The sequence below is a fragment of the Balaenoptera acutorostrata genome, chromosome 6 (genome assembly GCF_949987535.1).
Source record: "Balaenoptera acutorostrata chromosome 6, mBalAcu1.1, whole genome shotgun sequence".
NCBI lineage: Eukaryota > Metazoa > Chordata > Mammalia > Artiodactyla > Balaenopteridae > Balaenoptera > Balaenoptera acutorostrata.
In genome coordinates this window covers 109,722,344-109,866,522 of record NC_080069.1, presented here as the reverse complement: position 1 = coordinate 109,866,522, position 144,179 = coordinate 109,722,344, and positions in this window count along the sequence as shown.

Genomic DNA, 144,179 nt, shown 5'->3' with positions numbered 1-144,179 from the left:
CTGACAAATGGAACTGCAGTAGCAGAGGAGCTCAGAGGAGCTGGTAATCCTCACAATTTGTCAGCAACAGGCAGTAACAATGATTGCAAGGATGCCTCATTTATATTGGGAAGGTTGTTTATAGGCTTCAAAGTGCTCCTCCATTTATTCCCTCAGAAGCACCTCACTATGTGAAAAGGTATTGTCATTTTAGAGATAAGGGCACTGAAGCTCAATGATTAAATCAATATGTTGGCGGGTTACCCAAAAAAGCAGTGACTTGAAAACTTCAGACTTTTTCTCAGTGCTTTCAAGTTTGGCTATAACAGCAAACAACATGTACTATTTATTTTTAACATAATGCTTTTTTACTTAAAGAAATTTATTTTAAAGGATACTTTAAATAGCACCATCATAAATGGAAGGTCCAAATCCCTTGCCTAAAATAGAAGTAGTATAATAGTCCTCATTATTCATGGTAGTAATATTGTACAGTCTCCGCAAACACAGATTAGCAAATGTTGAACCATTGCACCTAAGGGGAATACAGGGTTATGTTTCTGAGAACCTCTGGTCACACATCAACCAAGCAGTGCATAACCTTCGTATCTGTGATTTTCTGCTTAAAGACACCTTATGTAATATATACTTGATTTAACATACATTATTGATTCATTACTATTGAATTCACAGCTAACAACACTGTAACTCATGTCTGAATGAAGCTTATCTAACACTTGCATTTTCCTAGGACACATTCTTGTGCCTTAGGAACACTAGATAGCACTTCAGCACTATGCTTAGGGGCCATTATAAACAGAAAAATCACTAACAAAAAACCCCCCACAAGAATGAGAAAAATGTGGCACTAAATAGACCATGATAAAGAACACTTGTTTGCAGTATGAGATCTGAGACAAGAAGGCAGAGTGTCACCTTGTTCAACCTTAGCTGAGAACATCCACGTGGGGTGACTCAGTTTTTTCCACCCCTCTGCACGTGTCCACAAATGACAGCAAAAATGCTGCAAGTATTGATTTTGGGGTTGCAAATACATTTTAGTGAGTAGGTGAATTCTGCAAATAATGACGACCAACTATTGCTTTAACATTAAATCCAATGAAAACAGTTACATTTGATTGCATCTCAGATAGATATTCTTTTTGGTCCTAGACTCTCAGTATGAGGTTTGCTTTTCCTTTGTTAAAAAAAAAAAGGAGGGTAAAATCAGGTGTTCAAGACCTATTAACCCCAGAATGGTAGTTTCTCCTTGACTTCATCTGAAGGATTGGAAGAGAATTAAAATGAAAATAATTTTCTCATCATGTGATTCATTTTTTCTTAGGGCTGGGTTTAGGTACCACATGTAATCATATTGAGAACATTTTCAATCATCCTAAGTATTACATATAAACATTTAGAAGACACCCAAGGTACAAATTCACCTTTTGGGAAGCACTGTGTTAGAATATGAAAATCACCCAGATGTCCTGACCCTCAGCTTTCCTCGCAATATAGTGGCAGGAAAAACAGCCTCAACAGTCTCTAGCCCATGAGGATGAAGCCAACTCACCTATAATGACAGCTCATTGGACTGCTGAGCTTGCTTTGCATTCTAAATAGTTTCTGAGAGAAACTCTACTTATGAGATGTGCAGAAGACTGAAGCAAATCATTGGAGTTCCACAGATTGACCCTGTCTCCCCTATATGTCTACAAACTTTTTCATTGCTTCAAAAAATCCAGAGAGAGAAACATTGCTCCCCTTTCAAAATGTGCTTCAGAGTCATTTCATTCCCTTGTTCTCTTTGGCTGAGTTTAAGAGGTAAGTCTGAACTCAGAGGGAAAAAGCCATCCTTTACTATCAATGTCTCTGTTGGTGGGACGGGACCTTCTCTGGACTTGATTCTTGTATCAGAGCCCAGGCATAGGTTTTCCTTTCTCTTAGACAGATTTACCCAAAACTGCTTGATGTTAGCAACTTGTATAACACACACAGCAAATACTTATTACATTTGTATAGACAGTACGAATGAACGAGAAAATGAGATTTGAAGTGTTAGTTATAATAAACAGAGCCACACTGTCTTATTGACTTTTTATGATCAACATTGCTGGTGTGGAAAAAAAGAAAATTAACTAAAGCTTAAAAAAATGGATTCCAGGTTCAGATTTGCCAAGTATTGACGGTCCAAGCAAGTCACTTTGCCTCATAACCGTGGACTTTTCCAGTCCTATGTGCCAAGTCAGAGTGGTTCACTGCAGACATCCAGGTTTGTTAAGGTATCTGGTTCTGCCAATTATCACATGAGTGGCAAAGAGGAATGCCTTCATTTCTCTTTGTTTTGTATTTATAAAATAAGAAGAATAATAATGACTTTAGAGGATCATTGTATTAAATGAATTTTTTTAGGTCCAGTGAGAGCACAGGGCACCTAGGAAACCATTATTCCATGAGAGATTCTTTTTAATCTAAGCCTCAGATATATTATTATTATTAATAAGAAAAAGAAAATTTTAACATTTGAAAAAAACTGGTATAATAAAATGATAAGGAACAAAGCTATAGCAGCAGACAGGCTTGGGTTCCAATTCCTCTTCTGCTACCTATTATCCTTGAACTTGAGGAAACTATATAAACCTCTCCAAATCTCAGGTTCCCCTTTCCATTTATAAAATGATTACAACATAGACTTCCCAAGAAGTTGTGAGGATTAAAGTACACAGTGCCTGGAACTATGTGAGGGATCATTAAATGGTATGTTTTTGTTTTACTTATTTATTTAATTTATTATGTTTCTCTTAGGGTTTGAGGGATGTGATATCAAGCAATCTTAATCTAGAGAAATACTGCATGCTTTGTGAAGTCTTAAGAGCACCAACTGTTAAAACAAGCTAAAACTTGGCAGTCAGAGAATCAGAAACCCTTCGTGTTGAAAAGGACCTTGGTGATCATCTATCCCATTCTGTATTGTGCATCAATGACCATAAAGACACTCCAGGTGAATATTTGCCTTGCTTCTGTTTCAATGTCTCCAATCAATCGAGAAGACACTACTCTAGTGAGGCAGCCCATCCAATTGTCTTGAATTTTCATTTGTGAAGAAGTTCATAATTATATCAGGGGAATTCGGTCACCATATCACTTTCACCCATAGGTCCTGGTTCTCCTGCTAGATACAAACAGTACCTCTAAATACTATGAAAGGACTTGAAGACTCTTGCCCTATCCTGTGGCAGTTATGAGTTAGGGGCTAGGAGTTTGGTCCAAGGGACATTGGTTAAAATAAATGCATCCTCTAATCTCTGTGTGATGTAAAAACTAGTTAGCTCACTCAGTTTTATCAGTTTTACAACAGGGATATGCATACGTGTGTACACACACACACACACACACACACACACACACACACACCTCAGACCAAGTTGTGAGATTTAAATGAAATAGCAAAAAGTTCCTAACACAGTGCCTGGGACAAAACAAGCATTTACTGCTTTCAACAGAGTGTGCTGCTTTTCACACTGCAGTTCTCCAGGGATTGCTGTAACAGCTTTAAATACTTCTGCTTTCATCTCACCTCTGGGGCCTGAAGATCATTCTCAAGGTGAGGAGAGGGTGGACTAGGGAGTGGAAATGTGTCCCCAGGTCAGTAGGAAGTACTGTCTCTTCCTGGAGGCAAGTAGCTCTCACAGGTGTGGCTCCAATCACTGGTGTCTACTACCAGCTCACTGACCCTCACTGCCTCTGGCCTTATGCCTGAACAACCCACAGTACCCTTATCCCAAGGGGAGGAGGCACCAGACAACGAGACTTCTGGTCATGTCTTTTTCCTCTCTGATATCCCCCTTGAGACCCTCCATCCACGGCCTCTGGATGCCTCTAATGCCTCTGCCTTTCCTCTCCATCAGCAATCCTGCCCCAAGTAAAGCATCATTGGCTTGCCCTCCAGATTGTCTAACAGCTGCTCCTAATAAGTACCCAAGCAGCTGAATTTCTGTACGAAATGAAGCACAGCCAGGGGCTGGCTGTGGTTACTAGAGAAAGATAAAGACACTCACAAAGTCCTTCAGTGGAAACTCTGAGGGAGAATTCTGGAGTTCAGCAGGGGAGGGAAGGCAACAGGATAAAGGAATGGAGGTCAGATTCAAGGAGTAAAAGATCAGAGACCTATACGGTAATGTTGAAACATTCTGAACATCAGATTAAAGAAAATACAGATTTGTGGATTTCAAAACAAAGGAAAATTATCATGGATAAAGAGCGATATTACATAATGATAAAGAAGTCAATTCCTCAAGAAAAAATAACAATCCTAAAAGTGTGTGCACCTAACAACAGAGCCAAGTACAAATAAGAGTCAAAATACATGAGGCAAATACTGATATAACTGAAAGGAATAAGAGACATATCCACTATTATTATTGAAAAATTCAGTACTGAAAATTCAATACTGATTTTTTTTAGTAATTGGTAGATCAAGTAGGTAGAAAATCAGTAAGGATATAGTTGACCTGGACAGCAATATCCATCAACTTTATCTAACTGACATTTATCGAATATTCTTTTAACAACAGCAGACTACATATTCTTCTCAAGCTCACAAGGAATATTCACCAAGATAGACCACATTCTAGGCCATAAAATACACATCAAGCAATTTTTTTTGCTTTTATTATATGATTCCATTTATACTGAATTCTTTTACATGCAAATTAATTTATATTGCCAGAAATTTAATCAGTAGTTGTTCAGAGAAGAAGGTATTACAAAGAGGCATGAAGAAACTTTTGGGGAGAAGGGAGATATGCACACTATCTTGATTGTGGTGATGGTTTCACAGGTATATGCTTATGTCTAAATTTTCAGAACAAACCATTTAACTATTTGCAATTTTATTTTATGTAATATCAATAAACATGCAATAATTTTTTGAAAATACAAATTTAAAGTTTAACAAGTTTTTCTTTGTGGGAATTTTTAGAACTTATATGTTTTGGAAATGCTATGTATTTTTAGAGTTGATATGTATCAATATGAATAGCAACTCTTTAAGCAGATGACTATTACATAGATTATTTTCCAAACAATATTGAAATTATTTTTTTTTTCATGAAATATTTCACCAGACTGCATCCTTGGAACTGTGGAAAACACTATATAGCAATGGTACCAAATATCACTATTAGTCTTCTAGTGCCATATAGCGGCTAAAACGGACACCAAGGGATGATCGACCCTGCACCACATCCCATTCGACAGTGCAGTGGAAAGGGAAAAATTGACCTGACTAGAGATTACATTTTTAGCTCCCTTAGTTGGAGTCATAGTACAAGTTCTTGCAATTGGTGTGTAAGCAGAAGAGATGTGTATCTTATCCATGAAAAAGTGGTTAGTAAGTATCCTTTCTCCACATTTTCTTTCCCAATCTCTTGGCTGAAAGAGAAGGCCTCTGGGACCCTAGAATATGACAAAGTCTTAATCTCTGAATTGTAAGTCTTAACTTGAGTGAGAAATACATTCCCTAAAGATTTGGAGTTAGTTACAGCTATGAATATTACCATAAACAATATAAACGTTTGATCAGTGAAATTATGTAGTGCTCACTGCTCAACTTCTCTTGATCCTTGGAGAATTTCGTAAAGGCTCTGTTACCAAAAACTGCTATGCAAGATACTTTTCACTCTACATACTTTGTATACCTTATTTTCCTCAGTATTCAATATCAGAGTTTAAAAGATAAAAAATGTGATATGCATCCCCCAATAAGCTTTGCTAGCTTAAATTCAAATCAAATAATTCCTTTATTTATAGCCATCATGAAAAGATAAATTGAACTCAAATCCAGCTTGATTCTGTCATTATTTTTGACATTGATTTTATACCTTTCATCAAATGCCCCTCAAAGCTATCTAGACTAAGATATATCTTTAAACAAATACACATTGTGCAAGACATCCATTACAATAATATTCCAGTTAGCAACATAAATGTTAATCTATGTTTTAATATGGTCCTGAATATTTTCCTGGAAAAAGTTTTTTACTTTGCATTATGGAATAACTCAGTTCACCGTTAATGAAAGTTTGATAATTGCTGATTCATTATTTGTTTCTGGAATTGTTAGGAGACTTAATGTTCATAATAAGGTTTTGGGAATTATATATTTGTAAATATATATAAATGTGCCATTCATAAATTTGAATTCTTATACTCCAAGTTCTCACCATACTATACAACTTGAACTCTAAGGCCAAATTTCTATTAATTTTCAAAGAAAACACATTTTAATTTTGCTTTTGGTAAATGTAATATTGTAAGTTCATATTCTGAAGCCCAAATTAAAACCAACACATATAGAAATAATTTCGAAAGGGACTATTCTTTTTTTTTTTTTTCCCGTCTTGCCACTAGGTTCTTCATGACCTTTTTTTTTCCCCCTTAGATTCCGTATATATGTGTTAGCATACTGTATTTGTTTTTCTCTTTCTGACTTACTTCACTCTGTATGACAGACTCTAACTCCATCCACCTCACTACAAATACCTCCATTTCATTTCTTTTTATGGCTGAGTAATATTCCATTGTATATATGTGCCACATCTTCTGTATCCATTCATCCAATGATGGACATTGAGGTTGCTTCTATGTCCTGGCTATTGTAAATAGAGCTGCAATGAACATTTTGGTACATGACTCTTTTTGAATTATGGTTTTCTCAGGGTATATGCCCAGTAGTGGGATTGCTGGGTCATATGGTAGTTCTATTTTTAGTTTTTTAAGGAACCTCCATACTGTTCTCCATAGTGGCTGTATCAGTTTACATTCCCACCAACAGTGCAAGAGGGTTCCCTTTTCTCCACACCCTCTCCAGCATTTATTGTTTCCAGATTTTTTGATGATGGCCATTCAAAAGGGACTATTCTTTTTAAAAATTCATACTTGCTTTAAAGATGTCAGACAGAGTTCAGTTGTTAAAAAAGACATATAGGTTCTAAAATGACAATGCTTAAAAATCTGATGTTATTGCAGGAAACAGGCACAATGTAGCAAAGACCAAAGGCTGCCTCACAGCAAAGGATTCAGAGGCCACAGCTGAGTTCCTGTCACCCTCCTTCTGTAAGGGCTATGCTCAGGCACAATTCCCATTTTGGATCAGAAACCACCACCAAGTGTATGCACTGAACACCTCAGAATCAAGATGCCCAACATGGAGTATTTGATGTTTATCTGATACATGAATACTCTTAAGGAGCCTCATTTACATTGTTCTCAGATCTCCCCTTCTGTTTATTTCAACCCAATCAAAATTCCAAAAGACACACTCAGTATAACCTACAATTGAAAGCAGAGAACTTTAACAGATCTCTCTTCATGGTACAAACATTATGCCCATATATTGTTATAGGAAAACCAACACAATAATGGACTTAAACGCTTGACTTTCTTGTAGGGTAAATTCTAGATTCTTTAAATTGGTAAATCAGTCCATTCACAGTCTGAATCCAGTCTTTTTTTCTACAAATGCAAATTCAGATCCAAACAAATTAAAATTTTCATCACTGTATTATCAAATCTGTAATTCAGCCAAAAAAACTTTTTCTTCTTCACATGAGCCACACAGAGGATTGTTCACCTCATGGACTCTTACTCACTCTTTATACAGCAGGTTCTTATTAGTCATCAATTTTATACACATCAGTGTATACATGTCAATCCCAATCGCCCAATTCATCACATCACCATCCCCACCCCCCTGCGGCTTTCCCCCCGTGGTGTCCATACGTTTGTTCTCTACATCTGTGTCTCAACTTCTACCCTGCAAACTGGTTCATCTGTACCGTTTTTCTAGGTTCAACATGCATGCGTTAATATACGATATTTGTTTTTCTCTTTCTGACTTACTTCATTCTGTATGACAGTCTCTAGATCCATCCACGTCTCAACAAATGACTCAATTTCGTTCCTTCTTATGGCTGAGTAATATTCCATTGTATATATGTACCACAACTTCTTTATCCATTCGGCTGTCGATGGGCATTTAGGTTGCTTCCAGGACCTGGCTATTGTAAATAGTGCTGCAATGAACATTGCAGTGCATGTGTCTTTTTGAATTATGCTTTTCTCTGGGTATATGCCCAGTAGCGGGATTGCTGGATCATATGGTAATTCTATTTGTAGTTTTTTAAGGAACCTCCATACTGTTCTCCATAGTGGCTGTATCAATTTACATTCCCACCAACAGTGCAAGAGGGTTCCCTTGTCTCCACATCCTCCCCAGCATTTGTTGTTTGTAGATTTTCTGATGATGCCCATTCTAACTGCTGTGAGGTGATACCTCATTGTACTTTTGATTTGCATTTCTCTAATAATTAGTGATGTTGAGCAGCTTTTCATGTGCTTCTTGGCCATATGTATGTCTTCTTTGGAGAAACGTCGATTTAGGTCTTCTGCCCATTTTTGGATTGGGTTGTTTGTTTTTTTAATATTGAGCTGCATGAGCTGTTTATATATTTTGGAGATTAATCCTTTGTCTGTTGATTCACTTGCAAATATTTTCTCCCATTCTGAGGGTTGTCTTTTCATCTTGTTTATGGTTTCCTTTGCTGTGCAAAAGCTTTGAAGTTTCATTAGGTCCCATTTGTTTATTTTTGTTTTTATTTCCATTACTCTAGGAGGTGGATCAAAAAAGATCTTGCTGTGATTTATGTGAAACAGTTTTCTTCCTATGTTTTCCTGTAAGAGTTTTACAGTGTCCAGTCTTACATTTAGGTCTCTAATCCATTTGGAGTTTATTTTTGTGTATGGTGTTAGGGAGTGTTCTAATTTCATTCTTTTACATGTAGCTGTCCAGTTTTCCCAGCACCACTTATTGAAGAGACTGTCTTTTCTCCATTGTATATCCTTGCCTCCTTTGTCATAGATTAGTTGACCATAGGTGCGTGGGGTTATCTCTGGGCTTTCTATCTTGTTCCATTGATCTATGTTTCTGTTTTTCTGCCAGTATCATATTGTCTTGATTACTGTAGCTTTGTAGTATAGTCTGAAGTCGGGAGTCTGATTCATCCAGCTCCGTTTTTTTCCCTCAAGACTGCTTTGGCTATTCAGGGTCTTTTGTGTCTCCATACAAATTTTAAGACTTTTTGTCTAGTTCTGTAAAAAATGTCATTGGTCATCTGATAGGGATTGCATTGAATCTGTAGATTGCTTTGGGTACTATAGTTATTTTCACAATATTGATTCTACCAATCCAAGAACATGGTATATCTCTCCATCTGTTGGTATCATCTTTAATTTCTTTCTTCAGTGTCTTATAGTTTTCTGCATACAGGTCTTTTGTCTCCCTAGGTAGGTTTATTCCTAGGTATTTTATTCTTTTTGTTGCAATGGTAAATGGGAGTGTTTCCTTAATTTCTCTTTCAGATTTTTCATCATTAGTGTATAGGAATGCAAGAGATCTCTGTGCATTAATTTTGTATCCTGCAACTTTACCAAATTCATTGATTAGTTCTAGTAGTTTTCTGGTGGCATCTTTAGGATTCTCTATGTATACTATCATGTCATCTGCAAGCAGTGACAGTTTTACTTCTTCTTTTCCAATTTGTATTCCTTTTATTTCTTTTTCTTCTCTGATTGCCGTGGCTAGGACTTCCAAAACTATGTTGAATAATAGTGGTGAGAGTGAACATCCTTGTCTTGTTCCTGATCTTAGAGGAAATGCTTTCCGTTTTTCACCATTGAGAATTATGTTTGCTGTGGGTTTGTCATATATTGCCTTTATTATGTTGAGGTAGGTTCCCTCTATGCCTAAGATAGACCACATTCTAGGCCATACAACACACATCAAGCAATTTTTTTAAGAATAGAAACCATACAAAGCATGCTCTCAGGTGACAATGGATTTAAATAAAAAATCAGTAACTGAAAGACAGATGAGATATGCCCAGATATTTTGAGTTTAAACAGCATTCTTCTACATAGTACATTGGTCAAAGTCACAGGAGAAAACTTAAAACATATTTTGAACTAAATAAAAATGGAAATACAACTGATTAAAATTTGTGGGATACAGTGAAAACCATGTTAAGAGTGAAATTTCTAGCACTAAATATATATTTTAGAAAAGAAGAAAGGTGTAAGATCATTAACACAGCTTCCACCTCAGGAAAGTAGAGAAGAACAAAGTAAGTCTAAAACAAGAAGAATAAAGTAATGAATAAAAACCAGAGCAGAAATCTATGAATTTAAAAACAGGAAAACAATAGAGAAAATCAATGCAACCAAAAACTATCTATTTGAAAAGGTCAACAAAACTGATAAAAATCTGGACAGGCTAACTCTGAAAAAAAGAAGGCATAAATTATGAAGAAATCAGAAATATAAGTGGAGTACTGATCTCTTGTACTACTGATACCTTGGACATTGAAAGAATAGTAAAGGAATTGAAAAACCATATGCCCACAAATTTGGGCATAGATGAAACTGACCATGTCCTTGAAAGACTCAAAATACCAAAACTTTTTTTTTAATTGAGGTAACATTGATTTACAACATTATATAAGTTTCACATGTACAATATTTTATTTCTACTTCTGTATACCCTACCACAGGCTCATCACCAAAATTTTATTTCCAATCAATCACCATATATTTGATTCCCCTTTATCAATTTGCTGTCCCCCCTACTCCTTCCCCTCTGGTAACCACTACTCTGTTCTCTGTATCTACATGTTTGTTTTCATTTGATTAAAGAAAGATTAATAATATGAATATAACTACATATATTTTAAAATTCAATCAATAGTTAATAGATATTCAAAAAACATCACCAGTCCAAGCTGGTTTTACAGATGAATTCTACCAAACATTAATACACACACACACACACACACACACACACACACAATCTCTTATCGAAAATAGAAGCAGAGGGAACATTTTTTAACTCATTCTATGAGATTAGCATTATCCTAATAAGAAAACCAGGTAAGACATTATAAGAAAGGAAAACTACAGTACGATATCCCTCATGAACATAAATGAAAAAATCCTCAACAAAAAATACCAAACAAAATCAAGCAATGTATATGAAAACTGAAATTATACCACCACGTAGGATTTATCCCAGGTATGCAAGGCTGGTCCCAAAACCAATCAATGTAATCCACTAATCAGCAAGCAAAAAAGACAAGTCACATGACTGCATCAATTAATGCAGAAAAATCATCTGACAAAATCCAAAACCTCATGATGGTAAAAACTCTGCAAACTGAGATTATCATAGAAGGGAGATTCTTCAACTCGATAAAGAATATTTACAGAAACAAAACAAAACAGCCAAGGCTCAAATCATACTAAATGATCAAAAACTGAACACTTTCCCCTAAGATCAGAACAAAGCAAGGATGTTGTCATATTTAGTGCAAGTACCACTATATCCCAAAATATAGTTCATCTGTTGGCCTTGTCTGTGGTATCAGTTTTTCAATGAAAATCTATAATTTTGATATAAGATTTCATACTTTTTCCCAAAACCTAATAGTTTATATATTTGGGGTCATATTTCTGCCACAAGGTCATAATTCTCTGCTACTGTGACCTAGTGGTTATACAATATTTTTTCTTTTATATATAAGTCCTTGATCCATCCTGTGAAAGGCAGAACTTTAACATTATTTTTCCCCATATAGTGATCCAGTTTTCCCAGCACCATCTATTAAATAATTTGTTTTTTCTTCACTGGTTTGTAGTACTATCTCCATCATATACTAAGTTGCTACATATAGATGGGACAGGTTTTAAACTCTTTATGCACTTTGTCAAGAATCTTTGAATTATTTCCCTTTAGTCTGTTTGACCATTGCTATTTAAATCCATCACTTTTATTACTATGATTTTGTCTTCATGTCTGATAAGAATAACCCCCCCTTTGCTCTTCTTTTGCAAAATTCACTTAGGTCTCTGTGAGATTTTTATTTTCCCGTGTGCATTTTAGAAAATTTGTCAGCCTACAAAAATGTTAAAGTAAATGTTAAACTTTTCAGGTGTTTCAGGATTGAAGACAACTTTGCAAATGCCATTCAGCATCTCAAGTGCTTGGCAAAACAGGATAACACGTAGGAGGCACTTGCCATGGGCCAGACACTGTGCAAAATGCTTTTCATGCTTTATTGCATGTATTTTTCACAGAAACTCCATGATGACTGTATGCTATTAGCCTGGTTTTATCGAGGACATATAGAAAAGTTAAGGGACTTTGCCAAGGTCACTTTTTTAGAATGCATCACACTTGGGATTCAACCCAGTCAGTTCAACTTAATATTTAGAGCAAGCTCTTAGCCATATATTGTTTTGTAGGTAATTAAACCTTAATTGGAACTTGAAACCCTGTAGAGTAGGGTCCATTTCCTCCAGGAAGCTAGTCATCAACACTTCCACATTCTTTTATCCCTAACGGAAGCCACAGGTTCCTTCTTGGGACTCACCTGACTCTTTATCTATACTGTTCTCTGGTGGAATAAAAGTCGAAAATCTCTTTGGGGCCATTTGTTCACAGAATGAAGTGTGGAAATGCTTATTTACATGAGAGCTTTGGGATAAATAGGATAGATAAGATAAACCCCCCTAGAGTTGGGTCAGCTCTGCTTGAGTTTGATATGTAATTTACTGGGAGGAGTATTAACATTTAAACTGCATAGGCAGTGAGAGTGTTAGAGGGAAGAAGAAACGATTGTCCCAAGCAAAATAGTTTATTCATCATTAGGAATCTGATCATTGCTAGTTATAGATATGCTCCTCTGTACCCTATCCCTAGCCCAGGGAGGACAACCACTTATCCTCCTAAATCCCACACCTGCTTGAATGTTTGACTTCAGATGACACCATTGTGTCCAAATGGGGATATTACTCTTGCGTCCCATTCCCTTTTCCTAGTCTCTGTGGAGCTACACTATAGACTTTGGCCTGGTAGCAATAATAGTTGACATGCTCATTAATTAAAAATTAGTCTTTCATTTCTATAACATCCAGTGTCAACAAAGTATTTCATTATTTTCACTAAGCTCTCAAAGGAAAAATAAAAAGATTAAGTGGCTAAAGTTAGGACACATAAAGTCTTAAATGGTCTCATTTCAGCAGCCCACCAATTCATGTGTTGACTCCTAACATAATAGAACATATGTTTATTTGTGTCCAAGTCTTATCTTCTCCGAGACTGTGAGCTGCATCTGTGCCTGTTGAGGTTTGTCTCCACTTTGTACATGATCATTTAGCTCTAATTCAGCCTTCCTGACATCTCAAGAGGAATACAAATGAAATGAGAAATTTTTCATTAACTATCATAACATCAATATTAATATTATAATATAAACCAATTAATATTATAATAGTAATAGAATAAAATGTTAAGTGAAATGAGTAGGATGTAAACCTGTAATAAAATAACTGTGTGTCTATATATGTGTGTATATATATATATATTTCTAAAATAACTATATAGAAAAAAGTCCATATAGAAATACTTCAAAATAAAATAAAATAGTGGCTCTTTCTGGTGAGTAAAGTCATAGTGACTTCAAATTATTTTTTATACTTTTCTTTATTTTCCAAAATTTGTAAGTTGAACATTGAGGTAGAAATGGCCAGCTGTTCACCAAAATATATGCTCTCCTTCCAGAGTGCAGAGTTTGCTAAGAAAAGGCTACTGAACAGGAATTACATTTTTGAAGCCCTGTGTATCTGGGTAGGACCATATAACTCCCTGCTTGCTTATGGACTTCAAGAGGATGGGACACATGTCACATGAGTCCCAAGGTAGAGAAGCAGGTATGAATTTTCCATGCATTATTTCCCTCAGAGGGGATTCTGAGGTCCTAAAAGATGTCAGAGACACACAAGGAAAAGAACCATGTCTCTAAATTACCACCTGCCTGCCAAACAGGAACATGTTTGCAGATTATCTAGGCAAAAAATAAGCTTCTATTGTTAATCATCTTCCTTTCCCTGAATTCTCCTAAGAAAATAACCTTTAAAAAAAAAAAGATTTCCAGACAGGTAGTTTTTAGGGAGTTGATCCAGGGAGCAAGAGTGAGAGGTTAGTGAAGTGAGTCAGAGAAAGAGGAAAAGGGAATACAAAGATGCATTATTGATTTGCCCATCATGGCAGACAGCTGGTGCTTCATTCCACCAGGCCTTCTGAGAAAGCTTATGTTACTACATTCATCTCAGAATTATCTACCTATGGTAGAGGAGGAGGCCTTCCTATGTCTTTTCCCAGCTCCCACTGGTCAAGAGTTGATCTTTGGGCATTAACTCTGGTTTCCAGCTTGCATAAGATGGCATGCAAAATATTTCATGTAGGTGTCCCTTGATGTGTAGTCACAGAAGCCCTGGGGCAAAAAGATAGAGGTGCCTAATGCATGTCTGGGACAAGAAACTGCTAGGTTACATCTGAATTAAGCCATTCACCACTGACATGCTGGTGTAAGAGGTGAGGTCCAAAGGATTTGCAGTGATGTACAAGAGGTGTTTGGTAGTTAGTGAAAATGTGTGATAGTATCTAACCTGAATAAGCATATATTAACATTGTAATCAGAGAACCTCACACACACACACACACACACACACACACACACTTTTGTTTGGTTTTGTAAAGTAGCTCATTATCCCTATGACACTTAACTCTTTTGGTTCACGTTAGAAGCACAGTCGTCAAGCAAGACATGCTTGGCATCTCAGACTCTTGCTTCCTTCCTTTCTCAACTCTTCAGCCACCAAACCAGTCAATTTCACCTCCTAAACAATATTTGGAATGGCCCTGCTTCCACATCAGTTGCTCCTGCTTTAGTTGGGGTCTTTATCCACACATGGCTCAAATATTGCTAGTCCCGATCTACCCCATTTGTTGTTTACATCTAAAACTAAATTGGGATTGGTAAATCCTACATAAAATATATTTCAAGGACTCCCAGTGGTCATAAAATCCAAGCTCCTTATGAGAAATTCTGCATGCTTCATAATTCAACCCCATCCCACATCTCTAACCCTACCTCAGTCAGGCCCTAGGCTATACCTGGCACTTGAGGTAGACAATAGAAATACAGCTGACCCTTGAACAAGGCGAAAGTTAGGGGCCCCCTACCCTCTGCTCAGTGGAAAATCCATGCATAACTTACACTTGGTCCTCTGATACAGCAGTTCCTCTGCATCTATGATCCAACCAACTGTAGGTTGTGTACTATAGTATTATCTACTGTTGAAAACAAATTGGTATATAAGTGGACCCACACAGTTCAAACCTGAATTGTTCAAGAGTCAGTTATACTTAGGAAACCCCAAGTCCTTTTATGCCACTCTGATTTTGTACATGCCTCTTTCTACTGGAAATACTTTCCCACTTTTTTACCTAGAGCAGTAGTTGGTCAACCACAGCGCTCAGCCAATCTATCCTATCACCCAAGAGCTAAGGATGTATCTTACATTTTTAAATGATTGAAACAATTTTTTTTTAAAAAGATAATATTCTGTGACACATGAAAATGATATGAAATTCAAATTTAATTGCCATCAAAACAGGTCTTTCTGAAACACATCCACACTTGCTTATTCGTTTACATGTTCTTGAGGGCTGCATTTGTGCTATCAAGGCAGAGCTGAGTAGTTCTCACAGTGACCTGTGGCCCACAAAGCCTACAGTATTTATTACCGGTCTTTTTACAGAAAACATCTGCTAAGAACCTCTACCCTTCCTTCGAATCCTGCCCATGGAGGGGCATTCCACATCTTTACCCCTTCAACATAAAGTTCTTATCTCCCACCTAACGTGAACTGTGCATTTATATATATCTTCTTCTCACTGCTATCCCATTACCTTCTTGGGAGCCAAGCTTATGTCTCATTTATCTCTGATTATCTCCTGGCCACCAAGATGATGCCAGGTACACAGCACGGGCTCAGTCAACAGTGTTGGAATTTGTCACGTTCCAAGCTCTGATTTTATTTATTTTATATATATTTTTAATTGAAGTATAGTTGATTTAAACTACTGTGTTTGTTTCAGGTGTACAGCAAAGTGTTTGTTATAAATATATATTTTTCAGATTATATTCCATTATAGGTTATTACAAGCCCTACTTTTAGCTACCATGCTTCCTTTTCTGGACCTTGGTGGTTGAGAGCATGGGCTCTGGATTTGGATTGCCTGAGTTTGATGCTGGGCCTACCATGTAAAGCTGGGCAACCTTAGGCAACTGTGGGCTAGTTACTTTAACCCTCTCCCTACCCTTGTCTCAGAACTAAGAATAGTAACTGCATTGCAGGCTTGTTGAGAGAATTACATGCAGTATATGCAAAGTGCTAAGCACAGTGTTAGCACATAGTACACTTTCAGTTAATATTCGCTATTATGATGATGAGTGCATATTTCCCAAAGCCTGAATGAAGCCCTGAGATCTCCTGGGAGACATCACTGACCCAACAATATTCCCTGTATACACAGCTCCATGGCTTTACTTGTTTTTAAGCTAGTTTAATGTGCTCATTTGCTGTTAAATAAAATGGTGTGTTTGCTGAGGCAAGGGGAAAGATAAACCTGAAAAAAAAGAATCTTTCCATTTCATCCAAGAATCTCTCTCAATCTTGTTTTGCTTACATCTATCTACTTCCTACTGGGTTTGTTTTCCTTGCCTCTCCATGTTCCTTTCTGCTGGCTATCTATGTCTCTCACTGCTTTCCCAACTTGCTTGATTACTTTGTTTTGCTTTTTCACCCCCTTCAGCCTAACTTCATTCCTTCCCACCCCGGGCCCTTGCTTTTACTATTTTCTCAATATTTTTTTGCCTCTCTCCTCTGCCTTATTTTTTCTTTATTTTTTATCTCTCCCCTTCTATTTCTCTTTATCACCTGTCTTTCTTACTTGCTCTCCTCTCATCCTTTTCTGTCTTACAGCCCTTCCTTCATTTCTTGGATTAAAAGCTTTCATTCTTTATTCTTTTCATCCCTTCTGTTCTATTTTCCTCTCGTTTTGTTTTCTTTCTGTCATCTCCCTATTACATCCCTGGTCTTTCTTCCTTTTCTTCTTCTTCCTTCTTTCTGTCCTCTCATGCCCCGACCTCTGGATCCCCTCCCAGAGTCCAGTGTGGGGTAGAGGCTGCTCTACCCCCTCGATGACCAGCAGATCAGGAAAAAGCTATTAGTCACCCAGCAGAGGAAGAAGACAAGCAGTTTGAGGGAGCCTGGTGCTTGGGGAGCAATTGGAGGCCAGGCAGAAAATGGAGTGGTCAAGAAGGAAGAGGAGGAGCTTCCCTGGTGGCGCAGTGGTTGAGAATCTGCCTGCCAATGCAGGGGACACGGGTTCGAGCCCTGGTCTCGGAAGATCCCACATGCCGTGGAGCAGCTGGGCCCGTGAGCCACAATTACTGAGCCTGCGTGTCTGAAGCCTGTGCTCCACAACAAGAGAGGCTGCGATAGTGAGAGGCCCGCGCACAGCGATGAAGAGTGGCCCCCGCTTGCCACAACTAGAGAAAGCCCTCGCACAGAAACGAAGACCCAACACAGCCATAAATTATAAATAAATAAATAAATAAATAAATAAATAAATAAATAAAAAGAAGGAAGAGGAGGCATGGTTTAATGGAATGGAAATAGAATAGGTGAGAGAAAATGAGATGGAAAAAACAGAGATGTACGACACAAGGGAATTTAGTTGGAATGAGATTGTCATCAGATCAGATGGGGGGGAGAAAATGGAAAAACAAGCCTGTTAAAGTGAATTATTTGTCATAAACATGAGCCTTTTATTCTCAGCTTGCCTGCTTTGCCGCTCAGCGCTGTTCTGTTCTTTCCCAATCACTTTGTTTGATCCTTCCTGTCTCACCAGACTTTGCTATTTATCCATCCCTGTCCGATTCCCATTTGCTGATTTATTTTATCAGGCACTTTGGGATGGCCAGGGGTTTAGAAAGAAACCATGCAGCATAGTGGTTAGAAGCACAGATTCAGGAGTCAGAGGGGACTTGGAATCTGGCTCTAAAAAACAATCAAACTGTTTCTGTTATGCAAGAACACTGTAAAATTACCTTTCCCTATTAGCCGGTACAGGCCTTGGAATAGATTAACTTGGGCCACAATCCCATTTCTCTTCTTACCACTTTTCTGAACTTGGCCATTTCCTAACTTCTCTGGTCCCCTGTATTTTTTTTAAATTAATTAATTATTTTATTTATTTTTGGCTACATCGGGTCTTAGCTGAGGCAGGCGGGATCTTCGTTGAGGCATGCAGGCTCTTCGTTGTGGCGCGCGGCTTCTCTCTACTTCTGGTGTGTGGGTTCCAGGGCGCATGGGCTCTGTAGTTTGTGGCATGCAGGCTCTAGTTAAGGCGCGCGAGCTCAGTAGTTGTGGCACACGGGCTTAGTTGCCCCACGGCATGTGGGATCTTAGTTCCCTGGCCAGAGATCGAACCCACGTACCCTGCATTGTAAGGCAGATTCTTTACCACTGGACCACCAGGGAAGTCCCTGGTCCCATGTATCTTTATCACAGGGATAATACCACTTACTCCCATAGATAAGGTTGATGTGAAGATTGAATGAGATAACTGAGGTTAAGTGTCAGGTACAGTGCCTGGCACATAGGCTCTGTCCATGTTTGCTGGCTTATTATTAATATTTTAATAGATGGGTCTCTTATTACAAGTTGAGATCAGCCTTTTTAGATTAGCTACACTGCCCTGCCTTCTCTCTCTCAATAAGTGTTCCTTGCACACTTACTCACATGCAAGGGTACAGCTTTCCTCCTTATTCAGGCCAACTTGCCTAGACTGGTGCTCGGGAAAGGCCATGATTTGCTCAGCCCCAAGATCGGTATCCTAGCTGACTTCACAATTGCATTCAGCCCCACACATCCATCTCCACACCCTCCCTTCCTCTTAGTTCCTGCCGAGGGAAAGAGAAGGAAAAGGTTGAACCATCTCCCAGGAGAAGCAGCCCACCCCATGAACTCACCACTCCCAGCTCACATAGAAATCCATAACTAAATATACATCAAACAAACTTCCCCCAATGGATGAGTCTGGCTCCCAGTGCAAGTCTCATCACAAAAAGCTTTTCTTTGCATCTCTCTCCTCTCCACCCCAAACTTTACCAGCCCCAGAGCCTGCCCTTTGGAAATGCTCTTTATACCCACTCCATGCTTTTAAAACTGGTATTAGGAGGGTGCAACCCAGCTGGAAATTTCCAAAGACGTTTTCACTGAGTCCTCCCAAATGCTTCATTTCAACACAATAGGCAACCAGCCTGTGAACCAAAGGGAGACAGTGAGGTTTACTGGATACCCTGCTATTCTGCAGGTTGATTCCCAGCAAGTCTCTCCTACACTTGACCTCAGTTTTCTCGATGGTACAAGGCCAAGGTATCCCTGTCATTGTTTCTGGCTCTGGCACTCAGAATTCTAAACTCTATTCTGGTTAATACAGATACGTTCAGAGCCTTTATTTCTGCTTCATGTGTCCATTATGTGGATAATAGTATACCTTTCTGGAAAATTACCACCACTCTCATCCTGTTTCCTCAGATCATACTATGTGAATTCCAAAAGCATGCATGTCTAAAGAGTGCTATGGAGAAGATGTGTATTTAAAGTATTTCTTCTGAAATAGATCTCTAAGCTAAATCAGAGGCCCTCTAACCTCACATTCTAAATTCTATTTTGGAAGTTTTCTGTACAAGAGATAAGCTAGATTATACATACACCCTTTCTTTAAAATGTCCTAATTTTCCTGTCATTGTTTGTTCCTATTCTGTCCCTCCCTTCTGCACTAGTATCTCCAGTAACCACCCCCCTCCTCTCCTAATCACCATTTCTCCTTCAGCCAGGGTCATTTCTGTGCTCTCATCTTTGAAGGAATAATCCCAGTGCCCCAACCTCCATGATTATTTCTTAGATATGCCCACTGAGTACTCTTGCCACTGGCCCTGAATGGCATGGGCACTTTATAACACTTCTAATATCCTGCTTTCTGGTAGTCAGTGTCCTATCAACGTGTGGTGGAGAATCCAGACTTGACAGAGAAGCAAACAGACATGGGTTTGTGTCTTGGCTCAGCCTCTTACAAGCTACACGAGTTGAGGAAGTTCCTTAACGGCTCCAAGCCTATTTCCTCATTTTAAAAGATGGGGATGATAATAGGATTTACCTCAGGGGTCTATAGGAAAGATTAGATAACACAGAGGATGCAAATTATTTAGTATAGCTTGCACGTAGTATAAATTGCAGCTATTATGACAGTCTCTATGCTGGTCCTGACCTGTTGTTCCTGGGGTCCTTTTTTGTCCCTCCTCTGTGAGACAGAGCCCTGCATTCTGCATACTCCCGATTCCCATATGAACTGATAGACAGATGTGTTCAGCCAATAGGAGAATTTAAAGGGTGATGAGGAGATAAGGAGATTTGATTGGAAGGGTGATAAGGAGAAAGCAAGGTATCTCCCCCCTCAACCTCCACCCCCACCTCCACCTCCACCTCACGCTGGTGTCAACAGTAGTGACTTGGTCTCCTATGTTCCTCTAGTTCCTACTATATTCCTCTGTTCTCAGGAAAGATTTTCTGTGGTTCCTTGTGATCCCGGCCCAGGTTTCTGGTAGCATGACTTCTCTCCCTTTACCGCGAAAGCTTAGAAATGGTAGTGGATTTCAACTGTTGCTAATCTTGTGTTGCCTCACTTATTTCTTTGGCTACTAAGCTCTTCCATCATCTATGGAATAAATGCCCTTCTCCCTGTTTCCTCTCAGAGGGGTTTCTGTTTTCTAGGTTAGACCCTGATTGGTATAGCCCACTCCAGCCACATTCTACATAGACTGCAAATTATTGTAAATAGAGATTATATCTATGTCTTCCAGATTTCCTTATAGAAGAGTAAGCATTCAGTTAGTACTAGACACATTTTTATTGAATTCAATATTTTGAGCACAGTGATGTACCAACTTCCCCCGTTCCTACTATCATATGTGTCATCCCACTTTGGAGGTTAGATCTAAGCCTAGATGGTTGGGTGAGCAATGTCCCCACCTATTCTCCAAGGTTGTATAGACATAGAGGTACCAATGACCAGACGAGAGAGCTGTGTTGAGCATGGTCTGTAGCCCATCTTCTAAGCAGCTTGCTCTGTAACATTGTTACTTCCCAGGTGCAATAAAGATTTTATGCATTAAATTTAGCTCTGTCTCACTTCATTTGCTGTGTTAGATATATTTTATTTTCATTCATTCTAGTGTGTCTACAGGCAAAAGTGTTCAGAATTTGAAAAGCTCATTCAGTGATCCTAACTTTTAGTAGTGCCAGGGTCCATGGTACAAGATATAGGACTAAGTGCTACCTGGTGATACCTTCATCTCTTCTGGATTCTGAATGAACTAGACTCCAGAATTTAAGCAACACATGTGTCTTCTTTTCAATATAACATTCTGATAAATCAAGATGACATGGGAAAACCATGTCATGCAGACAGCCTCTTTCAGTGCCCAGAGCAGATATTTATAATCAAATATAGCATGTTCCCAAGAGGTCTTAGAAGACTTCTCAACACATCTTTCCAGGAGACCATCATCAATCAATTGGAGTAGATTCCCAAGATAAAATGTGCTCTCTCACCAATCACCAGGAAAATGCATATCATAACCACAATGAGCTATCAACTCACCCTGTTAGTATGACTATTATCAAAAAACAAAAACAAACAAACAAAAACAAGAAGTAACAAGTGTTGGCAAGGTTGCAGAGAAGGGAACACTTGTGCACTGTTGGTGGGCATGAAAATTGGTATAGTCATTATGGAAAACAGTATGGAGGTTTCTCAAAAATTTAAAAATACAACTGCCATATGATATAGCAATTCCACTTCTGGGTATTTATCTGAAGAAAATAAAAAACAATAACTCAAAGAGGTATATGCACCCCCAAGTGCACTGTAGCATTATTTACAATAGCCAAAATAGGGAAACAATCTAAGTGTCTATTGATGGGTGAATGGATAAAGAAACGGTGGCTGGGGCCCCGAGCAGGCTGCCACAATGGCATGTTGATTATTTGGATGAAAATTACTTGAGAAACAGCTGGTAAAATAAAAAATTGATATTAAAAAATACTCTGATCCCCCTCTTTTCCCTTGAAAGTGGAAAATAAATCAACCGTGCAAAAGTATCCTCCTTATACCAGGGAGATAGAAAGCATCCTTATCAACAAAATTAGGAAATTCAAGGCTAAGAAAGCTGTGTAAACAAACTTTGTTACTTCTTCATTAGTCTGCTACTCCAAGCATAAGCCCCCTTGTTAAATATTCACAAATAACTGTTTCTTTGTCTAAACATGATATATAAACAGCCTGCTTTGGTCACTTCAGGGCTACCATTTATATATCTCTGTGCATATGAATTATTATTTTTTCCTTCTGTTAATCTTTCTTATATCAATTTCATTATTAGACCAGCCAAAATAACTCAAAAGGGGTAGGGGGAAAATGTCCCCTTCCCCAACTACACACACACACACACACACGCACACACACTAGAGTGTTATTCAGCCATGAAAAAGGAAGAAAACATGGATGGAAGTGGAGCGCATTATGCTAAGTGAAATGAGCTAGAGAAAGAAAAATGCCATATGATTTCACTTATATGTGGAATCTAAAAATGAACAAAACAAAACAAAATGAGCTCGTAATACAGAGAATAGATTGGTGATTGCCAGAGGCGGGGATGGGAGGGATGGGCAAAGCGGATGAAGGTGGTCAAAAGGTACAAACTTTCAGTTATTAAATAAATAAGTCATGGGGATATAATATAAGTCATGGTGACTATAATACTGTATTGTACGTTCGGAAGTTGCCAAGAGAGTAGCTCTTAACAGTTTTTATCACAAGGACGAAAAATTTTCTAACTATGATGGTGATGGATGTTAACTAGACTTATTGGGTGATCATTTTGAAGTAAATACAAATATTGAATCATAATGTTGTCCATCTGAAACTAATATAATCTTATATGTCAATTATATCTCAATTTTAAAAAATGTATTGCTACCTCCTCTGTTCTTTTCACAGCATGGGCATAGTTGTTGACTCTCAACATCCATGTTTCCTCTCCTCCATTGTTGAGAAGCCATGAGTTTAGGGGAGATGAAGCGCCCCAGCTTTTGTGCTATTCATAATTTATCTAACCCAGTAAGAGACCATCACACCATTGTTATAGTTACTTATTTGGGTAACAGAGGCATTCCATGACCATGAACAGTGACATTAATTTAGGAAAAGACATGTGACTGAAGTTGGGTCAGTAGTCATGAAAGTAGATTTTCTGAGGGCTTTTCAGAAATAGTTCCCTGCTCTTCTGGGACAGCTACCCCAAACCATCCCTCTAGCTCTTCCTGGGCAATTGGTATAAGAAATAGCTGAATAATTTTGACCCCACGAGTGAAACCAGCCTTACAAGGAAGCTGAAACTGTCGCCAAAGAAGGCAGACAGTTGTAAGAAGATGTTCTTAGAAATCTCTGAGCCATCGGATCAAACCCGCCTAAAGAGCTTCCCACTTCTGGATTTCCACTTTATGAGCTCATATGTCTCCTTTGCCCTTTAGGTCAGCTGGAGAGGAATTTTGTTACTAAAAGCCACATGCAAAAGCACATCCAGCCTCAGACTTAAGTAAGTTCTGCTCTACTCACTACCTGGTCTCGGCACAAAGACTGGATCAAGCTCTCAGATCACATCAGGCCCATTTTTTTCCTCTTCATTGTTCTTACTTAAATCCTCACTCCCTACAGATCTCTAGCACCTGGCAGCACCTGACTCACCTTCTTCACAGCTCATGTTCATTTGTTTTACTGACCTGAATAAGCCAGAGCTTATTATTCTTTTTCATATTCTAATACTCAGTAGGGGCAGCCTTTGGAGAGGGGGAGGAGACAGTCTCATCTGGGCTTTGATTGAAGTTTCAGAGGTGCAGCGTCCACCTTGGAGTCAAACTACCTGAACTGGCAATTCATTATTTTGCTTTACTTTTTCGTGTGTTGTTTTACATGAGCTTCGGAGAATTTTATAGCTGAGTGGGACCTTGAACGACGTACTAGCTCAATCCCTTTAGATAACAGTCAGAAAAATGGAGGTCTAGAAATCGTAAGTGACTTGCCCCATATCAGCTGGGGATCTTGAGGAAGGATTGTAACTCAGGTAACTCAGGTATGCTGACTCCCAGCCAGTGCCCTCTTTCTGACCCTATGTTTTCACGACATAAGTATTTTAACGGGGGCCTCACTTGCGTATATATTGCGTAGAGCTCTAAGAATTGGCTACTCCCAGAAAGAAAATCACATAGAGATAGAAGCGGTGCTGCTGTCTTTCACCCACAGGACAAGGGCCTGGTCAAGCATCCTGACAGGTTCAAGATTCTCCCATAATTCCCCAGATCAAGAACTATGGAGGCTGTCAGGTTGTCTGTGACAGCAGGGGGAGGCCAGAATGGTTCAGACTTTCAATCCAGTCAGATCCATTTTCAGGCTGATAATTTGAAGTGAATTTTCCAAGAAACTGGTGAAAGAGTAACAGAAAATTCAAAAACCATCCAATCCTATATCAGTCTTTAAATCCAAAGCTCTCCAAAGATTCCTATAATATATTCCTTGAGGCTCTTGAGGCTTTGGGGAGGCAGTGCATTTCAGTAGTTAAAGACCATGATGTCTGGAGTCAGAGCCTCTGGTTTGCAGCCATCTCTGTCACTTACTGGCTCCATGACCTGTAATAGCAAGTTCATTCCTCAAGAACTGTTTCCACTTCTGCAAACTGGGGATTAGAGTAGCATCTGTTTCATAAGATTTAGGGGAGCCATTAAGTAATTTAGGTTAAAAGCTTAGAATAGTGTCTGGCAAATAACATGCCCCCCAAAAGTGATTACTATGAATAACATCACCATCATCATCAAATGTATTCTTGTCTTTTTTTTTGCAGAGAAGAAGAAAGGAAGCTTAAAAAAGAAAAATAAATGAGTGAAGAAGAAAGAGAAGAGGTAAGTATGAGAACTAAAGTAAGAGAAATATTGTAAACACAAACGAAAAGATGGAGAGGAAAATAAAGTAGGAAAGGAAGAAAGGAAGGAGAGATGACTGACTCATTTGTTCTATTTGTGTATCTTGAGGATTGACATTTGTTTCAGGTACTGTGCTTGTTCCAGCAATGAACCTCCTTTGTGTAGTTTACAAGAGAGAAACTTATTAAATAAATGAATAAACACAAAAATACAACTATAATCTCCTGTGAATGCTACATTATATGGTAAAGGTAGACCTCTTTGCGGAAGGGTTATTTACCAAGATTTTTCTATATTCTAAGCATGGTATAAGGTATATTTGCATACATTACATATTTATTCAGTTTTTCATCTTTTCCTGTATTCATTCTTCATTTATTTTGTAGTTGCAACTATACGCCAGACCTTCAGCATCATGCTTTGCATACACAGTTAGAAGTCTGTCCATTTGGTCCAGGTTGTAGGGTAGGGGAGGCAGGTGTTTACAGGAATAAAGGTCATGAAGTCCAGTGGGGGCCATGAAGTAATACACAAGAGGGCGGGAAATAATTCCTGAGGGATGGTCAAGAAAAGACCCAGAAGAAAACCAGCATATTCTTCCATAATGACTCTATGACTCTTAACTGGTCCCTACAGCAATTCAGAGATGCCATCTCATCTGTGAAACCATCTCATCTGGGAGAGAGGCCATCAAAAAGATCCTGAAATTCAATATAGAGAAAGGGCTGGAGCCTAGGTTCAGAGTCTCTGATCCATGAAAGTACATGACTTGGAGAGAGGGAGGAGAGGTGGTGTTTCAGGGGAAATTGCCAGTGAGAAGATTGAGAATAGCACATTTGGTTCTTGTAGACAGTTAGTGACTAGCAAGGTCATAGAACTCTGCAAGAGTGGTGCAGAGAGCTTTCCACTGTGCTGTGATCTCTCATGACCAATCCACTGAGGTTTCCCTACCTCATTTGCTTTCTTCCAGCTTCTCAGCCAGATCACACCCATTCTCTTTCATATGAAGACTATAAAAATGGAGGAATCTGTGAATTCATAGTAGTATGAAAAAAGAGCTTCTTTTCTCTCACTCAAGTAGGCTGTATTCTGCCACTTCTGGGATAAATCTTATGTATTGATAAATATTTAATTTTACTACAAATCTGTGGTATGAATATAAAGGCATCAACTTGAGCATGACAGTAAGTTATCATTATTCCACCCAGAAAGATGGCTAAACTCTGTAGGCTCTAAAAATTTGAAATTACAAATCTGGGCCAGAGGGCTCTACCCCCATCAACATAAAGAGGTGTATTACAATGACAAAGAGAACCATTCAATACTTTATTCTTGCCCCTTCTATTTGCTTTCACTATTGACTTGTTGAGCCTTGTCCTGGAGGGGAAAGAGCATAGAATTCAGAAGGAAACAGGCTTGCATTTGAGTGCTGGACCCATCATTTTATCATTTTATTGGAGTACTAACAAGAAGAACAAAAATAGAAAGCTTATCATGTATACAGTAGTCGTTTTGTGCCTGAGACTGGGCTAAGAATTTTATGTCCATTATCTCACTTAACTTTTAGAGTAACACATCAAGGTTTATCCTGTTATTATTCTCATTCTACTCATGGAAAATGAATATTGAGAATCTGCCAGGCACTTTATGTGCATACCCACACACACACACACACACACACATCCTTTGTTCAAGGTCACACAATTTCTATTGCAGAAGACTAGATTCAAATACATTCTTGGACAATTCCAAATTTCAGAGACTTAAACTGGTATAATGCATAGTTTCCTTTACTTTCTGCCTCTCTTCCCTTACTTTCTTTGACTCTCAGTTGTTTTTGTTGTTTTTTTTTAAGAACAATTCAAAAGGATCAGCCACAGTGATCTTAGCACATTGTTTTGAGAATTAAATGGGACTGTGCATGTAAAATGCCTGGGCCATAGAAGCAGGCTTACAAAAGTTTGTTCCCTTTCGGCTTCTGAATCATCAACCTTCTCTCTCCTTGCAGTTCTCCTCCACCATCTCAGCCTCTCCATCTTTTCCCTGCCCTGCCCCCTTGCTTGGACACAGATGGCAGAGAGGCCCAGTGACACAGGCCATCGTTATTGCTAGATGTGTGTCTGGGGTCAAGTAATTTCTTCATTATCTTTCCTTATTGCAAACAGCTTTTGTAAGAGAAAGGGTCCATTAGTAAATATTGATGCCAGCAGGCAGAGCATGCAAGCTGTCAAACAGCTGAAATGAGGAATTGTCAGTTCGGCAGCAAGAACATGAAAGCCAGTTTAAAGCAAAGATTGAATAAAAGAGTAACGTAAGGAGAAGAACAAGCAAAACACTCATCAACAATGAACAAAGGGAAAGAAAGCTTCAGGTTGTGTTGTTTGGAGCTAGTGTGCAACTTCACAAAAGCCAATATCTAAGACAGAATTCAGTTTAAATCAATTTGCAAAGAAATTAAGAAAAAGGAAAAAAGAATCCATGATGAGTACCATCTGCAATGTGTTTAGAAATCAAATATAAGATGCAAACATTGCTTTCAAGAAGTTCACAGACTAATAAAGTGGTATAGTTTGGTTATTAAGAATAGAGTTTTTGCATTTAGAAAAATCTGGATGTAAAATCCAGTTGTATGACCTTGAGTTGCCTATATGAAGCTCAGTTCCTGCCTTGTAAAATGGAAATTTTAATGTCAACACCATCCGACTGACATGAGGGTTAGGAAACCATATGACATCATCTCTAGCACATTGTATGTGCCCTCAACATCACTGATTTTTAAGAGTGATAATATATTGTCACATAACATTATAAGACAGAAAATTCTAGGAGTAAAAAGATAGCTTTTGAGATGGTCTTGGAGCTCAAAAATGACATCTCTTTGCTTGGATCAGGAATTAGGAAACTAAGTGGGAACATTTAAATTATTTATTGATAAAGGTTAGAATTTGGCCATGCTAATTTTGTAAAGACTGTTATAGGCAGGAGGAACACTGAGAACAAAGGTGAGGAAGTGGGCAAGCTTGGAGCACAAGCAACAAACAGGGGGCTGTTGCATTTGTCTTTGATTATGGTGTGTGGAGACAGGGATTGTTAGAGATAAAACTATGAGAAAACTTTGATTCCAGACCTTAAAAGTCTTAGCTGCTAAAGCAATAAGTTAGGACTTCAATCTTCAGTTATAAAGTTGGCATTGATGGTTTTCTGGCACAGGAGGGAAATGTCATCATTTCTTTTCATCAGGGCACAGTTCCATCTCTAACCTTAAATTTGCATAGTGTGGTATTCAAAGGCATTGGTTCTGATGTTCAGTGGTCTGCTTTGAGGCTCATGTTACTGTAGAAACTCAAGCAAGTTTTTTCACCTTTTTCTACTTCAGTTTCTTCATCTGTAAAATGAGACTATTACGATCTCTAACTCATAGTAGTAGTACATAATGATTAAATGAGATGATACATTGCATCATTTAGAACAGAGCCTGGCATCATCATCACCTAGTATCAAGGTCAATCAGTTACTCAGTAATGCTCAATAAATGCTATAGTTATTACTGAATAAATAATCAACCTATGTGGTTGGTGATGATGATGGTTTATCAGTCTTTCTCCTACAGCTGATACCCTACATCCAATTTCCTCTTTGACTGTGGGTATGGCTATGCCATGAATCTATGTCTAAACCATCATGGTATAAAATATAATGGCTTTGGCAGGACTGCAGTGGAGATACCACAACAGGAATGATAGAATAGCTGGGCATCATGAGGAAGATCATGCTGAGAAATCAGGTCTAGGGTGGTCAGAGACAGGTATCAGAACTCAGAGAAGCACCGGCCTTCCAAGAAAATCACTGGTTGTTTTCCTGGAGGAGGAGCATTCCATTTGACATTTGATTCAGTTTGCTGTGAATGTCCCTGCTGGTTTGTTCTAATTGTGTCTAAGACATTGGACTTCGTAATCGTGCAATTTTTATCCCCAAGCTACTGGTGCTCTACTGATTCTCTGTCACTTTCCATCAAACCAGCCTCCTATGTATAAAACCCTGAAGTCTACCTATAGAATGAACTTCATACTTTCTAAAGTTTCATGGGCTACACTGATTGGAGCTTTATAACAACTGCTGGAGTTTAGGAAGAATATATATGGTCTTCCTTATAAGGAAGTAAACAACAGAAAGAGAAAATGGCTTGCTCCGAAACGCAGTGAGTAGGAAGCACGGGCCAGGCAATCCACGGTGCCCTGCCTGGCTATGTGGGATTCTACCCCTGGCCCTGTACTGCTTCTCTATCTGCCTAAAGACAGCAAATTCTAATAAACATGGGCAGACAAGACATACAAGAATATTACTCTCAAATCCAAAGCCTACCACTTGCATGGTGCTTCTTCTTAAAATGTTTAAATGGCTTTTCATTACACCTCATGTAACACAGCACAATAATAGACTGTTAGTCTTACTTCAAAAGTTAGGCAACTATGGGAGAGAAGGAGGGTTTGGGAAATAGCGCCTATAGGATAGCTTAGAAAGATTGGGACTGTTTAGCTGGGAGAAGGGAAGGTGGATGAGTAACTTAATAATAGTCTGCAAGGATTATTAAAAGACCAGCTGTTATCCATTTCCACCCAGGATAGTAGGGAGGAAAATGCAGTAGTGAGAATTTAGTTACAGCATTATGAAGAACTTATTTTTTTTCCTTTAGCTATAATGTCTATTAGACACCAAAACGTGATACTAAGCAGAATTATAGACTTTTCCCCTGGAAATATTCCAGAATAGGGTATCTATGCTTGCCAGTAGTTCCTAAGCACTACTTCTTAGACCATTAAGATCAACTTGCTTGGAGTATCTCTTACAAATACAGATTCCTGTGACACACTTCAGACCTCCAGAGTCACAATCTCTGGGGAGAGGAACAGGATTTACATACTTTAACAAGGCCCCAGGTGAGTCTTGTGCACAGCCGTATTTGAAAAACCCTTGTGTATGCAGAATCAGTAAAATTTAACACGGCAAGAATGTATTGAGTGCCCACTTGGTGATCCTACCACTGCTGTTAGCCTCAGGGAGTAAAGATAATAAAAGAATGTAGTATAATTTTAGCCCTTGTGGAGCTTTCAGTAAAATAATTAAAGACTAATGATGAATTAGGGCAACTGTTTTGTCTTTAACGTACTGTGATTTGGGGAAAGTTTCTTAATTCCTTTGGCCTGAGGTCCTAAACCGTTAAATCGAGGAGTTGAATAAAATGCTTGTATAAGTTCCTGTGAACCTTTAAAATAATACAATGCAGAAGAAAGCTTATTTTTCAAAAATAACTAAATGCTAATTAAAAAGAATGAGAAGGAATATCAAGAGGGAGATTAATTTCTGTGGGCAGTACTTACTAGAGAAGGTCTCGGAGAACAGGAGACAAACTTGCCATTGAAGGATGGGTGTGACAGAAATACAAGTTCACATGCATATGTGGAGAGGAGGCTCCATGTTTTCCAATACTACTGTGTACCAGGTACGCACGTTACACCACTTAATATCTATAAAGGCTTGTGTTTTGTTTTTAATTAATTAATTCATTTTATTTTTGGCTGCGTTGGGTCTTCGTTGCTGCGTGCGGGCTTTCTCTAGTTGTGGCGAGCCGGGGCTACTCTTCGTTGTGGTGCGCAGGCTTCTCATTGTGGTGGCTTCTCCTGTTACGGAGCATGGGCTCTAGGTGCACGGGCTTCAGTAGTTGTGGCACATGGGCTCAGTAGTTGTGGCTCACGGGCTATAGAGCGCAGGCTCAGTAGTTGTGGCACACAGGCTTAGTTGCTCCGTGGCATGTGGGATCTTCTCGGACCAGGGACTGAACCTGTGTCCCCTGCATTGGCAGGTGGATTCTTAACCACTGCGCCACCAGAGAAGTCCCTAAAGGCTTGTGTTTTGAAAGTAGGGACAATATTTAGAGATTTTTGCCATCATCTAAGTAGGTACTTTATAAATATTATTGAATAATCACTATTAACATCATTTTCCAAGTGGAATAAAAGAGCTTTCTCTGTCTTCCTCCAAAAAAATTCTTATGTTTGCATGGCATGGGGATGGAATAAAAAGAAAGGAAGAAAAAGGGGAGGGCAGGAAAGGAAGGATGGAGGGAGAGAGGAAAGGAGGGAGGAAGGAGGAAGGAAGAGAAAGCAAGCTGTGAAGGTGGAAATTAGATGGAGAGTACAGGATACTGAAAACCCAAGTCTCGTTTGAGTAAGAGGATGAATGCTCAGTTGTTTTTCATGGTTGTTGTTAATATAATCGGGTTTACTGATTGACTGGGGAGTGACAAGGAGGTGGTGCATGCGGATTTCAATGATGCATTTTTTTAAAGGACATCTAAATTTAAAAATCGGAATATGTTATATATAAATATAGTAGCTTTAGATTTCCTAATCTGTTGAACATTTCCTTATTGAGTAGGGCTAAGAGCTACTTAAACAAGATGGCTCCTGTTTGTTTGTTTTTGTTGTTTGTTTTCTGTTCATAGGAAGAGAGGGCTTTCTCAGCTTCTAAAGGGCTTGGGTCTCATGGATTTCTGTCTCAAATCCTCACAGCAAAACTTGATGAAGTGTCCACGTATTTATCTGTGCACGGATGACACAAATTCACAAGGCTCCCGGTACTTAAGAACTTGGATTTAAGTACTAGTTAAACATAAATTCAAATCCTTTTTCTGCCTAAAGAGCTGTGTGATTCTGAATAAAAGCTATTTGCCTTTCTGAGAGTTGTTTGTCTCATCTAGAAAATTGGGATGTCTCTGTGCAGACTCAGTGACACGATGTATATTTTATATTTCATTGATCAAGTATGTCTTATGAGATGTGACCATAAAGCAACTTACAATCCATTCTAGTACATTAGGTGCTTCCGTGCTCTCAGACAGGCACCTCATCTACTCTGGTCACCACAGAAAAAGTTTTAAGGTAACTAAGTTATAAAACTCTGTCTCAATTTAATAATTAATATGCCCTATCCCATACAATCCTCACAACCTGGAACTTGATATAAAACTAAAGCTTCTCCCCCACCCCTTCCTTCTAGGCATGCTTCAGTCTCACACCCTGTAGAGGCAAAAGGGTACGTCGACAGCATCTGCTTCATTCATTCCAAAGACCCTGGGATCTATGATCAGAGTAAGGGTTGGAGGGGAGGAAAGGGAGTCAGCAGGAAAGTTCCTCCTTGACTGACACTGGCTGGGGACGTAGCTTCAGTGCTCTTTGTGCCTGAAAGATGTCTCATGCTATCCATGTCCATCGTGGGTCCTTCTGGCACTACCACCCCCAACTCTGAGTATCTCTCACCTGAATTTTTGTGATGCGTCTCTATGCCAGCCTACCTCTTGCTACTCAGCCCACTGTCTTCAGCTATACCGTGGTCCTCATGCCCATCCATGCAAACCTCTTAGACAATTCTAGATAACTCTAAACCAGTGTTCTTTATTGCATGGCTTATATCTGGTTTAGGGTAAAGGCCATACATACTTTGCTCTATCAAACAGGAAGGATAGTTATTTCTAAAACCACAATTGTCCCTGATCACTTTATCCAGGCTTTTGACTTTTATATTTCTCAGCCATGACTCAGACAGTAGAATGCAAGAGGAATATTCAATAAGCTCTTCAAATGGTTTCCCTAAAGTCTATGTCTCGATGTGATGTGAACAGGGACACCTTCCCCAATGGTACCCTTAAAGCATATGCAGTGCTGTTTCCAGAATTCTTTCTTCACTCTCCAATTGATTACTCTCTGGTCCCCCTAATGAGAGATAAGGGTTGAAAAGGTGTCAGGTTATTAGCCACTATTTTGAAATGTTTGCTTCTTGGTCTCGAATCTCATTTTAGAATATGCCTCAGTCAAAATTTCCATTCTAACATTCTGTTACATATAGAAAGCTGCTAATATAGTACTTGGTCATGTTGTTAGGAAGGGCAGCGTTCACTGTAGTGTTGGAATAGTTATAATAGCATCATATTATTCTTAGAGAAACACACACATATATGTGCAGTTTATGATGCCACATTTTAAGAGTGCCATTGGCAAACAAGTATTTCCAAGACGAAGTTCAGCAAGAGCAAAGTTCATAGTGATGTCAGATTTATTTATTTTTTTGACATGCCCTGGCAGTTATCCACAGGACACCAGGGCATCAAGGGGGGAAAAATTCCTTTGAAATGAGGTCACACATTATGAAACAAACACAATGGTGGCCAAAAGTTTACTATAAACAGTAATAATGGTTAATTTAAAACCCCTATGTTCAGCATGAGAATATTGAGTGATTCATCCCTACTTTTTCTCTGTCAAAAACTATTCACGCTGTCTGTTTCATGCAGAAATTGTAGTAAAATTAAACTTGAATAGGAGAGCTTTCCTGCCTTCCTTCTTCCCCCCTTCCCTTCCTCCTTCCCTTCTTTCCTTCCTTCTACTTTCCTTCATCCACTCCCTCCTAAATCACTTAATGCAAAAGCCATTAGGTGAGCTGTATCAAGGTTTGCATCCCTCAGAGAAGAAGGTCAATGCCTAAGAGGCTCCTATTGGAGCCTGAGTGGTTAAGGAGTGGGAGTTGGCTAGTGGGAGTATGCATGTGTACATAAGTAGTTGTACACATACATATCCCGTGTCTGTCCACTGAGAGGGCCTGGGCAGAGTGACACCTCACAACAATGAACACATCTGACACCCAGATCTTTGTTTACAAAATATTCGCCACTAAAAGGAACCAGGAATCCTGAGAGAAACTGCTGATTTCAGGGTTGTGGGGACTAAAGTTCGAGATGAGCCTGATACAGCTTGGTGCACCGGAAAGAAGGTGAATACAAAGCATAATGTGGACCGGTAAGAAAGGCACAGAAACCAGCCGGAAGGACCTCCCACTGGAATGAGCTAGGCTTCCAATTCAGTTAGAAGTTGCAATGGATTATAACCCATTGAATAAAGTAGGGACCCATGAGTCTCTTCTAATATACAGAAATAAACAAATGGGAAGAATAAAACACTTTTCCTTGTACTAGAATGCCACCTAATAAATGGAGAAGGAACAATGGTGATAGAAAATCACCATTGGGTAAACATAGTAATTAATTTCTCCAACCAACATTAATGGTGCTGAAACTAGTGGGTGGGAGTTTGATAAGGAATAGAATATTCACCTAGTTTCAAAATAGCTCCTCAGATAATACTTATTAATTACAGAACTAACTGTACAGTGGAGAAACCTTGTAGACACAACTCTAATTAGGTGATCAAAGTTTACATCACCCGTAGGGGGACAAACTGAAACTGTGTACCACTTGATAGGATACAATGAGAAATACACTGTCTCCAATTTTATGTTTTTGCCAGAAAATCTATAATCTAAACCTGATCATGAAGAAATGCCAAACATTCATATTGAGTGACAGTCCACAAATTAATTGGCCTGTGATATTAGAAAGTAACCGAGTCGTTGAAGACAAGGACAGCTGAGGAACCGGTCCTGATTAAAGGATACAAAAAATGTATGACAATTAAATGTGACATGTGATTCTGGAATGGACCTTTTTGCTATAAAGGACATTTACGGAAATTAGAGATACTTGGAAAGGGTTTTTTAAATTAGGTGTTAGTAATACACCAGTATTAATTTCTTAATTTTGGAGGTTGTATTGCAGTGATGTTGGATAAAGTTCATGTTCATAGGACTTACTCACTGATGTTTTCAGGGTGATGGGACACTACGTTCACAACTCCCTCTCAAGTGCTGCAGGGAGTTAAAAAATAATCTTTCTACTATTGTTGCAAATTTCTGTAAGTTTGAAACTACTTCTAAAAAATGTTCTTAAATAGAGGGCAAGTTACACAGATACTTTCTCTAGAAATCTCAATTACAAATTGTTCCAAGTCAACTAGAGCATTGCTTGATGGCATCTAGTTACAGAATGGGGGCAGTAGAGAGCTGACTAGCTCTCCCAGACTGTGCATGTACACAAGCTCATTCTCATGCACAAGATACTTTGGTAATTTGCTTGATTTTATATGAATAAATATTAGTGAGCCATACCATATTGTATTGAGTGTACTGGGCATTTAATAAAGAGGAAAAAAATCATTAAAGTTGCCTAATATGCATTGAAAATGAGGTTATGGTTACATCTTTTTTAAGTACTTTTTAATGGAAGAGTGGTTGCATTTATTTCTGCAGGCACAGAAGAGAAACCAACTGTTGGAAGATTAAGGTTCCAATTTTGATTTGAGAAGGGATAACCTTATGATGAATGCTGCTGAAGAAAGGCACTGCCTTGTGAGGTAGTGAGTTCCCCAAAGTGAGATCTCATCAAGCCAAGTCTGTGTGATGACCTGTTAAGGATGTGGCAGAAGAGGTAAATGATATAGGGGAAAGGGTAAGTTGCCTGATATCTAAAATCTCCTCAAACTGAAATACTTAACATCTATAATCCCTTGAGCAATGAAAGGTGGAATTAATTAGGTCAATCAGTAGCTCCTTGAGATTCTACTCAAGAAGGTGGAGTCTTAAATATGGATTTTTTTATTCTTACTCATGAATATATCAAAGATGTTCCTATTCTATGGATAAGTAAGACTTTAAAATGTCCTTTTTCCCCTCTGTTGGTTCAATAACCATCTCATGTTGATGGTCCTGGCTTCAAGTGGAAGGAAAAAAAAAAACCCAAAAAAACCTTCTATACTGCCAACAAAACAAAAATAATGAGATAATGGAAGAACACTGACTGATCGTCACTTCATAATTGAAAGATGGGCCTATTAAAGGGACACAGCAGGCCTGAAGGGACTGTGTGATCATTTGCACAAATGCTAATTTTGATGTGTGGGTCTTCATATCCATAAGCATAATGTGGCTGGGCCAGCAGGATGAACAATGCATTCTTCCCTCAGGAGGCCTATGCCTCAGTGAATCAATGCCAGAAGGGCCATTTGCTGGGGTTGGGTGATGGGGTACTTATTCTCCCTTCTTGTGGTGCTCGGGGACAGAGCCAATCTGAATTGCTAGGATGCTGTGTATATAGGGCAACTATCTTCTCCATATTTCTTTAGATTTTGTACAGTGGTAGTCATGAAGCCTAGAGCAAATGACCTCTCTTCTCTAGCCTTAGTTTCCTCAATTATAATATAAGGAATTTGGAACAGATAGGCGAATGTCTCTGAGGCGACTCTGCGTGACAGGTAGTATGATATGAGAGAAGGAACTTGGCCTTTTAATTCAGAGACCTGGATTCAAATTCTACCACAGCCACTTGTGAGATATTGAGCAAGTTTACTGAGCTCTCTTAGAACTACTTCCCTCAGCTGAAGATGATACCTTCTTTTCAGGGTGTTGGGTATGTTAGTTGGCAACAGCCCTTGATGAATACTTGCTGCATGGCTGAATTTTATATATGTTAATTTACTACACACCAATATGTGCATAATCAAATAATCAAATATTTACATCTATGCACATAACCCCCCACGAAATCCAGAGAAGATAAAAAACATGGTCAAGTAATAAGGATGTGCTATGGATTTAGCTGAGTGAGAATCCTTTGCCCCAAGCTCACACAGCCCCATTAACAGAAGGCTGGCACTCAGTAAATGTTTGTCACATGAATAAATGAACAAAAAGAGCCCATGGCAACCCCCATCCTCCTAAGTGGAAATCCATAGTTTTAATGCAAATTCTAGGAAAATAGAATTTTCAACAAGGATACTAACTTGCCATCTGCTTTTTCTTCTTTTTCTTTTTCTTAGCTCTATCAGGTTTGTTATGATAACTTAGTGGAAGGAATATTTCTCAAGGAATACTCTGAGTTCAGTTCCATCTAATCCCATATGGAAAGACCTGTGGGTCTATGTGCAACCCTAAAGTCGGTTTCTTATAAATCCACTAAAATAAATAATTCAGGGCCTGTCCTCAGTCACACATGAAAATGCCTCCATTAAATCCAATTGAGAATGTAAATGCAGTGGTAGAACATGAAAAAAATATATATTTTATATTACTTCTCTCAAATTCTTTTGGGGAAGATAATGAACTATAATGGCAAGGAATATTCTAATTTTCTCAAGCAGGAAAAAAGAGAGTTGGATGAGTTGGAAAAAAATGGACTTAAAAAACGGTACCGTACTTGATGTTTAAAAAACTCAAACAGGGGCTTCCCTGGTGGCGCAGTGGTTGGGAGTCTGCCTGCCAGTGCAGGGGACACGGGTTCGAGCCCTGGTCTGGGAGGATCCCACATGCCGCGGAGCGGCTGGGCCCGTGAGCCACAATTGCTGAGCCTGCGCGTCTGGAGCCTGTGCTCCGCAGCAAGAGAGGCCGCGATGGTGAGAGGCCCGCGCACCGCGATGAAGAGTGGTCCCCGCTTGCCACAACTAGAGAAAGCCCTCGCACAGAAACGAAGACCCAACACAGCCATAAATAAATAAATAAATATTTAAAAAAAAAAAAAAAAAAAAACTCAAACAAAAGGCCACAAATTGAATGAAATAGCTTTTGTTAATGCTCAAACTTACAGGGCCAGTTAGAGCTCATTAAGAGGTGAGAGGAACTATGCAGATGAGATCAAGTTTGGTAATTGGCTGGCTCTGAATCCATTAGAAAGGTTGTAGGGTTGTTTGGGTGGGTTATGTTTTATAAAGGAATGGTTAGAAGTATATTAATGGGCCAATGAGTTATGAGGCTGGGATTGGTTTGGTGATATAATGTCTAGTTTAGCATTAGGCTGGAGACAAGGTTATGTGGATAGGATTAAATTTGGGGAATAGGTCAGCTATGATCATAATAGGTGGGTTATAGGGTTATAGAAAGTGTCCTGTGTCTGATGGCAATGAGAAAACGAGAATCTAATTAGACTTCACTTGCATTCTTAGCACTTCTAATACTCTAAGGCTTTCTTTTTAATTTAATTTTATTTATTTTTTTATACAGCAGGTCCTTATTAGTCATCCATTTTATACACATCAGTGTATACATGTCAATCCCAATCGCCCAATTCATCAAACCACAACCCCCATCCCCCGCCGCTTTCCCCCCTTGGTGTCCATACGTTTGTTCTCTACATCAGTGTCTCAATTTCTCCCCTGCAAACTGGTTCATCTGCACCATTTTTCTAGGTTCCACATACATGCGTTAATATACGATATTTGTTTTTCTCTTTCTGACTCACTTCACTCTGTATGACAGTCTCTAGATCCATCCACGTCTCAACAAATGACCCAATTTTGTTCCATTTTATGGCTAAGTAATACTCCAATGTATATATGTACCACATCTTCTTTATCCATTTGTCTGACAATGGGCATTTAGGTTGCTTCCATGACCTGGCTATTGTAAATAGTGCTGCAATGAACATTGCAGTGCATGTGTTTTTTGAATTATGGTTTTCTCTGGGTATATGCCCAGTAGCGGGATTGCTGGATCATATGGTAATTCTATTTTTAGTTTTTTAAGGAACCTCCATACTGTTCTCCATAGTGGCTGTATCAATTTACATTCCCACCAACAGTGCAAGAGGGTTCCCTTTTCTCCACACCCTCTCCAGCATTTGTTTTTTGTAGATTTTCTGATGATATCCATTCTAACTGGTGTGAGGTGATACCTCATTGTAGTTTTGATTTGCATTTCTCTAATAATTAGTGATGTTGAGCAGCTTTTCATGTGCTTCTTGGCCATATGTATGTCTTCTTTGGAGAAACGTCTATTTAGGTCTTCTGCCCATTTTTGGATTGGGTTGTTTTTTTAAAATTGAGCTGCATGAGCTGTTTATATATTTTGGAGATTAATCCTTTGTCCGTTGATTCGTTTGCAAATATTTTCTCCCATTCTGAGGGTTGTCTTTTCATCTTGTTTATGGTTTCCTTTGCTGTGCAAAAGCTTTGAAGTTTCATTAGGTCCCATTTGTTTATTTTTGTTTTTATTTCCATTACTCTAGGAGGTGGATCAAAAAAGATCTTGCTGTGATTTATGTCAAAGAGTGTTCTTCCTATGTTTTCCTGTAAGAGTTTTACAGTGTCCAGTCTTACATTTAGGTCTCTAATCCATTTGGAGTTTATTTTTGTGTATGGTGTTAGGCACTGTTCTTATTTCATTCTTTTACATGTAGCTGTCCAGTTTTCCCAGCACCACTTATTGAAGAGACTGTCTTTCTCCATTGTATATCCTTGCCTCCTTTGTCATAGATTAGTTAACCATAGGTGCATGGGTTTATCTCTGGGCTTTCTATCCTGTTCCATTGATCTATGTTTCTGTTTTTGTGCCAGTACCATATTGTCTTGATTACTGTAGCTTTGTAGTATAGCCTGAAGTCAGGGAGCCTGATTCCTCCAGCTCTGCTTTTTTCCCTCAAGACTGCTTTGGCTATTCGGGGTCTTTTGTGTCTCCATACAAATTTTAAAATTTTTTGTTCTAGTTCCATAAAAAACGCCATTGGTAACTTGATAGGGATTGCACTGAATCTGTAGATTGCTTTGGGTAGCATAGTCATTTTCACAATATTGATTCTTCCAACCCAAGAACATGGTATATCTCTCCATCTGTTGGTATCATCTTTAATTTCTTTCATCAGTGTCCTATAGTTTTCTGCATACAGGTCTTTTGTCTCCCTAGGTAGGTTTATTCTGAGGTATTTTATTCTTTCTGTTGCAATGGTAAATGGGAGTGTTTCCCTAATTTCTCTTTCAGATTTTTCATCATTAGTGTATAGGAATGCAAGAGATTTCTGTGCATTAATTTTGTATCCTGCTACTTTACCAAATTCATTGATTAGCTCTAGTAGTTTTCTGGTGGCATCTTTAGGATTCTCTATATGTAGTATCATGGTATCTGCAAACAGCGAGTTTTACTTCTTCTTTTCCAATTTGTATTCCTTTTATTTCTTTTTCTTCTCTGATTGCCGTGGCTAGGACTTCCAAAACTATGTTGAATAATAGTGGTGAGAGTGGACATCATTGTCTTGTTCCTGATCTTAGAGGAAATGCTTTCAGTTTTTCACCACTGAGAGTGATGTTTGCTGTGGGTTTGTCGTACATGGCCTTTATTATGTTGAGGTAGGTTCCCTCTATGCCCACTTTCTGGAGAGTTTTTATCATAAATGGGGGTTGAATTTTGTTGAAAGCTTTTTCTGCATCTATTGAGATGATCATATGGTTTTTATTCTTCAATTTGTTAATATGGTGTATCACATTGATTGATTTGCGTATATTGAAGAATCCTTGCATCCCTGGAATAAATCCCACTTGATCATGGTGTATGATCCTTTTAGTGTGTTGTTGGATTCTGTTTGCTAGTATTTTGTTGAGGATTTTTGCATCTATATTCATGAGTGATATTGGTCTGTAATTTTCTTTTTTTTGTAGCATCTTTGTCTGGTTTTGGTATCAGGGTGATGGTGGCCTCATAGAATGAGCTTGGGAGTGTTCCTTCCTCTGCAATTTTTTGGAAGAGTTTGAGAAGGATGGGTGTTAGCTCTTCTCTAAATGTTTGATAGAATGCACCTGTGAAGCCATCTGGTCCTGGACTTTTGTTTGTTGGAAGATTTTTAATCACAGTTTCAATTTCATTACTTCTGATTGGTCTGTTCATATCTTCTATTTCTTCCTGGTTCAGTCTTGGAAGGTTATACCTTTCTAAGAATTTGTCCATTTCTTCCAGGTTGTCCATTTTATTGGCATAGAGTTGCTTGTAGTAGTCTCTTAGGATGCTTTGTATTTCTGCGGTGTCTGTTGTAACTTCTCCTTTTTCATTTCTAATTTTATTGATTTGAGTCCTCTCCCTCTTTTTCTTGATGTCTGGTTAATGGTTTATCAATTTTGTTTATCTTCTCAAAGAACCAGCTTTTAGTTTTACTGATCTTTGCTATTGTTTTCTTTGTTTCTATTTCATTTATCTCTGCTCTGATCTTTATGATTTCTTTCCTTGTGCTAACTTTGGGTTTTGTTTGTTCTTCTTCCTCTAGTTCCTTTAGGTGTAAGCTTAGATTGTTTATTTAAGATGTTTCTTGTTTCTTGAGGTAGGCTTGTATAGCTATAAACTTCCCTCTTAGAACTGCTTTTGCTGCATCCCATAGGTTTTGGATCGTTGTGTTTTCATTGTCATTTGTCTCTAGGTATTTTTTGATTTCCTCTTTGATTTCTTCAGTGATCTCCTGTTTACTTAGTAATGTATTGGTTAGCCTCCATGTGTTTATGATTTTTACGTTTTTTTCCCCTGTAATTCATTTCTAATCTCATAGCGTTGTGGTCAGAAAAGATGCTTGAAAAGATTTCAGTTTTCTTAAATTTACTGAGGCTTGATTTGTGACCGAAGATGTGATCTATTCTGGAGGATGTTCCATGCGCACTTGAGAAGAAAGTGTAATCTGCTGTTTAGGGATGGAATGTCCTATAAATATCAATTAAATCTACCTGGTCTATTGTGTCATTTAAAGCTTCTGTTTCCTTATTTATTTTCATTTTAGATGATCTTTCCATTGGTGTAAGTGAGGTGTTACAGTCCCCCACTATTATTGTGTTACTGTCAATTTCCTCTTTTATAGCTGTTAGCAGTTGCCTTATGTATTGAGGTGCTCCTATGTTGGGTGCATATATATTTATAATTGTTATATCTTCTTCTTGGATTGATCCCTTGATCATTATGTAGTGTCCTTCCTTGTCTCTTGTAACATTCTTTATTTTAAAGTCTATTTCATCTGATATGAGTATTGCTACTCCAGCTTTCTTTTGATTTCAATTTTCATGGAGTATCTTTTTCCATCCCCTCATTTTCAGTCTGTATGTGTTCCTAGGTCTGAAGTAGGTCTCTTGTAGACAGCACATAGATGTGTCTTGTTTTTGTATCCATTTAGCAAGCCTGTGTCTTTTGGTTGGAGCATTTAATCCATTCACGTTTAAGGTAATTATCGATATGTATGTTCCTATGACCACTTTCTTAATTGTTTTGCATTTGTTTTTGTAGGTCCTTTTCTTTTTTTTTTTTTTAATTTATTTATTTATTTTTGGCTGTGTTGGGTCTTCGTTTCTGTGCAAGGGCTTTCTCTAGTTGCGGCGAGCGGGGGCCACTCTTTTTTTTTTTTTTTTTTTTTTTTTTTAATTTTATTTATTTATTTATTTATTTATTTTTGGCTGTGCTGGGTCTTCGGTTCGTGCGAGGGCTTTCTCTAGTTGCGGCAAGTGGGGGCCACTCTTCATCGCGGTGCGGGGACCGCTCTTCATCGCGGTGCGCGGGCCTTTCACTATCGCGGCCCCTCCCGTTGCGGGGCACAGGCTCCAGACGCGCAGGCTCAGCAGCTGTGGCTCACGGGCCCAGCTGCTCCGTGGCATGTGGGATCTTCCCAGACCAGGGCTCGAACCCGTGTCTCCTGCATTAGCAGGCAGATTCTCAACCACTGCGCCACCAGGGAAGCCCCGGGGCCACTCTTCATCGCGGTGCATGGGCCTCTCACTATCGTGGCCTCTCTTGTTGCAGAGCACAGGCTCCAGACGCGCAGGCTCAGTAGTTGTGGCTCATGGGCCTAGTTGCTCCACGGCATGTGGGATCTTCCCAGACCAGGGCTTGAACCCGTGTCCCGTGCATTAGCAGGCAGATTCTCAACCACTGCGCCACCAGGGAAGCCCTGTAGGTCCTTTTCTTCTCTTGTGTTTCCCACTTAGAGAAGTTCCTTTAGCTTTTGTTGTAGAGCTGGTTTGGTGGTGCTGAATTCTCTTAGCTTTTGCTCGTCTGTAAAGCTTTTGATTTCTCCATCGAATCTGAAGGAGATCCTTGCTGGGTAGAGTAATGTTGGTTGTAGGTTCATCCTTTTCATCACTTTAAAGTATATCATGCCACTCCCTTCTGGCTTGTAGAGTTTCTGCTGAGAAATCAGCTATTAACCTTATGGGAGTTCCCTTGTATGTTGTTTGTTTTTTTTCCCTTGTTGCTTTCAATAAGTTTTCTTTGTCTTTAATTTTTGCCAGTTTGAGTACTATGTGTCCCAGCATGTTTCTCCTTGGGTTTATCCTGTATGGGACTCGCTGCGCCTCCTGGACTTGGGTGGCTATTTCCTTTCCCATGTTATGGAATTTTTCAACTATAATCTCTTCAAATATTTTCTCGGGTCCTTTCTCTCTCTCTTCTCCTTCTGGGACCCCTCTAATGTGAATGTTGTTGCATTTAATGTTGTCCCAGAGGTCTCTTAGGCTGTCTTCATTTCTTTTCATTCTTTTTTCTTTATTCTCTTCCACAGCAGTGAATTCCACCATTCTGTCTTCCAGGTCACTTAACTGTTATTCTGCCTGAGTTATTCTGCTATTGATTCCTTCTAGTGTAGTTTTCATTTCAGTTATTGTATTGTTCATCTCTGTTTGTTTTTTCTTTAATTGTTCTAGGTCTTTGTTAAACATTTCTTGCATCTTCTTGATCTTTGCCTCCATTCTTTTTCCGAGGTCCTGGATCATCTTCACTATCATTATTCTGAATTCTTTTTTCTGGAAGGTTGTCTATCTCCACTTCATTTAGTTGTTTTCCTGGGGGTTTATCTTGTTCCTTCACCTGTACATAGCCTTCTGCCTTTTCATCTTGTCTATCTTTCTGTGAATGTGGTTTTTGTCCCACAGGCTGCAGGATTGTAGTCTCTAATGCTTTTATAAGCAGAAACGGCTTTCCAGAATGTATGTGGGATCTGGACCAGTAGCCCCCAAGAGCTCAGCTATTTATCCAAGCCCTTAATTCCCAGCAGAGTTAAGGTCTTCATTGGTGTGTTACCAAGATATAAAGAAATGCACACTGGGGAAAGGGAAGGGCTGAGGTAGTGTTGTAAACTTTTCTCAAAACTGGGTTCAAGAGGAGGTGGCATTTGAGTAGAGACATGGATAGCTGAATCCACACTTGTTACAGAGATGTTAATAGAAGTTTTAAAAGGCAGTCTAGGAAGAAGTTGCATTCTGTGAAAACACTTGGGCATGATAAACAGTCCAGTGTTTTCAAGGAACTCAGAGGTCCCATGTGGTTTGTGTTGGGGAGAGTTGGGAATAAAAGAAGGAGGGCTATGTCAAGGTGTATTTGTGTGTGCCAAGGGAAGGTTTGGGGAAGAGAGGCGGGCAAGGGCTGTAGTTTGAAGGAAAAGTAGTGATAGACTGGGCTAATAAATGTGGACTCGATCCTTTGTGCCAGTTTGTCCCTAAATGTATTCCACAGCAAATAAATGTCATAAGTACACAAAATGATTTTTAAAAATGATTCTGTGGACTCCAATATGTTTGCTAATGTTACATTTTACATTCTCAGCCTCTATCTCTTCTATAGATGTTCCATTCACTTTAGAATTTTAAATGTTCTGAGGAATCCTTCAGTTACAAAAATGTGATTCCTTACTCTACCATGTTTTAAGCTTTTTTGATCACAGACACCTTTTCACCCACTCCAACTTCAAATGGAATGGTTATTAATATCCTTTTGAACAAATGTTCTAAGGAAAACACTTTGGGAAATCACTGCTCTAGAAAAAGAGAAGCCCTTATAACAAAGACTAAGAAATAAGACACAAGGATACTTGATTTTCTCATTTTACAAAGTAAATATAATGATACTGGAAGAATAAGTTACAGCAAAGAAAATGAAAAAAATACTGATGTTGAAGTTGAACAGTCAATTTGAATTATCTACTGCTAAGTAGGCATATGACCTTCAGAAAATTTATTCTCTGTGCGTCTCAGTTTTCTTAAGTATATGATTAGGATAAAAAAGGAATTTAAGACTATTGAATAAGATAATGCTTGTAATGACGAACACAGTGCCTTGCACATAATAAGAGCTTCATTGATGGTAATAGTTGCGATAATTCTAGCTTTCCCCACTGTCTCAGGTACTCTGGTATTCTCAGTTCAGCCTCCTGTCTCTAAGTTCAAGTGAGGGAGCTCTTCCCCACATGGTGTCCAAGGTTTCCCTTTAATCTGTGGTCATCTTTAGGGGTATTATAAGGAGACCTCTTTACAAGATAGACCAAGGCTACCAGAGTAAAGCTCATGGACTGGGTATCATTTTCTTTTTTGGCTTTCGGATAGTAGAGGTGATTGAGGTTAATTGAATAAGGTGTTCATATGGGAAGTCTAAATATCTAACTAGAAAAAGAAGCAGGTTTCTGAGTTGCAAACATCCTAGTTTCATGAGAGAGGAGCCACCAGCTGTCAAGGATGTGGAGCCAACAAAGATGCTAAGCACAAATCATAGACTTTCCAGACATTCTTGTGCCCACCTCTATGCTCATTTCTTCGTGGACAGCCATCCCAGCTGGGGGCTATTTTCTCAGTTCAGAACACCTCCCTGATATTCAGACTTTTAAAATATCCCTCTCTAGCCTCACCAGGCTTCTTGGCTATAACACTCTTAATTTTTAAAAACCTGATTTTTTCTTCTCAAAATTGCCCTTGGTGGAATATTAGAATGATGCTGGATGTAAACTAAGTTCAAATAATTAGTAACAACTAAAGTGGTTTCCCTCTTCTTCCAGGGGTTGGCTGGGTTACACTAAAGGAAAAAAAAAAAATTGTCTGATCTGTGCTTCTTGGGGAGAGGGAAGGAGGGAGACCTGAATTCTGTCCTGGGTAAGTTCCCTGCTCATTTCCAATCCCCCAAGACTTCTATGAAATAATTAAGTTTCTTCATCAAAACAGGCTGAAAATTCAAATTGTTCCTCACTATTACTACTTTGGGTTCAATACTATAGAAACAGAAATGGATTACTCTCACTTTCCCTTTCTTCTTTCTTTTCTTCCTTCAAATCTTTTTTTTTTTTTTTTTTTTTAACTTTTTCCTTTCTTGGATGCCCATCACTTTTCTCTCTGACACTCTCACAATACTTTATACACATCTCTGTATTTGGGTTTGGTTTGTTTGTTTGGGGTTTTTACCGTGGTTGTAATGATTCAATTTGTATTCTTCCAAATTTTAAGTTATTCCAAGGCATACTCTTTTTTTCTGCCTGCTCCTTTCCTGGCCCAATTCCCAAAGCTAAACAACTGTCCCAAAAAATGACTGTTGGATGGAAGTACACATCAATGAAAGCATTTTCTAAAATCTCAGTAGTGAGCCTCAGTGTACCCATCTTTTAACAAGAGGGCTGAAGCACTTGATTGTTAGTATCCATTCCAATAAAGACACTATGTGGTCTGTGCTTAAAAACAAACAAAAGCACTATAAATAATCTGTAGCTGAGGTAATTCAGTAACCTGTCCTTATTTCCTTGTGAATGAGAATCTAATCAATTTTTTTAATGTTTGAAAACAAGACTTGGTTTGTATGCTGTGTATGAAGCTGGAGTGAATTTTGTTCATTGTGTTAGAAATCTGTGAAAACAAGGGGTTTGAACGAGGACAATGGACAGACCCTTAACTATGAAATCACAAACGGGTGGCGCCGTAATAATCAGGTGTATTTATAAATCAAAAACAACTTCCCCAGCAAGACTGTCTTCCCTCCCCTCCCACTGCATTACTGCTCCCTTCTGAAGCTGTCAGCTTGCACCCGCATTGCTAATTAACTGCACCACTCAAAGCAGATGAATGGCCCGAGGAAACAAGGAAACAACCCACAATTCTCCTTGTGATCATTTGTACTTCAGGTGTCTGGACTCTGGGACTCAGTCTGCTTGACTTGCCCCACCCCCTTTCCACACTGAGCACATACCCACATGCTCACACCTCAGGGAGAAGAAGGAGTGGCCTCTCCAGAGGGGAGGAAGAGTGGGAACCATCTGTGATGTTTGCAAGAGACAAACCTTTAGACTGACTCAGGAGCTGGACTGAGTGTGAAAGAAGTAGATAAATATGCTCCAAAGCTTCCTAAGGAAACATCACCTTGGTATTCCCAACACAGAATACCTTCCCATTAGAGGATATTTCCCCCTGGGAAGCATATGAATCCACCCCTCTCTTCATCCTTACAAGCAAGGTGATTTTATCAGCCATCCACATTTCTCAATGTCCAACACTATTTCTCCAGATTAAATCAGCATCATCTCTCACCCTAATTCCAGTAATAACCTCCTTCTCCATTATGCAATCACAAAATTTGGTTTGGAGAAATCCAGTTCTATTTTGGATTCCCGTATTTCACCACTGCTGCTTAAAACTTTAGCTTTTTTTCCCATTAATCTTAATGATAGAATCCTAAATTCCTAATGGCTCCCAGTACTCTGCACAGCCTTGCCTCTGCCCAACATCCCAGCTCCCTCACATTATGCTGTGCACCTCAGTCAGTGTGCACCAGTTCTCCACATAAACCAAGCTTTGTCATGCTTCAGGAAGGACCTCCACTCATGCTATTCCTTCTGCCTGAAACCTTCTTCTTCCAACTCTCTACCTGTCATCCTACTCATCCCACAGGCCAAAGTCTAAACATCACTTCATCATCAGTAACATTGACTCCACTGACAACCTGCACCCACCAATTTAAATGTCTCCCCAGTTATATTCTAACATTTCAGTCTTTATTTTTTTACTTTTTTCCATAGCATTGATTACAATTTGTAGTTACACACATATCAGCCTACATAGCAACATATGTCTCTTTTACTAGAGCAATGGTTATCAACCAGAGGTGATTTTGCCCTCCAAGGGACATTTGGCAATGTCTGAAGATACTTTTGGTTGTGAAACCTGGGAGGGGTGGAGGCATACTACAGGCATGGAGTGGGTAGAGGCCAGGCATGCTGCCAAACAACCTGCAACGCACAAGACAGCTCCCCGCAGCAAAGAATTACCCAGCTCCAAATGGCAGTAGTTGAGACACCCTGCCATAGACTATAAGCTTCACGGCACAGGCAGAAACTATGCCTGTCTTAAACATTTCTGTTTCTCCAGGATCTAAAGTTTGTTTAACATAGACTGTGTTTAATGGATATTGATTAAATGAGTAGTTGGATGATGACATACACCATACTCCAAACACAAGCCATTACTTGCTGATTAATCACTTACTAAGCATCATGATATATGAGACCATGTGTTTCTCACTGGTAATATAATGGTAAATATGAACAGCCTATGCTATCAGGAGCCTTAGAATCTAGAAGAGGAATAAGAAAGTAAATTGCAAGTTAAAATTGAGGGAAATTTTAGTGCATCACACATTGTAAGAAATTATTTTGTCAGTTGAATGGCGTAAAGGATGTTTTTTTTAAAAAGGCACAACATGAGTCTTTCGTTTACTCAATAAGTATTCACTGAGGACAGGATGGTAGGGATGTAGCAGTGAATAAGATAGACAAGACTCCTGCCTTAACGGAACTTATATTCCAGACGGGAAGGCATACATTAAAAGGTATGCAAAAAATCAACAAGGTCATTACAATTGAGCTATGTGTTATGAAAACAGTAAGTAAGAGGATGAGATAAAGCATAATGTGGAGTGTCCACTCTAGATAGGATGATCAGACAAATCCTCTCTGAGGTGGCCTTTTATATGAAATTAGGGTATAATTGTGAGCTTACGTAATTATGAGCTATTATGAAAAGTGGGCAGATATATAAAAAAGTGTATAAAATCACTTTCCAAACAAATGAAACACAATATGCAATGTCTCAGATGTAGGAGAGACCTTGCACGTTAGAGGGACAGAGAAGAGGTCAGTGAGTCTAGAATCCAGTGAGATCCAGGAAAAATGGTAATCAAACAGAGCTGGAGAAACATAGAAGCAAATTATGAACATTCTCTAAGCCATGGTAAAATGTATGGATTTTTATTCTAAAAACAGTGGATGAATTTTCTAAATTTAAATTTATATTTTAAATCATCGCTCTGGCTGTTTCATGAAGAGAAATGGAAAAGAGTGGAACAGAAGTCTGTCAGTAAGCTAGGGCAGTGGTCCATGTGAGAGGTGAAGAGGATGTCCATATCATGGTAGAAGTCGAAAACAAGAGAAGTAAATGGACTTGAGATGTTTTTCTGAGTTGTGATAGACAGGAGTTTGTGATAATTTAAATTTGCAAGGTGAGGGAAAATGAAAACTCAAGATAATATCCAAGTTTGGCCAGAGGAATTGAGTGTAGGAAGTACTGTATTGTTTAAATAGGGAAGATTGAGGGAAAAAAGATGCTTGTGTGTGTTGTTGGTGATGGCTAAGGACTACAGGCTGGACATAGTACAACTGCAACATTAAGCATGAAAACAGCCATAGCTTACATAGCACTCATTATATATCACACACTCTTTGTTGCATTTTATAGCCTTTGGGTGTTTTAATGTTCAGGACAATCCTGTGGGAGAGATGTGACCCCTCTCCTCATTTGACAAAGGAGGAAATCAAAGTAAAGAGAGTCAAAGTAACCTATCTCAGGTGAAACAGCCAAGTGTCATGGAAGAGGATATACAGATAAGGCAGGTATATAGATGAATCTATAATTCAGAATATAGTTCTAGTCTGAAGATGTCAAATTGTAAGTCATCACAGTTTAGATGGTCAGGAGATTTCATATCTCTGTACAAAGAGAATCTAAGCAGGAAAAAGAAAAGCCTTTCTGCTTTGGTAATTTGATTAAACAATGTAAAGAAAGATAGAAAGAAATGAATAAGTAAGTCTTATTTCAATGGTAAATTTATATTCTGTACTAGTGACACAAAATGGAAAATGTTTGAAATCTTATGATTTTCAGGGCTTTAAACGGCAGGCTAAGGAACTTTGTTTCCTGTAGGTATTCTGGGCTATGTGAGAGTCTTTGTGGGGAAAAAAAAGTGCCAGCATAAAGTGGTGCTTAGAGATGGCAGATCAGGCAGTAGAAAGCAGAACAGTTAAGAGTTAAGTAGTGAATAGAAGTTTTGAAACCATTTAAAAGGCAAGTGCAATACCAAATTTCCTCCCAGGGACAAGGAATAAAAGAACAGAGTAAACAATACATGGTGTTAGCAAGGCGGGGGGTGGGGGGGGCGGCGCATCACGAGGGACCAACAAATTCATTTTAGCTGAACAGCCCAATTTCCCTGGGGATTCTGTCTCTCAAAATGATATTTCTCCTTCATGCCTCCAATGTGTCCCTTCTCTTTCACTTTCCTTGAAGATACGTGATTTAAGAGCTGTTGGGATTTTGTCAAAGGAGACATTCTCTGGGTTTCAGGTTCTCAACAAATGGAGCTTGGATGAGAAATTTCCATCTGGCATAGGTACGATGTAGTGTGTATAAATCTCTGCACGTAGATTTGAAGATCTAAATTATGCACATCTAAAATCTTTAAACACTTAAAATCTATCCTTCAGTGTCTAAATAGTTGCTGCTAGCTCCTTTTTTTCCTGAATAATACTTATGTGAAGCTACTCTGAAGAACGTGGAAAGAAAGGTAGCTAATATTTATGATTGCCTTCTATATTTCAGGCTTTGTGTTGTAACTACAGCTACCTCCAATGGCAATTAAGTTGTTTATTTATCTAACACAATTGACTTCTCTACTTATATGAATTTCTCATTAGACCACAAAGCTTGTACAATAGTCATACAGTTGAGAACATGAGCCCTATGGCCACATTTTTCTGGGTTTAAGTCCCAGCTTCCATCCTATATATAGGCGTAAAAATTGCACAGGTAATTTAACCAATCTTGGCTTCCTTTCTTCATTAAAAAAATGGAACTATTGATAGAGCTCATGATGAGGATTAAGAGTTGATAGATGTAAGCTGCTCGGTAAATTGTCTATCATATTACATCAATAAATTATTTTATTATATCTCTAATATATAATTGGAGATCAAAAATATTTGATGCTGGTATTGTTGGAAAATGGTAGGCTCTAATGTGAGTTCCTTAAGGAAGTGACTTTGAAGGTTGTTTGATTTAAAGAGATTGAGAAATGTTGAGTGCAGTATGGCTGTATTGATGATCTAGCTCAGTATTGAAGGAGAAAAGTAGAGTTCAGAGGAAGACAAGAACCTAGGTCCTAAACGGTGTTTTGCAATGAAGCAATGTTCAATATATGACATTAATGAGTAGTAAAGGGTGCTTAGAAACCAGCAGTTCTGGTCAAAGGGTCCATGCAGATACTGTGAGACTTCCACATTTGTAACTAGGAACTTAAATATTCTTTTAAAAACATTTGAGCATTTTGGGGAGGAACAGGTCACTTATATAAGATACTAAAAGGAGTCCATAAATCAATAAAATGTACAGTTGGAGACTGTGAGACACAAAGGAGTGCTTTTTATGAGAGCATAAGAAAGATTTGTAATAGAAGCAAAAACAAGCTACAGAGTGGTGACATCACCTCAGAGACCGTAAGGTGAGAAATAATAAACCAGCTTCAGAGAAGAAGTGTTGTCAGGGGAGAGTTGGTTTCAGAAACAAAAGAAGGTGAGGGAACATTCTATGAGAATGTTTTCTGACATAAAGGAGACATTTATAATGGAGCTGAGGTTATAACCGGCACAGAAGTGAGTCAAGAGATATCAATATTTCAGAAAGCAGGAGGCACAGATTATTATAAACAAAAGTACGTGGTAAGATATGTAACTGTATGTGTGTGGCAGGGGAAGAGTGGGTGAAAGGGCTTGAATTTTGACGGCAGGCAAGGATGTCCATGCTGAGAGCAAAACTGTGATGATTATCCTTTAGATTTCAGAACAACTGAATGGAGATTCCAAGTGCTTTTGGAAGTAAAGAAGTGGCTTTCCAAGTCTCTAAAGAAATGAGAAGTGGATGTAACAAAAAAAAAAATGATTATACAAAATGATAAAGTGATGGTTCAAAGTCCCCAACATTAAAACGGATATTCAGGATGGATGTAAGCAGTTAATAGTTAAGAAGTACAGTTTAGGGCTTCCCTGGTGGCGCAGTGGTTGAGAATCTGCCTGCCAATGCAGGGGACAGGGGTTCGAGCTCTGGTCTCGGAAGATCCCACATGCCGCGGAGCAACTGGGCCCGTGAGCCACAATTACTGAGCCTGCGCGTCTGGAGCCTGTGCTCCGCAACAAGAGAGGCCGCGATAGTGAGAGGCCCGCGCATCGCGATGAATGAAGAGTGGCCCCCGCTTGCCACAACTAGAGAAAGCCCTTGCACAGACACGAAGACCCAACACAGCCATAAATAAATTAAAAAAAAAAAAAAGAAGAAGTACAGTTTAAGGGATTAAAGCACCATTTCCAAAAGGATTAGGATGTTAGTTAAGAGTGTGGGCTTGGAAGTCAGCCTGTCTGGGTTCCAATCTTGATTTCATCACTTCGTAAGGTGTGGTCTTAGGTATGTTAACATTGCCTCATGAAACTTCCATTTCCACATCTATAAAGTGGATATAATAATAATACTAACAAAATAATTTTATTCTTGTAATTTGTTTAAAACAATTCTTGGCAAATAGTAAACACAACAAAAGTATCTGTTAAAGTTCACAAAAATATACACACATAACAACTGCTTGACTTTGGACAAGTTATATAACCTTTCCAAGTCTCAGTTGTCAGATCTATGGCATATAGAAAAAAATATATATATATATATACCTCACCAAGTGTGTTGATTAAATAAAAATTGAATGAGATAAACCAAGGAAAGCACATAGTACTATATCTTATACATAGTGGTCAAACAGTGTTTTCTATTATTTGTTATTATAACTACTATCAATAGTGGTAATATAAATCTTTATAAAATCACAATATTTCTTTGAATTTAAGGTTTTTGGGCATCATAAAAAGCATAAGCTATCTAGAAGAAATCACTGAACAAAAACACATTTTTAATTTGTAGTATTTCATGTTTTTAATATATTTTAAACTTTTTATTATTTGCATTGGTTTATAACATTAGATAAGTTTCATGTATACAACATATGCTGACTTCTGTATACACTAGAGCATGCTCACCACCAGAGGTTTAGTCTTCATGAGTAACCATACTGTTGACCCTCTTTACCGGTTTTGCCCTTCCCCCCAACCCCCTAGTAATGACTACTTTGTTCTCTGTATCTATGTGTTTGTTTTTGCTTGGTTTGTTTTTTTAAATTTATTTGGTTTTTTTGTTTGTTTTTAATATTCCATGTATGAGTGAAATCATATGATATTTGTCTTTCTATGTCTGACTTATTTCACTTAGCATAATATCTTCCAGGTCTATCCATGTTGTCACAAATAGCAAGATTCCATGTTTTTGTTTTTGTTTTTTTTATGGCTGAGAAGTATTCCATTGTGTGTGTGTGTGTATCACATCTTCTAGGAGCTGAATGAACATTTTTCCTAAGAAGACATACAGAAGGCCAACAGGCACATAAAAAGATGTTCAACATCACTAATTAGTAGGAAAATGCAAATCAAAACTGCAATGATATATCAACTCATGCCAATCAGAATGGCTATTATCAAAAAAACAAGGACTAACAAGTATTGGGAAAGATGTGGAGAAAAGGGAACCCTCATACATTGCTGATGGGACTGTAAGTTGGTGCATCCACTATGGAAAACAGTATGGAGATTCCTCAAAAATTTAAGAATAGAACTACCATATGATCCATCCAGCTATCCCACTTCTGGGTATTCATTCAAAGAATACAAAAACACTCATTCGAAGAGATATACCCCTATGTTCATTGCAATATTACTCACAATAGCCAAGATATAGAAACAACCTAAGTGGCCATAAAAACAGATGAACAGAGTATTTCATATTTTAATAAAATGAGCTGCTGCCTCAACTGATATTTTTCATAATAATCCACTGTCATTAACATCATAACTAAAATAAACACAGATAAACATATTAAACATGAAATAGATGATCATACACATATATTCTTTTTATCTGAAAGCTGGGCTCTAAGAGAAAGAAATTCTATTTTCATTGGAGGAGGATATTTATGCAAACATTAGAAGGCTACTCAGGTGTGCAAATGGAGATGACAGAACCCAGTGAAAATAGATTAAATATGCATTTTGTATTGTACCTAAAACATACTAACCAAAAGCAGAAGAGAGCCAGTATTTATTCACCTCCTTTCCACATGGCATGCCCTGCTCTTGATCAAAATAACAGTCTTCATGTTTCAGCAGCTGTGAGTTCCTATGGGATATGCACTATGTCTTTGCCACTCTTGTAGACTTACTGCCTATCAAAATTCTTAAAACATAGTGGTATTTGATAAATACTTAACAAACACAAGAATTCATAAAGAGATGAGCAGAAGTCTAAAGATAAGTGACTGCCTTCTCCATAGGAAATGCACAGCACAGGTGAAAATTGTACATTTTGGTAATCAATACACATGTTGGTCACAGACTAATCTGTAATATTTTATAATTTTAAGGCTTTATGAAAACAACACTGTGTGGTTGTTTTAAATTCCCTGTTTCTTCAAAAAAGATGAGCTAATCACAGTTCCAGTATTATTTGTTACTTCTTTATTAGAAAATATTGGGACTTCCTTTTCCATCCGTAAGACCAAATTCTCAAAACCCTTTTTTCTACCCCAGATGTAAATGTCAATTCCTCTACTGAGTCTTGATGCATTTACAATGGCGACACTGTCCAGCTCATTCTCCCGTTCTCTGGTAATTGTCTGTGTACCTCCTCTAGTATCTTCTATTTGTTAATGATGGGTACTTTCTCCCCTCACGCATTTTGTTCATCTGTATAACACCAACGTCTGCCTTTCCATACTTCTGGGGCATTAATTTTCGGATCCTACAAAAGTACTTAAAGTTTTCCCTAGTCTGCCTTTAGTCCATTTCCTTCATTTTAAAATAGGTTGTTAAAATTCAAGATGTCTTGTAACAACTCCTCCTGCAATTAAGAGACAGATGTGTGTCTGGATGTATTAGTAGGGGAAAATAATTCTGGAAACAGCTGTAGTTCAGAAAGGAGCAATTTTGCTCTGTCCCTGGTATTGAATGTGATTTTCTATGGGTATGGCATGGCATGAATTGCTTGTCCAAGAATCCAAACGGAATTTGATTCCTACAAACCACATGAACCAGTCTAGAATATATAACAGAAAAAAAAAATGAATGCATACAAAGATTAAGAGTAGAGTATATGCCATTTTATAGCATTGAGATGTATGTGACAGTTTTATTCCTTGTTTTTTTCCTCTATAATTGAATTTATGTAATGCAAACAGATATAATGTTTGATTTCCATCATTTGGGCTAAATGTGTCTTTATAAGTATTAAATGTTCCTTTATTAATTAAGCTCCAAGTTTAGTTCCCGAGCTTTTAAGACATCCTTGTCAAATAAAGCATACATTCAAAGAGATTTTTCTTATGGCAAAGGCATTTGTTCAGGACCTAATATGTGTACCAACATATATTGCTGGGGACACATATTTAAAAGTTACAATAAATGTCAATACTAATTTTAAAAAAAAACTTATACTTTTGTGGAGAAAGCATGGGACTGCAAGATCCTTAACTCTACAACTACTTAGGCAACAGTAAATAAAGGGATATGGAATTCTGAGTGTGGGACTAATCGGGTTCTGACTTGAGACACGGATGCAGACTATGAATGGGTCTATTTTAAAACTTATGCTAAAAAAAAAAAAAGTTATGCTAGTGCTTTGCCCAATGCTAGATAATCGTATCAGGATCTAAGGACAGGAGAAAGGCAGAATGGAGAGAAAGATTTAAATCCAATTGAACGCATGGAATTTGTCTGCAAAAAGGCAGATATGGCATGTGGATGCTCCAGTGAGATCAAATGGCTTAAGGAATGCTGGATGACTGTTGCTGCCTTACCCATGGGTTCTTTCACTTTGAATTACTCCACTATGAAATGCTCACCTGCTGCCTGCAGAGAGAGAATGAGTGAGAGAAGAGAAACATCTTTGCCTTGTCTATACTTTGTGGAGAGGCTGCTGCACATAGGTCGGGCTTGTCTCCTCTCATTTATGTTAACAGGCTCTAAATCACTCTTTCAATTCATTGCCCTCGCACCACGGAGACCACAGTAATTTGTTCCTCCAGGACACCATAACCACAGAAAGCCCCCATGATATGTTACCATAGGTGCATTTGTAAGGATTTGAATAAGCTCTCCTTCCCTCCAGCTATTTCACTAACCTTTAATTTCTAAATACACACACACACACACACACACACACACACACACACACACACTCTCTACCAAACTAACAAAACCCAAAGTAACATTGCCAGGAATAGTCATTAAAATCAGAATGTGCTAATTAAGCAGTTACCAGTGTTAATATGTGAGGGTTGACCTCTGTGAACTTTACAATTAACATCTTCAACAAAGAGTTACTCTGAGTATGTATTTTCTTTGGACTTTACAGTCTGACCTTTTCTTTTATCTTCTGGGCTAAGTTTTTATCCAAATGACCCTTCTCTGTAACTGAGGGTGAGTCCTCAAGTCAAAGAACCATATATCAGTAGTCCAAAGCACCTTTTTCAAATTCTGCCCCAGTGACTCTCAAGAAACATGATTTTGGCAAACTTGGCCTGGTAATTCCTGCTTGTACTGTACTATCCCTACATTGCAGGTGTTTAGCAACCCTGGCCCCCAGGCCCTAATTTCCTGTTAACTACTACACGTTCATATAGAAATGTGCACCCCTACCCATTTCCATATGCACTCAGGAAAGCTTTAATATCCTAAATTTAAAACCATTGATAATCCCTACTTGCAGTGATTTATTCAAATTAACTAATGAAGTAAATTCCAGGAGTGTGGTTGAAACCCAAGTACCCTGTATTCAATTCTTAAGCTGTCTTGGTTGCAAGGGGGTCACATATAGTGGGGGTAAGTTTAGAAAGGAAGGAAGTCGGTAGAAAGTACCGTCTGGATACTCAGATAGACGTTGTTATGAATTTTTTTCATTCATTAAATGTTCTGTAGAATCTGTTTTACCTAGAATCAGGGTTATTGTGTTCCTTACTTTGGTTTTATGTATGTGAGGGAAATAGCATGAAATCCAGACACCTACTACAAACAACAAAGTGTTCATTGATTTGATAAACTGTTAGAGTGTACGTCAAAAGCGTAATATTAATCTCAGAAATAGGGGCTTTTTTGTTTTCTTTTATTTCAAATTCAAATCTCAGAAATTGACTAATACCTCTCCTAAGCTGTTCTTTCAAGCCAGTTGCTACCAGAAGTCATTGGAAAGAAAGAACTATTTCATAATGGATTTGAAAGGAGCTTATGCTATCAAGTTCTTAATAGACAGTTGTGCAGCCCTAGGCATGATCGGCACAACTGGTGGGTGTTCTCTGGAGATCCCCCAAGGATTCAATAAATGGAATAAACGGGCAACGGAGAATGAAGTGAATTGGAAAAGTGCCTGGTTGACTTCATAAATACTAGCAGGGAAGGATAGGGCAGGATTTATCTTCCAAAAATAAACCTGTTTTACTTGGACTATGCACACACATATGTGCATGCATTTGTGCCAACAAGTGCACACACACACTCACACCTTAATTTGTCTTTTGCTTTAAATCCATCAAGATTTCTTGTATTTTATTCTGACAGTAAGTCGAGCCACCTGGACTTCAAGTGTAGTTAAAGGAAACCCTACCTATGCAGAGCATAATTTGTCTCTATGTCTGTTGCTATAAGAAGCCATATCTCTGGGGTTTGACAGTCACCCAGAGAGAGAGAGAGAGAAGACAGCCTTAGGGTCTCAGGCTAAAATTGCTTTTACTTAGAACTATTTATCAATGTGCTTACTTCACTTTCTCCGCGTTTTCCTTCTGTGGTTTACTCTTGTAATGTAAATACCTTCAAGCTACCCCTGAGAAAACAGAATGTCTGCATTTGATGCCTCCTCTGTTATCTTGGTGCTCTGAGTCCTTCAATTAGTATATAATTGGAATAACCAATATTTATTGAATAACTATTTGATGCTAAATACTTAAAAGATATGAACTTATTAAATTTTTATAACAGAACTGTGAGGTAAGGATTAGTAGTATCATTCTCAGTTTCTAGTTGAAAGAACTGAGGTCCACAGAAGTCAGTAATGATAATAAAGCCTTAGTCATAACAAAGGTAGAAACTGAGATTTGAACCCAGCTTTTCCTGACTAAAAGGTATTCCAGCTTTCTTAGAAATTAAATTCCAGAATTTAGGCAATTCATGTTTCTTCTTTTTAATACAATTTCCTAAATAAGTCAAGAATGGTAAAATCATGTCATGCAGAATGCCTCTTTCAGTGCCCAGATATTTATAATCAAGTATAGTATGTTCTCATGAGGTCTTAGATTTCTCAATATGTCTTTCCAGGAGATCACCACCAATCAACTGGAGTGGATTCTCAAGATAAAATGTACTCTCTCAGTAATCATCAGGAAAATGCAAATTAAAACCACACTGAGATATTATCTTACACCTTTTAGAATGATGTTGGATGGCAGGGATAATGAATAATATCCTCTGAGCTGAGAAGGAGCTTTGAAACCAAAAAACAAAGCAGGCAACTCCGTAAAGTGCAATTATGAGGTCTATTTTGAGTAACTTACATACAGGCAGGACTGGGCGGATGACAATCCGGAGGCACTCTCAGCTGCACTTGCGCCACAGAAAAGGCTACAGGGATATCTAAAGGGGCCAAAGCTAAAAATAGAGTCCAACTACTAAGGGAGAAGCATGTCTGCACCAATGGGAAACAAGGGTTTTTCCTCCCCTCCAAGGATCTTATGACTTAACCATCGTCCTCAGCAAAAGGCATTCTTCCAGGTTTCATATCAGATGAAGGCAAGGGGAGACACTGATAGAGAACTTATCTTGTTTGGGCACATTCCTTGTGATTAGGCTAAAGCTCAGTCATGCAGAAAGGGGAGGGAGGGGATAGGACTGAGGGCCTAAGATAGAGCTGAAAAAATGGAGTTAGTGTGGTTCAGCCACACACATGGCTATTATCAAAAAGACAAGAAATAAGTGTTGGTGAGGATGTGGAGAAAAGGGAACCCCTGTGCTTTGTTGGTGGGAATATAAATTGATACAGTGTCTATGGGAAAAGGTATGATGATTCCTGAAAAAGATTAAAAAGAGAACTACCATATGATACAACAATCCCACTTCTGGGTATATATCCAAAGGAAATAAAAACATGATTTCAAAGAGATATGTGCACTCTCATGTTCGTTGCAGCATTATTCATAACAGCTAAAATATGGAAAAAGTCTAAGTGTCGGCCAATGGATGAACGGATGAATGGATACAAAATCTAAGTGTCTGCCAATAGATGAATGGACGGACACACACACACACACACACACACACACACACACACACACACATACACAGAGGAATATTATTCAGCCATAAGAAAGAAGGAAATGTTGCCTTTTGTGACAACATGAATGGTCCTTGAGGACATCCTGCTAAATGAAATAGAAAGAGAAAGACAAGTACTGTATGGTCTCATTTATATGTGGAATCTTAAAAAGGCAAACTCGTTAAAACAGAGACTAGAATGATGTTTACCAGAGGCTAGAGGGTGGAGGAAATGGGAAGCTGTTGGCCAAAGGGTACAAACTTCCAGATATAAGGTGAATAAGTCCTAGAGATCTAATGTATAGCACGGTGATTATAGTTAATAATACTGTATTATATACTTGAAAATTGCTGAGAGTAGATTTTAAATGTTCTCACCACATAAACGAAATGGTAATTTATGAAAGAATGGAGGTGTTATCTAAGGCTACAGTGGCAATTATTTCGCAATACATAAGTGTATCAAATCAACAGGTTGTACCCCTTAAAATTATATAATGTTATATATGTCAGTGATATCTTAATAAAGCTGGAAAATATTCAGAACCACGTGTAATGTATCAAGAACATAGTGGGTTCTCATTCAATTGTTCATTTCAGCCAATTTTGTAAAATTGCCTGTTTGAAAAGTAAGATATTTTGTAGTAATTAGATATTTATGCAAACTTTTAAATCATGCCCTTTGATTATTAAATATCACATTTTTATCTGGGTCTAATCTAATTACATATGTCCTTAAAAGTAAAGAATATTTCATGACAGTGGTAAGAGAGAGAGATGTGAAGATGGAAAGTGGTCAGGGAGATGCAACATTGTTGACTGTGAAGATCAAGAAAGGGCACCATGAACCAAGGAACATAGGTGACCTTGAAACAAATGCTTCCCTAGAGCAGCAGTCCCAACTTTTTGGCACCAGGGGCCAGTTTCGTGGAAGACAATTTTTCCATGGATGGGGGGCGGGGGAGTGGGGGGATGGCTCAGGCGGTGATGTGAGCAATGGGGAGTGGCTAGTGAAGCTTCGCTTGCTTGCCCGCCCCTCACCTCCTGCTGTGCAGCCCATTTCCTAACAGGCCTCAGACAGCTGCTGGGGTTGGGGACCCCTGCCCTAGAGCATCTAGAAAGGAATACAGCATAGCTAACACCTTGATTTTAACCCAGTGAGACTGTGTCAGACTTCTGACCTACAGAACTGTAAGATAATATATTTTTATTATTTTAAGTCATCAAGTTTGAGGTAATTTTTATGACAGTTATGCAAGTCTAATAAATATAACTAGTTTGACATTTGTACCAGTCAAGGTTTGTACTTGATTCCCCCAACCAGACCCTCCCTAGATGTCTTCACCTTTACTTTTGATGGGCATTACCTAGAGGACGAGGTACACTCCACTTTCTGAAACAAATGTATCTGGAGAATGATCCTGCAGCCTGGGCTCCACAGTCTGGTGAGGCTGTGGTTCTAGTCTTGAGTTCAGGTGTTGAGCTTTCTACTTCACAGACATCCCATATATCCATATGGCCAAGAATGCAAGACTATACTTCTTAATTCATTCAACAAACATTTTTTTTACACCTACTGTGTACCATTTCTGTTCTGGTTACTGGGACCCAGTGATGAACAACATGGACAAACTCCCAACTCTCATGGAGTTTATACTCCAGAGCAAGAAACAGCAAACCACAGCCCATGGATCAAATCCAGTCCACTACCTGTTTTTATAAATAAAGCTTTCTTGGAACGCAGATGTCCCCATTCACTTGCATATTCTTAATGCTACTTTCATGCTATAACAGCAGAGTGGGGTAGTAACATCGGAGACTATGTAGCCCACAAAGGATATAATACATATTATCTGTCTTTACAGAAGAGGTTTGCTAACACTTGCTCTAGAGGAAAGACAAGGAATGAAACAAGTATGTGCAAATATTAAGAAGTACAGGGTGCTCTGGAAGTGTCTTAGAGTGAGGGGATAACATTTAACTAATCTGAAATAATCAAAAACTAAAGGATGCATAAGAGTTAGCCAAATAGAGAAAGTGTGAGAAGTTAGGAAAAAGTGTCCCAGATAAAAGGGAGATTATGTGTAAATGCCAGAAAGTGAGAAAGGACATGGTACATTGGACATTAAGCTGGGAAAGGACAATATGTGGAAGAATGGTCCAATATGATGTCAACGCAAGTAACATATTAGAGGCCATGTTAAGGATGTTCAATTCCATACAAAAGGCAAGGGGAAGTCAAGGATTAGTTTTAAACTGGGTTTCCCTGCCTAGTGCTTAATTATTTCCTTGACTTGAAACTCAGCCCTGATCCCCAGCTGCTTGGCTGTGTTTCCTGTATCGGCCTAGATCCTGCGAACTCTTCTTGATGTTTCTTCCTTCATAAGAATACTCTAGATAGGTTCTTGCTGACTGTCCAACTGAAACTCATATCTTTCTTGTATCCAAAGCTGACTCATTCCTGGTATGGCCTCTTAACTGGCCATTCCCTGAATTACAGTTTATTGGACTGCCATGGCATTCCTCACTTTCATGAGTCCCTGCTCTCATTCTGTTGGAGTCTAATCCCCATGATATAATGGCAACAAACAAACCAACACAAACAAATAGACTGACAAGAGTTATCTTGACTTCAAGTCTTGGCTTCCTAACTTCATAGCTGTGTGACATTAAATAAGATGTGACATTAAATGGCTCCTAAGCTCCTTCATTTCTAAAATGGTCATAGAATTCTTACGAGGATTAAATGGAAAAGTATGCTGTGCTACATCAATTGCATCAATGGACCTATTAAAGCTATTCCTGTATTCCACACTTTGCTGTCCCCTCCCACCCTGTGACTCTTTTGTCCAGCTCTGACTTGTGACTTGACCTTGTGATTTTCCTTGGTCAATAAAGAGGTAACAAATGTGACACAAGCAGAGACTCCAAAATGTGCTTATATGGTTCAGCTTCCTCTCTTACCTCGCAGGCTTCCCCAGGAGAACACGCCTGGGATAGTCTACTGGAGAAGGAAGCAGGTGGAACAGAGCTGAGTCAGTCCAGTTGTCCCAGCCAAGCCTCCAGACATGTGAGGAAGTCCTCCTAAGATCTGGAGAGTTGTCTAGCCAACACTGTGCTGACCATAGACACTGTGTGAGCCCCATCAAGTCTAGTTCAGAACAGCAGAACTGACCAACTGGCTCTAGACTCATCAACAGCAAGTAATGTTTATTTTGTATATCTCTGAAGGTTTGTGGTTGATTGTTTCACAACAGTTTCGTAACTGTTGCATATACAGCAACTAATTGACGCATATACTTGAAGTGAGATAACAGTGTGCCGAGCATATGCTCTGTGTTCAATAAACGGTAGCTCCTCCCCGTACCACCGCCACCTGTGTGATGTAAATATCAGCAGGTGTCAATTCAGAATATGCTCTCATTATTACACCGGTTAGGGTGGAGCTTCACTTCTGCTGGGTTTCCAGACAGCATGCTTGCTGACACAGACACACTGTTGACAGCAGTCAATCCTGCTGTAGTCCAATGACCTGTGCACACTCAAACACACACACACAAACATACACACAATTTAAATAAACGGAGGGTCCCACCGTCTGCATTCTTAAATTAGTGCCTGCCTGTTGCAATTTAAGGGGCTCTCACCGAAGTCATCACTAAGTCGCATTTTCCGTTCTCTTCAGGTGCCCACCACAGCTCCCACACAGTCCTTTGCCTGGCAGAACTGAGCAAACTACATCAGGTCAGGGTCAGCACAGCCTGGCTTCTGAAGTAGGTCTGGAGATGGTTTCCAAAGAGACATGTTATTAAAGAAACAATGCCTTTGTCTCAGCAGCAGGGCTAAGTGCTGTTTATTTCTAGATGCCTTCCTGGAACACAGGGGAGAGAGTGCAGCTGCATGTCATTCATGGAGTGGCTGAGACTGGATGGGGGGTAGCATTCAGAGGAAATGACCAGGCTCATTCAGGCCTGGCGACATGATGCAATTTTCTGTCCTTGACAAAAAGGAACTCAGTTTTCCTTCTTTATTGGCCCGCAGGGGCTCCAAACTTCAACATTCCTCTTTGTGTGAATTACAGCATCTGTTTCTCCTTCACCTGATCATCTAGGGTTTAAGCATTTTTTGATTTCTCCATAGAAATGTTTCCCTTGTTCCACAGTTCCCTCTCTCACACTGTTCCTTCTGATCAAGATAAGTACAGCCGAGTGGCTCAGACCACAGGTTCTGGGAAAAAAACTGCATCAGAATCCCGTTTTGAACATTTAATCTCTGTCCTTGGACAGTTCTCTTCTTCAAGACTCCTTTCATTATAATAGTAGTACATTAAAAATAGTAGTTACATTATAGGTATGTTTTATGAAACAAATGAAATAATTCACCATTAAGTATTTATCTCAGGATTTGACAAAGAGCAAGCACTAAGTAAATACTTGTTCCTATTCTCTCATTATCATCATCAATTTTTTTGTTTGTTTTTATTATTATCCAGACTGAGACCTGGTATTTGTTCCTCTAAACATCTCTTCAATTCTTCACCTCTATCTGAATCTACCCTCTTAACCCTCCTACATAAATCATGCCAGAGGCATCTCAACTAGCCTCACCAGCTTTTCTCTCTTCTCTCCGATACCTTCCACTGGCACACCGTTTCTCCTAGGATAGCTCTCATCCTTTGTTACATGACGTATTAATTTCCTAGGGCTGCCATAGCCAAGTACCACAAACTGAGGGGCTTGAACAACATAAATTTATTTTCTCACAGTTCTGAAGGCTAGACATATGAAATCAAGATATCAGCAGAGCGTCCACGCTCCTCCTGAAACCTGTAGAGGAATCCTCCCTTTCCTCTTCCTAGCTTCTGGTGATTTCCCATCATATTTGATGATCCTTGGCTTGCAGATGCATCATTCCAACCCCGCATCATCACATGATATTCTTGCAGTGTCCGTCTTCACACAGTTGTCTTCTTATAAGGATATCAGACATATTGGATTAGGAACCCACCCTACTCCATTATGTCTTCATCTTCATTAATTACATCCACACTAATTATACTTCCATGTAGTGTCACATTCTGAGGTACCTGAGCTGAAGACTTGAACTTATCTTTTTTTGGGGGGGCAAGGGGGACACAATTCAACCCATAAAACACGGCTCTTTAGGATTTCCTCCACTTACATCTCAGTCTCTGTCTCTCACCAGTCTCCACACTATACGTTCTGGCCACACAAAACTTTTAAAAATAAGTTGAGGGCTTCCCTGGTGGCGCAGTGGTTGAGAATCTGCCTGCCAATGCAGGGGACACGGGTTTGAGCCCTGGTCTGGGAAGATCCCACATGCCGCAGAGCAACTAGGCCCGTGAGCCACAACTACTGAGCCTGCGCGTCTGGAGCCTGTGCTCCGCAACAAGAGAGGCCGCGACAGTGAGAGGCCCACGCACCGCAATGAAGAGCAGCCCCCACTCGCCGCAACTAGAGAAAGCCCTCGCGCAGAAACTAAGACCCAACGCAGCCAAAAATAAATAAATAAATAAATAAAGTGTAAAATTTATTAAAAAAAAAAAATAATAAGTTGATTATACAGTGTCCTCTCTGCTGCCTTGGAGCCTTTCACAGGCTATAAGCTCTGGCCAGAACAGAGCTTATAGCCCTCCCCTAGCTTATGCCCAATGCCCTCCCCTAGATTTTCCTAGCTAAGGTTTACTTATTCTTAAGATCTCAAAGTTGTCATGACCTATTACGAGAAACCTCACTTCACACCCATTAGGATGGTTATTGTCAAAAAGAAGAAAGAAAGAAGAAAAGGAAGAAAGGAAGGAAAGGAGGAAGGAAGAAAATAACAGGTATTGGTGAGGATGTTGGCAAGAAGAAATTGGAACTCTTTTTCATTGCTGGTGGAGATGTCAAATGATGCATCCACTGTGGAAGACAGTAAAGCCATTCCTCAAAAAACTTAAACACAGAATTACCTTATCATACAATGATTCCACTTTGGTTATATACACAAAAGAATTAAAAGCAGGGACTTAAACAGATATTTACATAACAATGTACATAGTAGCATTATTCTCAATAGCTAAAAGGTGGAAATCATACACAACTATCAGTGGACAAATGGACAAACAAAATGTCATATATATTATAATATATAGTATATATATATATAGTATATATAATGTAATATATATATATACACAGCCACATATAGACATATATACATACACATACACACACTGGAATAGTATTCAGGTTTAAAAGGAATGAAATTCTGATACATGCTACAACATGGATGAAACTTGAAGCATTATGCCAAGTAAGATAGATACGAAAGAACAAATCTTCTATGACTCCACTTACATGAGGTACTTAGAGTAGTCAAATTCATAGAGAAAGAAAGTAGAACAGAGGTTACCAGGAACTGGGTCAGGGGTGGACAGCACAAGGAGTAACTGTTGAATGGATACAGAGTTTCAGTTTGTAAGGATGAAAAGTTCTTTAGATGAATGGTGATGATGGTTGAGAACAATGCCAAGGCACTTAGTGCCACTAAATCACACGCTTAAAATGGTTAAAATGGTAAGTTATATGATGTATATATTACACTACAAAAAAAAACCCTAAAAAAAACCCAAAAACAAACAAAAAAGCAAGAGAATGTATTCTACCTATGCATCCAGTGGTATCTGCATAATTTATTTTTTTAAATTTAACCAACACAAAGATAATGCATCTATATGCTGATCACTGATCTAAGCACTATGTAAATAAGAGCTCGTTTAACCTTAATACCTTCCAATGTAAGTAACATTATTATACCTACTGGATGGATAAATACATTGAAAGAGAGAGGCAAAGCAATTTTCCCAAGGTCAGCAGTCCCTACGTGGCAGAGCAGGATTAGAGACAAGCATTAGGGAATCAGGCTCTGGAGTCTGGACGCTAAACTCTCACAGCTCAGATTGTGTTCATCACCTCCATAATCACAATGTTCAGGGGATCTAAGTTACGTGCACAGTACAGTCAATGCCACTTTATTTTTTAGGAGAGCTCTCAGATCAACCCCATCCTATAATCTATTCCTGTAACATGGCTTATTCCTATAATTTTCATATTTCTTACTGAAATGAAAGGATCTCTCACTAGTTTTGGAACATTTTCTGTCATTTCCTAGTTTTGTGTTTTTGTCCACATAATTGGTCCTAGTTATCTATTTCTATGTAACAAATTACTGTCTAACTTTTTGTACTATAAAACAGCCATTTGGCTTTTTTCAAGACTTTGGGGTCAGAAATCTGGAAAGGCTTGGTTGGGCAGCTTGTCTCTGATCCACGTGGGATCCATGTGGGACATGGCTGCACAGTACTCTTCCAAGATGATGGCTTCTGAATGCACTTGTCTGGAACCTCAGAGCTTCCTGGCATTTCTCTCTGTTTCTGTCTCTCCATATGTCATCTCCACATTCTAATATAAGATAACTTTACTGGTTTGGGCTACTCACAACAAAGTAGTCTCAGGGATGTCATACTTTTTACACAGCGACTGGCTTCTAAGAAGCAGAAAGAAGTCACCTAAACAGTTAAAGTCCCCACTAAGAACTGGCATAGCATCATTTCCACCGGATTCTAGTTGTCCAAACAATCACCCATATTCAAGTAGGTAAAGAGATAAGCTCCATCTCTTGTTGGAATCATTGCAAAGTCATATTGCAGAAGAGCATGTGGAATGAGAGATATCATTGTGACCATCTTTGTAAAATGAAAATCCTTGTTATCTTTATCTAGCTGGAATCAGATAGATAGACAGATAGATAGTTTTTTTTTTTAATTTATGGATTCGACAATACTCTATCACAGTCAATCATGTAAGTAGCAGAAGCTCAATTTTAACTAATGATTAAAAATAGTATGTACTGGTTCAGGTACCAAAGTACAGAATGGGCAGGGACAGTTTTTTGCTTATTTCAAGTATAAGTCCAGGAAGTCAGATACCCTTCGTACTCTTTCCTTCTGTTACCTAAATTTTTCTCTCTTTGTTGGCTTCAGTATTTCACCAGAATGCGAAAGAAGCATAAGACTATTAGAAATATATTACTGAATTTTAAGGAGAGATTCCAGAGATGGAGATGAATATCTGAGTATCATCTACATAGAAACAGATAATTATTGACGATGTGGAAATGAGTGAGTTCTTTAAAGAAGGTAACAGGGCTAAAGAGAAGAAAAGAAGGGGCCAGATCAAAGTGAGAACTTAACTTTCAGGATGCAACGTTTATTTTGTGGTGTGTGTGTGTGAGTGTGTATATATCTGGTCAGGGAAAGATTTAATAAGCCCTTTACCGGAGTAACTAGTAATTACTGGTAGTTGCTAGTGGTAATATTAGAGTAAAAACAATCCCTGCCTTACCTGTGTCAAAGTAAAGCTGTAACCCTAAGAAAGGAATGAGGTAACTAACACGTTGTTTGGTGGGAAAGACTTTGGAGTTGGACTTAGGGGACATCTCTCTAGCTCTCCATCTTCCACAAGTGGGAAAGGTGGTGGGGGACAAGCTTTCTAACTCCTTTGGGTTATCTCTTAAAGATATAAAATGAGGAGATTGAACTATATGGATGTCAGAGGCTCTCCTAATTCTAAAAGTCTGTGCATTATAAAAATGCTTTTGCCAAGTATACAAAATATTACACAAAACAAGATTTTATGAGTTTTAAAGGTTGATTTATTCAGAGTGTCTGTCTACATGGATCAATTTCATCATATAAATGTCAACCATTCCATTTTTAGTTTAGTTTTAGTACTGTATTTCCACCAGGTCCACAAGGCCACAGCCAAGTGGAAACCACGTTAAGTATCATGGAGGGGGAAACTACAGATGAACCCTACTCATGCAGCTGCAGTGGTCATGACAAGCTTTGGGTTAATAAAAGGTTTGTAAATGTAGTTGCTTCTTAATTGCATTAGAAACACGTGCTTTTTCAAAGATCCCCAGGGTGACTCTTTTCATAAATAGCAAGCGCCTTTTGTGATATGAATTCTAATGGCTTAATTAACTTTTTGCAAACTCAGATTTTGATTTTTCCAGCATTCTTAACACTCAGCCTACCTTTATTGCATAGTCGAATATTTCTATTTTATTTCTTCCATAGGATAATTTAATATGCAGGTTGATACCTGACAAATAGATCAGCCAGACATATTTTGTCAAGTGGAACCTTTACTTCAGTTCTCTAAATTGATGTTCAAATTCATTAGTTAATTGCCTCAATATCTGCTGGACTTTGACAGCCAGGCTGTTTTCTACTTCCTTTCACTGCTTCTTTCTAGTCAGTCATTTAATCAGTTTCTGCCTGGTTTACTTATACTTTCATAATTTCCTTTCTTTTAGCTAAATTCATATGTGCATATTTTGCTGATTTTAAATGAAATTAATTCTTGTTATAAAATATTTTGAAGTTACCGCTGTGTATAAAGTAAAATACAAATTATTTTATGCTCTCACTCCTCAAGCCCCTTAGACAGTCACTGTTCAGTTTGGCATATAGTCTTTCAAACTTTGTCTGCGTTTTAAAATGCAATATATTATATTAATTTTTATACATAACCACATTATTTTCCAATATTATATAGCATCCCATTGAATGATTTTCAAATCATTTAGTAAATTAATAACCCAATTGTAGTTATATTGCCTGTTTTCATTTTTTTCTCATTTCAGACAATGTTGTATCGAACATACTTACCCAGTGATCTCTCCAGATACTTAGGATAGTTTCCTAGAATTAAAATTCTTGATTTAAATAATATGCATCCTTAATGTTAATCTGTATTGCTTTATTTTCCTCTAGGGAATTACACTCAGGAAAAAAAGGAAGTGTATGAGGATGTTTGTTTGACCACATCCTTGATAAACACCTGGCCTTATGAATCTTTTGATAAATGTCTTTCTCTCTCTTTCTCTCTCTCACTTTCTCTCTCTCTCTTTATTTTTAGCATGGCTAAACCTATTTTCATATTTTTGTGGTTATTTATAGGGTACTCTTGATGAATATATAATACCTTTAGGTTTTCTCATCCTGGTGCATTCTACCTTCCACAAATAACACAATTAAAAAATAATTCAAAGCCATTGGGGTCAAATCTTTTGAAGGCATCTCATAATGAAAAAAAAAAACAAACCAAGTTCAGTGCCCTAGGTCTCACATTTCAGACTCTCTTGCAATGGGTCCTACTCACTTTTCCAAACTTACTTCCTGCTCTTTTTCACTATTCCAGCTTTAAGGCTCTTCCTCGTCTTTAACACACACTGTGCATATCACTACCATTTGATATTCAGTTGTTTATCCTTCAAAGGTTTATTTCTCCCATAAGGCTTTCCTGACTATCTCCAGCCCAAGATGAATTCCTCCAGCACTTCCTCTCATAGCACTTAAAGCTGACACCATTCTCTTTAGGACCCAATTTAGTAGCACTTGCATTTCTCCTCTTGTTGCTTCCAAAAGCAAACAATTCCCTCTGGGCCAGGATGACATTTTGTTCGTTTGCATACTCTTTCAATTCATATAATGGAGTTTAGAACACTTTAAGGACTCAATGAACATTTGTTGAATGGTCTACCCATTTCTAATCCTTTGCTTTCACCTACCCCCTCAAAAGTTAACTCCTTCTCACTTCAGGTTTGAGCTAGTTGGTAGGTAGTATTTTCAGATGCCTTCGTACTTCTCTCTGTTTCTCTTTCCTCTTCTAATTCATTGCATGCTCTCAGATCACAAAAGTGATCATGGAACACGAGATTGAACAAAACAAACAAGTGACTAAATGAATGAATGAATATTTACCTGTCTGACCACCATAATTATTTGGGGAATGGGTACATGAACCAAAAATAGTCTTGTGTCCCTGGGACTCTTCTGCCTGGAAATATCTTTCCTTGGTTGTCATGGTACCAGAAGAATGCAAATCAGGGTGGCAGTAGCACTCTCCAGGGCTCCATGGATGGAACATACTTAATAATATAGAAGAGCCAATAAATAGAGAAAAAAAAGGTGTGAGAACAAGCATATTGGACAAATTATTTGAACCCTAGATCAGAACATGCCTGCTCTCTTTCCTCTGTACTTCCATTTATGGGAATCTCAGGAACTGGCTTAATATGTTTGAATTCCTCTTCAACATGTAGAACTATTATTTCTAATAAGAAACATTATTCCTTTATACTTCTTTGCCTGTGGCCAATCTGAAACTTTACCTTTGGCTTTTTTTTTCTTAATTTACCAATTTCTAAAATCTAAGTTAAGATCTCCCACCCATCATGAAATCTTCCTCAAGCTTGCCCACTCTCTGTTTCTCTGAATGCTTGGGAAAGAGGACAGGGTTCTGTGAAGCACTGTGCATTTGAGTGGGAGACTGGAATGGAAGGCAGAATAAAAAAACAAGAATAGTTTAAGGAATGTCCAAAAAAAAAGAATACAAATGGTTATAAAAATTATAGCACATTTGTTCTTAGGCTATTATCTACATATTTAATAATGATGAACACTATATAATAAAGAAATGCTCTTGAGATGTTTAGCAAAGCAGAGCATAGTGTTGCAGGTATATCATAATTACAATGTAAAATAATGGGTATTAACTTAAAACTGGCAAAAAAGGTAGAAAAATAATTTATTGGTTTTAGTGTGTGGGATTACAGGTGAGTTTTTTTCTGTAAATATTTACATTACTTTTACAACTTAAATAAATAAAATGTTTTTCCCTCTATTTTCCCAATTTTCTACAGTGTGTGTGGAGGTGTATGTGTGTGTGTGTGTGTTTATGTGTCAGGTAAAGGTCCGAGGCAGAAGGTGTGGACCCACTACTTATTGTAGCGTCTTAGTAAGATTCTGTCATCTTTGGTCTCAACTTCACCATCTGTAAAAGGATGGTGAATGAAATTGATCCAGGGTTCTAAGTGCAAAAGCCTACTTTTCGGGACTTCCCTGGTGGTCCAGTGGTTAGGACTCTGAGCTTTCACTGCCAAGGGCACAGGGTTCAATCCCTGGTCAGGGAACTAAGATCCCACAAGCCATGCGGTGTGGGCAAAAAACAAACAAAAACAAAACAAAGCCCAAAAAACAAAAACAAAAACAAAAAGCAAAAAAATACCTACCTCAGAGAATTGCCATGAGGTATTTTGTGTTTTTTGTTTGTTTGGTTTTTTAAGCCTACTTTTCTTAATCTAAGCAAATTGTGTGTATCAAAGCGTTTGCTTACTAAACTGTTAGGGCTATTCCTTGTTTTCCCAAACTATAAGTCTACTCCCATGCTCTTGATACACATGAACCACTCATGCTACCCTCTCCCTTTTTATAGAGAAACATATTTCTGCCTCAAGGATATAAGCAGGGCAAATATGTTCAATTCTGAATACTTAGACCAGGCTTCAGTGTGGAGGAGGTGATACAGAATAGTTAAGACTACAGTAAACTGGAGCATCTGGCTTTGGATTAAAGGAGAAAGCAACTGCTCATCTTCAGCTGATAATTGCCAAGCCAGAATGTTGGCTCAGAGGTGTTTAATCTTCCAGTTTCATTGGACAAACCATGAAAATCTGGATTTTTTTGTTTGTTTTTTAGATGTTATGCATTAACTCAAATTATAATAAAACAACCTTTACAAGTCATATAAAACCCATTTTGGGGATAAATTGACTCCTTGAGCCATGAATTTGCAATGCCTTGGCTAGATAAGATGTAAAGGTTCTTTCAGTTCTGTGACTGATCAGAAATTAATTGGTCTTTATTTCCATAGTTTGGTTTTATTACCCAGCATCCCTTGCATCTCCCTTTGTAAAAATCCCATATTTTATTTGGAAATGGACACCTTTCCTCCATTCTGAGTCTAAATGTTCCATTGAAGTTTGAGTCCATCTGTAACTCCAAGGGTGGCTTAGGGGAATCAAATACTGTAATTCAATAGCAAAATTGTTTCAGGTATAGACACATGGCCCAAGCCAAGCCAATGAGAGACAAAGGGACTCAATTCTGGGACATTTAAAAATGTTATTAAGAAAGGAGATCCTCTTTTCTCTGCTGGACAGGGACTAAGAAAGCAGGAGTCCTGAAAGATAACTGGAAGCAATATTGGAACCATGGGGCAACAAAACTAAGAGAACAGAGTCAAAATAGAGGAAGCAGAGACAACACACTTGGGAGGGAAATAATGGAGCTTCATTATGTTATTTGTGTTCCTATATCCAGCATGTCTGAAGCTGGTAACTTTGGATTTTCTATCATGGGATCCATTAAATTTTTTTAACCTAAGCTAATTTGCATCTGAGTTTCTATTAATGGCAACCGAAACTCCAAGCTGCTACACAGAGGGAATTGAGGTGAGATGGGAAAACTTCCTTAGTCCTGAATTTCTTCACTGCTTCCTCTCAAAATAAATAAATAAATAAAAGACCATAATAACAACACTCTTTCTCCACCCTCCAGGATGCTGGATGTCTTTACTGAAGCATGGCTAGGCATAATGTCACCATGTCCCAGCACCATTTCCAGAGGTTACTCCTTTGAATAAACATTGTCAGCACCTTCTTTTTGTACAGTGGAAAATGGAATGTTATTTTCCTTTCATCCCTGTTGCCGTATTCCCCTGCGGAACCCTTTCAATTTAGTGAAGTAGAGAGGGACCTGGCAGTTTGCGTCTATTCTTATGAATGTGGTGCTTGAAATACCAGAGTCAATGACATGAGAAGCAGGGCTTCATTACTCCTCAGCTCACCCAGACTCAGGCTTCCCAGGACCCAGTGATAGTTTGCTGCCAGAAAGATAGATCTGAATTTCAATGTGTCAAGTCTCTCTGGCTGAACGTTCCATGTTTCAGGCTGCAAATGGCTTTTAGAAATCTTTTGAACAACCCAGTGACTCAGCTCTCGACCCTCTACCACTGCCTAAAACTAAATTGGATATAGTTGTTTCCAAGTTGTAATAAATGAAGGAACAGGTGGTCTAAGGAACAGCACAAGTCTGCAATGACAAAACATCCAATAAATAAGTACCTTTCAACACGACCATTCACTTTAGATGAGGCAACATGGAGAAGGTGAGGAACAGAGCATCTGGCCTCTGAAAGCCAGGTTTAAGTCTCTGCTCTACCCTTTCCTGAATAAGTAAAGTTGACAACACTGCCAAACCTTTTTCCAGACTCATAAAGACTGATATGATCCTCATCAAATGGGAATGATAATGATGCCTACCTTCACAAAACTGTGATCTATATATTTCATTACATTGGGAGCTATGTAATGTAGCTCCCAGTGTAATTGGGAGCTACATTATATTCACAGCCATTTTGCAATGAAGAATTAGGACTAAGAAAGGGAAAATTTATTCATTCATTCAACAAGTATTTAAGATGGACCTTAACAGTTAAAAAAAAAAAAAGTAGCATCTGGAGTCAGAATACCTAGATTCATATTCTTTTCCTAATCATTATTAACTATATGACCTAGGGCTTAATTTCTTGTGCCTTCCCTTCCTTTTCTATAAGAGGATCTACCTCACAGGCTTACAGTGAGAATTTATGAAATTAAAATTATTAAGTTTTCAGGACTGTGGCAGTCACATAGTAAGCACCTAACCAGTTTGTATTATTACTGTTACTGATGTTGTTATTGTTTAGTCACCTGTACTTTGTAATGTCTCAGACATAGTGCTCAAGAAAAGATGGGCTTCCCTGGTGGCGCAGTGGTTGAGAATCTGCCTGCCAATGCAGGGGACACGGGTTCGAGCCCTGGTCTGGGAAGATCCCACATGCCGCGGAGCAACTAGGCCCGTGAGCCACAATTACTGAGCCTGCGCGTCTGGAGCCTGTGCTCCGCAACAAGAGAGGCCGTGATAGTGAGAAGCCCGCGCACCGCGAAGAAGAGTGGCCCCCACTTGCTGCAACTAGAGAAAGCCCTGGCACAGAAACGAAGACCCAACACAGCCATAAATAAATAAATAAACAAATAAATAATTTAAAAAAAAAAAGAAAAGAGCGTAGAACGTGACTGCTTTGAGCTGAGGTTCTGAATTTTACCTTTTCACTCTCTAGCTCTGGGTCTTTGGGCAAATCATTTCACCTCACTATGTCTTGGTTTTCTCACTTCTAAAATTGGAATAGTAATAGCACATTGTTTATAGGGAAGATATGAAGACTACAAAAGAGGTATTTCATGTAAATCACTTAGTAGAACACCTAACACGCAATACATCATACTCGGTTATTCTTACTATTCTTGCCATGATTAATGGCTTTTTCAAAGTCATATAGGAAATCAGAGGCATAAATGGGGAGTTTGTTCATATCACTACTTGTGATACTTTGTCTTGACTCCAAAACCCACGCTGTTGCCATTACACCATATTGTTTCTCTTTCAAGGAGATGAACAGCAGAGCAAAGCCAAAGGCAAGTTTAGATTTATTTTACTGTCATTTCAAACATAGTGCAGGGTGCCATATCACTTTTGAGTGTATATATATTTTAAAAGAAACAAAACATAGCTATAATAACCGCCAACTGCTTACAAAGTAAACTGTGCTAACCCCCGTGCTCCCCATTTGCAAACATATTTGGATTACATCTGGAACAAGATCATTAGTGGCGGGAAGACAGATGTTCTTCAAAGTTCGGGTGTGCGTGTAGACATCAAATATTGATGTTGATGTTATTTACTCATTTGATTCTTTACTCTTTTCCAAAAACATGGGTTCTGAGCGTTTTCAAGATTCATTTCTTCTTTCTTTGGTTCCCAAGGTGACAAATCAAAGTTTACCCCAGGAACTTGCAGAGTATATCATGGTGGGAGAAATCTGTCAGACGTGGAATAATATTAATAACTAGTATTGTGTAGTTGTCAATCAGCATAGCCTTTTCTCAGAAATAATTTAAGGATCTTCTTCAAACCAAAGCAGTATGTATACGGTGACGGAACAATACAGTGACGGAACACTGCTATTAACAGATTGAGTAATATAGTGCATTTTACTCCAGATTTTAATTTTAAATATAATTCATTAAAGTAAAATGAGAATCTCATTGGGTTCATTTTGAAGACATATACTTAAGGGAGAGAATACATGCAATATGATAGTCTATTAAAAAAGCGCATAATGTTCCATGGATGATACAAACAAATAGGAAATTTTATGAGGGTGGGAATAGAAGATATGAGGCAATGTCCTTGAGCTATATTTGTTGAAACTGCTGTAAAATCCCATATTTATTTAATGGAATACACAGGAATTTGTTTTACCCAGAGATAGTTAACTACTGAAAGTGAAAAAGGCTTTCTTCTCAACAGGAACATAATTTCCTGGTAGAGCCCATTGTCAGAATGCAATATAAATTTATTTGTGGATGCTAATCAATATGTTCTCCATGTCTTCTCTGCTTTTCTAGAGAAGTGGATTCAAACTCATATAATAAAATGCTTTGAAAGCCAGGGAGGAAAGAATAGGGGTAATGTCCAGTAGAGTAGCTGTTATACACTGAATGTTTACATCACCATAAAATTTATATGTTGAAATCCTAACCTCCAATGTGATAATGATACCGAGCAAGGCCCCGTGGGGATCCTGGGCACAAAAGCCTTTCTGTGTCCCCCATTTCTTGATTACAGGAAATAGGCTTCATTCGGCCTCCATGACCTTCCCTGAGTTCCAATGGGCAGATTCAAGCAATTGTTAATTAGGGAAGGGAGGGGATGTGAGGCAAGTCATTTTTTAAATTATGCATTATATGTTTTCTTTTGTACATTTTCCCATGCTGTCACTGCATTTGGAGTACATTTTCCACTCCTTTCTTTATGTCTAATGTGTGCCAATCTCAAAGTTCCAGCCTAAACTGCACTCTATTTATAAAGCTTTCTCTAAATTTCCCATTAGAGTTAGAATTTCCTTTATCTTTGCTCTCAAAGCACTTTATCTATTCCTATATTTTTTAAGATTTAGCAAATTAGATATGAATTTTTTGCTTACATGCTTATCTTTCAAATTCATCTTGTGGACTAAGAATGTCGCCTGCCGTATCAGGAGACAAAGGATGTTGCAGCCATCAAGCTTGCAGCCACTGCAGCCACCAGACTGTGCACCCTGAGGGGATTCAGGATGGAGAAAAACATACTGGCCCTAGATAGTTAAGGTGCATATCAAAGGAATGATTTCACTGAGCCCAGACATTTGCATCTTCCCATACATAGAAAAGCACTAAATTCATTAACTTGAGAGGTCTGGTTTTCTTTAATTAACAGTAATCTTTTGATGTTCCGACTACCTGGTCTTTGTTGCAAAAACTCCTGTATGTCCTGGCTCCTCCCTTCCCTCTTGGGAGCAATCTCTCAGAGCGATCTCCGAGGCTGTCTTCCAGGCTTAAGTCCTCAGTTTTGTCCACCGAATAAAGCATAATTCTTAACTTTTAGGTTGTGCAATTTTTTTTTCAGTTGACAATCTGTAACTTCCCCCAAGAAGAGAGCCCATGATTTATTCATCTTGCTCAACATGGCACACGAGTAGATATTCAACAAAACCTCACTGAGAGAAAGAATACATGATGTTATTTGTTTCTGTATGTTAAACCTCTTACATCACCTAGCCTAGTGCCTAACACGTAACAGGAGCTAAGTGAATGTTAGGTAAATATTGATATTTGAATGTTGACCAAAAAAAGTCAATTTTATTGTTTCACAAACTTTATGATTAGGGAAAGCCATTTTTCATTTTTCATGATTCAGCTCACAAAATTAGCCCTTTCGGATTATTTTCTGTCTTTGACCTTCTCATATCTATTTCCAATAGACTTTTTATTCCCCAGAAATATTTGTAACTCAAAGAAAATAATGCCTCAGGGTGACTAATTGTGTATAAATGAGAAGAACCCAATATGGTCTTTCTCACCCCAAATCTAGTGCCAAGTGCTTTCTCCTGTAGCCCATTTTACTCAAAACACAAAATAATTGTATTAACTGGGGGCTTGGGGGAAGGGTTGATTTTTTTAATTATTTAAAAGAAATGTTAATTTGCTATTAAATTTCTTGTTGAAAGACTAATGGCTTAATGAACACATTAAACATGTGCAAATTAGGTTTTTTTTGGAATGCATTACTTAGTTTCAGATTGAGAGGGGTGATGTATCATCGTCATCTCTGCAGCAATTAATGAGGCATTAGGCCATCTCCTGTCATGGAGGCCAGACTTATGAACAATCTGCCTATTTGCACATGTGAGCCTTGTCCTGTTCTCTCTCCACCCACCACATACATCTTTTCTGGGCCTCCTGCTTCTGTAGCCTGAACTTTGGTACTTGAAATACAAACGTTGGTTCACTATCAGTTCGGAAGTGAAAAGTAGTCTATTGCCAGTGACAAATGTTGTTTACTGTTACTAGAAAAGAGGGTGGAACGATGAGTGCATATATTAACATCACAGGGGATGGGTTTGGTAGTCATTTAATTGCCATCTTGCCCTGTGAAGACACATAACCTCTCTCCATTTCCCTCAATCACCCACGCACTCTCAGACATCTACATTAAAATAAAGAGCCCAAGGCAAGGCAAGCTATCTTAACTATCATAAGTGGCAAGGTGTTCTCAACTCAACAGCTTTTGTCACCAGCTCTCAATCTTTCCTCATCACAAGCACAGCTTTCTCTGCCTGCATCTTTTGATGTATTTGCTCTATCCTGCAGTTCCCAAATCAGCAGTTCCAAACCTCCATGAACGTGCAGCATTTAAAAGCCATCAGTTTAATTCCATGATATAAACTATCTCTTACCTGTATTTATTTTTATAATTAGCAGGTATGACATTTAATTCTGTTTCAAGAATCTTTGATAAATTTTCTCTTTTTTTTAATTAATTTATTTGTTTTTATTTTTGGCTGTGTTGGGTCTTTGTTGCTGCGCACGGGCTTTCTCTAGTTGCATCGAGTGGGAGCTACTCTTCCTTGCGGTGCGTGGGCTTCTCATTGTCATGGATTCTTTTGTTGCAGAGCATGGGCTCTAGAGCGCAGGCTCAGTAGCTGTGGCGCACAGGCTTAGTTGCTCCACGCAGTGTGGGATCTTCCCGGGCCAGGGATCGAACCCATGTCCCCTGCATTGGCAGGCGGATACTTAACCACTGAGCCACCAGGGAAGCCCAAGAATCTTTGATAAATTTTCAGTGTACTTTGAGATAACTGAATTTGGCATGGCCTAATCAAAAATCAGGGATGGAGAGACTACGTACAGACATTAGATTAGGTCTAGAAATAACATGCATGCGGGACATGGAAACATTAGAACAATGTTAAGTAATTTTTTTTACACTCTAAAAAGTGTAACAGAACATAACACTTTTCCCTACTTGCTCAGCTCAAATACAAAACTTCAGGCCCTAATCTATCTACATCTCTCACAGCCACCAATTTTCCCCTTTGTCTTCCAAGCCCATTTCAATTCATGATTCCCACTTAATGCATGTTGATTCTTCTTTTGCTACACAGTCTCCATTCCAGCAATTCCCTCTCAGGCAACTTTGGGTCATTTAACTACAGATTTAGTATAAGTCCATTCTATGTACTGTTTCCTAAAAGTAGATTCAGGACAAGTGCATTCATGTCCATTATCAACGATGTAGTTAATATTAAGATGAGGAGTCCCATGCTCTTCATCCAACAGATGGCTTTTTGGGTGGGGTGCGGGGTATAGATACGTACTTCATTAGTTAACATTCTTTCGGCTACAGAATAAGCAACAGAAACTGACTCTGCCCAGTTCTTTAGAATAAAAGGGGGGTAATTTATTAGCAGGAAAGTAGGATAGTTCACAAAAGGGAAGATGGAGTTAAACAATCACGCCTTAGGAGTTAGGAGTCAGGCGACCTCCCAGGAGCCAGCCACGATAGCTCCTGAATCTTAGGACACTGCCAATACTATGACTACATTTCAGAGTTTGCCTAGAACCTGTGTCTTGAGAATTTTACTTGCATATGAGTCATCCCAGGACATATATCTCCATCATGATCCATAAGCTGTGGCCAGGGAAGTAGGATTACTTAGTACAGCCTAAGATTCTGGGGCCTAGTCCCCCTATATTGAGAAGGATACCAGAGTAAAATATGAGTAGGACATTCTATTAAATGCATTCCCATTTGGGAAGCATGTAAGGAATGCTTCCTTTCAGTAGCATTCATATAAGGCCCATACTTCAGCTGCCTACTCCCACCCCCAAACACACACACACTTCTTCCCACCATCATGGCCATGTTTTCTTCACTACCACATTTAATGTATAATAGCAGTGCCCAAAGGAAGAAAGTTTCTTTTTCTGTAACTGGGAGGAAAAAAAGAGTTGATCTGACTTGAAAAGTCCAATTTCTTACTGAGTTATTCCCCCTTTCTCCAGTTAATATAAAAAAAGAGAACTCCCCATTTAATATAAAAAAGAGAAACCCTAAAGTATATCAGATAATTTTCAAGGTGTGGGCTAAGGTCTTACAGCTATATGAGACTGAAGATCAAGAGAGATTCTTTTAGAGCAGCGGTCCCCAACCTTTTTGGCACCAGGGACTGGTTTCATGGAAGACAATTTTTCCACGGGGGTGGGCGGGGTTGGGGGGGATGATTCGGGCAGTAATGCGAGCAATGGGGGGGGGGACGGTTCAGGCGGTAATGCAAGCGATGGGGAGCAGATGAAGCTTCGCTCGCTTGGCCGCTGCTCACCTCCTGCTGTGCGGTCCCGGGGCTTGGGGACCCCTGCTTTAGAGTATCCTTTTAGAATATCAGCTCTTCTGGAAGTGATCAGAAAAGTATCTCTGTCTAAACGGTGACTATTGCTGATTGAATGATAAAAATGACAATATCTAAATATCAGTCCCCCATATTTCCTTTTTTTTTTTTTTTAATTTATTTATTTTTGGCAGTGTTGGGTCTTCGTTTCTGTGCGAGGGCTTTCTCTAGTTGCGGCGAGCGGGGGCCACTCTTCATCGCGGTGCGCGGGCCTCTCACTATCGCGGCCTCTCTTGTTGCGGAGCACGGGCTCCAGACGCGCAGGCTCAGCAGCTGTGGCTCACGGGCCCTGCTCCGCGGCATGTGGGATCTTCCCAGACCAGGGCTCGAACCCGTGTCCCCTGCATTGGCAGGCAGATTCTCAACCACTGCGCCACCTGGGAAGCCCCCCCCCCATATTTCTTTAATGTATTGTAGTGCTTTCTCCCTCAATTATAAAAGTATGTATACTCAATGCATGGATGTTTAAGAGACCAAAATGCACAAAATATAAAACCAGTTACTCATGACCCTCTCCATTCACACAATGGCACTGCTACTATGTTCTTCATACTTTGGGTACTGTTTTGTAACCTTTATTATTATTATTATCATTATCATTATTATTACTTAACAATATGTGTGGACTCCATACAATGATAATAATATTCTTCTAAGACATTTACTATTATTATTATTGTTAGTATTACACAAGTGGTATATATTAATCATAGATTGATTAGAACATACAAGGAAGCGAAAAGTAAAGTCACCGAGAATCCTACCACCCAGTGACAACTTCTTTAAAAGCAACGTGGTATCCATTCTTTCAGGTTTATTATAACATGACTTTAATTGCAGACCATTCCACTACATGAATGTATTTTAATCTATTTTTAAAACTCACTCTCATTGAGTATTTAGCTTATTTTTAATTTTCTTATCAATAACACCACTGCAATTATCCGCTTTATGAATATTCTGTATGTATTCTTTTTCTAAGAATTTCTTCTAGTTAAATTCCTGAGAAATGGAATTGTTTGTTCATGACACATGCATTTTCAGGCTGCCTCTTGGTAGGAGACCTCATATTTGTTTTCCAAGTTCTTTCAGATTTATTATATCATTTGATTCTCTCAATTGTGCTGTGAGGGCAGCAAGTGAGACATCGTTTTCCTCCTTCACAAGTGGGAAGACTGAGATTCAGAGAGTTCTGCTCAGATCGTACTACCCTTTGGTGGCAAAGCCTGGCATCTGTTCTAGGTCCTTTGTCTCCAATTCATATTTAAACACAGACGTGCTGTTGATGGAGTAAGGATACAGTTCTAATCCTAAAAGGAAAACACGGCATAATAAGATGGCTGTGTTTATCATCTACTTATTCTGCACTCTGTTCGATGATTTCAGATGCATGATCTCATATAGTCCTCACGGTAAATTTGTGCAATTGTTATATTGTCTCCTTCACAGGTTACAGGACAGAGAATAAGTGAGGTTAAGTAACTCCTTCAAAGACACAGAGAGAAGAGGTGGAGGGAGGATTTCGACTCCAATTGTGAAATCCATGCTTTTCCCTATGCACCATGCTATGGTCCTTAATGGCAAGATTCCAACCAAAATTGATTTCCTTCAGTTAAAGCCAATGTCTGAATGAGCCTTGCTACCACTAAATTTGAGAGGAGAGAGAGAGAGATGTGTAAAGAGTCAGGAAGAATTTTTTTTTTTTTTTTTTGGGTCAGACACAGAATCAGTCAAGGTTAAAGAGGCAAACTCTAAACACAAGATCCTCCAACTGTTTGCCTCAGAGAGCAAGCAAAAAGGAAAGAGAGCTGGGGAGTGAACACCCAAGGCACAGGAAGTGTTGTGCTTGTGCTGTGTTTAGCAGCCAGCTTCCAACAGGGTTGGTGGGGTGCGGGGGTCATCTGTATTGCTTAGGCAACTCCCTGGTGTAAATACTCCCACACAAAGGCTGATTTCAATCTACCCACTGATCTTGTAACACGAGGAAGGGTGATTTTGTTAAACTTTCATGACTGAAACTCAACTGGGTCTTAGAGGTACAATTCTAGGAATATGATATTCATTGCAATAAAATTAACAAACAATTCTTGAACCTTTACTTTATAGCAGGAGGTAGGCTAAGCATTAGGATTACAAAGCAAAACCAGACAGGGCCCTGACCTAAAAAACCTCTCAGGCTAGTACTGAGAAAGACATGTAAACAAGTTAATGCAATATATGAGTAATAACAAGCACATCCTAGGAACAGTGATGCTTTATTAGCATATTAAAGTGATCAGCTCCACTCCAGTAGGCCAGCTGATTCTTCCGCACTTTTCATTTATAAATTTTGCTCCTTTTTGACAATACACAATCCACAGCAATCAAGAAAAATACTGTAAATAATTTGCAGTGAGTAAGTGCTCTACACATTCAAAGATGACTTATATCTCAAGTGTTAGGTTTTCCTCTGTCTCCCCACTTCTACGGACAAACAGGCAACATAATGACATTCTCAGTGGCTCTTCTAACTGCATTAAGTTTGTAGATGAAGACTGGAACTATTTTCAGCACCTTAAAAAAATTACCCAGGGAGGCACTTTCATCATTTATTCATATGCAAGCTCTTTATTTTTTATTTATTAATGAAGTTTAGAAAATGGTTCTTGTAGAGCATCAAGTGGCTTTCTTATAAAAATAAAATATGACTAATCCAGGCTCTAATGGTTCTGCCTCAACCTAATGTTCAACTTCGGAATAAACAGTTCTTCTCCTAAGAGTCACAAAATAGAATGACCATTTCTGTGCTTCTGCTACCAATAGACTAAGCAAAGGCAACGACATAAGTTCATAGGACTAAGATAATTAGTCAGAGTCCTACGTATTTCATTTATTTGAAAAAAATCACTCGGTATGTTTCTCATTCATTAAGGCTATTCAACAAAGGTAACAATTTCATAGGAATGTTTTAGAAAGAAGTCAAGCATTGGGGGTTGAGGGGTTGGGTTGAAATAGGTCATTGTTTCCCAAACTGTATTCTGGAAACTGGAAAAAAATTAAGAGCTGAAGCATAGAAAAGTAGAATATTAGTCAAATAAATTTAGGAAACACCATATTCTGTAACTCCCTCTTAGAGATTCACAAAATATTTAAATGTAACAAAGGATCTGAAAAGTTCCACAGTTAAGAAAATAGTTTAACTTTAACTCAGAATTTCCCAAGCGTAGTTTCAGGAACTTTTTAAAAAGAGGGCACTATTAATTTATGATATATCCCTGCATCACACAAAGCACCAAGTTTGGACAACTGTGAGCCAGAATATTAAGGTTTATTCTAACACTAATGCTCTTTGTCAATTTCGCATCCTAGTAAGACAATGGCTTGACCAAGTTAATTTCACCTATACTCGGAGATAATTAAAGAGATTGTCCAGCCTTTCTCCTCTTTTTACCTAGTTAGTTCAGCTGTTTAGATTACAATGCAACCATCACTTTTTCAGAGAATCAATTTTTATTGACCCTTTATAAGTTTTTCAGGATAGTTATTAATTTATATTATCTGATTAACGTATTTGTCCCACTTGTAAGCTGAAAACATCATGAGGAAATAGTTTATTTTTGCTGAAAGTTGCACTTACCATAGCTACTATGATGCCTATCACATAGTGGTTGCTTAATAAGTGTCTGTCAAATGTTTAAAGTATAAAGACCCTCCTAGAAGTCTAAAGATCCTTTTCCTAAGAATGTATAAATTCAACCTTGTGCAAAAGATTTTGTTAATGACTTAGATGAAGGCTTTAAAGATGTGTTTATCATTTTAGTAATTGGCACAAAGTTTGGAAAATGGGTATGGAATGATCAACGAGGGAATGAAACGAGTCTCATCAGGCTGAGGCCAACGGACTGAATCCCTAAACCTGGCCTTTTATAGGGATAAATGGTTGGCATGCAGAAAAATCCCACTGGATAATTACAGTATGGGGAAGACACGGCTTAACAGCATGAGACATTGTCTTATAAATCAAAGCGTTCACACACACACATTTCACTTGCTAGTTCAACAGGCATCACGAGTGAGATGCTGATATTGCTGATGCAAATGTATGTTGATTTAGACTGCATTAAGAGGTATAACATCAAGATTTGGGAATATGGGGTTACAGCATAAGGCTTTGGAGTAAAGGTTCTTGAGGCAGATTTTCAGGCTTTGAATCCTAGTTCTGCTACTCAGCAGCTGCATAACTCTGGGAAAGTGACTCAATCTTTCCGTGTCTTGGTTTTCTCATCTGTAAAATGAGCACTTACTTCAAAGTTGCTGTGAAGAAGGTAAGAGTTAATAGTCAAGGTGCTAGATCAGTTAGCTCTCAATAAATCACAGCAATTTTGCAAGCCGTAATAGTAAGATTAGTATTATTACTATTACAGTGATTCTGTTTTGAATTTTGCACGAGAAGTTTCAATCATAGGGGGGATGAGAAGGCATTACGATATATTTGCCAGCACTGTGCACTATGGGGTCAAATAGACATGGATTGGAATTCCATATACACTTCTACTAGCTGTATGAGCTTATACACGTTACTTAAACTGCCTCTGCCTTTGCTTCGTTATCTACTCTGGGTAACTGAAAGAAGTGAATGAATGGCACCTGAAAATCACTCAGTTTGGTGCCCACAGTAAGTGCCCAAATAGACAGTGAGTGAACATTTTAGAGAAAAACAAGATGGTTGAGTAAGAGAAGCCAAGCAAGAATTCTAAGACAAGACAGACTCAAGACAATGTGCTCAGGGTTTTAAAATATTTGAGGGGCTCAAATTAAAAGAAGGCTAGAACGTTGAGTTTCACCAAGTAGGTATAGGCTACAGGGAGATACAGTTTAAGATTAGTATAAAAATAAAAGAATATATGAGCCGTCATAGCTGTCCAAAAATGGGATGGGAAGCCTAGAAAAGTAGTAAGCTGGTCACTCCAAGGGTCATTTAAGCTTATTCTGCACAACAATGTGTAGGAGTCGAACTAAATATTTTAAAGCTCCCTCCAACCCTGTGAGTATAGTTTATAACATCCCATTAATAGTCACATGTAAATGTGCCTTTGGGCAGAGATGTGCTCTGACTTGTCTTAATATGAGAAGACAGAAGGGTGGGAAAGGAAGACCAGGGAAGCTGATTTTGTTGCCTTATAAACAAGTTTCCACTTCACCATTTGTCACTCTTAAACACCTGTGCAGTAGAATTTCTTTTCATAATTTTTTTTAAAAATTTATTTATTTATTTTTTGGCTGTGTTGGGTCTTCACTGCTGTATGCAGGCTTTCTCTAGTTGTGGCGAGTGGGGGCTACTCTTTGTTCTGGTGCACGGGCTTCTCATTGCGGTGGCTTCTCTTGTTGTGGAGCACGGGCTCTAGGCACGCGGGCTTCAGTAGTTGTGGCACGCAGGATCAGTAGTTGTGGCTCGCAGGCTCTAGAGCGCAGGCTCAGTAGTTGTGGTGCATGGGCCTAGTTGCTCCGCAGCATGCAGGATCTTCCCGGACCAGGGCTTGAACCTGTGTCCCCTGCATTGGCAGGCAGGTTCTTAACCACTGTGCCACCAGGGAAACCCCAGCAGTAGAATTTATTAACATCCCCACATATAATGCAGATGTTCTGACTCATTAGTGGGTTGGAATACTGACACTGATTCACTGCCACATGAGCTAATGCTATAGAGCATCTTCTATTCTGAAAGCCTGCAAATCGCATCAAAATGCCACACTCTTAAGGCAAGAGGAGGCAGCTATGCTTAAGAACGTTAAATCACCTTTTAATTTGTTAGGGAGATTTCCTTGATACTGAGGCAAAGGCAGGGAAAACCAAGGAAACAAAATGCAAATGTCAGGCCAGGATTTGCCCTTCACACAGGGTGAAAGACTTAGCATTCAAAAGAAGACAGAAATCAGTGGGCGGACACTTGTAATGCTCTGCACTGAGTTGGCTGAATCATAATAAGAAGCAAAATATAATAGCAAAATAATAGCAATATTGGTTGTTTTCTTAAAGTGTACCAGGCCCCATGCTAAGCATTTCATCTGCACTTATTTTTTCATCATAGATGAAATACATGATTTCTCATAAGACACATAAGATTTTTGATACAATTTTCAACATAAGGATACTGAGGTTTAGACGGAGGGAGTTGCCCTAAATCAGGAAGCTGGAAAGGGCACAGCCAAGATTCAGTCACAGCCAGTAGATTTCAAAGACCTTGTTTTCAACTTGATACCACACCATATCTTGTTCTCTCAAAGTGCCTGCCCATTCATGTTCATCTTGTTCCTTCTCAAATCCTCCTCTTCCCCACCAAAATGCATTCCACCTGGCCTATTCTAAATTACTCTCTCCTCTCCAGACCCTCCCAAAGCACTATGTATGTATATATACTGTATGTGTGTGTGTGTGTATATATATATATATATATATATATACAGTATACATACATATATATGTATATATACACATACATATATATGTATAGCGATAGATATATATCTATATATATCTATCGCTATACATATATATATCACTGTTATGGCATTTAAGTTTGCTGTGAGTTAGTTACTTGGGACCCCAGCTCCTGTAATACTTTCTGCCACAACCAAATGACAAATGTTTACGTATTCCTCTGTGTAGCTCCTGCAGGCCAAGTAAATAGAAATGGTACTAGTGCATAGAAAAGTACATAGAAATACTAGTTACTATTATGTTATATAAATAGTAGCTAATATTTATTGAGGGATTAACACGTGTCAGATCCTATTCTAAGCAATTTTCACGCACTAATTCATTTAACACTACAAGAAACCAATGCAGTAGGGATAATTATCATTCCCGTTATGTAGAACATTTAAGTACCTTAGATACTTAATTACATGAACTTGTCTTTTCTTATCCTTGTGAACTGCTACGATTTTACTCTGTTTGCTCACCTCTTGCCTTCTGCCTCTTCTATACCATCGTTTACAAGGCTCCTATAATTATAAAAGCTGATGTTACATCAGCCCATTCCCCTGGTGGTCTCATTTCCTGCAGGAAAGAGTCCAGGCCCCTTAGTTGATCAATGCAGCTCTTCCTAATTTGGCCTCAGTCTTTCTTGCATCTGTATTTTCCTCTCTCCCTCATTTACTCTAGGCCCTAAATCACTTGGAAAGACCACATCTCTGAGTCAGTTCTAATTATGTTCCTTATCCTAAAATGTCCTTTCCTGAGCTTGCCTGCTGAAAAAAAGTGAATATTCCATTGCAGCCCTGATCACGCCCAAGGAAACTACCATCATCTCCTGCCTGGATGATTAAAACAGTCTCTTGCCTGATGTTTCTACTTTTCCTCTAGACCCTGCTCTCCCCAAAGGGTTCCCAACACAACCCAAGAGAATTTTTTTTAAAGTCAAATCTTGTCACTGCCCAGCTCAGACTCTATAACTGTCTTCTCATCATACTCAGAATAACATATAAACCTCTTACGTTTCGTCTGAGATCCTACATGTTCTGGCTAATGCCATCTGTTTGAACTCTTCTTCCACAGCCTCTTTTTGTTTCTGCACTCCAGCCATGCTGGCCTTCTTTCTGTCTTAAGACCATGGGCTCATTCACTGCTCACCCATCATTGCCTTAGTAGTCTTGTATTTATTCCCTGTGATATTGCAATTAGTAGCAAGAAATATTGGTCTCTGTCCCCAAAGAAGCTCAGAGCATAGAAGAACAGAGCACAGAGCTCAGAAAACCCTTTGAATTTCCTAAGTGATAAGAGCATTAAAGATGTTTTTTTGTTACGTTAATAAGGTAACTTTTAGAAAGCCCATAAGGATGCGGGCTGGTTGCCAGTGGAGCCAACGTGTGATTAGTGTTGGAACTTTCAGTCCCACTCCCCAACTTGCGAGAAGGTTGGAGGGGCTGAAGGTTGAAATAATCTCCAATGGCCAATGAGTTAATCAATCATGCCAAGGTAATGAATTCTCCATAAAACAAACAAACAAACAAACAAACAAACAAAACCAAACCAAAAGAGCTGGCTTTGGAGAGCTTCCCGGTGGTTGGTGAACACATGGAAATTTGGGGAGGGTGGTGTGCCTGGAGAGGGCATGGAAGCTTCAATCCCCTTCCCCAGCCCTTGCCCTATGCAACTCATCTACCTGGACATTCCTGAGTTATATTCTTCTATAATAAACCGCTAATCTAGTGAGTAAAGTATTTCTCTGAGTTCTGTGAGCCACTCTAGCAAATTAACCAAACCTGAGGAGGGGGTCGTGGGAAACTCTGATTTATAGCCAGTTGGTCTGAAGTACAGTTAACAACCAGAATTTGCTACTGAAATATGAAACCCAAGCTGGAGGCTGTTGGGACCTCCGATCTATAGCTGGTTCATTAGTCAAAGAACAAGTGAGAACCGAGGCTCGCTACTGGGGTCTGAAGTGGGGGTGAGGGGGACAGTTTTGTATGACTGAGCCCTTTACCTAGGGGATCTGATGCTATCTCTGGGAAGTGTCAGAATTGAGTTGAATTGTAGGACACCCAGCTGGTGTCTGAGCATTACATGTAGGGGTAGGGAACCCCTCCCCCACGTTGGAATTGGTACCAGAAAGCCTTTTTTCCCCTACCTGGATTCTCAGATGGGTCTTTCCCAGACTTTATTTACATCTCTGCTCTTATGTCACCTTTTCAGACAGACCTTCCTTGGCCTCCTTATTTTGAGTGTGCCTTGCTCTTCCATACAATCACTAATTCTTTACCTTATCTTTTTTTCATAGCATTTCTGACCCATGAAATCACAGTGTGTATTAATCTGTGTACTTCTTTATAGACTGTCTCCCCACTTAAAAAAAAAAAAAATCTAAGCTCCATTAGGCTCAGGGATTTGGAATATTTTGCAATTTGTTTCTTCTTAGCGAACAGTGCTAGGCACAACAATAAATATTTGTTAAAAGAATGAAAGCCGGGGCTTCCCTGGTGGCGCAGTGGTTGAGAATCTGCCTGCTAATGCAGGGGACACGGGTTCGAGCCCTGGTCTGGGAAGATCCCACATGCCACGGAGCGGCTGGGCCCGTGAGCCACAATTGCTGAGCCTGCGCGTCTGGAGCCTGTGCCCCGCGACGGGAGGGGCCGCGATAGAGAAAGGCCCGCGCACCGCGATGAAGAGCGGTCCCCGCACCGCGATGAAGAGTGGCCCCCGCTTGCCGCAACTGGAGAAAGCCCTCGCACGAACCGAAGACCCAACACAGCCAAAAATAAATAAATAAATAAATAAATAAATAAGAAAATCCTTAAAAAAAAAAAAAAAAAAAAAGAATTGTTTAAAAAAAAAAAAAAAAGAATGAAAGCCGTTCTGTGTCATTTTCCCCTTCACCCTAAGAAATATTATGTGCTCTTTATCACTTTTTCCCCGTCAGTGGACAGGGTTGGCTAACATACTACTCACTTCAAAACAAATTTTTATGATTTGTCCTTACAAGGACCCACTCTTGTTTTATTTATTTTATTCCCTTGTCTCCCCATTTCCTTCCCCAAATTACAGGCGATTAGCTTAATGTGTTTAACCTAGTACCCTTTTGTTTCTGCAAGTTTTTGTTTATTGTTGTTTTGTGGTTAATATATTTTTAATGTATGTAAATGAAAACTTACGTTTCTCCTTCTGTTTCTTCTATATTCCAAACCCACCCATGTTGCTGCTGTACAACTAGGATGCTGTGTCACATGACCTTTCGGCACCCTGAGGTGTGCAGCTGCCACATTTTACCTGCCTAGCGCTCCAAGGAGGGGGTCCTACACTCCTTCCACCCAACCCTGCCATGAACACCCTCTTAGTCATCCCTTTATATACATGAATGAAAATTCCCTTTGAACATATACCCAGAGAAGGCTTGCAGAACAAGACTATCCCAAAACTTAACTTGACTAGGTATAACTTGGAATATTCTTGGGTAAGGATGCCTTGCCCATCGATTTTACAGCCAACAGTGCATGGCTGCATCATATCCTCATAACCCTCTCAACATTGGCCATTACTGAGATTTTCCATGTTTTTTCAATGCACTTTCTACATGATGGCACATACAGCACACTGTACTTCATGCTATCAAGTCACCATTTCTGTCATTCTTTTTAGCCTGGAATTACACAATTGTTTTTGTATTCCAGTCTAGTCAAGTGCCTATCACACAATACGAACTAGATAAAAACATGTTGAATAAAAAATAAGCTATGTTCCATCACTTCACTCTAGTTTCATTTAGAATATTTATTAACTTTAAAACTTCTATGTGTCAACTGCTATATTAGGTGATACGGACATATTTTCTCTAGTTCTTTGAAGAAGTATTTTCATTCCAGTTACAAATGAGGAAACTGAGGCTGGGAAAGTTTAAGCAACTTACCTGAGGCTTTTCAAGGGAAGTGTATCAAACATAGGGTCTGCACCTCAGTCTCAGTGACTCCAAAGTCAAAGCCCCCCCCCCATTTTCTACTTATTCCAGTTGACTCTTGTGGTAATGAGATAAATGAATTAAATGAAACTTGCTTCTATATTGTTATATGATGGGCACCCCATCCCTCCCCCACAGGTAACATGATATTGTAACGATGCCATAAACCACAGCTCATTAACTCTATAAGACAATGTGATCCCACATTCAGGACATATTTAAAGTCGCTTGCAATGATCTTTGGCATTTGGGAGTATATATATGTATATATATATATCCATTTTTCTGGAGGGTTCTTTTCTTCTGGTATATCAACTCAACTAGCTATTCATCTAGACACAAAATCCTTGCTTATCTACAAGACATTAGAGGATCTGTGAAATACCTGGTAGAAATGTATTAAATCCATGTGTAAGTGTTAATTTCTTGCTTTGTGCTAGACACTGGGCTAACTTCTGACACACGATGAACAGGCCAAACACAGTCTGTTACTTCGTCACTGGCTGAAGAATATGTGCATGCAGAAAAGATGGAGACACGGCGAATAGAGAAGAAGCATCAGGGCAAAATGTGAAAATGTTATAGGGATGCCTTAAACGGAGCCCTGTGGCAAGGGAGACTTTTGGAAGGAAATGACTGAGTTAAATAGGACCTAGGCAAGGGTGGAGGGAGATGGGGGTGTGTTCCAAGAGGAGGGAACAGGAGGTAAAAGACTAGAGGGGAAACAACACCTTGCATATTCAAGTAAATGAGAGAAGTTGAACATGGCTAGGGTATTGATTGCAAGGGGGAGGGTAAGCTATTGGAGTTAAAAGCTATTGGAGGGGCTTCCCTGGTGGCGCAGTGGTTGAGAGTCTGCCTGCTAGTGCGGGGGACACGGGTTCGAGCCCTGGTCTGGGAAGATCCCACATGCCAAGGAGCGGCTGGGCCCGTGGACCACAACTGCTGAGCCTGCGCATCTGGAGCTTGTGCTCCGCAACAGGAGAGGCCGCGATAGTGAGAGGCCCGCGCACCGCGATGAGGAGTGGCCCCCACTTGCCGCAACTGGAGAGGGCCCTTGCGCAGAAACGAGGACCCAACACAGCCATAAATAAATAAATAAATAATAAAAATAAAGGAATTAAAAAAAAAAAAAAGCTATTGGAGTTAAAAAAAATATCAATTAGCCAGTTGGCCAGGGGGGCCAGTTTATGTAGGTCCACTATAAGGTGCTTGGAGTTTGTACATGAGGGCAATGGAGAGCCACTGGATGGCTAGCAAAGCAGAGGGAGGACCTGATCAGATTTGTATTTTGGAAGATTCTCCTGGCTGCAGAAAGATCAGATTATAGAGATGAGATTAAGGATAGGAGTTGGTAGTAAAGATAAAAAGACCACTTGGGAGGCATTTGCAGTGATCAGGTGAGTAATAATGACAGTGTGACAAAAACATAGATACTAAAGGTGGAGATAACTGTACAAGTTCAAATATTTTGAAAGTAGGATAAGCCTAGGGACTGACTGAATGTGGGAGCAGGGAATCAAGGATGACACCTAGGTCTCAATGTCAATCCCCTGATAAACCTGTCTCGGTGGTGAGCATACTGCAGCAAACACTTCATCTAACTAATTTCTAGAAGAACAAAGAAGAGCATGAACCTAGGACTGGAAAGGTGACAACATTAAATTTTCTTGTATCCCAGCTTTTATTTTAACTTCTTATTGCACTCGAGTCCATAATGCCTGAATTTCTTAGTGTTTGGTCCTGGTTCCCATTCCCTTCCACCTCAAACCAACAGAGCAAATGGTGAGTGATTGTGATCAGCCCGTAGTGAGAATGCCTTAGCAAGACAGAGTCATAAGCAAGAGTCTCCATGTTCTTGGTCTTGGATCTCTCCATGGAGGGGCTTCCACTAGTACCACCTTCTGACCTCAGCCTGTCTCACTCTCCCGACAGAAGGAGGAATGGATAATCTCAATAGTGAATTTGAAAGGAGAAACAGTATGTATGGCTGAGACATGCCTCTCAATTTCATAGCTTCTGTGCTACTTTCCAACATCTCCAAAATGCCACATGTGGCTTCTCTAGACCAGATAGCTCAGATTAGCTCACAACTTCTTGAAACAAGGGTCTTTTTCAAAGCTTATTTCTAAATATTTATTTATTTATTTGGCTGCACCGGGTCTTAGTTGCAGCATGCAGAGTCTTAGTTGGGGCACACGTGCGGGGGATCTAGTTCCCCGACTAGGGATCTAATCCAGGCCCCCAGCATTGGGAGCGTGGAATCTTACCCACTGGACCACGAGGAAAGTCCCCAAAGCTTATTTCTAAACATGTCATTACCTCTTTACCATTTTACCCTTTTCTGTGTTTTCCCTCTTTCCATTTATACCTTCTTTCAAACCTCTCCTTTCTTTCTCCCTTTTCCATTTGTCTCCCTCACCACTGTCTCACTTGTTTCTCCTTTATCTTGGAGGTCTAATTCCTCTCTTTCAAAAGACATCAATTTTTTGTGATTAGTTAACAAAACAGTCTGGTTCTTCAACTCTCTCTCTCCTCTGTTCTCAGAAGAGATCAGAACAATTTCATATCTATTGATTAAACATGTCTCACTCTGTCATTCTAAATTACTTTGGAACCAGTGTTAATTTCTGAATAACTATTTAGTTTTGTAAATATGCTTAATTGACAAATATCATCCAAACATTTAATGCCTTCCTTCATCTGCCAATTACACATCTTTTGTAGGTAATTGTTACTGTCTCCATATTTAAATCTTCTAACCCTGCCCTGTAGCCAAATCAGCCTGTAGGGAATCCAAGATTTTCTGGAATGTTTCCTGGAATGTCCTTCCATCTTTGGGTTACTGTACACCTTTCACTACTTACAGAAAGGAACTCAAAACACACTTTTTCCAAGAAACTGCCCTTGATCAACACTGCCCTAATCATTTTTAACCGCATTGCTCCACACATACACGTTCTAAACAAACATTTCACTAAACATCTTAGACTTTTACTAAAAATTCCCTTAATCCTGAAATCATAAAATAAAATTGTGGATTTTCCTCCTAGAAGACTTGCATCAGGAGTCTTTAAACCTAAAATCTGAGCCACAGGTGATGTAGGCATGATTATCTCTCTCCACAGTTCAGAGAAGTAAACACGTGTTTGCTTTGATCAAGCCTACATTGGTTTTACTACAGGTCATATTATGCTCTTTGCTTTAGTGGGTCTGTGTTGAGTGTTTACTACCCCAAGAGCAGCATGTAGGAGCCATTAGTTACCACAGTTCCCTTTGGCGCCATCATAAGAAATGGTGCAGAATCATAATGAAATCTAAGAAGCCATTTTGCATTTGTATCTTGTTAAACTATAACCATTTTACTTTTCTTCCAGGAATGATTTCTGTTCCCATTAGTATCTATTCTTCTACAGGTACCATGTTTGTTTTTTATTTTGCATCTTCTGATACAACTTATTTGGCATTCTGTACTCAGTAAGTGATCAATAAGTGCTTGTTAACTAAATTGGCAGGAAATTGAGTCTTTGGCATCTGCCCTTGCAAAGGAGAAACATTCCTAGCCCAGAAAGTGTGAAAATAAGGAGTCCACAGAGAGGGGCCATTTGGAACCTTGGCAAGTCACATGTTGTCATACTGCCTCAAAGTCCTGGGCCCTGTGCTTAGGGAATAAGAGAGAAGATGATCCAACCTCTGATCAAGGACAAATGGTTGCAGGGAATCCTCAGAGCAGCAGGCAGAAGAGAGGTGATGTGAGACAGGAGTTTGATCTCCCAGGAAATATTAGACATTGGAAGGTACCTTCACTGTCTGGGCACATTAACTCTGTCCAGAGCCACCACCCTGGGGCCTTCAAATGTGAGAAGATAAAACATCAGAGCAACAGCTACCATAGACGACTATTTCTATCATGAGTCGCTAGGGCTCTCAAACTCATCATTTGTAATTAAAGTAAGAACTGATGGAAGTTTTCATCATTAGAATTTCTACTACCCTATGACATAATCCCTTGAGCCTTAGATGACAGGATACGAAACAAAATCCTGAGTTTTCAGACGACTTGTCCTGCACAGCCTACAAATAGCCACTTAGCATTACCTTCCACCACCCTATTATATGTGCCAAACACTGCTCACGGCTTTTCTTCTGCTAGATGAGCCCCTCACCACTCCATTTCTCATTTTTTTAAGATCTAGCTTAAAACAAACAAAACAAACAAAAACAAACAAACAGAACAACTCTCTTCTTTGAGGCCAGGCAGCAGAATATAAAGATTTCCAGTGTGAACCTAAGAGACAGACTTCTGGGATTCATAGCCCAGCTGCCTTACTCACTAACAGTATAACTTTAGGCAAGTTACTTAGCCTCTCTTGGCCTCAGTTTTCCAGAGGCAGGATATCATGTGGATACTAATTTATCGACCTCAGGATGTTGTGAGAAATAAATGATTATGTATGTATGTCTATATGTGTATATATGTCTGCTTATGTACACACACATATGTACAATAATATATATTTACAATGTTATAATTGTATATTATATATATTAATAACTATATATATATATATATATATATACATGACAGTGCCTGACACTTAATAAATGCAATGCTATTGTCATGGCCCTTTAATTTCTTATTCCTTTGAATTTTTTTTTTTTTTAAGATTTTTTTTGATGTGGACCATTTTTTAAAGTCTTTATTGCATTTGTTACAATATTGCTTCTGTTTTATGTTTTGATTTTTTGGCTGCGAGGCATGTGGGATCTTAGCTCCCCTACCAGGGATCAAATCTCTCTCTCTCTTTTTTATTTTGGCTGCATTGGGTCTTCGTTGCTGCGCACGGGCTTTCTCTAGTTGCAGTGAGCAGGGGCTACTCTTTGTTGCAGTGCGCGGGCTTCTCATTGTGGTGCCTTCTCTTGTTGCGGAGCACCGGCCCTAGGAGCGCAGGTTTCAGTAGTTGTGGCTCACGGGCTCTCGAGCGCAGGCTCAGTAGTTGTGGAGCACGGGCTTAGTTGCTCCGCAGCATGTGGGATCTTCCTGGACCAGGGATTGAACTCGTGTCCCCTGCATTAGCAGGCAGATTCTTAACCACTGTGCCACCAGAGAAGTCCCCCCTTTGAATTTCCATAGTTTCTTCTCTTTCTCTTTCTCTCTTCCCCTCCCCCCTCTATCTCTTTCTCTCTCTCATGTTCATCTCTTCTCACATACATTATACTGATGTGTAGCCCGGAATTCTGTGGAACTAATAAGTATCACCCAAGTAGCATTAGTATTAAGACCTCACTCTCAAAATGGGTCCTCAAAGCGGTGCCTCACATGTGCACACAGAGTAGTGCAGGAGATGCACTCACCCCCATGTGTTACCTTCCATGGTTTTCCTTTCCTGCTCAGACTCTCAAGTAGCCTCTACCTTTACCTGCACTAGAAGAAGCCTTGCTTTCTGCTGCTATTTTCCACCAATGGAGTGCAGATGTTCTTCCAAGTGTAGTGTCTCCACGGGCACCCAAACCTACCAATCCTTGTGTTGCTGAGAGAAGGCTGATTCTATATGACAGTGACTGGAGAACAGATACTGAAAGACAGGGATGGGAGGAGAGAGCCCTTCTTCTCATGTTCTGCATCAAATTTTGGCTTCTTTTGGTGTCTTAGTCTGTTCAGGCAGCTATAATAAAATACCACAGACTGGGCGGCTTATAAATAACAGAATTTTTTTTTATAGATCTGGAGGATGGAAGTCCAACTTGAGGGTGCCCTCTTTAGGGTCACAGAATTCTCACTGTATCCTCACATAGCGGAAGGGGCTAGAGAGCTCCGTGGAGTCTCTTTTATAAGAGCACTAATTTCATTCACAAGGGCTCCACTTTCATGACTTAAACACTTCCCAAAAGCCCCATCTCCTAATACCATCTCACTGGACATTAGGATTTCAACAAATGAATTTGGGGGTGGGGCACAAATATTTCTAGCACCTGGTATCCAAAACCTTAATGCTTTGTGCTCAGGGTAGCTCAAATTCTGGGGGACACCCATATTTCCATCAATTTCCAAGTTGTTTTTTTTTTTCCATGGATCTCTTCAGCTCCTTTTCACTTGAATTTTTCTTTCTCCCCTCCTAACTACAAAATAAGAGATCTCAGATGTGTAGCTAGAGACGTGTGTGTGTGTTTATATAAATGCTGACCATTTATTATCAACATCATATGTAGTTTTGAATATAGAATATAGAATATAAGGAAATAAAAAAATAAAACTAGCACTGAAAAATGCAAAACATCATTTAACTCTAAGGAACATGTCAAGAGTAATAATATTTCAAGAGTTTTATGTATGCATCTATACATAAAGCTCACATCAGCACAATGAGTTATAGTTTCAAAGCAACACATATTAAGTTATGATCTTCATCACAAACTTGGGAAGTAAGCAATTTTTATATTATTTGCTCTTTCGTGAGAAAACTGGTGATTAAAATTCCTCATGGAAACCCCTCATAGTGGCCAAGTCTCCAAAACCATTAAGTAGAAGGGCTAGGAGTTGAACTTGTTATTTGATCTGAAGTCTAAAATTTACCATCAAACATACTAGCTCCCAAGAGAGCAATGGCTCTCATTCTTGTAACACTAAAATAATTTCCCATCTGTTTTATAATTTTATTTGTAACTCATAAAACTTGAATTTACTTGATACGATCTTGACATAGCATTACATTCAAAGAAATATATATAGTGCAGCAATAATAGATAATTATACAATTTAAAAGATTTACTGGAGGACCTCAAAGAAGATCAAAGAATGTTCTTTCTTCCAGGATGCATAGGTCTTATCTTTCTTACCCCGTTTTCTTCCATTATTTTACCCCTGTCTTGTGTAAATTTTAGCTCACTCCTACCCAAATTCGTCATAATACCAGGAAATAATACCAGGATTAATACAAGGATTAATATCATAAAATGGGCTGATGAAGACAAAATTCACCTTAGGGGTTGAAATATGTTAAGTAAAATGAATAGAGAAAGATATGTTTCTTTTGGAGTTAGGGAAAAGAAAATGATAAGCATTTGCAATTTAATATCTTATTTAGGCTCCATCAGATGCCCCAACAACTTTGTTAGGAGACAAGTGTGTCTGGCATTATTACTGCCTTGTTTTACAGAAGAGGAAACCAAGTCTTGAATATAGTAAGTGGAGGATGTCCTCCTACTGCAAAAATATAAAGACCTGAGTATATGCAAATATAGATTTGCAGACACACACCCCATGACACTTCATTTCCCTGCTTGATCCTTCAGCATTTGCCTTTGATGCTCAATCAGTTAAAGTCCAGAACACGGAGAGGAGGAAACAGATCCTTTGCTTATCTGTCTACCTTGTGATGTACATGGAGTCCTGAAATTATAGCTTCATCTTATGACTGTGCCAGCCCCCAATCTCTGGTATTAATCAAAGGCTGATTAAATGAGAGACTGCGGTAGATGGAGAGGGACAACTACACTCAGGTCATAGCCCCAGAACTGCAACCCCAGAGGTGAGACTCTGCTTTACAATTTATGAACAGAGAGATGAGGATAATCAGAGGAGAAACAATAAATGCAAAATACCCTAGGACTCCCTCCAGCTGCCATCAGGAGCGCCAAGAGGTTGCTTTCAGATAGCAGGAGATGCTGCAATCTTCTGCTCATATGTACTTCCTAGAACTGCTCTGAGCTGGTAACACCTTCCCCAACGCCCACTATGCTACAGTCACACTGGCCTCCTTTCTGTAACTTGAGTATGTTTTCTCAAGGCATTTGCACTAACTCTCCCCTCTGCTTGGAATATTTTCCTCCTGGAACTTTATACAACATCCTTATCATCATTTAGGTTTTTTTCTTTTTAATACTAATTCCTCTTAGAGATCTTGCTCTGCACTTTAACTAAATGACTGTTAGACTGAGCCCTCGAAGAAGCAGATACCAAGACAGAATTAAACATGCAAGACATTTATCAAGGGATATGCTTGTGAGAAAAAATGGGGAAGTACCCTCCCAGGAAAAGCTGGAAGAGCTATCACAGGAATGCAGTTCTGACTCTGAATGAAGGAGAGAGGGAAGGAAAGAAGGTTGGGTAAAAGCCTCTTAAGGTGCTAAATGCTAAAGGAAGTTTGGAATGGCCATAGGGGAGTCCTTGGGCCGAAGTTGTGTGTTAGAGGATTCAAACATCTCCCAGTCCTTAGCATCCTTGCCAAGTTCAGTCAGTGACTGGGAATAGGCCCAGGGAAGCATGGCCTCGGTGCAAATGCAGTGATGGAAGTTAGAGGTAGCAATGACACACATCTGGAGATCTGAGTGGTGCTTTCTCATGGATGCCATATACCTCTTCCTTGCATTTTCCATCTTCACCCTATTCTCCTAGTTTAATTTCTTCCTTGCACTGCATGTAATTTTATTTTTATTATTATTATTTTTTAACATCTTTATTGGAGTATAATTGCTTTACAATGGTGTGTTAGTTTCTGCTTTATAACAAAGAGAATCAGCTATACATATACATATATCCCCATATCTCCTCCCTCTCGCGTCTCCCTTCCACCCTCCCTATCCCACCCCTCTAGGTGGTCACAAAGCACCCAGCTGATCTCCCTGTGAATTTTTATTATTTTTAAACTAATTTTTATTGGAGTATAGTTGACTTACAATGCTGTGTTACTTTCTGGTGTACAGCAAAGTGAATCAGTTATGCATATACATATGTCCACTCTTTTTTTAGATTCTTTTCCCATATAGGCCATTACAGAGTATTGAGTAGAGTTCCCTGTGCTATACAGTAGGTCCTTATTAGTTATCTATTTTATACACAGTAGTATGTATATGTCAATCCCAGTCTCCCAATTTATCCCCCCCGCCATTCTCCCCTGGTAACCATAAGCTTGTTTTCTGCATCTGTGTGTAATTTTATTATTTATTCTTTTATCATTTGTCTCCCTCAATAGGCTGAAAATTCCATGAAAGCAGGAACACTGTTTATCCTCATGCCCAAAATTATGTATCAGGTACATAGTAAGCAGTCAGTAAATTTAATTGACTTTTAATGGCTGAGTCGATAATTGATAAATAGATCAGTGAACCCATAACCATAAAATATGCTCCTAACTGATTTTCTATGAGTTATTTCTAGAAATCCTCTCTCACCTATTATGACATCATAGTCTCATCCCTTAACAGCTACATTTGTGCCTTTTTACCCACCTCTGACCCCTGATCCAATGCAAATTCTACAACTCTTTAATTAGCCTTGTTCATATGTTATAGCTAAGCTCAAACCTCAACTGATACCATCCAATGAAGCTAGCCAGCCTAGTGATAAACTCTGGAAGAACTGTAACATTTATAAAATGCTTACTTCTAAATGAATTGCATCATAGATCACTCCTTCTTGGTACTTAAGTGTGTGGTGGATACTTTCTAGCTCAGTTAATGATCCAATTCTTTCATTTTGTCCTGAGATTTCACATTCATCCAAGCCTTTCTGGCTATTTAAAAGATTGACATTACTCACAATTTAGACATTAACGGGGGTACTCTTTGCCTCTAGATTTCTAAGCCATTTTGGCTGTGCAGAAATTCTACATCACTTATACTTCTTTTTCTCCAGTTGCTACTAATTATTTCTTTCTTTCAGGATAAAAGCTTTATGAAGTAAGAGACTGGGGCTAGCACTAAGTTCTACACTTACAGGATGCTGAGCTGGTGTAAAGTGAATGTTAATAATCCCAAATATACATTGTGCAACTACTACTTGCAAAGCTTTGAATTTCCATCGAAATCTATCTTCTTCTGTTACACTAGACGTCGGCAACTCTCCTTATGTTGTCACTGAGATGATTCATTTTGGGTTTTGAGACTTACTCTTAAAAAGTATCCTTGAAGCAATTTCATTTCCCACTGTTTGATTTATTTATAGACATTTATTTATTTATTTTAAAAATACAATGAGATCAATAAAATACTGTGATTATCAGTGGCCCTTGTATTTACTGCAGCCATATAATTTCTTCCCCAAAGACAAAATCAGCCATGTCACTCCCTTCAATGACTTTCAATTGCCTTTGCCCTTAGAATAAATTTCGAACCCATTATATGGCTTCATCTTATACCTCCCTTCTACCCCCCTGAGCTGGTTTATCTTAATTTATTTCACAGCACACAATTGATGTTCCCCACACTGAATTTCTATTTCATCTCTAGCCTTTCCTTCTTGGAATTTCCCCCAGCGCCACTCTCACCTCCAGTCTGGTTTGCTCTTGTCAATGCTTCCAGTTTCAGCTTAGAAGTCACTCCCTCAGGAGCTCTCTCTGATCTCCCCTCCACCTGGTTATGCTATGTGCCTTTCTGCTGGGCTCCCATATCAAACTTTACTTTTCCATCACTGGATATGACACACTGTGTTGCAATTAATTGAGCGTATTGCACAAAAGGTTAGGAATCACATCTGCTTTGTTATGCTCTAGAGTGCCTGATAGTAAGTAAAAGTTGTTGAAGAAAGGAGAGGGGGAAGGAAGCAAGAAGCAAGGGTTAAAATCAAGACAACAGGCCCCAAATGGAGTCGTTTATGCCAAGCCCCACGGCACCAAACCGAGACTTAATTTAGTTACAGCTTCAGCTCCCCCAGAAGCGGAATCTTAAACCAATCAGGAACCACTTTATCAGCACCAGTGAGGTCATCTCCCTGAGAGACCCCTGCCATCCAGCAAAGGAAAGTAACTTTGCAATAACCAACGCGCTTTTTTGCCTAGTATAACTTTCTTATTCCCCCTCATTTCTGTCTGTACAATACTTTCGTTCTGTACAGCTCCTAGGAGCTCCTTTCCATCTGTTAGATTGGACGCTGCCTGATTCGAATTGATTTTTGCGCAAATAAACTCTTAAGAATTTAAATACGCGTTAGTTTTCCTTTAAACACTTCTGGTGACAGAAGAGGGAACCAAAGGAGGTCCCAACAGTTCCCGGGAGCAACGAGCAACAAGGCGCAGATACCTCTGGGCTCCTTGAACTCCCGGCTTCCCGGCTGCTTCCCCGCTGCCTCTGGACGTGGTGGGTTAGTTCCTCTTGGGTCCGGACCCCAGCGCCACAGCTTTTCCCTTACGAGCTTTCAGCCTTTCTTGGAGGGTTGCGTTTCCTGGACTGAGTCCGAAAACCAGCCAGACTGGGTCCGACCTAAAAACCGGACCGGGTGCGAGGTTGGAGTGGTTCCGACTTAAAAACTGGACCGTGTTTGGGGTGGGACTGGGTCAGGGGTCAGATCCGGGACTGAAAACTGCACTGGGTCTGGGTTCAGACGGAGTCTGACTGAAGCTGGATGGGTCCAGTGTGAGGTCTTGGTGATTAAAATTTTGTTTTAAGGCTGAACAAGTAGGTTAACTTTACCAAAGATAATCTTGAATTTCAGTGACCACAGTGAAAAAATTTTAAGCATCTTAGACAAGCTTATCCGCTTACAAGGTGCCCTAGAGGAAAAGGGGTCTAAGCCAGGCACTCCCCATAGAGGGTAGAAGAAAAATTATGTTGCCTCCTCTACGGTTTCTGGTGACCAGGGTGAGACCCACTGGGACACCCCACTCACTCCAGAGTCTGCAGATGACATCCTGGGAAAACTGGCAGAAGCCGGCAAAGGCTGAGAATTCCTACCTGTCAGCTCTCCCAGATCTCTATCTGTGGTGCCTGGTCGAGAGAAGAAGTACAGTTTCATGCTGTCCCTTCCTTTCCAAATTTAAAATGGCAGGGAAAATATGGTAGGAATTAGATCTTTGAATTGTGACTTGTGAATCTGCTTTCACTTACCCACTGGCTGTCTCTCCTTTCTCTCCCAGTGATGGCTATTGCCTCCTTATTTGTCTCATTTTGTGTCCTGAGAACTTGACTTGGCAACTGTCAGATTGGAGGGGCCCCTAAAATATGGCCGGACAGAAATGTGGGTTGCTCTCCATTTGTGGCTAGGGTCCTACCAAGTACTGCCACCTCTCAAGGGAATTATCTATGCCTGTTTTTCTTTTGTATCTTTCAGAGCAGCTCTGGATCTTGGGAGGGTAGTATCTTTTGTACCATCTCTGTGGATGCCTTTTGTGTCCATGGGGTTGTTGCATCCTGCCAGGAATATTTACTGTTTGTCCCAGCTGAAACGTGACAAGATATTTAAAAGGAGTTTTCTTCTTTTTTTAAAAGGATTTTTCTTCTTTTTTTAAAAGTAGCTCTATGGTCATAAGTTGGACAAATTGAAAGCTGATATTCAGAGCCTAATAGTAATTTTTTTGCAGGCCTTCTCTCCTAAGCTAGAATGAAACTCTGTGCCCAGAGGGAAAGAAAAACATTCTGAAGCTTTTGTGAAAGGATTTACTAAATCATTCCAAAGGCACATAGCTCTAAATCTAGAACATAAGAATCTTTTGATTTCCATCTTAGTTGAAGATCTCCTTCCTGATATAAAGAAGCAAATTGGAGATAATATAGTTGGTCGGATGTGTCAGCCTCTTGATATTCTGGTTGCAACCCAATTCTTTGAGGAATTAAAAACAACTGTCTTTGTCTTAAAAATCGAGTTTTTACAAGAACAGAAATGTGGCTCTAGAAACAATTCAAAGTCCACCTATCCTTTTTACCAATCCCCAAACCTCCCCTATTCATCTCAAAAGGCTTGCAGATATTGTGAAAGATCTGGACTTAGGGAACAGAAGTCCTTCTTGTTAACACTTGCATTCTTTCTAGGTGCCTTTAAAGATGTAAGTATTCTACCTGGTCTTCTCCAGGAACCAATGTAATTCTTATCAGTAACAGCAAAAATAAAAATGAAAAGGAAAGGCTATTTTGAAAACTAGGCCTGTGAAAGATCTTAAAAGTTTCCAGCTAAGCTTATATTCCACCTACCAGAAACACAATTTGGATCCAACTGTTCTTTTATAAACTATTGAGTTTTGCTTTATTGTACCTGTCTCGTGGCTAAAATTTTATAACAGAAGTTATAGGATCTCTGTTGACATCTGTTTGTATGTTTATGTATATCTATGTATGTATATTATAAATATGTGATTTTTTTTCTACCTCTACATGGTATTGCCAAAATTAATTTGTAAAGAGCTCTATTTAATTGGCTTAAAGACAAACAAGCATCATACAAATCGAGTATAGTGTCAGAAATATAAAAACTAAGCCAAATGTTTTTCAAGTTCACATGATCTAGGACAATCTTTGGTAATCAAAAGCTAGTTTGTTGGTTTAATTAAAACGGTATGTCTCTAGAGTTATCAGCATCAAATATACTACTTTTATTTTACCTAGGTTTACTAAAAGTCAAATAAGCTCATGTTACCTCTGTTACAGAATTTGTAACTTAAGATGATGGTTAGTTGTTTAATGTCTTGTAAAATGTTCATGACTAATCGAAACATAATTGTTAAGAACAAGTGAGTTAAAAAAAAAACCAAGTGAATTAAATAGATGTAAGTAAGATAAAAGTTTATAAATAAACTTCTCAACAATAATTATGCTATATGTTATGTCTACTTAAAAATAGATTACAGGGCTTCCCTGGTGGTGCAGTGGTTGGGAATCCGCCTGCCAGTGCAGGGGACACGGGTTCAAGCCCTGGTCCAGGAAGATCCCACATGCCGCGGAACAAGTAAGCCCATGCGTCACCACTACTGAGCCTGTGCTCTAGAGCCCGTAAGCCACAACTACTGAAGCCCGTGCACCTAGAGCCCGTGCTCCACAGCAAGAGAGGCCACCGCAACGAGAAGCCCATGCACTGCAACGAAGAGTAGTCCCCTCTCGCCGCAACTAGAGAAAGCCGGCAAATTTATTTTAAAAAAATAGATTACAGAATGTTTTTGGCAACCTGAAACCTTAAAATTATACTGAAATAAGTGGCCAGTGGGTCAGAAGCACACGTAACCACCTGGATTTGCAATTGACATCTGATATGGAGGGCAGTCTTGTGGAGCTTAGCCCTTACCCTATGGAATCTGATGCTATCTCCAAGTAGATAGTGTCAGAATAGAGTTAAATTGTAGGACACCCAGCTGGTGTTGGAGAATTGCTTGGTGGCATAGAGGGAAAAATCCACACTTTGGATTTGGAGTCAGAATATTATGAGTTATTAGAAATTGATGACAATTATAGGGAAACTATACTTGCCCTTATGGGGTTACAGTAGAGAAAAACTACCTCCTACTCACCTAAATCACCCCTTTGTGTCCCTTAATGCACCCAAAAGAAAGGTCAAGCACTGCAGAGTAAGAGAAAGCCAAGTCAAGCAGTGTACCCAACTCCTGATGAATGCAGGGATGCAGGGCCAACTAAAGTCACAGGGACATGTCTTATATTCTTTCCGTCCAACCACTCTTTTAAGATAGCTTCAGGTACCAATCAGATCCACCGACCACAAGAGCACTGGCCTGTGGTTCAGGAATCTCATACTAGCTGTGCATCTTTGGGCTTCTCTTTGCATCACCTCTTTGGGTCTTGATTTTAATCAAAAGCAGATGATGAGTTTAACGAGACACTATCTATAGTCTTTTCTATCTCTGACATGCTATTGCCTCAGGTTCCCAATGGCCCATCTGCCCTGAGTAAGGGCATCTGTGTCCCTCCATAGCTGACTGCCCCCTCCTCCTCTGCCCACATCCCCCAGGACAGTACATCATCTTGTACCCCCAAAGTGGTATCAGGCAGCCAGCCAATCTCATTTACCCACAACTATTTCCGTCATCAGGACCCAGTATATGCAATGGCAATTTACCACACGTCGTTAATATGTTTGTTATATTTTGTTGGTGGAATATTAAAGTTCATCAGCAAGCCCGCACACAGGGAAAGCATATTGAAATGAGCATAATGGATCTGTCAGGCTGGAGTTTATGGCCTTTTCTCAGTACTACAGCCTAAGTAAAACAAGCCCTGATTGAGTCAGCAGCCTCCTGGGTACTCATTTGCCAAAGCGTGGGGAATCCTAATGCTAAGTTTATCTGCCTGCATTAGGCAGGTGGGGGGAGGGTAGGGGTGCTGGGCATATTGTTTTGGCTTAGGGGTGTTGTAGACCAGCCTGCGAGTTCCACAGACACCAGGAGGGAAGCTTTCAGTGGGTTTGGCCTCTTACCTTCCTATGGTCTAATAGATTTTGGAGATGTAGTGCCCTGGAGTTTTAAAACTTAGTTTGCAAACCCTCCTTTTAAAACCAATGCATTGAAATGCAATGGAAAAGAGAGAGGATAAAAGAAATATTCACTGAGGAATGGCACTGAAAAAGCAATAAAGAAAAAAGGGAGAGAGTGATTCATTAAAATCCCAGATACTGAGCATCATGGATGCAAATATCCTTATAACTTTTCTCCTTTGCAGGCAACTTCCAGGAAGGGTTCAGGTTACCTCACCAGGGAATTGCTTTCTCCGAATAGAACTTTGTAGATGCCGATGCTGTCGAAAGGGATTTCAAAAGACTTCTAAGTCCAAATTAATGCACTGGGAAATGAATTTTGGAAACAAGATTTCCTTTTCTTCTCTTCGGCAAAGCATAGGAGGCATGAGATGAGGGGAGCACATTTCTAGCTATGGGAAGAGATCTGCTTCTCTGATTTGTGGAGGGTCAGAAATTTTTCAGCAGGCAGTTCAAAGAGGTTGCCCCGACTCAGGCTCAGGTGTATTTAGTATTAACAGATAGTTATCTCATGGCAGCAAAGTCAATCACTACCTTTTTTTTCTTCCTCAGCAGGAAGGCTTAGCCATTGCTTTTTCCTTGAGCAGGTACTTGGTATTCTAGGAGTCACAATCTATTTTTCATTCCAGCAGCGTGCAGCTGTGGGTCACCTGGCTAATACTGGGGCCATTCCACATTCCAGAGGCATGGAGCTCTTGTCATTTGGCATTCCAGAGGCATTCCGAAGCTGCAGGTCATTCATTATGCCAAGGTCAGTTCGTTGGCCTGCAGAGCCAAGAGCCTTATTCTGTGCTGGTTGGGACTGGAAACTGTAAGGAAGTTGTAACTCCTCTGGTGTCAGAAGGATGGAGATGGAGAGAAAGAGAGAGGAAATAAAAACTGCAAAAAATTCTCAAGTAGTTCTTAGATAGTATGACGGGGACAATATGTTGTAAACATAAGGTCAAAGATGGGAATTTTTTGAGAGGAGAAAGAAAATACAAATCCGATAATAAACATATTGCTCTGACTTTCTTAATTAGATGAGAAGCAAGATATAACATACCTATAAGCCATACCGGCTCTAGAGTCAGTCAAAATTGGGTTCAAATCTTGGCTCTGCTCCTTATTGCTTGTATGATTTTGAGTGATTTACTTACCCTCTTTAAATATCAGTTCATCAACTGTAAAATGGGGACAATAAGATAACCTACCATTTTAATATTAGATAACACCCTTAATATTGTTTAGCACAGTCCATGCCTCAAAAAAAATACTCTATAGATTTATTATTGTGATGATGATGATGGTGATGATGATGATAATGCTGATTGGGAGATTCTTGAATGGCAAAGATGAAGATAATGATGACTTTTCTTAATATATTATTGATACCCATTCCCTCTTTTCCCATATCTTCTACTGTATGCCAGGCACTGTATTAGGTACAAAAATTATTTGGCTAAGTCTGGACAGATTAAGATTGAACTGTACCTATGTGAACACAGATTCAATTTAATAGGCTCTCAGTGAATAGCCACTGTGTATAGTGCCCTTTCCTAATCCCTGCAGTTAACACAAAGATCAAGGCGACTTTGTTTTTGCCACTAAGGAAATTATGACACATATTTAGATAACCATGGATGCTGAGGAAGGGAAAAAATACATATAAATTTCCATTCCATGGAACTTAGAGAATGATCAGACAAGACTGTTGTTCTTAACATGAATGTAGACTGGACATTTCTTGGGCCCAGCAGTCCCTGACATGATGATAATGTTGGCAAGACATTGGTAAGATATCTGTACCATCCTCAGCATTAAATCTTCCTAAAGTCCAGCAGGACAGGTAGTTGAAGCCTGATAAGGAAAAACATTGATTTTTATGCTAGGTGTATGAACTTTATTCTGCAAGCAAGGAATGAAGAGAAAAAGAAAAGAAAATATTTTAGTTTGCTTTACTTTTTGTTGTTTTTGTTCCTACAGAGGGATGCCATAATATGCCCTTATGGATCTCCCCAGTGAACTGCCAAATATTGGAGCAGAATATACAGTATAGCATATCAAGAGCATCAACCCAGGACAAGAAGTTTGTGATTTATGTTTTATGGAGCAAAGGAGGCAAGCCAGACTCAGGGCAGGGTGTAGTGTTAGGAGACAGTGGCATGATGACAGGGAATCTGCATGTGACCTGCTTTTCTGTTAGGAGCCAAGACCTTTGGGACATGCTACCTACGGGGAAGCCCTAAATGTGCCTCAGCCAGGAAGCTCAAACAGGTGGGAGAAGCTTTCTGAGTATGCATGTCGTGGCTGTGGAGTCTGCAGAGCCTACTTCAGAGGATCAGAGAGTAGGGCCTATGAAGGCACTGGGGTGCTTGTTTAAAGTGTTCCATAATCCTCACCAGGAGCAGATCTCCCTGGAGCAATTCTCAGTGGCCTCTAAGAAATAAAGGTCAGAGTTTCTATCATATGGTTCTCAAGAGAAACAGCAAATCAAGTTGAAAAGGAATTCTTAGAGAACATCTTGTGATTCTCCTAAACATTTGTTGACGCTCTCCTGATTTTAAAAGCTGGGAACAGAGGCTTTAGGGAAAAACACAAGTTTCCAGCCAGGGCAGACCCATGCTTGGTGGGTCTGTAGCTTATAAAATTTGGAGGCCCCTCTTAGGAAAAGAATACAGAAATAACAAGTAAAAACTTAGACACTAAAGTAAATGTTTGTTTAAAATTTGAAAAGAAGTCATAACAAATTACAATGCTAATCTGCTGACAATGCTGTTGCTACCATATATTTCACAAAAGCCAGAAAAACAACATGATTTTTTTTTAACCTGCATACCAGACCTCTATAATATTGTCTACATTTTATCTGTATACTTTTGATATTTTCGTATGTTGTTTTTATATTATTTTCTATAAAGAGATTAGAAAGTTAATTCAGTTTTTTTTCTCCAGTGCTATTTTTTTCTTAATTGGCACTTTGAAAAAGTCCATTCATTTTCACAGCTTATTACTGAAATTTGTATGTTAATATTTAGCACTGATGTCATTTTGGGAAAACTAGTATCAAATTTCTTTAACATATGAGCACTGTAATTTCAGAGAACTTCAAGTTTTCTTGTGCAGTGATGTATCTTAAATACTGTTTGCATTGATAATACTCATTAACCAGTTTATGGGCGAGGTCCATATTGGATTGGTATATTACGACTTCTACGCTAACTTTGTTGATGCCTGTAGTTCATGTCAAATCAGCAAGAACTGAGTGAGAACACACAATAATTTGATTGGGCCAGGCAATTCTAACCAATGGAAGAAATGGATGAAGGCACGGTCTAACAGAATTAAGAAGTTAATTCAGACAGAGTGCAGTAAGCAAGCTGGACAACACATGGGTAATGCGACTAGAAACATGTCTTGCAGCCAGGAATGTAGGTGTGGAGAAAGTATTAAGTATTGGCAAGTGGCTGGAGACATATCATCATACTTCTAAATTTTGGAAACAGGCACCTGTTGATTTACTACTAAACTTACAAAGAAACAATGAAGTACCATACAAGACCACTAATACTAGAAGCAGACACATGACCATTTGAATCTTAGCTCTGCCCCTTACTAATCTGTGAAATCTTGCTAACAGTAACTTAAGTAGCCACAGAAGAGATGACAAACTACACAAAAACATATCCCACTAAACTTCACACATTATACACCCAATTAAAATTCCCTTTATGTGGATGCCAGAAGGCCCACACCGCTGGACACAAAGTTATGTTTAATGAGGGGAGAGTCAAAGTAAAAAGAGATGGTGGTCTTGACCAATTATATAATGGAATGTTTTCCTTTTGAAAATCTGAAGAAAAAAAAAAAACAAACACATGATCACATTGCTAATGCAACCCCTGGGGGGCCTGAAAGTTAAACTTCATTTGCTTCCTAGTGTATCTGCCTCTGCTCCCTGCGGTTTCCAAGGAGCTCACATTCTAGTTAGAGAAGACAGACAATAAACTCATGAACAAAATAATAAATAGACAATTTTAGACAGTCATTGTTCAATGAGGAAAGTAAAATAATACATACAAGGAAGAGTTACTGTAGGCAGGGGAAGAAGCATCCATTAGAGGGAGAGGTCGGAGAAGACCTAGCTGAGGAAACCGGCTTCGAGCTGAGATCTACATCAGAAGTCCAAACTTCAATCCGCAGATGGGAGCATGAGGAACAGAATGGGGGAGTGACTGGTCCAAGCTCCCGCAGCAAACCAGTGGCAGAGCTAGGACTACAGCTGAGACACACAGCCACAACTCAGGGACTTTATGGAAGGTTTCACTTTAAATGTTCTTGACATGTGGAAACTAAGATAGCCCTTGCTGCTTACAGCCTTCACTAAATTCCAGATAAAAGGAGTTGATTTTTTTTAATCTCCAAAAAATCCAAAAGCTGAGCAGTCAATTGAATAGGCAAATAGCCATTTCACTACTTTAAGATAATCACAATGATTAGAAAAACTCGTTTCAGGACCATAAAATCATTAAAAAAATTGAGCTATAAAAGCTCTGAAAGATCAGTCAGGCAAGTATTCTCTAGATTATTTTGATTACATGTCTCTATCAGAATATACAAATCAATCAATTAGCCAATCAACTAATAAAAAGACATATGTAGAGAGGGAGGATACACGTACAATAGACTTATGTATGTATTTACTTGCTATTTATATTATGTGCATTCCAAAAAGGTACACAAAGCATACAGGTTTTAAAAGATGCACTAGAAATAAATGAAAGTAAAAGTTCCAGAATTTTCTTTCCTCACCCCAGTGGATCACTGTGCATGCACTTTGAGGAAGCTTTGTCTCTCTTTGATGACAACTGATCTAGTCTATTGCTTTCAGCTTCAGCCCACAGAAACTGAGGCCAGAGATGAGAAATCAGAAAGCACTACTCATGACCCAATATAATAAGAGAGCCAAAGTGCTTTAAAATAAACTCAGTTTCATATATATGCAGAGTATTATAAACTACCCCGCTATTTGTTAAAATTATAATTTTTCGTATGCTTTCACTTAGTCTTTGCAAGCCCTTTTCTTATTTCCTAGAGATTGATGCTTTGCTTCTGATCTCCTCTCAACAGTGAGCAATCCAGGATTAGCAAGCCCCTGTCACCAGATCCCAGCAAAGAGTAAACTCCCTGAAGTCCAGAGGCTCAACCTGAATGCAATCTGTTTCCCTCAAGGATTCCCAGCACAGACACGGGCTCCCAGCCTGCTTAGGAATGCGGCACTGCACTTCTCAATAGCATTTTATGACACATTTCTCAAATCAAATTTAAAAGCATAACTGAGTGGAATTAAATTAATGCCGTCTGGTAATGTCAGCAGCACCAGAGCTGCAATAGGCTGGCTTAACTTTTAAACCTTCTGGAGCTTCATGATACATATTCAGTCTCTGGTATTACTGAGAGAATCTGTGTACACTGTGTGCGTGCGTGTGTGTGTGTGTGTGTGTGTGTGTGTGTGTGTTGGGGCTGGTGTGTGGTTTAGTGGTCTTTGAGAACATAAAAGTACATAGTTACATATACTTAATGAAGACACATGCCCCATGACCTTGATGTTTTTGAATTGACCTTGGTATTTCCCTTCATGTTCTACAGAGTACGTTTAGCTTCATTATATCATTCGATCATCATAATCACCCTATGAGGAAAGCATTCATGTTTTTGTCTCTTTCCTTTATTATTATTATTTTTTTTTACTTGAAACCAAGTGCCATGTCTCCAAATTCAGCATTCTTTCCACTTGCTAAGTTTAATAACAATGAAAACACCACCAGTCTTTTCAAGGTTCCCTTAACCTCTGTTGCTAAATCTAATATTCCATTTGTAATTTTCATCTTAATTGACTCAATAGCAACATTTTACTCAGTTATCACATCCTCATTGTCGAAGAATGTTTTCTTCACTTAATTTTAAGATACATACCCTTTATTTTTCTTCCTACATCACTTAACACTTAATTTTTTCCCTGGGATCTTTTTATTTCTCTTTTCCAAACATTAGATGTCCCAGGGCTCCTTTTTTTCCTGTTTAAACTCACCCTTTTTGTGATCTTATCCAGTCCATGGCTTTAAATGCCATTTTACAATAATGACTTCTAAATATATATCTTCAGCCAAGATGTCTCTCCTAGCTGCAAATCGCTATATTCAATACAAGTTATCTCGACTTGGATATGTAACAGATGTTGATGCAAATAATCAATAAACAATCTATAAAGGGAATAGAAAAGAGTTTTATCTGAGCCAGACTGAGGACTATATCCTAGGAGACACAGATTCAAGAAGCACTTGAATTGTGTTTTTCCAGACTACAAAATGCGGGAGGTTTATAAAGGCAAAAACTGAAAAATTCCATAAATTGTTTATCAAGAATTATAATTTGAGCTGGCAAGAAGTAAGGGTACTTGTTAAGCAAGGACTGGTTGGGCACGTAAATGGTTGCATAGTTACAAGGGGAGACCTTGATACCATAAGGTTGCAGCTGGCAGCTGCTAGCAAAAATACCATTTTGAGAATGGTTGGTGGTGTCCTTGAGTTTGATATAGTTCAGGAAATTCAAGTTCTCAGTGATGCAGGAATGTGTCTGAAACCACATCCAGAAGGGCCACTGGGCTCCATTTTGGATGCCTGAACCACAGTTACTCCATTTTGATTTTTAAATGCATTCTTTTCTTTAATGGTTAAATAGGGTGTGCAATGCATGTTTGATAGACCACAAAACAAGCTGTCCTATTTATCATAAAGTTCAAGGCAAATCAAGTATAATCCAGGATGACTTCCCCATACCTTAGATTGTGAAAATTTCTTCCATCACAGGCATATCAAATAAACCAATATCCCATTCTTAACTCCACCAGACCTGTTCCCAAAAATCTTACTCATATTTGAGTAGTACAAACTCCATCCCGTTGGCTGCTCAGTCCCAGTGACATGACAATATGGAGGACAGCTTAGCAGACAAACTGTGCTACCCTTGAGCCCTCTCTTGTGTACTCCACACCTCATTTGTCAGCAAATCCTGGTCACTCTACCTTCAAAGTATGCCTAGAACCTGACCACTCCTCACCTATGCACTGCTCCCACCCTACCTCAAGATACCGTCATCTTTTGACACAGAGTCCAGAAAATTCCTTCCAAAAGGTGAGTCAGACCATATCACTTCAATGGATGCCCATGAAGCAAAGTCCTTACAGTCACTTACAGGGTCTTATTCCGTCTTTTCTCTGAACTCTAGTATTACTTCCAATAATTCAGCCACATTGACTTCTTTGTTATTCTAGAAACACACTAACACATTCTCACCTCAGGACATTTGAATGTGTTGCTTATTTTTTTTTTAACCTAGAAAATGAATCCCCGTATATCTTCTGTTGTCATTGATATTGATATTTCATTGTTGATAGAGTACAAACAACTTTCGAACACCATGATATCTATTTTTTATTCATGTATTCATATCTACCTGCTCCCTACCAGATTATAAGCTCCATTAGGGCAGGCGATTTCTAAGCCTTGTGTCCCCAGTTCTTGCAATAGTGTCTAGCATGTAGAAAGACTTATCCTTGATTTTGATGGTGTGAATGAAGAGTTCACTCTCATGTCATGAATTGTAGTTTCCAAAGTCTTTTCACATGCATTATCCCGTGTTGATTCTCAAAGCAATCCCAGAAAATAAACAAGGTTAGACATTTTCCCATTTTAAAAAGGAGGCAACTGAGACTCAGTAAATTAAGTGATTTGGCCAAACTCACTCAAGTACTAGAGGAAGAAGCCAGAATTAAACTCCCAATTTCCACATTCCTAGGCTGCTCCTCTTTCACTGTCTAATGATTTCTGTCACAGGGAGTGTGAGGGTACAGGACAATATGGAGGAAAGGTTGGCATACAACCTGCTATCTGACTATTTGGGTTCAGTTTCTGGTTCTACCTATTCCTTCACTGGTTAAGTTATTTGTTTCTGTTTTGCCTTCTTTCCAAGGGTTATAATCATAGTATCTTCCACAGTGGGTCATAATGTGTTAAATGAGTTAACACAGGTGAGACTGTAGTACAAAGTAAACATTGAAAAACATGTAATTACTGGTATATGAAATTGTTGCAAGAGAAATATGAGTTAATTATGTTAATAATTATTAATTAACATTATTATAATTATTATTATTAATAATGTAGAATTATTATCAATAATGTTAATTAAGTTAATAATGTTAACTCATTCATTAATTAGTTTATTTATTAAGCAAACTATTTATTAATCCTCTACAACATGCCAGACTCTTGTGAATTCAGAAGCAAACAAATAGATAAAAATCCCTGCCTTCATGGAGCTTATATCAAAGAAGGGAAAGACAGACAATAAATATAGATGAATATACAGTAAAATGCATAGTATGTCGGAGGGTGATGTGTGCTGTCAGGAAAACAAAGCAGGGAAGGACAAAGGAGACACCCCAAACACAGAGAAGTTAAGTAATTGCACAGCATTGCACAGCCAGCAAGGGGGCAGAAACAATGTTCCATTCTGAGTTTGAACCCACAGGGTGTGCTAGTAACCACAGACTATATTCATGATAACAAGAACTTCAGAGATTCCTTAGGGCACTTTTTCACGTAAGATCCCTCAAGCAAGTAGTTAGAGAAAATCCTAACTCAAATGGGAAATTGTTTTACATACCAGGAAGCCTGGAGTTTCCAGCCCTGGAATGCCAGACACTATCTTCCCTCTGGGAAAAAGGCAGCTGCAATTTTAGCTTCCCATCCAGATACTCCAACACCCAACAGAAGAAACTGAACTTCTTGGCCAAGAAACCTTTCCCAGAAAGCTTGAGAAGACATCCCCTTATTATCCAAAGGAGGATCACATGATCCCCACCAAGCACATTCCTGGCAAGGCAATGAGTACTCTCGGTATTCTGGATTTATTCCTGGAGTCGGACAGAGTTATGCAAGGGAGCAGTGGTGATCTGAAGAAAATCTGTCAACAGGAAAAGTAGGGAGTAGGAAATTGCCAGCATTTGCCATTGATATGGTCCAAGCCTTATTCATGGTCCACTGATCAAGAGTGGACACACAGAAGAAATTTTAGAAGTAGTTATTGATTTGAATTCGAGTGAGAAATAGAAAAAAAAAACATAAGGAAAAGAGAAGAGGGGGGGAAAGGAGGTAGGAGAAGTAGAAGAATTCTGATCCTAATATAAAGGAGAGATAATGCACAACACTCTGAATTGAGAATGAAAAGACTCCGTTCCCCATCATTGCCCAGCCATCAATAGCTGTTCGACTTGGGCTAATCACTTAACCTCTCTGGGACTCAGTTTCATGAACAGCAACTCTAGTCTAATAATGCTCGTTAGTCACATTTCATGATCAGCAGAAGATTTAATAAGATGTCTGTGTTCAGTGAGAAGAAAGCGATACGTGACATTCCAGTTCAAAGTGGGTTTGGTCTTCATTTACAGATATAGAGTGAATTGGAGTGTGTCTACAAGACAAAGATAATTGAGTTAGTCAAGCAGATGATTCAAAGAGGGCAACGCACACACACAGACACGTGCATTGGTGCACGCATGCACTCACAGTCACACACACGCCCCATAATCCTTTCTCATTAAAAAACTATTGTTGTTTATTGTTCTTTGAGCAGTTATTGTTTGCTAGGCACTAGCTAAATAATGTATGAGCATTGTCTCATTTAATTTCCCAACAACTCATGAGTTAGGTGCTACTGTATAATAGTTTTCTGTTTGAATTATATGGAATGGATTTTTCAAATTTCCACTTCATTTTGCATATATGCACTTTCTCTTCGCCGTGAAACAGATCCCATTTCAATGAATGACTATGGTCTTCAGGTTGTTTCTCCTAAATTTAAGCACAGTCCTACAGTCATTTTCCTTGCACCAATGAACCATTCCGTAGTGCTTTGAGCTGATCAGATCAAAACTGTTCAGGAAAATTTAGCGCCAGCCTGTTCCTAAATGCTGAGTTGGCTCTGGTTCTTTCTTGACCATCCTACTTTTGCTCATCCAGTCTCAACACTGAATTCGGTGCCCATCCATCATTTGTAACATGTCCCTCTCAGCAATTCCTCAACAGAAACCTTGACTGAGAAGTATCATTGACAATAGCAAACTAGCATTTCATGTTGGATTCCTCTTCAATACACTTACTCAGATGATATGAATATCTGATATGAGACAGGAAAACAAGGTCAGAAAGAGATTCAGAGAGAATGAGTGATTTGGCAGGTTTCCCGTGAGAACTCCAGGGGAAGGACCAGGGCTAGGCCAAGGGCACTGGGTACAGAGTCAAGAGAGGTGAAAACTACCGTGGCTCTGCCAGTCCCATGCTGCGTGACTCTGGGCAATTATTTTTAAATCTCCCAGCATCAATTTTCCCATCTGTAAAAATGGAGGGAGAGAACTAAGCTGAGATTGGAAAGCACCTGGCCTGCGGGCCTCTAGTAGACATCGAGAATCAATCATGGTACTTTTCCCACTGAGCCTATGATGGGTTCCCGTGTTCTTAGCACATACTCCACATACACTAAAGCAACTAGAGCTTGCATATCATTTAGAATATATGTGTCATTCCTGGTTGAAATAATCTCTAACATCCATTTTGGATCTCATATTTTAGGAATATATTGCTGCTGTGGAAAGAATCACGAACTGGGGATCAGATAACCAGGTTTAAATCCTGGTTCTGACATTTATTACTTCTGTGACCTTAAGCACATCAATTCATATCTTTGATCTGTGTTTTTTGTTTTTTGTTTATTTAATTTGCAAAATGGGAATAAAATATTAACATCCTATTGTTGAAGTGAAGATCAAATAAGATATATGAGAAGGCACCCAAAGCATATAGCATATCCTAGGATATTGTAGACATCCAATCAGCCATTAAAATTAATATTTTAAAGGTGGCATCTGGTGAGGCGAATGCATATGTGATGAGATTGCTAAGAATGCTGGAAGCCAGGAGGAAAGTGAAGGAGGAAGAGAGGGTCATTCCTCCTTGGACATTTCAGCTGTTTCCTTTTTCTACCACTGCTGCTGATGGATCCTACAGTTCTGACCTAATTATCAGCAGCCCACCGTATTGCATGTCCTTGACTCCGTCAAGAGGCTAGGTCTTCCTCTTTGGCTCTGATATCTGGCTCACAAATCAATTTCTCAATGACACATCTAGAAAACACGAGTATCTGTCTGATCCCTCTCTGCTTTGTTCCCACCCCCCATACACCCCCTCCCCACACTCAAAGGGATGGTATCTCATCAGTATCTTAATGCACTCCTTGGGCTTGGCTCATCTATGTTCAGTCTTAATTGTGTGTGTTGGAGGGAAGGGTAGCTTGAGGTCAGAGGATGGTGCTAGGAGCTTCTTTCCTTCCACATCACCGGTACAACCCTAGGTGTTCAGGGTCTCAGTCTCTGTTTCCAAAGTTTGTAAGTATGCTGCTGTTGGAAGATAGTTGTCCATGCAGGATAATTATGCTGGGTGTGTTAAAATATCAGGGCATAAGCTGCAGTCCACTGGTCATTTGACAATGATGCCAGATTTATCGAAGGCAATTACAGGTCCTCCTGTAGAGCTCCTCACTGCAGGGGAAGTGTGGGCTCATTACTAGGACAGAGCTGGGACAGTCTTTAGTCCACCCACCTCCCTGCCCTGGTGGCAGGAGCTCTGTGCTCAGGCAAAACAGGGAAATCTTTTTTTGGATGACATTACCTGAGTGCTCCTCATCTCTCCTCTTGCCCCTAAGAATCTATAGAATCTTATCTAGTCTTGGGTGATGGTGTATGTGTGTGGGAGGGCCCATTATGCACACATGTATCTTATCTTATTTTTAGGTCTGAATCAGTTTATGCCTTTGTATTCTATAACTGTAATGTCACCCAAAGCATGAGTGGGATTATGTCGAGGAGTGTATGCTCGGTAAAGGACTGGTTCAGGTCCAAGGGAAGAAATTTGATAAGTTCCTGGGTAGGTAAAAAGCATATTAATTAATGCTTTTAAATATTTTCCAGTCATCATTTTACGTAGAACAGCTTTTACTCTAGGATAATCAATGACATAGTAATTACTCTATAAATCATAAATGTATTCCAAGCAGGACAGATATTGTTTAATGAATTTGGGCAGCCAAAGATGGGCATGGAGATGAGTCTAGGAGTAGGGGGCTAAGAAGAGCTAAATTATCTTTCAAAATAGAATAAATGTGATTTGGAGGTCCCTGAAGGCATCTGGGAGGAATGGAGTCTGGAGAAGATGTGGATGAGGGAAGAAGTGACATGGGAAGAAGTGGTGAGAGGCTTGCACACGTTGTCGGATGAAGCAGCCATGAATAATCCCCAGTTGAGCAGCAAAGAGACTTTTATAACCAAGAACATCGAATACTCATCTTGTTATTATTGGTTTGCATTACTGTGACACAAAACTCCCTTTAGGGCCTAAATTTTTCAATAAATATTCTGTACTTAAAAGTGGATATATGTGAATGGTGTGGGGTGTGTGTGTGTGTGTGTGTGTGTGTGTAAATGAAAGAAGGCTAAAGATGAAAGTCCACACAGCTCCGAGCAGTCTCCAGGTATGGGGCGCCATGCATGTGATGCTGAGATGACTCATAAAGGGGGAAGTTATGAGTTCAAACTATAAACGTAGTCCTGCTCAGAAACCTGCAAAATTGCCATGAGAGATTCTGACTTCCAAAAGGCACAAAATTTGGGACCCAAACCAGTCTTACATATATCTCAAGGATCAGGAAGGCTCAGTGAATATTTGGGTTTGACACTTCCCAGATCAAATGCCCTCTTCCCTATGGACTCTTCTTCCAGTACCATCCAAGAAAAATTAATTACTTCTCGAGGCTCTTACATAATGTTGCCTCTACAGAACTTGTGATTACGGATTTTGCTGTTTGTCCCTGTCTCTCACATTAATCTGTTCCTCAATGCTATGCCTATTTGTTAATATTTCTTTAGAACTTTATTACTCCTATGTTCTGTGCAATGAGTTAAAACTACTTAAAATGCTTTTCCTTTACTTCCTAATAAAAGGTTACATACCTCTGCATTGGTTCAGGACTGGGAAAATAAGTTAATCTAACCAGAATGATAGGGACTTCCCTGGTGGTCCAGTGGTAAAGAATCCGCCTTCCAATGCAGGGGACGTGGGTTCGATCCCTGGTCAGGGAACTAAGTTCCCACATGCCACGGGGCAACTAAGCCTGCGCGCCACAGCTAGAGAGAGAAAACCTGCGCGCCACAGCTAGAGAGAAGCCCGAGCACTGCAACAAAAGATCCCACATGCCGCAACTAAGACCCGACACAGTCAGAAAAAAAAAATAATGATAATAATAACCAGAATGATAGAAACTGTGACAGTGTGTGAAGAAATCTCCAAAGTCTGCAGAAAAAAGTGAAAGACTAACGAAAAAGAGGGGAGCCTCAAAGAGGAACTTGGAGATTTTACTAGCAGGAAGCCAGGCTCTTCATAACAGCTCTTTGCACCCAAATGGCAGCATCTTCCCTTCCCTCTTTTCTACCTCTTTCCTCCTACTATCCCATCCTATTGGAACTTGGACAAAAGCTAAAGGCTCCAACCCCAGCAGCTTGGTGTTAGGTGAGACCCACTTTTATGATGATGAAGTAGTCAGGGTGGGGTCCAGTGTGGCAGAGACACTGTTTATGTGAAGGCATCTCTACTCAATGACTTTGTCTAATAAACTTTGGTCAAGGTCAAGTATACTTCAGGCCATTTATAGGCTCAGTAGTTCCATGTTGAAAATAACTGCTAAGATTTAAATAACCAACTTTCAAACTTTTGGAACAAACTCTACTGATACTCAGGCTGCAGCTTTTCAGCTGGACTTGTTAAATTGCCCCTCACTCCTATTACCAAACCCTAGGGAGTTTCCACACCACCATCAGTATTCATTGGATGTAATTTTACCATTTTCATTCTCAGGAATGTTTATGGAACACTCTGTGGCCCACCCTATTCTAATTTGGCCACAGGAAGATGTTCAAATTGATCGTTCAAAATCAATTTAAGGGACCACTAGTCATCCAGAGGCTAATTGTTGTTATTATCTTATTATTCATCATAATCCCAATAACACAAGAATAATGAAAAATTGAAAAGGTAAATCCAATTTGCTATGCAGTCATCAGAAAAGATTGTAGCGATTTCTAAACACAGCCCTTGGGAAGCAGTTTCCGTGCTCTTTGCTCCACTCAGGTTGGCAAATGTCTACTAGGCCCTTCCTGTGTATAAGGCCCTAAATTTGCTACTGAGATGGGGGCCATGTGGCAGGGGTGGGGATGGGGATGGTGGGTTGTGGGAGAATACAGCAGGAAAAAGCATATGGTCCCTGATTTAATGGAGCTCTCTGTCCAAAAAGGTAATGTGCTTATTCACTGTTATGTAAAAGAGATGGATAAGTACAAACAACTCACTAATCATTATGGTGCACAGTGTAGGGAATAATTACTGTAGTTTCCTTTTTCAGAGATCTAGGAAGACTTCACATAAGAGGTGATTTTAAAGCAAGGTCTTGAATGATACCTTGTATTTATTGTTCCAATAAAAAAAACAGAAAGCACTCTTGGCCAAGGAAATTGCATGAGGAAAGGCACAGAAAACCACAGGTGATTTTGGGGAGTGGTGGTTCTCCTGTTTGGTCTAGCAAAGAAAGAGCAGACCAGAAGGAGATGGAATGGGGAGAATTTACAGTTGGAAATGAGACTAAAAGGGAGTATTGCTGCGGGGCTGGATGGGCCAGGATGGCAGGATCAGCAACTTGGTTTTATCTTCAGAGCAGAAAGGAAAACATGGAGGCCTTAAAGTAGGGGAAGTGTTAATTAAAGTAGGGGTCTCAGATCTGAATTCAGGCTGAGAACTCACATGCCAATTACAGGAGTTGGTTTAGAGGTGGAGGAGCCTGGAAGCAAAAAAAGTGACTAGATTTGAGTCATTGCAAAAATGTGGATGATTTGATGGAATTGAATCTGTGCTGTTAACCATGTTGCCATGAATATTCTTTTACATGGTTCCACGCAGTGGAATATTATATAGTAGCAAAAAATGAATGAATTATAGGTATACTCAGTGATATAGGTGAATTTTAAACATAACATATTGAATCAAAATAAAAGCAAGTTTCAGAAGACTACCTATAATACAATACCATTTATTGAAAGCTCAAAAATAAGCTAAATAATAAGTTTAGTGTATGTACACATATAGTTAATCTGTATTTTAAAAATATAAGAAAATCATGATACCATTCAGGACAGAAGTTACCTCTGGGGAGGAGGGAGGAAGAAAGGATCTGAATGGGATACATTCAGTTCTTCAGTGATACTGAAGATGCTGTCTGAGTCTTATGTTAGGTAGCAGGTAAACAAGTGTCTCTTTTATGATTATCCTTCTTAACTTACATACACATTTCATTCCTTTGTATGTTTCAAGTATTACATTATTTAAAAAACAGTTTTTCCATAAAAATTAACTTTAGAAAATTAATTTCCCCTAAGCAATAAGCAAGCGAGTGATTGAACAAAATAACCTTCTCCTCCCTGACTTTTTCTTACCTCAATATTCCAGATTATTCAAGAGAAATGGGTCTGCTTATTTTAATTTAATCAACATAATTTGGAGACACAAGAATGGCTACTGCCTGCCTCTGGGCCTTTAGATGCAGATAATTCTTTCACATATCTTGTGAGAATTGCACAGAGAGTACAACTTCAGTATGGGCAAGAAAGGGTTTCCCTACCCACCTACATGTCCAATCCATTGCTTCCCATTCTCAGATCTTCAGACTTCTGATCCCTGGTCCTGGACCCTGACTTTTCACAACTGCTCCTAGAACATGTACAATAATTATGCTGCAGAGCTTACATGTGTCAGGCAAGCATATGAAGCATTTTACAAGATATAACTCACTGCATTCTTGTGATAACCCTATGAGACATTGCAATCTTGCATGTGCAGATAAGAGTTTCTAGGACTTATAGTGATAAAATGGCCTATTAGGCTAGGCAGGTGGCAAGTGGTGGGGTCTGGTTTTGAACCCAAGTAATCTGAGTCCAGAGCCTATGTTTGAAACTGCTTTGATAAATGTCTCTGATTAGCTTTGAGGCATCCTCTTCCCTTGGGTCTCTGTGGGCCTTTGTCATATTTAGGGAAAGTCATGCTATCCACCAGCTTATTGAGAAGTCTAGATTTTCAGGGAGGAGAAAAGGGGTAAAGCAATATCATCAAAAAAAAAAAAAAGACAATATTGTAAGCCGACATATCCCAAGATTTTCATACCTACTTACTGACACATCCATGATGACATATAATTGCAGAGAGACTGGGAAAGGGACATAGGATACAAACTGGGTCATGATGTGGTCTATGGAGTGAGGTGGGCATGAAGGAACAAAAGGGGAGCAGTTCACATCACAGTGCCCACAGGAACACTACAGTCTAGGTCTCTGTCAGAGCCAGCATTCATCTCAAAAGAGGTAAATTATCAAGAGTCCTGGCAAGAGAGGACAGAAGAATCCAAACTCTGGGTAGTCTGATCACTGTAGAATAGAGACTCAGCTGTGACCCCTTGTGTTAGGAGCAGAGTTTAGCAAAGGAAAGCCAGGTTCATTAAGAGCAAACACAGAAGTCACTGATTCAGCCAAGCCAGCTGGAGTTCACAGATAAGGTCCAATCCTGGTGACCAAGAGCATGGACTCCAGCCAGCCTAGTTCACAGGTTGGACTCACAATTTCCTGCTCAATCCCTACCTACCTGGCATAAGTGTTAAATGAAATAATGTAAAACAAAGCCTCACAGTGTCATTGGCACACGGTACGTGTTTACTATATTGTAGGTAACAGAGAGAAACTATGGATGTTTGGACTCACAGAAGATCCCAGACTTTGGAAAATATCATTATTTTTAAGCCCATTTGCTTGGGGCAAAACAGGGGAGGGCTTGAGGCCCACACTGCAGATTTGCTTGTTTAGGACTTATCCTGCCCTTCCTGACTCCTATGTGGTAAAACCACTGGTTGAACGCTCATCAAATCCTTACTCCTGGGTGAGGCTGTTGAAGGCAGGGGCAAATAGAGGTCAAAATTGGAAGGTTTCACCAAGGAGAACACAATTAGAGCTGGAATAACCAACTGGAAAGGCTTCTCTCAATCCTGAAGTATGATTGCTGCTTTTTGTTGTTGTAGTTGTTTATTTAATCTTTTCCCGTTGAAATACCTCCTAGGGCTTGGTGTATGAACACTTCAAAGTGTTTGAGGGGAGATAATGTTTCCGTTTAACTCTACTGATTAGCTTTGATTCCACGTTAAGCGAATTAGGGTAAATTGTTGCTAGTGGGAATCTTATTACCTGGGTTCATATTCAGTGTATCCTGAAAGGATCAGGACACTTGGAGAATCTGGGTAATAGAAATAATACTGGCCAGAGAGGGAAAGTCTTAGATTCTGGTCCCTCCTGTTGAATGCTCTTGTCACGTAGCCTTGACTCCTTCTACAAGGAGTCAGGAAGTCAGAGAAGCACTGTCATAAATACAATCCTCTAGACTGTGATAATTACTGCAATGAGTTATTGCAATGCAATAAAAGCTAATAAAAGGGAGGAATTAACTAAGATTGGAGAGAGTGGAAGACTTCATGGACAAAGTGGCTTTAAAGCTGGGATGCAGAGGAAGGATGGCTCTGAAGATGTTCAGACCATTGACAGCCTTGGGAATGAAGCCAACAATTTTGAATTCTATCCTCCAAGGCAGGGGGGCAACATACTGCCTGGGAAAGAACAACTGAGCAGGTCATGAAACCTAGAATCTTGATGATCTCTGTGCCCTTGGGTAAGCCATTTATATTCTCTGATTTGTGTAGGAAGAATGAGAAAGTCTAAGGCAACTCTGGTTGACTCCAAGGTTTTTGAAAGGTTATGTTTTATATGTACAAATGTGTATGTGCTCTTGGGATAGGTGGCTAGTCTTTCTTTTAAGCCATAAATCATCCTTTTAATTGTCAATCAGCTGTCCATCAAGGCCAGAAGGATGCTCTTGCCTGTCAGGTCTCTATTTCGTCCCTGGGTAATTGGCTCCTAAGTGTTTTGATAGATTGGTGGCTATGACCCTGCTAGTAACTTCCAGGAAGGGAAGAGGTGAGCAGGCCAAGCAAAGTGGCACCTTCAGGAAATAAAAGGAAGAACAAGAATATTTATCTTTCCCTAGCTCTGTGGTGCCATCAAAAATGAAGTGCTCTCGGGAGGTGGTGCTGGATGAGGGCACGTGAATTTTAAGGCGTCAGAATTAGGCAGGATGCACATAAGCAATTATCTGATTGTGCTCTGAAAGCAAAAAGGCACCTACGAAACCCTGAAAAGACAGTGTGGTGTAGGAGAAATAAATGGTCTTGGGGTCAGAAGATCTGCATTTGAGGCCCAGGTCTGCTCCAACATCATGTGTGACTCTGACAAGTGACTTGTCTTCATGGAGATTCTACTACTTATAAAATGGTCATAACCGTGTTTATGAAGCAGAATTTCTAGGAAGAGTCAATGAGATAATATATGTGAAGATGCTAGATAAGCAATTGGCATATAGAAAGGAATCAGTAGAGTTGAGAAACAGGAGTTGGTTTGAGTTTTGTGAATATAAGGAACAAAGACTGAATTTAAAGCACACTGCTGAGGTAAATGATAGATTTCAAGAGTAACCATAAGTGAGCTGAAGTCTTAATGTTGTACCACAATAGGAGACTCTCATTGAAACTTGAGTATAAGGTGGTTGTTTGGATTTTAGAGCAAGAATCTGTGGTCCCTCCCTCCCAAACACATGATTGCTGCAGGTTTTTCACCTACTTCCTTATTCTGTTCTTCAGACTTCTCTGCACCCATAGGTTCTACCTGCTAGATTCTATTTACTCAACTCTATGCCTCGATAATGGCCTCTCATGGCTGTCTCTTTGCTTCCAATTGTACCTTTGATTCATGTATTCATTCACTTACTCAACCAATATTCAACACATATTTATCATGTCACAGTGTCTGCCACACTGGTGATACAGTGTTGCCATAGGCAGACAATAATCCCAGCCCGTAGAGACTCTGCACTCTAGTTAGGAGAGGCAGACAGTAAAAATCCTATTAGAACAGAAGATATACTGCTGAACTGAATGAATAAGCATTTTCAGAACTCTAATGGAAAACTGATGAATTCATAAAAGTGCTAACAAAAGATCAAGATGAAAAAAAAATTAATTACATGGGACTGAGTGAACTGATGAGGATGATTATAATTTTTGTGACTTTCTGTTTGAACAAAAAAAAAAAATCCACCCCCCCAAAAAAAAAGAACAGAAGATGATCCAAGCAATGGAGAAAAATCAAGCAGGGATGGGGGATGAAAAGTTACCTGGGTGGTAGTGGGTCCTTGACATTTTTAACAGTGTTCAGAGCAAGTCTCACGGAGAAGATGACATGTGATCAAAGACCTTTAGGAGGTAAGGTAATGAGTGAATCATGCAGACACCTGCAAGAACATTATAAAGAAAAGGGTGAGTGTAAAGACTGTTACATGGGAGTAGGTATTGGGGATATCAAGGAAAAAAGGAGGCTGAGTGATTGGCACGAGATGAACAGGGAAGGCAGTGGTAGAAGGGAATAAAGTTAAAAAGGTAAGGCAGAGACCCTAGTTGTATAGGGCCATGCAGACTAAAAAATGTTGGTTTACTTTGAGTGGGATGGAAAGCTATTGAACAGAGGAGTGATGTTCTGGCTGCTACGTTGCAAATAGATCTATATGAGACAAGGGCAAAAGACCATGGAATAATTCCAGTGAGAGAAGTTGATGGCTACAATGAAGGTACTAGCAGAAAAGGTGATAAGTGGGTGATTTGGAGTCTGTTTTGAAGTAAGAGCTGCCAGCTTTGGGTGATGAATTGGCTGTGGGCTGATAGAGGGAGAAAAATCAAGGTTTCAACTGCCTAGTTTAATCTGAATTCCCAGTACACATTTCCAAGAGTGGGGGTTAGATTCCCTGAGTAGAGCCTTTCCTACCATGTTCTCTCACACGCCACTGGCTAGTATATGAATTGGCCACTCCATCCAGAGCAACAGTGGCAGCCAAGCATGGGGGTGGGCTGTGTGAGCCAGTTCTGTGCTGGAAGTCAAGGGGATGCCCTTTCAGCAGGGGGTGTGGACAGGGATAGATCTCCATAGAAAGAACCGGAAGCACTCCTTTAGAATGGAATGAGCTGTCAGCATTACTGGTATGCCTCCTTACTAACTTATACCTTCTTATCTGCCTTATTTTGCAGATTGGGGTATGATAATTACAGAGGTTATATAATGAACTCAAGTTTAAGTAGCTATGTCAAGATTTAAGTAAGACTGGAGCCCAAGTCCTCGGCCTCTTTATTCTTTCTTTCTTCACTACACTCCAATATTCATTCTTAACGTTGGATTTTTTTCCCTGTTATGTTTACTTCTCAAATCACAAAATCGCCAAGTGAGAGCTTCTGTTCTTGACACTGTCACAGGGCAAATGCACGGTACAGTGCAGTAGTTTTGAGTGTGGCTCTCGTGCCACCCTGCTAGGGTTCAGACCAAAGATCTTATTAATTATGTGTTCTTGGGCAAGTTGCTTCATCGCTCTGAGCTCTTAGTTTGGGATTAATATCTGTGCACATTCCACAGGGCTGTTGTTTAAAATAAACAAGATAATGCATGTGAAATGCTCAACACAGTATCCAGGCACATATTAAGTTCTAAAACTTTATTGGTACTATTTAGAAACAGCAGTAGTAGTAGTATCCATATCTTGGATGGGTGGATGAATAGACATACAAATGTATGCAGGAATATCCTATGATATCTTTTTATAAAAAGCTACTTCCTTTGATGAGGATTTCTTGTTCCTTGATCTGCTTTGGCAGCTTGGTTAAAAGGGTGGGGATTCCAGTTTTAAACTCTATCCCCCTGGGTTATCTGAATAGAAGGGTTGAAGCGGAGAAAATGGCCAATCATGTTAAGAAGAGAGTCCATCTACAGAAATGACTCCAGCTGCAAGATCATCCGCCTCGTAAATTATTTACGCTATTGTTGATCTAGAATCCACTGCTACAATTTCAAAATTAATTTACTCTAATTACTCCCACTTAATAAGATAACTTGTCAGTTATCACCACTCCCATAACCTCCCACATTTCCTTCTCTTTTTAGCCTAAATTATACTCTTCTAAGCTTGTTTTCAATGTACTGGAAAAAAAAAAAAATCCTTGGAGGTATAATTAACTTTTTCATTCAGAATCCTAATTTCCTCTCCAGCTCTGTTGCTGCAGTATTTAAACTATTTACTATGCAAACTTGAAGAACCTAAACTATGAATTACGTACAAATCTCTGGATGCAAGCTCTGTCCTAATCATGGCATCTCAGTGCCTTTCTAGTTCAAGGTAAGCAGAATGTGGGCAAAATGGATGTTGAACATTAGAGATGGGCTTATATTTGAGACTAGGCTTTTTAAGGGTGATGTCAGTTATTATTTTTTTAATCATCTTTAAATCTATAAATTCTTTTTTAAAATTAATTAATTTATTTTATTTATTTTTGGCCACGTTGGGTCTTCGTTGCTGCGTGCAGGCTTTCTCTAGTTGCGGTGAGTGGGGGCTACTCTTCGTTGCGGTGCACAGGCTTTTCATTGCGGTGGCTTCTCTTGCTGCAGAGCATGGGCTCTAGGCGCGCGGGCTTCAGTAGTTGTGGCACACGGGCTTAGTTGCTCCACTGCATGTGGGATCTTCCCGGACCAGGGATCGAACCCATGTCCCCTGCATTGGCAGGTGGATCCTTAACCACTGTGCCACCAGGGAAGTCCCAAAATCTATAAATTCTTAACTCTTTTAAAATCTGTTTTACTTGTTTCAAATAATGGGGATTTTGATGTAGCTGTTTTTATGTAAGTGTAATAAGTTCAATAGTTTTTCATTCATTCATTCATTCACCCACTCATTCATTTCTTCATTCATCAAATATTCATTGAGGAACAACTCAGTGTCAATGGAACTAGACATAAAATTGGAAAAGTAAATGCAATGTGCTCAGTCTTACCTCTCAAGGAGCTTATACTTTAGGATAAGATACAGATATTTAGACAACTACAATACAACTTGATAAATGCTATGCTGAAGGGAAACAAAGCAATGTGGGAAGAAAAAGGAAGGGCATTTAAATAGACTGAGGATGATGGGGACAGGGAAAGTGTCCTAGAGAACTTGATGTTAAAGTTAAGAATGAGCTGTAGGAACCAGTTGGGCAAATGAAGGGGAAAACCATTTATTTCTGTGTATGTGGAAGAGTGGACAGGATTGAAGAGGGCAGAAGGTAAGGATGTGTACAGCTAGAAGGTCAGATAGATCATGGCATATTCAAGGTTTGGAATAAAGAAAAGTATGGCTAAAATGTAGAGATTGAGGAGAGGCAAGAAATGGGGCCATGAAGAAAGCAATTGATAGCCATATGTTTATATCTCTTACATACTAAAATATTCACTTAATCCAACCTATCTTTCTAGAGGCAATGTGGTAAAAGATCACTAGACTGAATGCTAGAATCTGGAATTAGAAATTTTTCCATTATATGTGACACACATATAATCAAGAAGACATATGTGTGTATATCCAGCAGCAGAAAGCTTGAAAAAAAATACCACTGAATCGTCAGTGTATCTTACACAAGTTAAGTAATTTCTCTGAGTTTCAGTTTCCTCATCTGTTTAAAAGTGAAGGTGGGACTTCCCTGGCAGTCCAGTGGTTAAGACTCTGCGCTTTCACTGCAGGGGGCACAGGTTCCATCCCTGGTCTGGGAACTAAAATCCCGCAAATCCCGCATGCTGTGCGGCCAAAAAAAAAAAAAAAGAAAAAATAAGGGAAGGTAATGGCACTAATGGTAGAAGATGACAATGAACAAAGCTATTAAATTTTGGTCTTAAAGTTCAAATGAGACATCCAACTCCCCCAAATGCATGTTCATTGTCATCTTCTACCATCTTTTACAAATTTGCCTCTGAAGTGGAGGAAGGCAAAGCATAGAATGAATAATAGATTATCCTTACTATGTTTAAACATGCTCAAAGCACTGTTCTGAAAGGTTTACATCTATCAGATCACTTAAACTTTAAACACACTATGAGGCAGGCACTATTTTTCTCAGCATTTTACAGAGAAATGGACACATGGAGAGTTTTAGGTAATTTGCCTAAAATTAGAGGCGTATCTGTAATTTGAACCCAGTCTGTCTGGGATTGCAGTACCCCTTTGTAACCACCACAGAATACATCTCATGGAGCAGAAATAAATATACAAAAGACAGGACCTCAAGGTCTATAATGAATGGACAGTAATTGCATTTTTTTCCAGCTCTACTGAGACATAATTGACACATACAATTGTGTAAGTTTAAGGTGTACAGTGTGATGACTTGATACATTAACATATTGCAAAATGATTACCACAATAGAATGAGTTAACATCTCCATCACCTCACAGAATTACCATTTTTTTAATGGTAAGGACATTTAAGATCTACCCTCTTAGCAACTTCCAAGTATATAATAGAGTATTATTAACTCTAATCACCATGCTATACTTTAGATTCCCCAGAACTTACTCACCTTATAACTGGACCATTGTATAACTTTGACTAACATCTCCCCATTTCCCCCACCTCCCCACCCCTGGCAGCCACTATTCTATGCTGTTTCTATGAGTTTGGCTTACTTTTTAGATTTCACATATAAGTGAGAACATATAGTATTTGTCTTTCTTCGTGTGACTTATTTCTCTTAGCATAATGCCCTCAAGGTCCATCCATATTGTCAAAAATGGCAGAATTGCCCTATTTGCCATTGGGAATCACATACAGAGAGCCAGCTACAGGGGGTGGGGCAGTGTGGGTGAGGTGTGCAGAGAGCTGAGGGTGACCTTGGGCCATTAGGGGGGAATTCCATGAGTGAGGTATCCCCAGTGGCCTGTGGACAGTCTTGAGGAGTCCACAGAATGCAATTAGTAGGATCCATGTCCAGCTAATCCCTTCCCCAGAGTCTTATTTTCCACTCTCCCAGCCTCTTCCTGCCTCACACTCAAGCAGTTCACAACTCAGCACAGGTATCCCCTACTTTTCCAAAGGTTGCTTTACACCACTTTACTTTAGTGGCCACCTACACTAGTACCTGTTTTTGCTAACTGAAAGAAATAGTCAAAGAGTTTTCACCTTTACAAAAAAAAAGTTGAACAACGTGGAAGTTAGGGACACCGACCCTCTGAACTGCTGAAAATCTGCATATAACATATAGTCAGCCCTCTAAACGCAGTTCGTCGTATCTGAGGATACAACAAATGGTAGTATTTCCTGATAAAAAACATTTACCTATAAGTGGTCCTATGCAGTTCAAACCCATATTGTTCAAGGGTCCACTGTATTTACAACGTATTTGATGAGTATAGGGTAGGATGTATGCAGCCTATATGCAAATATTACACTGTATATAAGGGACTTGAGCATCTGTGGATTTGGGTATCCATCCGAGGGAGTCCTAGAATCAATCCCTGTGAGGATACCGAGGGCCCACTGTAATTGATTTTTAATTTACACCATTTTGCCTTACAAAGATTTCCATAGGAACACTCTCCTTTCACACAGCAGGGGAATCCTGTACTCTGGCTAGATTGAGGGGGGGGGAAATGGGCCTTTCTGGCAATGTTCCACACAGCTGGGGAAGCCCCTGTTCACTCCCACACTCCCACTTTCCCCTGTGGGAGAAATCACAGGCCAAAATGGTCTTCCCTGACACTGAGCTGTGTGCCTTGGGGAAAGGGGGAAGTGAATAAAGTCAAATTGTTTCTCTTACCTTCTCCAATGCATCCCAAATCAGGTTTTTGGCTTTTATGGTGTGTTGGAACTTCTCGGCTGGAAAACTGGATTCCATAAAGGTGCTCTCATTTGTGGGTGATTATGTAAGTCAGTGACCTCCAGGGGCTCTAGGACCACAGTCGAGAGGGACTGGAGCCTGTCCATGGGCCATTGCAGGATCCACAGTCTGGCCTAGGTCTGTGTGTCCGGTCACCTGACTCACAGGTGGGCCAGAGTTTTTCCGGGTTCGTTGGTGTGTGGTGCTGGATCCCACAGCTTCCACAAAGGCACTTTTGTCTTGGATGGATGCCAAACTGTTGTTGTTGAGGGGTGGCCAGGGCTAGGACATCTTATTCAGCCATGGTGCTGACATCACTCCCAGTGATTGCATTTTCACATGGTTCTTCATGATCTCAGAAAATAGAGCCCCACTTGATTGGAACAGTGCAGGAACCTACTGTACGACACAGAGAAAAGGTGTATGAATATTTTTTGAAAGGAAGGATACACGAAGGTACAAAAGCTAGGAGTACCACCGTGAAATAGGAAACCAGCTCAACTGGAAGTCCTGTGATTTGTGCCCTGATTTAAACTACTTAGTGATTTATCCTATGGAACCTTTGGAAAGTTACTTCCTTTATCTAGAAACTTAGTTTGCATCACTGAAAAACAAATAGGTTCTTAGAATTAACCACTCAGGTACTTTTCAGGGTGGGTATTTTACTCTCAAATCTTAGAATGACTAGTTTAACTATGAAGGTATGTTCTTTCCTTTTAAAAGTGATAATCTTGAGATATAACTTGATATTGAGGAAAGTATTTCTTGGCAACTTGCCTAATAACATTGACGGCAATTAAAACTAAAGTATTTTTTTTCTTGAAATCACATTTAATTGCACCAGCTGTGGAGTTTATTTGTTTACTCAAGTTCGCCCAGTTGGAATTAATATCTCTTTCCTTTATACTCCTATTGCACTTTCTCAGTCCCTTTGTTATAACATTTATAACATTCTGGCTAATATTAAGACTGTTTGTGTACATGCCTGTCTCTCCCATTGAATTAGAGCCCCCTAAAGGCAGGGACTGCTTTTATGATCTCTCTCTCCCACTGCGCCTAGCTTCATGCCCAGCACATCATAAGGGACTCAGTGAATATTTATTGACTCAAATGAACTTACATTTCTGAAACGACTCAATTTAAATAATTGTTTTTCTGTTAACATATTCTTTACAATAGCAGAAATCAGCTTGCATTTTATAAAAGCTTTGTCACTGAATTTACTTTTATTAGTTAAAATTTTTATTAAAAATTAGAACAAAATTTCAAAATGAAGTTAAAAGGCAATGGCCATAATTAGATTAATCTATAGCAGCAGTGGTAACAATAAAAATGGTTATACAGTAAAATGCATAAGAAACATGTATATGAATCTCTTAGGTTTACTCATGGCTAAAATAAATGGTATTACAATATCTTCACATGGGTCCACATGATTGCAAACTGATCAGTTTCTACAACGGGACAGGTTATATTAGTTACATGTCATATTCTGGAAAGAAACACATATGTAAAATGAGAAGACATGATTTCTGGTCTCTATTTCACCTTTTACTTGCTGAGTGATTATGAGCAAGCAAGTCAACCTATTCAACCAGTTTCTTGACCAGTAAATATTAATGGTAACATCTATCCTGTATGATTATATGATAGTTAAGAGTACACAATTTAAAATTTGATTCTAAGGGCACAAATTCCTAGTTCCACCACTAATTAGACATGCCTTTGCAATTAGACTATTCATTTTGAGATTTTAGAGTAAAATATAATCCTATATAAAATGTCAATAATAATAGTGCCTTTCCAAAGAGTTAGTGTAAAGGCTAAACATGATAATTTTTATATAATGTCTACCAAGTAATAAGCATTCCACGAATGTTAATTATTTTTAAAAAATGTATGCCTTTATATTACTGGATCATGATGGAGATCAAATAAGATAATTGATGTTGTGAATCTTAAAAGTTATAAACATTTTAAAGAATGTAAAGAAAAGGGATGATTGTTAATAACATATATACATGCAGTAAGTAATTCATCACTTTCTTTTCCTCTTAAAAAATGGGTCTCTCTCTCTCTTTCAAGAATGGGTTGGAAATGTTCATAATGATATACATAACTTTGGGAAAGAGAAAGATGCTTCAAAATTTAAATAACAATGATGATACACATATGAATATTTAACAGTAATAAATTTGATCAATGTCTCATGAGTATGCAAAGATGAGATCACAGGTACTCTGTTTCCAGAAATGGTCTAGGTTCCATCATGCCTCACTGATGCCAAACTAAGCCTTGAGAGAATTCTCGAAAAATGGTTTCCTGAACATGCTACCGTGCTGAGCAGAGCTGGGACAAGCAGATATGCAGGATCTAAAGAGTGTTGTCAAACCTCGGCTTCTGTTGAAATCCTAATGAAATTGAATATGAAGAACAGCTTTTGCTTTCAATCAAAAGAAAGCCTAGAGATTAGTGGGGAGTCCTGGTAAATGGTTGACCTGTCAAAACCTGTGACCCTTCAGAGAAGAAGGTTCACATGGCTTACAGTAGGCATATCATATCTCCTGACATTCATGGGCAGGAGGACTTGAAGTGGAAAGACAGGAGACCATGGAGTAGAGGGGCTGTACCCTACCGCCTCATTAGGGCATGGACTACCATCTGCACCTCCCATCTCTCATGAGACTTATGTACTCAAGGTTTTTCTGGAAGCTTGACTGAAAAGTTTTGACTTTGCCCCAGGTAGCAGTCAAAGGACCATAACAAGACACCCAATGGGGCTTGCAGCTAGATAGAGAGGAATAACAGAGAACAAAATAGAGAGTTGAAGGAGAAAGAGATCACTCTAAACAACTAAAACATAATTCAAGAGTATATATATTCTTTTAAGATTGTAATCGACAATCTTTTAAGATTGTAAACCATTTACAATCTTATTGAAATATATAAAATAAAACCTGCCAGATTTTATTGGATGGGACAATTTAATACTATAAAGGGTCATTTTTCCAGTAACCATTAAAAAAAAAAGAGGAGAGGAAGAGATATGAGAGAGGGAGGAAGGCAGGGAAGGAGAGAGAAAGAGAGAGAGAAAGAGATCATGTAGAAAAGAAATATCTCAAAGCACAAAGATAATATATGAGGTAATGAAGATAAAGGATGCAGTTATAAGTGACAAATAAAAAAATACAGGAGTACACAAATAATAGAAGTCTCAAAAGGACAAAAATGAATGGTTAGAGTAGGAAACAACTTAAAAATAATAGAAAAACGTTGGAAAACCATTACGACGTAGGATTTATTCTTTGACTATAAGGTTCATTTGAACATATCAACCTAATTCTCCACATCACCATATTAAGGGGGAAAATTAGTTGACTCTATTAAAAAATTGTAAAAAGCCATTTAATAAATTTAAAACCAATTCTTAAGAAAATATAGTTAAATAAGAATTGAAGAAACTTTTTTAATACAATAAATATCAGGAAACTGGAAGAAATGACTGATGTCTACATTAGTATTCAAAAATGTCTTAGATATTCTAGCAAATATTTAAAAGCAGGAGGATTAAATAATTTTTGTTAAGTATTTGAAGAGATTTAAAACCAACTTTTTTGAAAACAAGGTTATATATAGAGAGAACCTGATATCTCTGGTAGAAGACTCAAAAATAATGAAAGAATTTGGTTGGTGGCTGGATATAAAATAAATGTACAAAATAAACACATTTTCTCTATTCTAGCAAAAGATAGTTGAAAAAAGAAATAGAGAAGTAATCAAAATAGACACAAAATTTTAAATTTTAAAAATAAATTTAACATTAAAGAACCAGAGTACAATCTTATACAATCCTATACAATATTATTGAAAAATACAAAATAAAACCTGCTGAAGAGATTTAATACCATAAAGAGTCAACTTTCCAGTAATTAATATAAAAATTGCGTCAATTCCAATTTGACTAACCACATATAAGTTTAATCTATCTAAATTTATATCTATCCACTCTTTGTTGGGGAAAGAAGATAACTCAATAAAATCATCTTTAAGTTCATATAAAGTCCTAAATAATACCCAAGAAAAAGTGTCAAAAGTAGGACAGTGAAGGTTGACTTGCCTTACTGATATTTGAATATGCTATAACAGCCCTGTATTCAACTCAGTAGTATTGGAATAAGAATATAAAATATATCAGTATATGAGGAGGCTGATAATAACTTAACTATTCTAGCACATTATCCAGCCACATTAGTTTTGCTATTGTTCAGACAGAACATGCCAAGTGCACTGCTATTTAAGGGTCTTTACATTTGCTGTTTCCTCTGCTTCAAATGCTCTGTTATTAGATATACACATAATTGCCCTGTAGCATCATTCAGGTTTCTGTTCAAGTGCCATTTTATAAAGAAAGAAATCTTTAGGCCTTCTATCAAAAAGAGCACCCTTCTTCACTATCTTCTGCCTTGCCTTATTACCTTCAAACATTGATTGGTTGATTGCCTTGTTGATTGATTGATTTAGTTAGTTAGTTAGTTAGTCAGTTATTTTCTGTTCTCCTCTGCTAGAATATAAACTCCAGGAAAATGAGGACTTTGTTTTGTTCCATGCTATAACTCCAGTACTTGGAAAATTGCATGGCAAAAAGTATACACTCAGAATCCAGAAAGAGGTCACAATATTTACATGAGAATTTAAAATGTAATAAAAGCATCATTTCAATGTGGGGGAAAAGAATGATTAAACTAAATAGAGCTGGCACAACTGGCTACCCATCTGGAAGAAAATTATGTTGGAGCTTGTCTCACATCATAGTAAAAATAAATTCCAGATGGTTTAGAAGCTTAAATACAAAAATAAAAGATTAAATAAATATAACAAAAGTATCACAAAACATTCTAAGCATATGAGTAACTTTCAAAACCAAAAAAGGAAAGAGATGAGATTAAAAGAAAAATTTATCTGTATAAAAATTGGACTATACATATTCTAAATATTTATATATAATTAGATATATACATAAGTAAATTACATATAAAGTATATATATATGAAGTAGCCAAACAATGAACTAGGAAAATATAAAATATTTACCAACCTAATGACAGAAAAAAAATTTTGACATAATTTAACTATTGCAAATTTAAAGAAAAAACCTAAAAGAAAAATGTAAACACTCATAAGTATTAAATCTAGATAGCTAATGAAAATATAAAAAGATATTCATATTTCCTGTGGTCAAGAAAATAAAATTTCCACATATAATGAGTACACCTTTATATCTATATTGGTAAAACTTAATGAGTGATAATATCTTTTTCTAGTAGAGATGCAGGATAAAAATGCTTTTATTTGTTGTTTATATAAATTTGCATTGCTACAGGACTATGGCAGAGCAATTTAACAATATCTATTAAAGTTTAATATATTCATACTCTATGTATTAGTCAGCTTTTTCTGCAATAACAAAGAACTCTTAACTCACAGTTACTTAGACAACAAACACATATTTGCTAGGTCTATGGCTCACCCGTAGCTCTGCTGGATTTGGTTGGAGTTTTCTCTTTTGTGGAACCAGGCTCAAGAAGCAACTGCTATTGAGGGTCTGTTCTCATTATATAGAGAAAAACTCAAGAAAGTATCCAGAATTTACCCCTTAAAGTCACATCATTGCAAGTCCAAAGTTGGTGAGGTGGAAAAATGCACTTAAACCTAAGGTGTGGTGAGGAAGAGAGTGAATATTTGCTGAGCAATGAGAGAATCTACCACACTGTTCAACTCAGCATTTTGACTCCAGTGAATCTGTCCTTTGGAAATTAAATATGAACATCCTTCTATGTGAAAGGCAGAATAATTCCCCTGCCCCAGGATGTCCACATTCTAATCCCTGGAACCTGTGACTATGTTACCTAACATGGTATAAGGAACTTTGCAGATGTGCTTAAATTGAGGCTTTTGAGATGGGGAGATTATCCTGGATTATCTGTGTGGGTCCAGTGTACCCACAAGTGTCCTTATAGAAGGCAGGCAGGAGGATCAGAGTTAGTAACAGGAGATGTGATGGTGGAAGCAAGAGGTTGGAGTGATGTGAGGAAGGGCTATGAACCAAGGAATGGACGCAGATTTTAACAAATGAAAAAGACAAGACAATGGTTTCTCTCCTACAGCCCCAGCAGAAACTGCCATTCCGTTTAAGGCCTCTAATCTCTTGAACAGTATGAGAAAAAAAATTTTTAAGCCTCCAAGTTTTTGGTAAATTGTTACTTGCAATAGGAAACCAATTTTTTCTCTCTCTGTCTCTGTCTCTCTCTCTCTATATATATAACCATAGAGACACACACACATATATACATATAATACACATATATATGTATATAGCACACACACTGTGCTTATTTCAACATTGTTGATAATGTTAAAAATTAGAAACAAATTTCATTCATTATTAGAGACGGTGAACATCACCCCACACTATAGAATATGCCCAAATCTTAGAATATTATCTAGCAATTTAAATATAAATTATAACATTTGACTTGGAAAATATTCTGAGTGGTATTGTTGAAAAGAACCAGGATGTTAAAAACATATATATTATGATTCTATTTTATAATGAATAAGAGTGGTAGTTTTTTTTTAACAATTATAATTATTTACATTACTTTGTATTTCTGCATTTTTTTCTTTTGGTGTGCGTGTGTGTGTAATCATGTGTATTTTTTCTGACATATGTGTGTATATATATTTATATGATGAATATTGCAAATAATACATAATAATACACATCAAGTTGTTGCCAGGGTTATATAGTTGATGAAGAGTTGATTTGTGGGAAAAGAAGAGAGGAGGAGCACATAGAAAACTATACTTTAAAAACACTATATGAGCTAGACCTTCAAGATGGTTGAGGAGTAAGACGTAGAGATCACCTTCCTCCCCACAAATACATCAAAAATATATCTACATGTGGAACAACTCCTACAGAACACCTACTGAACGCTGGCAGAAGACCTCAGACTTCCCAAAAGGCAAGAAACTGCCCACGTACCTGGGTAGGGAAAAAGGAAAAAGGAAAAACAGAGACAACAGAATAGGGATGGGACCTGCACCTCTGGAAGGGAGCTGTGAAGGAGGAAAAGTTTCCACACACTAGGAAGCCCCTTTGCGGGCGGAGACTGTGGGTGGCAGAGAGGGGGAAGCTTCGGAGCCACGGAGGAGAGCGCAGCAACAGGGGTGCGGAGGGCAAAGTGGAGAGATTCCTGCACAGAGGATCGGTGCCGACCAGCACTTACCAGCCTGAGAGGTTTCCCTGCTCACCCGCCAGGATGGGTGGGGTCTGGGAGCTGAGGCTTGGGCTTTGGAGGTCAGACCCCAGGGAGAGGACTGGGGTTGGTTGTGTGAGCACAGCCTGAAGGGGGCTAGTGCACCACAGCTAGCTGGGAGGGAGTCCACGAAAAAGTCTGGAACTGCCTAAGAGGCAAGAAACCATTGTTTGGGGGTGCGCGAGGAGAGGGGATTCAGAACACTGCCTAAACGAGCTCCAGAGAAGGGCGTGAGCCGTGGGTATCAGTGTGGAGCCCAGAGGCAGGCATGAAATGCTAAGGCTGCTGCTACAGCCACCAAGAAGCCTGTGTGCAAGCACAGGTCACTATCCACACCTCCTCTCCAGGGAGGCTGCGCAGCCCACCACTGCCAGGGTCCTGTGATCCCAGGACAACTTCCCTGGGAGAACGCATGGCGCCGCAGGCTGGTGCAACGTCATGCCGGCCTCTGCCGCCGCAGGCTCGCCCCGCATTCCGTACCCTCCCTCCCCCCGGCCTGAGTGAGCCAGAGCCCCCTAATCAGCCACTCCTTTAAAAACCTCATGTCTGCGTGGGGAACAGATGCCCTCAGGTGACCTACAAACAGAAGCGGACCAAATACAAAGCTGAACCCCAGGACCTGTGGAAAAAAGAAGAGAAAGAGAAATCTCTCCCAGCAGCCTCAGGAGCAGGGGATTAAATCTCCACAATCAATTTGATGTACCCTGCATCTGTGGAATACCTGAATAGACAATGAATCATCCCAAAACTGAGGCGGTGGACTTTGGGAGCAACTGTAGACTTGGGGTTTGCTTTCTGCGTCTAATTTGCTTTCAGTTTTATGTTCATCTTAGTGTAGTATTCAGAGCTTATTATCACTGGTAGATTTCTTTATTGATTTGGTTGCTCCCTTCCTTCTTAAAAAAAAAAAAAATATATATATATATGTATGTATATTTATCCCTTTTCTCTTTTTGTGGGTGTGTATGTGTATGCTTCTTTGTGTGATTTTCTCTGTATACCTTTGCTTTTATCATTTGTCCTAGGGTTCCGTCTGTCCATTTCTTGTTTTTGTTTTCCTTTTTTTTTTTTTTAGTATAGTTTTTAGCACTTGTTATGATTGGTGGATTTGTTTTTTGGTTTGGTTGCTCTCTTCTTTCTTTCTTTTTTTTAAATTACTTTTTTTTCATTTTTAATAATATTTTTAAATTTTCATTTTAATAACTTTTAAATTTTATTTTATTTTTCTTTATTTCTTTTTTTTTTCCTCCCTTTCCTCCTGAGCCGTGTGGATGACAGGATCTTGGTGCTCTGGCTGGGTGTCAGGCCTGAGCCTCTGAGGTGGGAGAGCCGAGTGAAGGACATTGGTGCACCAGAGACCTACTGGCCCCACATGATATCAAACGGTGAAAGGTCCGCCAGAGATCTCCATCTCAACGCTAAGACCCACCTCTACTCAACGACCAGCAAGGTACAGTGCTGGACACCCTATGCCAAACAAGTAGCAAGACAGGAACACAACCACACCCATTAGCAGAGAGGCGGCCTGAAATCATAATAAGGTCACAGACACCCCAAAACACACCACCAGATGCAGTTGTGCCCACCAGAGAGACAAGATACAGCCTCATCCATCAGAACACAGGCACCAGTCCCCTCCACCAGGAAGCCTACACAACCCACTGAACTAACCTTACCCACTGGGGGCAGACACCAAAAACAACAGGAACTACAAACCTACAGCCTGCAAAAAGGAGACCCCAAACACAGTAAGTTAGTCAAAATGAGAAGACACAGAAATATGCAACAGATGAAGGAGCAAAGTAAAAACCCACCAGACCAAACAAATAAAGAGGAAATAGGCAGTCAACCTGAAAAAGAATTCAGAGTAATGATAGTAAAGATGACCCAGAATCTTGGAAATAGAATGGAGAAAATACAAGAAACGTTTAACAAGAACCTAGAAGAACTAAAGAGCAAACAAACAATGGTGAACAACACAATAAATGAAATTAAAAGTTCTCTAGAACGAATCAATAGCAGAATAACTGAGGCAGAAGAACGGATAAGTGACCTGTAAGATAAAATAGTGGAAATAATTACCGCAGAGCAGAATAAAGAAAAAAGAATGAAAAGACTTCATGACAGTCTCAGAGACCTCTGGGACAACATTAAATGTACCAACATTCAAATTTAAGGGGTCCCAGAAGAAGAAGAGGAAAACAAAGGGACTGAAGAAATATTTGAAGAGATTATAGTTGAAAACTTCCCTAATATGGGAAAGGAAATAGTCAATCAAGTCCAGGAAGCACAGAGAGTCCCATACAGGATAAAACCAAGGAGAAACACTCCAGGACACATATTAATCAAACTATCAAAAATTAAATACAAAGAAAAAATATTGAAAGCAACAAGGGAAACGCAACAAATAACATAAAAGGGAATCTCCATAAGGTTAAGAGCTGATCTTTCAGCAGAAATTCTGCAAGCCAGAAGGGAGTGGCAGGACATATTTGAAATGATGAAAGGGAAAAACCTACAACCAAGATTATTCTACCCAGCAAAGATCTCATTCAGATTCGACAAAGAAATTAAAACCTTTACAGACAAGCAAAAGCTAAGAGAATTCAGTACCACCAAACCAGCTTTACAAAAAATGCTAAAGGAACTTCTCTAGGCAGGAAACACAAGAGAAGGAAAAGACCTACAAAAACAAACCCAAAACAATTAGGAAAATGGTAATAGGAACATACATATCGATAATTACCTTAAATGTAAATGGTTTAAATGCTCCAACCAAAAGATACAGACTGGTTGAATGGATACAAAAACAAGACCCATATATATGCTGTCCACAATAGACCCACTTCAGACCTAGGGACACATACAGACTGAAAGTGAAGGGATGGAAAAAGATATTCCATGCAAATGGAAACCAAAAGAAAGCTGGAGTAGTAATTCTCGTATCAGAGAAAATAGACTTTAAAATAAAGACTACTAAAAGAGACAAAGAAGGACACTACATAATGATCAAGGGATCAATCCAAGAAGAAGATATAACAATTGTAAATATTTATACACCCAACACAGGAGCAACTCAATACATAAGGTAAATGCTAACAGCCATAAAAGGGGAAATCGACGGTAACACAATCATAGTAGGGGACTCTAACACCCCACTTTCACCAATGGACAAAATAAATAGGGAAACACAAGCGTTAAATGACAAATTAAACAAGATGGACTTAATTGATATTTATAGGACATTCCACCCAAAAACAACAGAATACGCTTTCTTCTTAAGTGCTCATGGAACATTCTCCAGGATAGTTCATATCTTGGGTCACAAATCAAACCTTGGTAAATTTAAGAAAACTGAAATCGTATCAAGTATCTTTTCTGACCACAATGCTATGAAACTAGATATCAATTACAGGAAAAAATCTGTAAAAAATACAAACACATGGAGGCTAAACAATACACTACTAAATAACTAAGAGGTCACTGAATAAATCAAATAGGAAATCAAAAAATACCTAAAAACAATTGACGATGAAAACATGATGACCCAAATCCTATGGGATGCAGCAAAAGCAGTTCTAAGAGGGAAGTTTATAGCAATACAATCCTACCTCAAGAAACAAGAAACATCTCAAACAACCTAACCTTACACCTAAAGCAATGAGAGAAAGAAGAAGAACAACAACAAAAAAACAGAGTTAGCGGAAGGAAAGAAATCATAAAGATCAGATCAGAAATAAATGAAAAAGAAATGAAGGAAACAATAGCAAAGATCAATAAAACTAAAAGCTGGTTCTTTGAGAAGATAAACAAAATTGATAAACCATTAGCCAGACTCATCAAGAAAAAGAGGGAGAAAACTCAAATCAATAGAATTAGAAATGAAAAAGAAGTAACAACTGACACTGAAGAAATACAAAGGATCATGAGAGACTACTATAAGCAACTATATGCCATTAAAATGGACAACCTGGAAGAAATGGACAAATTCTTAGAAAAGCACAACCTTCCAAGTCTGAACCAGGAAGAAATAGAAAATATAAACAGACCAATCACAAGCACTGAAATTGAGACTGTGATTAAATATACTTCAGCAAACAAAAGCCCAGGACCAGATAGCTTCACAGGCCAATTCTATCAAGCATTTAGAGAAGAGCTAACACCTATCCTCTGAAACTCTTCCAAATATATAGCAGAGGGAGGAATATTCCCAAACTCATTTTATGAGGCCACCATCACCCTGATACCAAAACCAGACAAAGATGTCACAAAAAAAGAAAACTACAGGCCAATATCACTGATGAACATAGATGCAAAAATCCTCAACAAAACACTAGCAAACAGAATCCAACAGCACATTAAAAGGATCATACACCATGATCAAGTGGGGTTTACCCATGAAATGCAAGGATTCTTCAATATATGCAAATAAATCAATGTGATAAACCATATTAACAAATCTAAGGAGAAAAACCATATGATCATCTCAATAAGATGCAGAAAAAGCTTTCAACAAAAGTCAACACCCATTTATGATAAAAACCCTCCAGAAAGTAGGCATAGAGGGAACTTTCCTCAACATAATAAAGGCCATATATGACAAACCCACAGCCAACATCATTCTCAAGTTGAAAAACTGAAACCATTTCCACCAAGACCAGGAAAAAGACAAGGTTGCCCACTCTCACAACTATTATTCAACATAGTTTTGGAAGTTTTAGCCAGAGCAATCAGAGAAGAAAAAGAAATGAAAGGAATTCAAACCAGAAAAGAAGTAAAACTGTCACTGTTTGCAGATGACATGATAGTATACATAGAGAGTCCTAAAGTTGCTACCAGAAAACTACTACAGCTAATCATGAATTTGGTAATGTAGCAGGATACAAAATCAATGCACAGCAATCTCTTGCCTTCCTATACACTAATGATGAAAAATCTGAAAGAGAAATTAAGGAAACACTCTCACTTACCATTGCAACATAAAGAATATAATACCTAGGAATAAACCTACCTAAGGAGACAAAAGACCTGTATGCAGAAAACTATAAGACACTGATGAAAGAAATTAAAGGTGATACAAACAGATGGAGAAATATACCATGTTCTTGGATTGGAAGAATCAACATTGTGAAAATGACTATACTACCCAAAGCAATCTACAGATTCAATGCAATCCCTATCAAGTTACCAATGGTGTTTTTTATGGAACTAGAACAAAAAATCTTAAATTGTATGGAGACACAAAAGACCCCGAATAGCAAAAGCAATCTTGAGAAAGAAAAACGGAGCGGGAGTAATCAGTCTCCCTGACTTCAGACTATACTACAAAGCTACAGTAATCAAGACAGTATGGCACTGGCAGAAAAACAGAAATATAGATCAATGGAACAGGATAGAAAGCCCAGAGATAAACCCACGCACATATGGTCACCTTATCTTTGATAAAGGAGGCAAGAATATACCATGGAGAAAAGACAGCCTCTTCAGTAAGTGGTGCTGGGAAAACTAGGCAGATACATGTAAAAGAATGAAATAAGAACAGTCCCTAACACCATACACAAAAATAAACTCAAAATGGATTAAAGACCTTAATGTAAGGCCAGACACTATAAAATTCTTAGAGGAAAACATAGGCAGAACACTGTATGACATAAATCACAGCAAGATCCTTTTTGGCTCACCTTTTAGAGACATGGAAATAAAAACAAAAATAAACAAATGGGACCTAATGAAACTTAAACACTTTTGCACAGCAAAGGAAACCATAAACAAGACAAAAAGACAACCCACAGAATGGGAGAAAATATTTGCCAATAAAGCAACTGACAAAGGATTAATCTCCAAAGTATACAAGCAGTTCATACAGCTCAATATCAAAAAAACAAACAACCCAATCCAAAAATGGGCAGAAGACCTAAATAGACATTTCTCCAAAGAACATACACAGATTGCCAACAAACACATGAAAGGATGCTCAACATCACTAATCTTTAGAGAAATGTAAATCAAAACTACAATGAGGTATCACCTCACACCAGTCAGCATGGCCATCATTAAAAAATCTACAAACAATAAATGCTGGAAAGGGTGTGGAGAAAAAGGAATCCTCTTGCACTGTTGGTGGGAATGTAAATTGACACAGCCATTATGGAGAACAGTATGGAGGTTCCTTAAAAAACTAAAAATAGAACTACCCTATGACCCAGCAATCCAACTACTGGGCATATACCCTGAG